General features: G+C 44.8%; 5 protein-coding genes across 10 annotated transcripts; 1 reads left to right on the top strand and 4 right to left on the bottom strand.

Annotated features, from left to right (window-relative positions):
• Window positions 1-485: 485 nt before the first annotated feature.
• Window positions 486-5,886, bottom strand: VCPKMT (valosin containing protein lysine methyltransferase). The gene is given in 7 exon segments (XM_008502201.2): window positions 486-909; window positions 1,783-1,887; window positions 3,382-3,501; window positions 4,372-4,444; window positions 5,171-5,281; window positions 5,448-5,671; window positions 5,674-5,886. Coding segments are annotated over 7 exon segments (861 nt in total). The 3' UTR covers window positions 486-894.
• A 3,669-nt stretch (window positions 5,887-9,555) lies between these two features.
• Window positions 9,556-60,786, bottom strand: SOS2 (SOS Ras/Rho guanine nucleotide exchange factor 2). 2 transcript variants are annotated; one of them, XM_030451709.1, is made up of 24 exons: window positions 60,437-60,786; window positions 47,886-48,011; window positions 44,502-44,633; window positions 41,857-42,021; window positions 41,154-41,357; window positions 39,542-39,685; window positions 35,681-35,791; window positions 34,045-34,143; window positions 28,093-28,220; window positions 27,058-27,713; window positions 24,871-24,952; window positions 24,078-24,200; window positions 21,198-21,301; window positions 19,774-19,993; window positions 18,704-18,823; window positions 18,183-18,345; window positions 17,481-17,598; window positions 16,712-16,884; window positions 15,968-16,084; window positions 14,111-14,372; window positions 13,376-13,417; window positions 12,157-12,266; window positions 10,958-11,428; window positions 9,556-10,707 (listed from the first exon to the last, which is right to left on the bottom strand). In XM_030451709.1, exons 1-24 carry the CDS (start codon window positions 60,521-60,523, stop codon window positions 10,594-10,596), a joined length of 4,071 nt encoding a protein of 1,356 aa, XP_030307569.1. In that variant the 5' UTR covers window positions 60,524-60,786; the 3' UTR covers window positions 9,556-10,593. The 2 variants fall into 2 exon arrangements, with proteins under 2 accessions (XP_030307569.1, XP_030307570.1); XM_030451710.1 differs by lacking the exon at window positions 9,556-10,707 and having other exon boundaries at window positions 10,731-11,428.
• Window positions 60,787-63,360: 2,574 nt separating this feature from the next.
• Window positions 63,361-79,310, bottom strand: L2HGDH (L-2-hydroxyglutarate dehydrogenase). Its single transcript, XM_008502185.2, has 10 exons — window positions 78,448-79,310; window positions 78,114-78,229; window positions 75,866-76,017; window positions 72,761-72,892; window positions 72,021-72,171; window positions 71,432-71,466; window positions 70,148-70,315; window positions 68,478-68,635; window positions 67,127-67,258; window positions 63,361-66,114 (listed from the first exon to the last, which is right to left on the bottom strand). The coding sequence occupies exons 1-10, from the start codon at window positions 78,531-78,533 to the stop codon at window positions 65,919-65,921; spliced, it is 1,326 nt and encodes a 441-aa protein (XP_008500407.2). The 5' UTR covers window positions 78,534-79,310; the 3' UTR covers window positions 63,361-65,918.
• On the top strand, window positions 78,168-82,578 carry DMAC2L (distal membrane arm assembly complex 2 like). Of its 3 annotated transcripts, none has more exons than XM_030451676.1 (5): window positions 78,168-78,251; window positions 78,926-79,035; window positions 80,076-80,284; window positions 81,127-81,298; window positions 82,002-82,578. In XM_030451676.1, exons 2-5 carry the CDS (start codon window positions 78,929-78,931, stop codon window positions 82,114-82,116), a joined length of 603 nt encoding a protein of 200 aa, XP_030307536.1. In that variant the 5' UTR covers window positions 78,168-78,251; window positions 78,926-78,928; the 3' UTR covers window positions 82,117-82,578. The 3 variants fall into 3 exon arrangements, with proteins under 3 accessions (XP_030307536.1, XP_030307537.1, XP_030307538.1); XM_030451677.1 differs by lacking the exon at window positions 78,168-78,251 and adding an exon at window positions 78,274-78,543; XM_030451678.1 differs by lacking the exon at window positions 78,168-78,251 and adding an exon at window positions 78,580-78,602.
• An 821-nt stretch (window positions 82,579-83,399) lies between these two features.
• CDKL1 (cyclin dependent kinase like 1) lies at window positions 83,400-100,021 on the bottom strand. 3 transcript variants are annotated; one of them, XM_008502184.2, is made up of 9 exons: window positions 99,766-100,021; window positions 95,015-95,136; window positions 92,870-92,942; window positions 90,029-90,119; window positions 88,292-88,492; window positions 86,473-86,555; window positions 85,915-85,971; window positions 85,127-85,282; window positions 83,400-84,726 (listed from the first exon to the last, which is right to left on the bottom strand). In XM_008502184.2, the coding sequence occupies exons 1-9, from the start codon at window positions 99,931-99,933 to the stop codon at window positions 84,619-84,621; spliced, it is 1,059 nt and encodes a 352-aa protein (XP_008500406.1). In that variant the 5' UTR covers window positions 99,934-100,021; the 3' UTR covers window positions 83,400-84,618. The 3 variants fall into 3 exon arrangements, with proteins under 3 accessions (XP_008500406.1, XP_030307836.1, XP_030307837.1); XM_030451976.1 differs by having other exon boundaries at window positions 84,314-84,726; window positions 86,500-86,555; XM_030451977.1 differs by lacking the exon at window positions 86,473-86,555 and having other exon boundaries at window positions 84,314-84,726; window positions 85,915-85,925.
• Between the last annotated feature and the right edge of the window lie 1,014 nt (window positions 100,022-101,035).

Here is a 101,035-nt window from a genome sequence, read left to right as displayed (position 1 = left end):
AGGAACCTGACACCAGTAAAGCACAGGTGGAACCTTAGGAATTATTTCAGACCTGTGCAGCACCTCCAAGCAGCTCACCCTGCTCCTGAACAAGACTTCCAAGACCTTTTCCACTGATGCCCAGCGACAGGACAAGAGGTAAGGGGCACAAACTTGAACAGAGAAGTTCCAGCTGAAGCTGAGGAGAAACTTCTCTGCTGGGAGGCTGAGGGAGCCCTGGCCCAGGCTGCCCAGAGAGGTTGTGGAGTCTCCTTCTCTGGAGCCTTTCCAACCCCCCCTGGATGTGTTCTGTGTGTCCTGCCCTGGGGAATCCTGCTGGGGCAGGGCTGGCACTGGAGCAGCTCCACAGCTCCCTCCCAACCCCTGACATTCTGGGATTGTGTGACCTCTGCAAAGCAGGAATAACACAGAAACCACTGGCTGAACCCACCACCACCACCCAAGACAATTCTCAAGTGCAAAAGTTTTATTGCCTGGCTCTGGGGGGCTGAGGGGGGTGTGTGACTGAGCTCACTTGCAGTTTTCTCCTCCCAGAGCTCCAGTGAGTTCTCAGAAATGCTCCATCAGCATTTGGGAAGCTTTCTGCTGCTCCAACCACCAGAGGTGACCAGAAGGTGCACCCAGCACTGCTCTGGAGGAAGTTCTGGTTCCCTTTTCTGCCTGCAGACACCACCAGCTCCCATCTGTCCTCTTGGGAGGTGCTATAAGGGGATTTGCTCCAACAAACCCACTTCTGCTGCTGCTTCATGCCAAGGCCACCACCAAGGAGCCGTTTTCTGTCGATGAGTCACAAGCCACACTGGAGACAGTCCCTCTGTGCTGTTATTCTATACCCTCTCCCTCTTCTCCAGAGCTCCACCAGCTGCCAGAGGACAGATACTGTGGTCAGAGATCTCACGATGGAAAATTCTGTGAAGAGAATTAAAAAAAAAAACAAAAACAAACCAAAACACAACAAAGTCAGGATTTTTAAGTGGCCTGGTTTTGCTTAAGCACTGGACCCATGTGTTGTGTCAGCACAATGAGACTTTTTTTTCACTGTCTGCTCCATCAATTAACCAAAACCTCACCTAACTAATGCAGGACAGGTGCTAAGCACCACTTCCAGAGACTGGTTCTGGGGAGCAGGTTCTACAGAGGACATGGTGCTAAAAAGCTGCAGTAGGGGTATTATTTTTATTCATTTGGTGCCTCCAAACTCCAGTTTAAAATCTCCCTTCACTCCAGAGGGAGAAGTAGAAGAGAAAACCAAAGTGAAGCTCAAGGATGCTCCTGCTGAAGACACAGCCTGCTATGGGGTTTCAGGACAAAGGAGCTGCTTTGTACCAGAAGGGTTCTGCTCTGCAGCTTCACAGGTCCCTCAGATGCCTGCTTTCACACCCAGCAGGGTGGGGGGCAAGAGGAAGGGGCCAATCTCTGTTCAGTGGTGCCCAGGAGTAGGACAAGGAATAATGGGGTGAAGGGAGAAGAGAGGAAGTTCCAGCTGAAGCTGAGGAGAAACTTCTCTGCTGGGAGGGTGAGGGAGCCCTGGCCCAGGCTGCCCAGAGAGGTTGTGGAGTCTCCTTCTCTGGAGCCTTTCCAACCCCCCCTGGATGTGTTCTGTGTGTCCTGCCCTGGCGGATCCTGCTGGGGCAGGGCTGGCACTGGAGCAGCTCCACAGCTCCCTCCCAACCCCTGATGTTCTGGGATTCTATGGTTCATGGTGTTTCACACAAGGCTTCACCCCTGGGATGTTCACACAGAGCCAAGCACACAGCAGCTCTGTGAATCCCCAGAACTCACCCTCTGCTTCCTGTGGATATTCAGGATCTGGATGTCTTCACTGCGATACTCCTCGTCGTGCTTATCCAGGGGAATTTTTTCCAGCTCAAAGTCCACTTGAAGCAGCTGATTATCAGAGAACACACAGAACAATCCCAATGAGACTGACTCTGCCCTTTTGAACCAAGTGCGTGGAGTTAAAAAGGTCCCAAAACATTGGGCAAGAAGCTTTAGGAGTCTGGAACCACCACACTCAGACCATTCCACCAAATATCCCTACAAACATCCAAGGCATTTCCACGCCGTGCAGCACATTTCCCCTCATTTTCATTATTCCTGTGCCAATTCAAAGCTACAGACACCTGGCAACATTTAAGAAACATCTAAAAGCTTGTGATAAAAACATTTTGCTTCCTCCAAAGCGTGAAGCCAAACCACAGCCTTCTCAACCTTCTCAACTGGAGGGGAAGTGGAAAAAAAAAAACCCAACAGGTTAAAAACCCCCAGAATCAGCTCTGCACTTCCTCAGCAGACTGACTTGACTGAGCCCTGGCAAGCTAAGGAAGGAAATAAATTACAAGAAAGCCCAAATCATCCAGAAACACCTACATCTATTGTGTTTATCGCAGGTGAGGCACCTCAGCAGAGCTGAGCTGAATTGGAGCAGCCCTCCTCAGAGTCAGGCCCCCACATGACTTCAAGGCAAGGCTAATAGTTAAAGAGGTTCTTTTATTAACATTTAAGAATCACCCTGGAATTCTTGCCCTTCCACTTTTTTGTAGTGTTTTTATTACTATGTACAAACTATTGTGAAGTATTATTATTATTACTCCTGCACAGGGGCTGCTTTTCAGCACATTTCACAGGTGCAGAGTTACATCCTGCACTGACCCTTGTCCCCACAAGCTTAGGAAGGACTCAGCTGTTATTTTCCACACCTGCAGGGAAGATCCAGCTGGGCTGTTCCACTGTATCACCCACTAACACCCTGTCACTAGAGGGGTGACATTTTTGCAAGAGCAGCTGCATCACTGAGCAAAGAGCCTTGAGTTCCTGAGCTCCTCTGAAAACTTCACCTGTGTTTTCCCTTTGCTCTGGATGGAAAGTGCTAAAAGAAAACAAATTTTCACCAGACTAAATTTTTAATCTTCCTAATAATCTCTGGAAACACCAAAGCACTGCAGAAAGAAAGCTCATTCACCCCTTCCTACAAAAGCAATGGTTTTGATTTGGCACCTACTGCTTTGCATATGGTGGCCCTTTTTGTAAATCTGGAAGATATCACAAGGCAGAAGGGCTTTAAACAGCCTGTGCAGGTCTGGCTGCATTGATACAGTTAAAATTAATCAGTAAAAAAGAGCAGTTACTTTGACCTTCTGAGGGAAGAGAAGCTCAGTAAGTATCCACAGTCTCTACTGCTAAGGTGGGCAGTATCTTGAAGAGTCACCACCTGAATTTTCTGCCCCATTTACAGACAAATGTTCTTTTCCTGCTACAAACTCACCTTTGTGCAGTCAGCCTGAATGTGTAGCAGCTGCCACTCGTGTTCAGCTGATCCAATAAAAGGACTTCCTCTACCCAAGGTGTTTGCCCAAAAGCACACAATTTATAAACACTTACCTCAAAGTATTTTCTCTCAATTTCAGGATTCTTCCCCACAGTCCTCTGTTCATAACAGCACAAGATGCATGTATTGGGGCCAGTAAGGTCCTTCAGTGTCTTCAGCAATGGTTCTAATGACTGCCCAAAAGAGGTTAAGTATTTCCCACTTAGATTTCAACCTCATTTTACTAATATGATACCTTCTAACTAGAGAAAAATCTTCCCCCAAGAGAAAAGTTTCCAGTTTTGCTTTTCAGGGAGTTATTTTTAGTACTTAATCTAGGACAAAAAGAACATGGGGGCAAGCTGGGAAGCAGAGGAGAAAGTGAGGCTGCACAGGAGAAGAGTTTCACAGACTGACCAAGGAAACTGAACTTGCACCCAAGCCCAAAAGACCCCACACTGCTGAGTGGGCATCTCCCTGAAGGACACAAGAATGACTATTTCTTGACATGTTTCTAAAGTGACTTTTCTCAACCACTTCTGGAGCTCAGCTCAGATGCAGAACACTCTGTATGGAAGCAGGGCCAGCATGCAGGGACCCAATGCAAGGGGCTGGTAAGACCACTGGAAGGGCCCTGGCACACAGGGTTCTTCAGGTCATTTCCCTTTCTTTCCAGCCTCTGTTAGCATGAGGAGAACCCAAACAGTGCAGATGTGGCACTATTAAATGTCATTTACCAACACACTGAACAGTTCACAACTATCAGTCACCAATGTTTTGCTTCACACTTCATTCCCAATGTAAAAAAATAAATAGGGAGGAAAAGCATGTGAACATACAAATACTAAATCCAGGGGTTTTTTTTAAACCTAAAAAGTCTCTGGTTGAATCTCAAATGGCCTTGAATCAGTTAAAAAGGCCTTTTCCAACCTTGTTGTACTCACTCCTCTGAACAGTGGGGCCCAAGATGCAAGCACAGTATTTAATTTAGCACTTCTCACACTGAACACCCCCACCCTTCCCAAGGAAGCTTTCTACAGGAGTTTTTCAAAATCCTCATTTACCTCCTCATAGTAAATGCAATCAGCCATTAGTATGTAATCAGGGGGAGGCTGAAATTCTGTTACATCTTCACCCCTAAAAAGAAGAAGAAGAAAAAAAAGTGAAAACAAATTTTTGGTGATAATACAACACCTAAAATCATAAAATTAGGAAGGGACCTCAAGGATCCAGCTTTTCTAGGTAGGAACACAGGTTAGGTAAGACAGCCCTGAACCTGTCAAGCTCAGTATTTAAAGTGTCCACTGATGGGGAACCCACCACTTCCCTGGGGAGATTATTCCAATGGTTCTCACAGTGAAAAATTTTCTTCTAATGTGCAACTATCTCCCTAGGAGTAACTTGTACCCACTACCTCTCATCTGTTCTATGGACTCCTTGTTAAAAGGGAGTCTCCATCTTCTTTGTAGCCCCTCTTTAACTACAGGGAGATGCCGATGAAGTGTCCTCCCAAGCCTTCATTCTCCATGCTGAACACACTCATTTCACTCAGCTGTTCCTCATATGGCTTCCTGGCCCTTTTGATCATCACCTCTGGACACTTTCCAGCATCTTCTTTGTACAGCAGGGACCAAAAGTGGGCACAGTATTCCAGGGGTGGCCTGACAAGTGCTAACTGGAGTGGGACAATGCCTTCTTTATCTCTGCTGGTGATACCTTTCTGAGCTGACCGTCACAGTGCCAGAGGACTGAGCATCAACTTAAACCCTGCCCTCACACTCCCTCTGACCACAGGGTTTCCAAATCTGGCACTTTTTAACAGAGAGCAGAAGCTGAACAGAAACATTAAAGGCTCATACAAACCATTTCAGTACCTTGGCTCGGACTGACCCTGTCACCAGGTGTTTGTTGTTCTCGATATTCACCCTCAGCAGCTCCTGCAGCTCCTCCAGGTCGGTGACCGTCACGTTGGCCCTGGGACATACAGTGGGTTACGGCACGACCCACAAAACACGCGCTTGGGGACAATTTACACGATTTTACACCGGTAATACATTAAACAGGGATTCAAGAGGTGGAGACACAGGCAGCCAGAGCCTCCCCCTCCCCGGCCGCCCGCAGCCCCCCGGGCTCCGCTCACCCCAGCGTGGCCGCCATGATACCCACGGCACCGGTGCCAGCGCCCAGCTCCAGGACGTTTCGGCGGGCGAGAGGACAAGCGCCGGTTTCCAGGAATTTAGCAAGCACCAAAGCCGCGTCCCACACCACGCAGCCCACCCCGCCGGATCCCCGCTGCTCCAGCCGCAGAGCCGGCCCGCCCCGCCGCTCCAGCTCCCGCACGAACCCCGCCATAACGGCGGCACTGAGGCGGCGCGGACACTCCCTGCTCCTCCTCCTTTTCCTCCTCCTCCTCCCAACCGCCTCTCCTGACACCACCCTGACGGGAAATGGAGGCTGAGGGTCTCTTCCCCGGCCTCAGCGGTGTCTGTGAGGAGCTGGGTGCTGCCCGGGGCTGGGGTCGCCGTCTCTTCAGCTGCTGCTCCGAGAGAGCGCAGAGTCCCCCGGGGAGGCTGCTCCATGGAAACCGCTCCCAAACTCCGCCGGATCGGCACCCCCGGGAGTGGCCCGGGATGCACAGGGCAGGCTTGGGGTCCCCATCATCCCTGGAGGGGTTTCAGAGCCCTGGGGATGTGGGGATGAGGGACATGGGGCAGGGGTGGCCTTGGCACTGCTGAGGAAGGGTTGGATTTGATCGTCTTTGAAGGTCCTTAAGAACCAGCGTGAAGGCTGCGGTTATGCCCCAGCACTGGGGTGGTTGAGGTTCTTGGCTAAACCACAGCACGTCCTGGGGGCAGTGGGCACCACCCCGCCTGAGGATGGCCAAGAAGCTTCAAGAAATCTATTACACCCAATCCACAGCTGAACCCCAACACCAGCAAAGCCAAAAGCATCATCTGGAGCCCCGAAGACAAGAAAGATGTGGAGGTGTTGGAGTGAGTCCAGAGGAGCTGCTGGGAGGGCTGGAGCAGCTCTGCTCTGGAGCCAGGCTGAGAGAGTTGGGGGTGTTGAGGCTGGAGAAGAGAAGGCTGCAATGGGGAGACCTTAGAGCACCTTCCAGTGCCTGAAGGGGCTCCAGGAAAGCTGGGGAGGGACTGGGGACAAGGGCAGGGAGGGATGGGATGAGGGGGAATGGCTTTAAGTTGAAAGAGGTGAGACTCAGGTTGGGTATTAGGAAGAAATAGTTTGTTGTGAGGGTGCTGAGCCCCTGTGCCAGGTTTCCCAGAGAAGCTGTGGCTGCCCCATCCCTGGCAGTGTCTCAGCCCAGGTTGGATGGGGCTTGGAGCAACCTGGGCTGGTGAGAGGTGTCCCTGACCATGGGTCCATCCCAACCCAAGCCAGTCTGGGATTCTGGTTGTAGGAAAGCATATTCTGGGCTTCTCTTCCTTGACAGAAAATCGTACCTTTCCTTGTTTTCCACGCAGTAGGTAAAACCACCTGGTTCAGTGGCTGTGCTGTTGCAGGGCAGAACACAAGCAGCCTTCTGTCCCTGGGTCCTGTGGCACTCTGCATGCTCACACACGGTCAGACTTCCTCAGAGGTGAGAAACCTCCATTTGGAGGCCATGTGCAGGAGCAGTAAGTCTGACCTGCTGTAGCCCATCAGACTGAGACAACACTGATCACCAGCCAGAGGAAAGACAGCTGTGAAAAAGATTTTCCATGGGTAAACTGGCTGGAAGTTGACACACAGTGATTCAAAATCTATTTTACAAGTTTTTCAGTGCTGCCTGTGTGAAATGATGGGTGTTGTAGACCCTTATCCAACATTTCAACTTACTGAAAGGTTTTTAAAAAGCAGCAGAATATGAGCTGACTTTTTAAGTGCAAAGGCTTTTGATTGATTCTTTTTTTCCCTTGGATATGTGGAAGGAAAGTTGTTCCTGCTTTCTTTCCTAGTATTTCTTGCTAATGCTCACTCCCTTCCCCAGGGAGGAGTTCCAGCATTTACTAGGGATTCCGAACAGTAAATTCAGACGTGTTGTGTACTTTTGAAAATCTGAGTAAATCTGAAAAAAAACCGAAACACAAGAGGTTGGATTTTTTCCCCCTTCTGTTGTTTTATCTGCTACAGCCAAGTTGTATCAGCCAAGTAAGTTACTCCAGCTCCAGAGAAGGGTGTAATGTTAAAACTGAAAATAGGACTGTAGAAAACAGCTAGGAAGATGTTTCTTTTGCTGTTAGCTGCCTTCACATTCCATCTGTTTATCTGCAGTTTGCTGAGGGAACTGCCTTTTCCCACACAAACCAACTTCAAACCCTGCAATTTCACATTTTCCCCCTATTTATTTTTTTTTTCCCTTCCTTTTTATCTGTCCCACTAACCATAAATTAAGTGAAATGTTAATTTATTGCTATTTTGGCATTCCCTTGAACTGCACTGGTGGGAATCTGCCTTTGACCACTTCCATGGCCACACACTTACTTTGGGAACATGTTACTGTACCCACTGGACTTCATGCTGCTGGCATCCCTGCTGCTCCTGTTTTTTTCTTTTCCATCTCCTGTTATGTGTAGAGCACAGTTTAATTGTGAGTTAAGTTATCCATAACCAAGGCCCCTTTTCTCAGCCACTGATTTATATCCTAGAGGTTAACTCCAGAACTGGGCCTTTAAGAATCATGTTTCATGCATTGGAATTCCACCTAGAAACACTGTTTAGATGCAGATCTCATGTTTTCACCTTGATTTGTTGGGATATTTAATTTAAGAGGTTCTTGCTCTTCTCTCCCCTCATCCTCCTGGAGCTTTACTGTCCCAGGGCTGCTATTGATCAGTTGTGGATGGTGATGCTCTAAGCCCAGCCTACAGATTTCTTTTTCTCAGGTTTAAAGCATGGAATTTATCACTGCTGCCCCATCACCCTTTCATAATCAGGTTTCAAGTGAAAAGAAGGAAACATTCCACACAGCCCCCCAGGTAATTTTTATAGTGTCAGCATAAATTGTAAGGAACCTAAAAAAGGCTGTTCTGAAAATGGCACCCCTGCTCAGCAGCATTTCAAGGTGAAGTCTGATCAATGCACACTTCTGCTTCAACAAATTTAAACTCTCCTTGAAGACCACCACAAACCAGAACCCCTGCCAAGGCCTTGATGGAGAGGAAGTCCTTTGATACATACTAATTACTGATCTGGAGATGATCCGCTTGAAATGATCTGGGGCAAGGGCTTTAATGAGTGAGGACCAAAATATAAAGCTGCAATAAGTTTTCATATGGGATACAGAAAAATCCTTCAGTGCCTGAGCACTGGTGCAGGAAGGTACAATGCTGACATCCCTGTATGTTAAAATCTGGGAGAGGATTTTTCTCCCCTTCAACAAAACACAAAATGTTAAAGTCTGAAAGAATATGACTCATCTTTTAGCAATAGCTACTGGTGAAGACTTCAGAAGAATGAATACAAGGAACTAAAAAGAGAAATTTCACTTTTTCAGCTTATTCTGCAGATGACTGGAGCAGTGGAACCTGACAGCCTTGGCTATCTAGAGCATTAGGGAAGTGCTGCACTGAGCAGAATTTCACCACCAGATACCCTCAGAATTCCTCCCTAATTTACAGAAGAGTACAAGCTGTATTTTTGCTGCAGAGGAAGAATCATCAAGGCTTTGTCTTTTTCCTTCTGGTTCATGCATCTCTTTCTAATGTTATTTTTGTAAAATGAAGGAGCCCTTCTTTAGAAACTGTGTTCTGCCCTTGCACTAATGGCCATCAAGGTGACACCTCAGCCAGATTCTATCCCTACTTCTTTACCCAGGAAAGGAGCACAAAAGGGACAGACAGGCAGTAGAAGACTGTCCAGGAGCCAAATTGCAATTTTCTTCCCAGGAGAAGAAAATTATCTCCCCTCCCCAGGTGCATCACATCTCCTTTTCCAGAGGGAATGTCTGAGGCAGTGGGAGTGACAGACTGATGGAAAAGCCAAAGTGTGACCTGGAAACTTGAGCTGCTCCAAATCCCACTGCACCACTCTTCCTCCAGCCAGGATCCAGAGAAAAAAAATGGAAACCACTGCTCCACCTAGAAGGGTTGAAGCATCTGGTGGGTGAGGGAAAGGTTAAGCTTCAGAAGAGCTGGGGACAAGCAGAGCTGACAACAGCAGCATGGAAAACCAGGGTATTTTGTACTGCCACAGACTTACTGCAGTTCCCAACCTTGGCCTTTACAAGGAACACGCACTGCTCAAAGCTCTTAAAAATTAAGACTGGGGTGATTTATTAATCTTGTTAAGAACTCTGATACAAAGCACAGTAAAAGGCCACAGACCAGTAAATAAAATGTGGCTTCTGGCCACTTCATAAATGCTGCTACAGTACTACCAAGTAAAACAGACTCACTCTCACGCCAGTTCAAACAAGGAGGAGTTCAACTGGCAAATAAAACTTCCATTCACTTATCAGTTTAAAAAGTTTAATAAAGCTTTTTAAGTGTTTGCTGGTTTAAATGCTACCAATTTCCAAAAATGGATTCATGATGAAGTTAAGTGAGATCTAAAGAAAGTTATTATGTTTGGAAGGCAAGACTGTTCCTAAGCCAGAGGAAACACTTCTGACCGGATGAGATTGCAAGAGGAGCAGACTCTATTATAGGCCTCAAGTCACTTAAATTTATACAGGTTATTAATTAGCATTATCTGTAAATATACAATATAAACAATTGTACAGACACGGCATATAGCTTTGTTCTCCAGAACAGTAGACAACTCTTCAGCTTAAGACATCTTTGCCTACCAAAACAAAAAGGCACATCTGAACAAGATGCATGCTAGGGGTGAGGGATCCTTTCCAACATCTGCAACAGGCAGTCCTTCTCCCTCCTTTCTCAAAAAGAAATCAAGACCAACTGAGTATTTTGGTATTTAGATTTCAACCTGATTTGTTTGTGTTGTTGTTGGTTTTTGTCTTCAGCAGCAAATCAATGGCAATTAAGACATGGCAATAAAGTATTTGAGAACAGTAGCTGTCACTCACCAACCTCCAAGCTTAAAAAAAAAAAGAGAAGGCAAGTGGCCAGAGGTTTCAAATCAGTAACACTGCATGTCCTCGTGCTGTGTAACCATCCCATTGGTTTTGGTTTTAAATTAAAAAAAAAAAAAAAAAAGAAAAAGAAAAAAAAAAGGCCACTAGTGCTAGAATTTCAAAGAAAAAATTCCACAGATGCACCTTTTTTTTCTTTTTTTTTCTTTTTTTTTTGGCTCAGTGCAATTAATTGATGTCAGTTTGAATTTGTTTAGTGTAGTTTACAGTGCAAAAGGTACATTTTGTATACTGGCATAACTGTGGGCACTGAGGCAATGCTGCTGATCACCTGAGGGTAATGCAGTCCAACAGAGGAGAGTCTGTGGAGTCTGATATTTTTTTTTTTTCCCAATATAAGCTTTTTTTTTTTTTTTTCTGATCAGCAGCACTTTAAGAGCATAATTTGTGAAAGTACTAAAATACAAACTGCCTTCGAATAAATTAAAAAAAAAAAACCAAAACAAAAAAGAAAATAAAACCCCACAAACACTTTACAAATACTATTCCAGTGTCAATGACTACTATGGCTAAGGTCATTGAGGAGTTTCTGCATTTTCTAGCAAAGAAAGTCTGTGCAAAGGAGGGTGGGAGAGCTCCCTTTTGTAAGTCTTTGGTGGCAGTTTTGGTAACTGAGGGCTCGAATTGTGCCGGGGTGGGACAGGGGGTGCAGGCGGGTGGGTGGCCAGGTTGTTGTGACTGGTGCTGATGACACAGCAGCGACGCAGGACCCTGGGAGAAGGTGTGCTGGGAGGAGTGCCTGGAGAGCTGGGACCTGTGCTGGCTTCCCTCAACCTGTCAGGATCCCTGTGCAAGCGTCCCACGGGTGGCAGCTGGAGGTTGAGGGGACAGTTGATAAAGTGTTCGGGTGGCCGGAGCGGTACCGGAGGCGGAGTGTCGGGGAGAGGGTCCCGGGGAGGTGGAGGAGGAGGGCTGTGCAGTGGCTGGTCGAAGGGGTTGTTGTAAGCAGGAGCACGAGGTTGTATCTTTGGAGGTGGTGGCAGCCGAGGTGGGATCGCTGGAGGATCGTCATCCAACTTGGAACTTCCCTACATTGCAGAGAAGGTGACAGGAGAATGATGAGAGGATTGGAGTGAGGATGAGAGGCTGAGTAAACTGAGTCTGTGCAGCCTGGAGAAGAGAAGGCTGAGGGGAGACCTCCTGCCCAGGATCCAGGACTTCAAGGGGGGTCCAGAGCAGCTGGAGACTCCCTATGGACAAGGAGTCCCATGGACAAGACAAGGGGCAATGGGCACAAGTTGCTCCTGGGCAGATTCCCATTGGACACCAGAGGAAAATGTTTCCCCATGAGGACAGTCAGAGCTTGGAATGGTCTCCCAGGGGAAGGGGTGGATTCCCCCACTCTGGAAAGTTGGAAGTCTCAGCTCCAGGGGGTGCTGAGACATCTCAGAGAAACAAGAAGATGAGAAGGGTTGGAGCAGATGGGCCTTGGGGGCCCTTCCCACCTAACACTCTGGGATTCTAAGAAATGCAGGTGTTGAGATCAAGAGCAGATCTTCTGACAGATGCAGAATTCTCCTGGTGTCTGCCACTGGTGCTGTCAGAAATGGAATTATCTTACTTCTCTTTGAGGTGATTGTGACTATTAGCACCCAGTTTCTCCAGGACCCAGCAGTGTTTGGACACTGGGAACCTGAACCTTGAACAGGGCAAGTGGAGCACTGCATTTAAAAAAGCCTTCTGGACTAACTAAGTCCTGCTTGGCTAGATGGACCCTACCTTCTTACCAAAGCTATTTAGTGTAGGACAAAAATACCTTAGAATTAGAAGCATCCTGATCCATCTTCTTTCGTGGAGGAAGTGGAGGAGGGTTCTGAGGCTCATCACTTAATTTAGGAAAGCTACCCCAGGAACTGAAGAAAGTCTCTGGAGAGAGAAACAGCAGATGTGTTACTGCTTGTGCAATACCTGAGGAACACATGCTAGAACATTAAGCCAAACTAGAAGCAACTCAAATAAGCAGATCTTTGTGTTCCACTGCAATGTGAACCATTAAATTCAGGTGTATGAAATTCTCAGTGGTTTTTTTTCCATCAGATACACGCCCCACAAAGCAGGCTTCTATTTCCAGTATCACAGATATGCATCAACAGCTAGCAGGCAATGCCACAGGACAGAAAAATAAAAAGAACTTTCTCTGCAATCCTCTCTAACTTGCAGAATTTACCCACCCCCCCTACCCTGTTTACCACAGTGCCTGCAGTTTGCCCACACACCTCAGTTACACTTTAAAGAAGAATTCAGATCTTTCAGCCATAGAGGCACACATTCAAATCTGGAAATTTAGAGGCTTTGTTAACAGGTCTGTGACACTTCTGAAGTTATTATACACAGAGCATCAACTCTTAAAGCACTTTAGGGCATTTCTAGTCCTTTTTTTACAGAGGGGGAGGGGGGAAAAAATCCTCAAAGTGGAGAAACAACACAATCTGTGTTGGTGACTTTGGTCACAACTTTGCTGTTTCTCTCAGAAGTGCACAGAGCCCTCTATCAATAAATTAGGTACCCGTGCTCTCCAGTTTGGAACTGTAATTATATTATGCAGAAGTGTATGCTCCTGTAGAATCAGGGAGTGAAAAAGAAGCTGAAAACACAGATGAATGCACAGGCAGCTGTGGTATGAAAGTACCTCTTCTTTCCCAGCAACAGAACAATTATTTTCACTAAGTGGTAATAGGAAATTATCAAGTTGCTTCATTTGTAGCATTAGTCAAACAAAGTAATCATCAAGGACATTGAAAATAGAAGAAAAAATTGAGCCTGGGAAAAAATCCAAAAAACAAACCAGACAGCTTTGAGACTTTACATTCTTTACTGGACATTTGATCTAAAACCTGCATAAAAAAATCCTCTCAGAATCCTAATGAATGCAGCCCATTTTCAGCCCAGATTTCAGATATTAATTCCTGTTCAGCCTCCCTGAAACCACAAAAAGCAGAGTTAAATCAAACAATTAATAAAGTTACAGTACTCACTTGACTGTGGCAAATTGACAGGAGCAAAGATGCTGTTGTTACCTGTTTAAATGAAAGATCAATTAAAGACTTTTAGACAGAACAAATGCACAAAGTCAACTTCCCTGTGTAAAATATTCCTGGAGCTTTTAGGCTATGCTGGGGATGAAAACTTCATTATTCTGCTCTGTTCTGACACTACCACACTGCTGTTCACTTCCCCTGCAGCCCAAACTCCCTCAGCATTTGCCATATAAAAATTGTTAATTACTTTTGCCCCAGACCAGGCCTGAACTGCCTGCCAAGTCTGCAGAGCCAAGACCTGTCATATGCTGCTTTCAAGACTAAGGAGCTGCTCCCAGCCACAACCAAAGCTTGGCAGAGTCATCCATGCATCTGAACTAACAGGGTCACACTTAAAAGCTAGACCTGACCATCCCAACTTCTGGCACTTTTGTTCACAACTCAAAACAGGACTGGAACAGGATTCCCTTCTGAGGAAATGAACCCAGAATGACCAGTGTGTTCAGCCCAGAGGATGGATTTTTACCTTCAGTAAGCCAAAAGAGTGGAAATGTCACTTGTTAGTAAACTGCTTACAGCAGGGGTTTCCAAACAGCAGCACATGTAACACAAGAACTTCATACCACTAAATTTTGCAACTTTTTCTTTTAAAAAATGCTGGCAGACACCCTGATACAATCTGGCAGCCTGAGGGACAGTCCCAACACTGACTAAAACCTACTGCACACTTACCATAAGAACTGTTGAGATCAATGTCTAAAAAGACACTGAACTCTGAAGAAGCAGACACTGGGGGTGTTGATGGTGTGTTGGGAGAAGTTGGTGCTGATGCTGTTGTTTCATGCTCTGCCTCAGTGATCCTACTGAAACTTATCTTACTGGGTTCCTTTTCAAGTGGCAGTGGGTGGCTTCTCAAGGTGCCTGAGGTGGAGCCATGTCTGCCAGTGTTGGGCCTTATCCCAGGAGATTTCAGGGGGTATGTTGTTTTTCTAGGCTGGAGAAAGAAAAGCTGGTTAGTTTTGTTAACATCTCAAGAGAACAGAATCACCCAGTCTCTTAGAGGTATTTTAAAAAGTACTTCTCAAATACACTTGAAGTGGTGTTACAGCCTTTCTGCTCTTGACCTGAGGTTCAGTCTGTTGTTATCTACAGAGGAGAAATCTACTGAAAAGTTATAGATGGAGCTTAATGTTGTTTTTTTTTCACAGATTAATAACACTTAATTTAATTTTAATTACACAGCTACGAAGAATGAAGAGTCAAGTTTCATGTGCATGCCAAATGAGCACAAAACACAGGGTTGGGCAAATCACAGCCTTGGGAGAGAGTTACTTCATGTGCCCCCTTAAGCCTGGAGAAGAGGTTGGTAACAGCACTGCAAGACACCCTTTGTTCTTGCTCCACAGAAGGTCACCCGGATCCTACACGCATCCAAGATCAAGGCCAGACTCAGACTCAAGTTTGTCTCCATCCTCTGGGTTAGTCAGGGCAAAAAATTCTTACACACACATCACTGGTGTGAAGGAAACAAGGCTCATGAAACCCGGGTGTGACACAGCACAGATCAAAGCTGCTCCTCTGAAGATGAATTTCTATTCCCACCCTTCCATGGGGTGCACAACTCCACCACACTGCAGCACCCAGGGATGGACTTGCCTGAAATTCCCATCAGAATGTTTGGAAATCATGAACTGTAAAGAACTGATGCCCAGCTGACTGAGCCTGGCAGCATGGGTACCTATTTTTAGAAAATATTTTGGATAAATTACTGTAAGCAGCATTTTTGCAAAGGTCATTTCTGTCCTTTTCTTGCCCTGTTTCCAATATCATCTTACTCATTCCTCTAACAAGAGATTGCTAAAATGATTTATAGCTCCCCCTAAAATTACAGTTGCCTTAAGCTACTCAGAAGTACAGTTACAACATGAAAAAGAAGTGTTTAGAGAGCAATCTTTCTGCTTTAAAAGAACCCTGGGCTCCAGCAGTCGTTTGTTGCTTTTTGTTTTTTTAAAAAAACAAACACCACCCAAATTGCTTCTCTTTTTTTTTTTTTTTTTCCCTCTTCTTTTTTATTGTTCAGCAAGAGGGCTGCACCTTGTCAATTCTTCAGCTTTTGTTAACAATTCAAAATATTGAGACAAAAGAAAAGTAGCAATTAACTTCTGCTTAAAGAGAACCTAACATATTAATTATGTAGAAAACCTAGACTTCAATTAATATTAATATTTTAGAAGATTTCTTGGTACTTTGAAATGAGAAGTGTTATTACATATTCTATCAAATGACAGTATGGTAAGAAATCCAAATTTAAATGGTAGTATTTCAGGATCTGGGGAAAAATATGTTCATTCTAAAATAAGCCAGAAGGTAGCATGTTTTAGTGGGGATGAACAACTGAAATAAAAGCATTTTAAAACCAAGTTTTGCCAGAAAAACCATCTCTTTATACAGAATTCTGAAGGAAATATCTATCTATCTATATATATATGGTTGTATTGAGTTAACTATGGTTTTGTTAAGTATTTTTAACTGTGTTGTCAGTGTCTAATGGATTTTAGTTATTTATTTAGTTTGCAGGACAAGACTTACAAATCTAGGTGGTTGCTTGCAGTTTCGAGGTTCAATTTCTAATGACTTGTTGAAGAGATAATCTGTAAACTCTTTTTCTGGTATCTTCCCCATGGGATTGAGATTTTCAAAGAATTTCTGAATGAAACAAGCAGCAATAATACTTAGAAAATGAGCACAAGCACAGAACTTTATAAAGATTTAGCTTTTTACCATTGTCAAGCTTATTTCCAGGAGAAAGAGCATGACACGTTCCCTGAAATAAATTAATTACAAAATAACTAACAATAATTAACTACAAGTAATTAACCACTGAAGTAACAATAACAAAGAGGAAGGGAGAGGGGAGCTACAGCATTTTCCAGTTCTTTTTTTGCAGTACCAACCCTGCCATCCCTTGAACTCAATCTATTTCCTAGCTAATGAATATTATAAATCTCCTGAACCCTTTCTGGTCACGTCCACAGCAATTAAACACACAATGCAAATAACATTTTAAACAGCACTATGAATGCTTGTTTAATTCTTCATGTGAATAACATGGTTTGCAGAACAATAAGGGGATGAACAAAACCCAGAACGTGGAATCCAAGTCATTAAATCCCCACTTCTGGGAAGTCCTTTGTTGTCTGCCAGCCACTGTTCCCCCCTGTTCTGACTGTCACTGTTCAAGCAAGATTTGGTCTGGTACTGGAAGATTATTTGGCCATTTTTTTACTTCTTTTCCCTCTCCTATCCCAAAACAGATATTTCATGTTTGATTACCCGAATTTCTGGCTCTATCCGTAAACAGTAAGGCTGGTTTTGATACTGCTGAATTTCTCCTGTAATTTCAGCCACTTTTCTTCTTTTACTGAAGTTAATTAATTCTTTCCCTTGTCTTTTAAGGAAGTCAGGATTCCCTTCTTCTGTCTTCAAAATATTTGTTAGGTATATTCCTGATAAAAAGAGAAGAATTATTTTTTTAAATTTCATTTTCATTCCAAAAGCTGATTTCATTCTTTCTAACAAATGATAAAAGTCTGAGCAGAGGTAGAGCATTCCCTTTAATGCCCCAACAGTTTATTTTCTGGCAAGAATGGAACAAGTCTGCATTTTACATAAAATAATGTATTACTGAAATAAGACAATGCATCTCCTTCACAGCTTCAGGTTGTCACCTTAAGCACATCACCAATGTGGAAGTGCTGCTAAATAAATGAATGTAATCAGACCAATATAATAGCAGAAAAATAAAGGGAAAAATTTAAAGAGAAATATTTTTAAAGAAAACTGAATTTTGTATACAAGGCACCAACTCTTTTGCCTGATCTAGTGGGAGGTGTCCCTAACTAGGTATCTTTAAGGTCCTTTCCAACCCAAATGATTCTATGATGTCTTAAAAGATTACAAACCTACAAAGTCAGAATTATAGTACAGATTTTTTGGAGCTAAACCCAACCCTGAATGCCTTAAACAATATTAAAGCATCTGCCTCAAACTCAGGTCAAGACTGACAGCACACAGAGCATCAGCCTGCCCTGGTGTTACTTACCAAAGAAAGGCACACAGGGTGGATTGATTGACTTGAGCTTAGCCAGATACTTCTTAAAATGATCTTGACTTAATTCTACTGCTTCATCCAGGACTTTTTTTTTCCTTTCCTGTAGTGCCTAAGTTGTCAAAGAAAAAAAAAACAGGAATGCAAACGTTCTCAACAGCATGGTTAGCAAAACCAAGGCAATTCCCCAGCTCTCTGAGCAAAACTTAAGAACTGAAAACCAGATTTGAAAGAAATGGAAATCCAAGTTTTAGCTATCCCCCTCCCCATGCTCTTCTACCCCAACATTTCTTGTGTAGGTAGGAAATGCTGCTGTTAAAGTCCTCCAGTCCACGTTTCTCAGCCCTGGGATCCTCCTCTTTCACACCCATAAAACGCCTGACAAGGAGCAACAGGTTCATTTCAGACAGGTTAACAACCAGCTATCAAATGACCACAGTGTTTCCTCTTTTCAGACTGAATACAGGAGAGAAAACATCTGCAGAAAACCTCCACTTCCCATTACAAACCCTTTGAAGCAACCAATCCATCTGGGATGTTTTTCTCAAAAACAACTTTAGCTCTTTCACTCTAGTTTTCTTCCATGATATGGATACTATGAATTTCACTTCAGAAGTGGGTGGGATACAGTTTAGGATTATGATTTTCTTTTTCTTTTTTTTTTTTTTTTCCCCAAGAGAAATGGCCAAAACTTACCTCAAATGTGTGATCTAGTCTGTACACTGAGACAGAGTTCATTGCACTGACAATCTCCAAAACACCATTGAAATTATTCAGGTCTTGAAAAACCTGTAGGATTTCTATAATCCTGCTCAGCACAGCCACTCGCTCTTCAAAGTTCTCTGTTTCCACAATGCACCTAATCAAATGAGGTAATTTAAAATAAATAAAAAAGTAAATACATAAATGATAAATGATAAATAAAACCTGACATTTTGCTTGCTACTAAATCATGGTTTTCCAAGCAAAAAATGTACAGTGCATTCACTATCCACATTTTTGGAGCTTTCTCAAGAATCTCAAGCACAAATTTATTTATATGTTCAAGTTGGAAAGGTTTTGGCCAAAATCTGATATTCCTTTAATAACCAACAGTCACCTCGAGGGTCAAGGCAACAGAATTCAAACAGCAGAAAAATGTTGGACTCTGTATCTCAGCAGGAGCTCATGCCACTACCCCATCACCACTTTGTACTTACTCTTCTTGTTGTACTTACTTTTCAAACCAAAGAGTGAGATTTGTAGTGTGACGAATCATTTTCAGGAGATTTGGGGAGTTCATTTCCTTATCTTCTTTAGTCCACACACTACCAACGAGTTCAGAAGGCTGTACTGCCCTGATAATGGCAAAGCAAGATGCAGAAGAATGCTCATTGCAAATAATAATTGTATGCTCTGTGTTTGCATGAAAATACTATTTCTTCCCTGAATGGTGACCTGGCATTTCACAAATCCAATCCAATCTAATCTATTGTAAGACAGTTACTGAAAGTAACTTTTTGATGAGTACTTGACTAGAAAAGGAAATGTTATCTTAATTGAAACTGGCATTTTTGAATAAGCATTTTCAGATAAGAAAATGACAGAGGAGTACATTTAATTTCCTGAAAGTGTAAGAAAGCATCTTAAAGACAGCTACAACTTTTATTTTTTTTTTAAATCAGAAGCTGAAGTACTCTGAGCAACCTTCTGGAAAAGTGGCCTTTTCAACAGAACAATTGCTGACACTGAAGCACAGAAGAATTCTGCACCTTAGAAGTTTTGCAAGGCCTTACAGAATTTCTACCCAACAAAACCCATCTCTCACACCAAGGTTAGCTCTTTTTATCACAGGCCACAAAAGAGCTAAGGAACAGCACAGTACTTATGGTACCAGACCAAAAAAACCCTTCAGAATTAGATGAGAGGACCTTGCAGTCCCAGTGCTATGGTTGTAAGTGTATAACACCAGGGCCTTTGCTATGCAGCTGTGAAGGGCAGGAGCAGAGACAATCATGTTCTCTTTTTATGATGCAAAATCTTATTCATTAAGTTTGCTTTTAACAAGGAGACAATGCAAATCAGTATTATCTCCTCATAATATTTTAGTGTCCTTCCTGCATTGATTTAGGTTGTCAGGAGACACATGCAGATAAAAAGCCTTCACTTTTAGTTTTCACAAATAAAGCAAACCTCTTCCCATAAACTCTCCAAGCCAAGGGGATGTGCTTTGGACTGATTCTATGAATTAGAAACCTCCTAAAAATGAGAAACCACCTGAAAAAGGTGTGTTGGTTGGACCCCTTACCTATAGAAGTCAGACTCCAGCAGTGTCAGCTGCCGAGCGATCTCGATGGGATGCAGGGTCATGAGGTCCATTGCTTCACTGTGCCCAGCACGCCAGATGTGCCACTCAATGGGGGGGGGTGGGCTCTCAAAGGTGATGTTGTGGCTAATGCCATTGGCCTGAGCTTTCTTTCTCTTGATGATTTTAGCAATTGATTCCACCCACTTCTTCATGGATTTCCCTGCAAAACAGGAAATGTTAAACCCTGCTTTTTTAGTAACATCTTCACTGGCTTCAGACAACTTCAGAAAACCAGCCCCCCAAAATGGGTGTGTGCACTCAGAACTCTGCATTTCTGCATACAAATTAATTAGGTTTGTAGGTGTTTTTTTTCTTACAGGCTCTTGCATCTGTGCCAGTCAGTAAACACAGACACAGGGGAATGATTTTTTGGATGCTCAGTTGCCTTAAACCACATTTTGAGAGTTTAGGAGTGGAATAAAGTGAGCCTGTGTATCTTATATTTTACTTCTCAGCAGCAACCACCTCTACTTTGACTGCTCGATTCATCCACTCACAGGAGACAAACCAAAAGAGTAACCAAGCAGCTTCAAGTGACATCTTTGCACTATTCTGTACTACAAAAAGATGAAGAGAAATGAATGTATACAACATCAGTCCTACATTAGAGTGCCCAAAGTAGTGGATAAGATGGGAAGGACCTCCAACAGTTTCAGACAAATACCTTCTAAGAGAGTAACCCAAAATGAATTATTCCTCTCTGGTCAGCAATGGTTAGTCTGGAGGATTCTAGAGGAAGATAAGCTACCATTCTCTAAGTTTGACTCAGAATTATATTGCCCAGTGTATGGTCTGGCAAGCTCAAAACTGGTTTGGAATTGCCAGGATAATTATTAAAACTGACATGCCAAGACCATCACCCTGCACACTGCCTGCCAAAAGATTCTGCTTGCTGGTAAAGGATTGCTCCAGAGGAAGTGATACCATATGGGTCAAGTACCTGCTCCTAAAAGGATACTGATTTTTAGGTGGAATTTTTAATAAGTGGGAAAAGAACACAATGGAAAAAACCCAGCCAGCACATGATGTCTGCAGCCAACAGGAAAGGAATCCTCCACAAATACAACACAGTGAGGAGGAAGGTGACAATCTGAATTATAAAGTCAGGCAAGGATGAACATTGCTGTCCAGAAGTAAATACACTTAAGGTAAATATCATAATGCTTGAAATAATATTTGGTAGCTGGTTAGGCTCCAGGCCAAACTTGCTCATCTAAAGTAGAGACTCAGAAACTGCTCAATTACAGGCTTTAAGATTACTCCTAGGTACAGAGATATTCTCATGCCTAAAACCTGTCAGGATTAGACCAGCTGGTTGTACCAAAATATGGAAGAACTACAGGGCCACCAATTACCATACCTACCTCTTACACTGGAAATAAATGTCTCCAGTCTCTCTAGTAACTCCAGATCTCTTTCAAAATCATAAAAGTGATGCTCTACCCAGTGACGAAAAACATTTAATATTCTGAGGAGGGAGAGAAAAAAAGAAAATATTACATTTTGGTTTTAAGGACTTCCAAGGCTCATCCCATGTAAACACTAAATGCAAGACAACAGCAGAGTTACAGAGTCCTGCAGTTGACAACTACCAAAATACATATGGACCAATTAAATTTCTAAGACATTTTTCTGTTTTGTTTTGTGTCTTTTTTTTTTTAAAAAAAAGAAGCAGCTAATCAGGAACTCTGATTTGGTAAGAAATAAATTTGTAATTGTTTCTTTCCTACACACAATTTTAAGCTTAGAAGTTGCTGCAAGTGTGCCACCCTTTTACAATTTTTTAATTCCACAATGGCCCTACTAGTTCCTGTACTCCCTTTTAGGGTAGCATTACATTCTCTTCATTTTTCTCAACATTTCTTAAACAGACCACTAGTAAACAAACCTCTAAAAGTGAATTGCAACTGCTCTTCTGCCTTCTCCTCAGCAAGTGAGAGCACTGGAGGAGTTGGCTGGTTTAGTCAAATAAAGGGTCTATGTGAACCTAGAGGGAATTAAACAATCCTCTTCTTCCCCATGTGTGAATTAAAGAAGTTTATCCCATGGCAGAATGGGCACCCAAGATTGTGGAAATCAGTGACAATGTCCAACTGTCAAAGGAGTGACATTCTGACACAAGTTCCCACTAACAGTAATGCAAGTTCTTATCTAATCAGTCTTTGCCTGGGAGATACCATGGTGGGAATACACTGAAAAAGCAAGAAATGTTGCCTGGTTCTGCTGACTGCATTTCCAGCTTAGCATCACCTCTTTCTCAGGACCTCATGTGCATTTAAACCAAAGTCATGACCATTTCCACAGCTGTGCACTGTGCTGCAGGGTGTTCTACAAAATGGGGGCAAGTGCTGAGCAGGGAAGGAGGGAGGGATGAGCATCTTCACATCCTCCACCTTCTACCCAAATCCCAGACCTCTCTGAAGCAAAGACAATACTCCAGTTTACAAAGTGCTGGGCATATCAGCCTAACAGCTCAAATTCAGACTTCTAACATAGTGAAGAGTTTCAAGCAGCCAGAACCATGTAGGATATCCTAAATTTAAAGATTAACTACAGGCCACAGAAAGGTGAGTGTTAAATGGCAGCTTTAAACCACATTTCTCATTGAGCAGGAACCTGTAAATGGATTCATCTTACCAAGAACAGCATAAATTAGCAAAGAGTAACTGTCATGGTAAGAAGAATCCTCACCTCTCTAACAAGTAAAACAAAGCAGATCCTAAAACCAGAGACCCTGGAAACTTTGGAACTAGTCACAAGTTTTGAACAGCTCAAACACAGCATACAAAGGAGTGCTAAATAGATTTTGGAAATTAATGAGCATGAAATGCAGTTAATTGGTGACTGAAACTTTTCTACAGGTTCCAGTTCATTGGTATCCACCTGTCCTGCTCAGCAGAGGTGCAGAAAGATGCACTTGTGCCAAGCAAAGGGGCACCCTGAGGGGGACCTCAAGGAACTTCAGCCCCAGTTGGTTGAAGAGTCTACAAAAACCAGCAACAAAAGCAATACAACAATATTTAAATTCTTGAGCCAGTTATGTCACAAGAGCCCATTCTGTGTGAGTTTCTGTGCAAGGGGCTCTGTGGGCACTTAAGTGGATGGATGCAGAAGAAGTTAACAACAAACAGCAAGCTGAAAGCAGGAAAAGTATGTGCTGAGTGGCAGCATGTGAAGCTCTCCCAAGAACTGATAACTCTGGAGACTTATGGTCCTGCTGAACCCACAAGAGCTGATAAACTGAGAACACCAAGGGCCTGACAAATCTGTACAAGGCCACGAGCACACAGGAGTCTGAAGGTTACACTGAGATTGTGTAACTTGGGAGCACATTCAAAAAGGTGGTGGCAGCTGTATGTCCAACACCAGAGTATTACATACAAGCTTGTATCTTCTTATATATATATGCACACAGGTATGTGATGAAAGTGGGACTCCTAAGTGGCTTTCTGAACACCTGCCTTGCAGGAACTGGCATGTCAGTACCAGCCTTCACTTTGTGTTGTTTCTCCAAACAGGTAACTGGGAACAACTGTGAGTGGCAAGGCAGTAACTGAGGGTGCTGTGCATGTTGTTATCTGCCATTGATAGTAACATCTTATTGCTGATAATAAAAAGCTCAAAGAATAAAAGTTGTTCTAGCAAGCATTGGTTGTGACCTGTGCTTCCTCTACCTGATCCCCTATCAGGGAAACAATTAGCCTCATTCATGCTAGAAATGCTGAACTGTTCCCCAAGTTAGCTTGGTCAGCAAGACCTTGGAAGATTCATTCACTGCTGCCCATTGCAATGTGCAGGACAGACAAGAGTCACCCTGTCTGTGTGCAAATACATCAGCAGGGCTGGGAAAGGGAGTAAAATACCAGCAGGAATGAAAGAAAAAATAAAAATGGAAACAGAGAAACTATCTCCACAGGGGCAGCTAACAAGGAACCCATTCAAAACACAGTCAGAAACACTCTGAGTTGTAGATCTCTCACCCACACCCACTTTACGTAGCAGCCTTCTGGTGGGTGGTGATCCCAGCTGTGGGCAGCAGAGACCCAAACTACATTGGAACAACAACAGAAGTCAGTGTGACTAATCAGAACATGGTTTGGGATATTAGGCTGGCTGCAGACAGTGTTAAGTCCCCATATGACAGCACAGCAGTCTCCAAAAGAGATTACTGTCTCTGGGATCACAGTATAATCAGTGAACTAAAATCTAGCTTTAACAGAACAATTCTTTAAAAGCAAATAAACCTGAGTTGTACTGGCTGGACATATTCCTTGCGAAATCTCTTCAGGTCTGCACTGATGGGCTGCTCCCCCTTCTCAATTGCCAGTCTGTCTGCTTCAGTAGGCTCAGGCTCTGGGATTTCAAACCTATGAACAGAAGTACCAAGAAAACTGATGGCCATTAAGATAAAACATAAACCTTTTCTGTAAGACATGAGGAGTAATTGCATTTAAAACAAACAAATAAATAAATAATTCAGTGGGGTGAAACTCAAGCACTCACCTAATACCCAACTTGCCTGGAATTCCCTCCTCCTCTGGCCATGTGCAGCCAACACACCCAGCCCTCACCCTGATAATTTGCTTGTTCTCTGCTCATCACAAGATGTCTAGACTAGGATAGAAGGTTTTTAACTAACTGCTAGCTTGATTAAGTGAAGATTAAAAGAAACCTTGAGAGCAGCTCTATCACACTGTATTAAAATGCTGTTTACACAAAGAGGCTGTGCCTTTCAAACTGCTGGTGGATGCCCATCCTTATTTGCATGGAGACTCAGGCATACTCCAACACACTCTCATGATGGAGCTAAGCAGCTCACAACATTGCCACCCCACAGCTGAGGCACACCAAGCACCTTCCTGACTAATCTAACAAACTGGGGAAAGGAAGCTTGCAGGAAAACCTTGTATCTGAATTTGTTTGATGAGCTCCAATAAAACATGTGCCACATGGCACTGACAACCCGAGTAGAAAAGGAGCAGATAAATGAACACAAATCCTCTAAGGGCCTTCAGTAGGGCTGATCACTGCACTCACCTTTCAATCAGTAAACTCAGCAGCTCCTGGGGCTTGCAAAAGGAGCGGTAAGTGGTGAGGAAAGTACGGACAAAGTTAGGGTCTGTAAAGACAAAACAAGGAGAGCATGGGTGGTTTTGTTTTCATTGCTTAATACCACAAATAAAATACATGTATACTCACAGAAAAAAGCTCAGAAGGGCAGAAAACACAGTAAGGTTTGAGGTACTGTAATTTGAAAGACACCAGTAAACATGCTGCTTGTGAAGTTTCATTTAGCTCTTTGAAGCATTTCCCCTGCAGAGGTGTTCAGTGGCACAAACTGTTCTCCCCAAAGCTCTGTCCCAGTCTGCACACTGTGCAGCTATTCCATTGTCTCATAAAGACAAAGAAAATGTGGCAGAGCTAAGCTGCCTCCTCCCTCCCACAAAATTCCTACACCACTCCAACCAAACGTTGCTTTTACCTTCAGAACTCCCCAGCAGTTTCTGCCCCAGCACACAAAGTCCCCTCTGCAGAGCAGGGAGAAAGAATGAGCAGCAGGAGGGGACAAACACAGCAAATACCTGGAGCAGCTCCAGAGTTTGCATCTCCACCATCCATCCCACTAAAAGGAATAGTGCTGTCATCCCGTGGTAATGCTGCTGAGTTTGCACCCTAGTTCTGCACTGCCTTGTTCTGCTTCCACGTCACATGGAAGTGTCACAGCCACTCTTCAGGATTATTTATGACACTGTAAAAGTGATCTTTCTTTTGGCACTGAACAGGCAGGTAATACATCTCTGCAAGATCTGCAGGTCCCTTAAAATGAGGGCTGCAATCCCAACTCTTTAACCTGGGTGAGTCCATTTCTATTATTCTAAAAATTACCCATTTTTGCCAGTGTTGTTGTCAAGAATAAATATAATGAATGTGTTACAAACAGTCACTCATGCTTTAAATTCAAGAGTTTATTAGCTCTGCATCTACTACTTCCCATGGTATCCTGCTATCAAATGGGGACTTTTTGGACATGACAGAAGTCATTTTGCAAACGCAGCAAATGAAACTAAACTAAATATCAAGCTAATGCAAACCTAAATTGCATGGGGTTTTTTTGGTTTGTTTTTTTTTTTTTTTAAAGTCACTTCTTGGCCTAAATGCAAACAGAAAGCAGCAGCAAGATCTGCTGAGAGTCCCTCCCTGTGCTGTTAGTCATGGAAATGCCCTTGTGAAGGGAGAGGATTTTGTTAGTCTTGGCTCCAAACACTGGAAAAAGCAGACAGAAACCCAAGAGGTGATGTTTTCATTGCAGATTGCCAAGGCCAAAGTGGCAAGTACTTGCACTATAAAACCTGAAGTTATGCTAGCAAAACAATACTCAGATATTGTAATGCCAGGTTCATTCAGGGAAAGATCTAAGCTTACAAACCACCAAAACCCATCATCTTTTAGAAATGGATGGCTAGGGATTCACAGACAACACACCTAGGGATTAGTTGCATACCAATGAGTTGCATCACAACTGAGTTTCCATGTGGGAAATGCTGTTTTGTTTTGTTTTTTTTAAACACACAGCTCAATATTATCTATCTAGCTTTAGTTTTACAAAAAAGACTTAAGTATCAGGCAGTTTTGTGAAAAGCACACAGGAAACCATTCCTATTGGGGAAGTTTTACAATAACTGCACACTGCATGCTTTTCAGCCCAAACTCAAGACTGAACATTTTCATCAACATTTGTAACTACTTCAAGGTCTCACTTTTGTGCCTTTAAGGTAACTATTTCACAGGAAATCCTGAAGAATGCTGCTTGTGATTTGCATCCTTTTCTACTGAGGGACTTCACAAAGCAGCGGGCTGATGTATAATAAATACAACCTCCAACCTTTCTCTTCCTCCACAGTCACAGAGCCTGGATCAGCACCACTGCTTTAGCCATGATGGTCTCAGGAAACACACTAGGGGCTTCTTTTAGATGATGGATAGTTTGGCTTTTTTTTCAGGGGGAGGAGAAGCTTCCATACCCAAATTTTTCTTGCAGCTTTGCCAGCAAAGCCAGTTGCTATAATTCTGTTTGGTTCGTGGGGTTTTTTTTCCCCCTGAAAATCTTGCTTTACATTTAACTGTAGTCAGAAAAAAACCCCAAACAAAAGATAAGAGGACTGATTTCATCACCCATACAAGCATGGCCTTAAAAACCATAAACAGAATAAAAGTCCAGGATACCTGCATACATATGGTACGTCAACCTTTCAATCAGCTTCACCACTGTTCCTCCTTTGATGATAGGAATGCCATTCCTGCTCTGCAAGTTGTCCTCAAAAACAATGTTATCCTCTGAGTCTTCCACCACAAAACGATACACGTTTGGGCTGGGTAACCTCAGGGGCTGTTCATTTTCTTCTTGCAGTAACACTGCATCCAGCATCCTATCCAGAGTACTGCGATACTGGAGGGAAATCAGAGCAGCCATCCAGTTGCTCTTCTCTTCGGCAGACTTGGCAGCAAAGAGAATGCTGTTCTCATCTTTAGACACCAGTTCAAAAGCATGTTTGTATTCAGATGTGTCATCTTTATCAATAATCTGTATTTTCCTCATGATAATTTTTTCCTTCAGTCTATACTCTGCGTTGCTGTACCCAGGAAGCCGTGACTGACCGTGGTTTGTTTTACAGCTGATCATTAAACCATCAAAGAGAAAGATGTGGCGTTCATGTTTGGCTCCTATTTTTGTCAAGCCACCTTCCATTATGAACTCATTGCAGCACTGCCCAATGTCTTTGCCTTCCCAGCCATCAATATTTTTCTGGATTTCATTCATTTTCTTGATGGCCAAGTGCTTGCTTCTTAACTGTCGGTTATAGAAGCGACAGACAGGCTCCCTTGAAAGGAATAAAAGAAGAATTCACCATGGACACATTCCACATTTCCACTCAAAGAAACAAAAAAACCTGACTAAATTGATTGTGTATGTAGTATTTCTTTGCCTTAAATATGCCCTAACCCAGGTTTCTTGTTGCAAATAAACCACATGCACTGCTATGGTGAGGGAAGGACTAAGATACTGACACCATTCATAGAAGTCCACCACGAAGGTTTGGGGCTGCTACTCCATTTGCAACGAAAATTGGCATAAAGATATGCCTTGAAAAGGAAATACACACATTATCTAATATGAAAAAAAATTTTCATTTCCTTCCACACCATTTATCTCCCCCTCTGCCAGCTTTGGGGAGCCAGGGGAGCTCTGTGGATGATTACCCAGGCCGACGTCTCGGGGAGTGCTTGCTGTAAATGCGCTCCATGCTGCACTGCAGGTTCAGGAGAGCTGTAATGGCTTGTTTCAGGCACTCTCGATCCTCTTCATCCTCACTGCATTCCTGCAATTGCTGGGAAAGAATAAACATCTTCTTTTCAGATTTGCCTGTTTCACAGAAGGGCAGGAAGGCTGATAAACATTCTTAGACAGAGTTATTTGTGGTCCGCAGAGAAGTCAGTGAGGTCATTTTAATGAGAGATAACTGGAAGCACACTCAAAAGTAGCTATGTGTGTAAATAAAAATATTTGTCAAATATTCAGAAGTCAGGAGATATTTAACAGGATTCAGCAGGGGGTTGTTTAGAAAGATAACCCTTTACCCTCTTACAGAGAGCCAATGCTCACTGTCAGATGCTGTTTTCCCCGTTATCTCTTCCACGATGTTCTGTTTCACAACTGATTTTATTGAATAGTTTGGAGGGCTGAAATAGCTGAGAATTAAGTGATGGTTTATGTATGTCATATGCTTTCAAGGACTCAATCTAAAGATTTCAGAGCAAATTTAAAAGATGGAATTATCAAGAGCCTCTCTTTGCTTCCTACCAGTCTAAATTGTGCCCTATTCAAACTCATCTGTTTCTAGAAGAAATGGCAATTTCTAACTAACATAGCCAAAAAAGCCTGAAATTCACAATTTGCCACTAACAGCAAAGTCCAATGACAGTGAGAATGTGTATTTGTTTTTTATAGCACTATAAAAATACCACCAGGCAGAAACTTCTTGAATGAGGAAAATTCATGAGGCTTTCACATCATCTCCATACACTTGGTAGTAATTTCCTTTGTGTAAAGCCTATTCCCAGAGTTCCACTTACTGATTCTTTAAGGTGATCACTCCTAAAATACTATTGGTGTAAAAAAAGAGAGATTTTTCTTTTTAACCCCCTTTCATGTTCAAGATCACATGAATTTTTTTCTAAGGAAAATGCAAGCAACTAGACTGCTGGGCAAAACCAAGACAAAATGCCATGCAGTTTTGGATAATCTCTGTTTTACCTACATACTTGAAGAGAAATCTTACTTACAATCACTCAGCCTGGCAGAAGCCTTCTTTTCCTTTCCCCACTATGTTCCCTCAGCAAGGATATGTAGCTTCCTCTAAAAGTAATTGAGAGAACAGGATTTGACCAGATTGGTCCACTCTCTTTCATGCAATATAAATTACTCAGATTTTTCTTTTTCATGTGCCCAAACAATCTCCATCTTGCATGTCAGAGAAATGAACGTTTCATGCCCCAAAATTTCTGGGAAGTTTGTGAGCTGAGGAACAGTTCAGGGAAAGGAAAAAATGTCTACCTCTGTGGAAGCCCTTCTTTTCCTTACTAGCAGCCACAGATATGCAAAGAACATAAAAATGGTGTGAAAAGATGACAAGTGTAAAATGCTAGAGGTGGGAAATGCTACCAGATAAAATGTCCTGAGCAGAATTTCCTGCACATCCATTCCACAGGGAGCTGTGTTAGACACTTCACAGATATCAAATGGCACATTTTGCTTTTTTTTTGGTGTTAAAAAAGAAAAAAAAAAAAAAAAAGACACATTTGGAAGTAATCTAATCCCTTTCTACACCTTAATGTACAGGCAGATTACCTGCAGCATCTCTCAGTCTCTGTAATCACTGGACTAACATCTGCTTTTCCACATTCCAGCTCTTAACAAGCACCTTCCCAATTAAACAGCAGATGCAAAAGTGTAACATATTTGCTAGGCAGAGGAAATAAATCCTTAGAAAGGGGGCTCCTCCTTATGCCAGATATATTTAAAACACCCATGATAAACCAAGAATATTAGCTATTCAATTTATTGGGCAGAAAACTGTCAGGAAATAGGAATGAAGAACACTGCCCACTTGAAATTATACCATGGTGATCCTGTAAAATACTGACTGGGGCTTCTCTGTCAGTCAAGGGGTGGTCAGTGATTAGGAGGCAATGGAAAAAGATCAAAAGGTGGAATTTCATGTGTTTTGGGTTGCTTGATAACTGCATAGCAAGTTCACAGGCAAGAATCAGGGAAAATCTTTGGCCTGCAAGTGACCTGAGAAGGAAGGACACACTCCATAGTCTGCAGAAAAAAGCTGCCTTGGACTTGAACACTTGAATAGACCTCTGCTTACCTTCAGGATTTTAATTTTAATATATCTAACTTTGCTCAGACTTTGGATGGATTACATGACCCCTTGAGATCTCTGCATTGCATTCAATGAATAATGTCTGCTGGAAAGCTGGCACCAAAAGACACAGACATGAAAACAAACTCTCCTCTACACTGCCAGCAGTATGGTGTTCATGCTTGGGAAAGTCAAGTGTAGTGTATAAAACCTGAATATTCTGATAATCAATTAAAGACATCACAATCAGAACATATTTGGGTTATCATTTTGCAAAATCTAACAACTTCTGGTCACTACCACCCCTTCTTTCTACAACCCTGTTGGATTTCTTTAGCCTGACTTCTTTTAACCTTTAGAAAAGGGTTTCAACCCAGCAGAAAAGTTCTGCAGCTTGACAGAATTCTCAGCATTTTCCCACTTTTAATTTCATTCAGTTTATTTTTGCATTCATCTTAGTTTTGCAATTTCACAACCAACGAGGCCTGTGCTCCTGTCAATCATTCATTATTTTATTTATCTCCCAGTTCAGCAAGGAGCTTTTTGTAACTTTCTTTTGTCACAAGTCTTAACTTCTCCTCCCACTGAAGCCATGAAAAAATTAGTATTCTGATGCTTTTCTGCTTCCAGTTTTGCTAAGTCTTTCTCAACCAAGGTTTCTAGAGACAAATGTAAGGGTAGCAGAGAAGAAGTACCAACAGTCTATAATATATTCATTTTGTTGAATAAATACTTTATTCCTAAAACCACTCTGCTTTTTAGAAAAAACTCTGCAAATTTTGGATATTTTAAAATTACAACAGAAAATTCACATTTTAAACCTGGAACTAAAGTGATCACAACACAGGACTGTATTTACCAACATTCCCTCCAAGTGTTATTTAAGATTCCTGCTCTGTGCTCACAAGGTTAGAAGGATTCAAGACAGCCAAGTGTCAGCCTCTGCAGCAGAACTCTAATTCTATTCCAGAATCTTGCATACTGTGGGAAGAGGTAAAATTTAAAACATTTGTGCTGCTAAAGTTCCCTGGTTAAAAAAGGCAATGCCTAATTTTATCTTTCCTGCAGCATCCTGGTGTATTATCCAAGTTAAAAACAAACAAATGAAGCAACAAAATGTTGGGTTTTTTTCACTACCTGTCAGGCTCCATCCTTCAAACCAGGCAATTTTAGGTCTAACCTGACCTTATCAATAGGAACTGCAGTTACCAGCTGAGTCAGAGCCCCCAACAGACAGAAAACTCCTGCAGTGTTCCAGATTTCAGCCAGGCTTTCCAAACCAAACTGCCTTCTCTGTGCCATGGTTTTAAAATATAAATAGTAACCACCCCTTCCTGTCACTAAAGGCAAAAAAAAAAAAAAAACCCAAACCAAGTTTATAGGCAAAGCATTTCATCTGAAGTTTTGAAAACACAGAAAACTGCTCAGAAAAGGCCCAGATGCTGACATTTCCCTCAAAAATAGGCAAGGACTTTGCAGCTTTTAACAGCATTAAATGTTCTGAACCTCCCCAAGCTGTGGTGTGTGATTTCCTTCTTTAATTTCATAGTGCTGCACCCCATTTCCCTGCTTTGAGACACAATGGGTGGTTAATTAGCCTGACCTTCAGCATAATACAGGTCACTAATCCAACTATGTCTTTTAAAGATGAAAGAAGAACATTTTAAGAAGTTCTAGAGAATTGCTGCATGCAAGGGGCCCTTACAGAAAGGGAAGTTACATTATTTTGAAAGCCAGATGTATCTGCAAAGCCATGGGTGCTGGAAGAACCATGCTGTGCTTCTGCTGTCATCTTTAGTTCTTCCATCAGTTTAATTTCTTTTGGAAGAAACATCAGCTTTCCAAAGGCAAATATTAGAATTATGGCAATGCAAAGCTTCTGTTCTCCATAAAGAGAATGCAGTAATCTAGAGAAAAGTTCACTGACTGCTAGGGTTGGTTTTGGTTGGATGGTTTTTATGCTTTGTTAACTGTTTTTCTAAATTTAGTATCAATAAAGATTTAAAAGTTATTGAAAAGGCTCAGATTTAAACCTTTCTCCAAAGTACAGGTAATCCATAGACTGGAGGTGTGTGGCTCATGGGTCAAAATAAATCATCCTTATTTTATTTACCTAAATCAGGACACACAAAAAAACCACAGCAGAAATAATGAAAACAAGACTGAACTTATTAAAAATAAAAACAAAAACGTGCCAGATACTAACTACAGACCTGGCCTCAAAACAATTGCTATTTTTCAGCTTGAGATTCTTCTGAGAACATTTTAGATTGTGAGTTCTCAGTCACAAAGTTTCCTTTTCTTCCTTCATACAGGTATTAATCCTTTGAAATACAAAGCAAGGCCACACACCACACCTTACAATGCTGTCACATTTAACACTGAGAACTTAAGTGTAATTTCTGTTGTTATTTCAAAATGTCAGCTATAGCCACAGGATATTTCACCTGTTTAATTTAAGCAAACCCCAGTTGGTTAATAATTCACTGACCCTTAGAAGCATTACAAACTTCCCCAGCACAACAGGGCAAAGAGAACCTTTTTTTACATTATCCTCAGCTACTTCAAAAAAGCTCCAACCTAAGTATTTTTCAAGATCCTGCATTTTCTCCAGCAACATTGTTTTTTCTTATTCAAGGATGATTACAGACGTCAGATGTTAAATATCTGCTGACTGGTGGCCTTTTATATCACAGGAAAAGCATTTGCTTGCAAGCAAAAAGATAGATGCTTAGTTATTTTTTGGCTTTTAGCTGTTATACCCAAGGGAAATATCTACTGATGTGAACCACCTTGCTAGTGCACATTGGAATTAAATATGTGCAAGTGATCTGTGGTCAAACTGAGAGAAGCTGATCTAAAATAAGTCATGCTTCAACAGGCAGAATTGCTCATAAATACAGGCTAGATGCCAACCTAAACAACTTGTATGTTAAGACCCCTGAAATATGTCCTAGAGGAATAACTTTTTATCATCTAAATCAGCATTCCATAAAGCCTGACATTTCATTAATGACATCTCGTACAAGATAGAAAATAAAAAAATAATAGTGCTTATTTTCATCCCTTCACCCTAAGGAGAAAGTGTGATTTGCTGTGAAAAATGGTATTTCTTGCTGTCTCTCTTCCATTTAGGACTGAGGACAAATGGTTGAATATTAAGCACAGATTATACTGACCCTGCTGAAAGGAAGTGTCTTCCCAACCCCCAAAATAAGATCAGCTGAGCTGCACCTGGAGTGTGACTTGAGACTGAGAATTCTGAACTGAATTGTGCTGACATTTTTTTGAACTGACAGAAAATTCAGACTCACAGAAAAATGAAATTAAGATTTGCAATGAAATTAAGATTTGTGTGTTACATTTCTAACTATATTAGAGCTCAAGCTTAGTAAAGGTTTGTTTGATAAAATATTATTACTTCACATGCTCTTATTTATCAGAGCAACAGATGCTTCTGATGATTTTAAAAAATCATAGAATCATAGAATTGGCTGAGCTGGAAGGGACCTCAGAGATCATCAAGTCCAACCCTTGATCCACTCCCCCCCGTGGTTCCCAACCCATGGCACTGAGTGCCACATCCAGGCTCTTCTTAAAAACCTCCAGGGATGAAGAATTATTTTATTTTTCAGACATAGTCTAGAAGGTGTGAGGAAAAAAAAGTTTTCTTGTCTTTCAGCTTCCATAAGCAGTAAGTAAAATGTAACTGCCAATTAAAAAGCTCAGATTCTCCACATTCAGAAATGTTTTTAGTAGAAAACAAGAGTGTGGCTTCATTTACCTGTAGTAACTCAAAGTAGTGCAAACAATGATAGACTGGGATCAGCATGAGTCGTGGCAGGACGTATCGTACAGCTTCTTTAAACCCTTCAGCAGTAGACTGGAAAGGAAAAACAAACAGAATTACACTGAAATACAGACTGGATAAAGCCTTGAAGCTTGCTTTGAGCCAGAATTTGCTGCTGGACATACCCAGGATGTCCCTTTCTATCACCATGACTCTATGGCTACATCTAGTAGTAAGGAAGACAAAGTCTGCAAAAATATTTTTGTCTTGTGACACTTTTTGTAAGATTCAGAGGCACAGAAATGCTCTGATATCAAGCAACAGGATCTGTAAGCAGCCTCTTCCATCAGCATTTTGATGCGTTCTCACAGCTCTGCAAACACCCCTAAAGCCCACACCAGATGGTGGCACAATCTGTCTCCTTAAAACTCTAACTAGTTGGATGGTTCCTATTTTTACCAGAAGTAGCAAATCAAATGCAGAAGGTTAGAGGACCAAGTTACCCAGAAGTCATTTAATAAGCATCCTGCCAGTGACACAGAAGTGCTCAGATCACAGTCCCCAGGCACCTCTGTATTTCAGCACTGCAGAACTCAATAAATAGCATGAGTTCAAGGTGACAACACCTAAAAATAAAGCACTGTCCCTGGCCAAGCTGCAGCCCAGAAAATGCTTGACTGTCTTTTGAAGAAAGCTCTTACCCATTTCCATAACAATGTTCTACCCTGGGCTACAGTTTGCAGAATTTAAAGCAATCACTGGAATAATAAAGATCAGCCAGGACTCCCATACAATCTCAAAAAACCCTTGTCACCAGCTTCCCTCCCTTCTCTTCCCAGTTCTGTACACTGTGCTTCAGTTTACATCCACTATGCCACAGAAGTATGGAGATCTCACCAAGTACTGAACAATTTAATATTAGTACCTCCTCTCCCCTTAGGAAATGAGAATCACAAGTTTATGACTTAGAAAATGAGTTAGAAATCTTTTCCCATTCCCAATAGTTAACTAACCTACTAATTCCGGCTGTAAGGTGAGGAGAGGTTTACCAGAGGATGGCAGAATTCCCACCATCATCCCTACCAGGAGAACTATCCTACAGGAAACAAATTACTTGATCTCCTTCTTGGAAATTATGCCTCCCTCTGTTTCAGGCTTCTGGCTGCACCTCCCTGCAATTCCCAGAGACAGCTCAGAGACATCCATGGTCCAGTGCTTGGACTTCTGCCTTCACAGCTTGGAGAAGAGGTGTGAGGGAATATGCCTTGGAAAGCCCAAACCTTTATTGGCAAGAAAAGCCAGAAAGGAAGCCAGATTACCAAATTTATCTGTAGCTGGGCTTTGGGCTTTAAATTTGCTGGGGAGGTGGATAAAGTGAGAGGTGTGAGAAGTCAACCTCTATTCTTCAGTAAGAGAGACTGATTTGAGGACCCAAAAAAACCCGCAGAAAACTCATGGATTGGTCTGATCTGTGTCCAATTTTGACAAGAAGAGACAGAGTCAAAATAACCTGCACTGAAAAGAGGTCAGAATCTAGAGGGTTTCTTCCTCAGTAGAAAGTAAAGAGTTACTGACAAAATCCAAACCTGTGAAACATGAGAAGTGATTCAGTGTTTCTCATTTGCCTCACCTGAAAGTGGAGAGCAACAGCAGGTTTTGCCATTAAGTTATTAAAATGCTCTTGAAATTGTGGAGAGAGAATATCCTGGGACAAGGTTTCATATGGATCAAAGGCTTGTTCCTAAAGAAAAACAGAGAATTATATACATACATGAGGGATGCAAGATACTTCTGCTCCAGCTGGCACAATGATTCCTTTATAACAAGCTGATACACAAGTGGAGCTTTTCAGGAAAAGATCGATTGTGCAAAACAAACATTGAGTAAACCACAAACCTTTTTCACTTCCAGATTTTAAATGTGTTTTTCTCAGCATTCCTCAATCTCACCATCCTTATTACTAACACAAACTTTGTTTTACTGAAGGAGTGTGAACCAAGGAAAGTTCTTGCTTTCAGCCCATCCTTATTTCCCAAAGAATGGCAATTTATCTCCAGTTTACCAGTAAGGAAAGAAGTGCAGGTAGCCTGATACTTCAGAGGAACTTTGGAAACTGTCACAAGAAGGCATTGTTGTACACCCACTAGAAAGCTTTTCACTATGAGAACAGTTCAGACATTGGATTGATCTCCCCAGGGAAGTGGTAGATCCCCCAGCCTTTAAGATTCAGCTTGGCAAGGTGCTGGGCTGCCTCATCTAAATCGTGTTTCCACCTAGAAAGCTTGGAACAGATGATCCTTGAGGTCCCCTCCAACCTCATTGTATGATTTTATTTTTTCATGGTACATCACATAGAGATGGTCAGTCAGAAGCACTGGGCTTGAGCCAACTTTTCTGGCTTTGCTGCAAAACTGGGAAAATCTCTCACTCTGGGACAAAGCAGCTGCTCTGAAGGAGACTCAGACCAAAGTCCTCTAATGATACCAACCAAGGGTTTCAGGTGCAAAAACCATTACTCTGATTGGGGCACCTGGCAGTGATTCTGTAACATCATCTGCAGCAGGATGGGATGAAAACCTGACTGTACATGAATCTCTGCAGGAATAATTTGTGACTGCTCATAGATCACCTGCTCCCCAGCCTCTGCCCCAGTCCCTGCAGATTCACTGGGCTGAATCACTCGTGAATCACTGGGTTATCCGGTGCTGATGGCACCAAGCCCAGACAAAGAATATACCTCTTCTCACCTTAATGTTTGTCAGAATTTGAGAGTACCAGACATTCAAGTCAAGTTTTCCATTTGCAGAGGGTCCAGGGGATTCCCTACCTTACTCATGGGGTAGCTGCAATTAAACTCTTTGTGGGGAGGAGAGGCACAGAATGCACTCTCCTTTCACATGCAAACTGTAATCATCACTCCCGACTCTCCTCAAGTTCTAATCATCGCTGTCCATTCCAATTAGATTGTATCTGGGAAGGGGGACGAAAGGGAGGGGAGAAGTTTGGCACTTCAGCCCCAGCAGCTGAAGAGAAATCATTAGACACTAAGTGAACACGACTGGTTTTCTTGAGCAAAACATGATTTTACAGCCTTTTTTTGGTCTGTGTGTGTGTGTGTGTGTGTGTGTGTACTCCGTGCTTGCCCACTACCTGCAAACATAGAGTTCTTATTTTCCAGCACTCGAATTAAAGCCAGGGAACAACACCACTGCATGCACAGCTTCTCCTTGCTGTGTTAGCCAAGAAATAAAATGAAGATACACCTCTGGAGGAGCAGAAAGTCAGCCATGGGGTGTGGGTGCAGCTGGGTGCAGAGGCAGCAAGCACAGATGGGGAGATGGCAGCAGCCACCCCACTGCTCTGTGCCCCCCAGTGCAGGACACAAGGCTGGAACTGCTGCTCAAAATGTAATCTTGTACCCAAATCTACTGGGGGAACCAGACCAACACACGTATTTATTCTGTGCTGCCTCATTCCATTTTTTACTGTACTTCACAAGTGTTTCCTGTTTCTTCCACTCAAAGAGTTGTGACAGGTGTTTTGAGGTTTGGGGTTTGCTTTTTTCCAGGCACAAGATTGAAATAAAACTGCATGAGCTATCTTCTCCAAGAAACTAGCTTTTGTTTTGTTTTGTTTTATAAAAAGGGGTTTTATACTTGCAATGTTGCAAAAGTTACTGAAATACAGACATGTTCACTTGTATGCAAGTTATCTTAATGCAGAATACAGTTCTGGCTTGGTGTCTATAAACTCCTGCCCCCTCTGGTTTCCACCTTTCTTCCTTTATGGATACCTAAAACTTCTCCTATGGAAACACAAATACCAGCATAACAAATTTACAGCCTACTAATAATAACCTTGATTTATGAGCTGCCTTCTGAGGAGCACTTCAAAGGAGGAACAAAGACCCCCAGCCCCTGGTTCTGAGGTTCTCCTGCCACTAGGTAAACATCACTGAAGAAATTACCCAAACTAATCATTATAATACATTAGAAGTGTAAACATTACCACCTAGTAATTTATTTTTTTTTATCAGCATACTATTAATAAATATTCATCTCCCACTCCTATGGGTCAGGAATGAAGTTTCTGAATTCTGAAGTTCTCCACACCCAGAAAGATTCATTTCATCTTCCCCATACTTCCATATCTCAAATCCCCCACAGTATTTATGTTTGAACCTTCCAGAGAACTGATGCAGAAAAGCAGAGAAAGCAGGAAGATTGCTGCTTGCAAGAACTGTTTAATTACCCTTCCAAATAAGCTGAAGGACCTTTACAATGGAAGCACTAAGAGAACAACCCTGGCACTCAGATAGGCAGAGCAAATAAACACTTCAAGTTCCTATCTCTCTTTAATGATCCCTTCTGCAAATACTCACAGAAAAATGATCTCAACATGTGAAATCATCCAGTGAGCAGCCCGGGTTTTAAGTTTTTCCTTCAATATCAACTGAATTATGAAATTCAAATTGACTACCTCCATAAAAGATTTGAAAATTGATCCCTTCTGCATCTCCTATTTAAGCTTTTCAGCTAATGAAAATCAGGGGACATTTTCACTCCTTGAAAAGGGGCCCTTAAGAGTACAGGATGCCAAAGAGAAGCTTTTCTAATAAATTCATATATATATATATGTTTTCCAGGATTGTGTTGCACTATCTCAAATTTTAAGTCTCTACTAAATTTTAATTAAATTAAATTTAAAATTAAATTTTAATTTAGTAGAGACTTAATTTAACTTATGCTCTTCTGTACTTCTTCCAGCTTTTCAGTGCCCATTAAAAAAAAAAAAATCAACAAACCAAAAAAAACAAACAACAACCTGGTAACAAGGTTGGTGTGAGCCCCACCACATCCACATGCAGTGTCTTCCCTTTTTCCTATTGTTTAGTATCTATTTTCTAGGTCAATGTATACCACTTTTGCTACAATACTGAACAGTAAGCTGCTGTTCAGTTGCACTCCTCTTTTGATACTTCATTCCTTCCCAGAGACATTGCTTTGCAGGGAAATTTCCTTTTCCAGATGTGTAACAATGCCTTTGAATTAAAACCACATTTGATTGGCATCAGCTCACTGCCCAGATCAGCATGAGTCTCTTCTCTTACAGACCTACATCCAGCTGCAATCATACATCCTGTGATTTTTGGGTAGCCCTGGGGCTGACACCAATGCCTCCAAAAACTGAAGCACCAGATTCTTTCACTTAACAGTCCCAGGTAATTACTTTGCAACTCCACATCCCTCCAGGTCCACAGCAATTCACTGCCACCCAGAAATAAGATTTTAGTTTTGTGCTTACCTGCTTGATGTCATTTCTGTGATGGGTAGAAAACACATTTTAGCTTACCTACCAATCTGTTGAGAACTTATTAAAATGACATTTTACAACTGTGAATTTATTTGAAATATATATGAGTCATGACCAAAAGTTTAGAAAGGAAATAACCAGTTATTTTAAATAAAGAAAACTCAAGAAAACACCATACCTCTGCAAGGTCCTCAAAGCAGCTGCCAGCCAGGGGGTGAGGACTGCTTTCATCAGTCATTTCAACAGTATCCTCAATCAATCCCAAAAGCTTCACTGTCAACTCGTGAATATCTGAAATGTTGCTAAATATCACATCAATATCCTGCAGACAGAAAGCATCTCTTAGCAGTGTTCAGAAGAATTTATTTTGCTTATGTAAATATCAGGAGCATTTTTCACAAAGAGTAAATGGAGAGGAGCCAACAAAAAGCTAGGAGAAAGTTAAATTCTGAGGTCTTCCCAGCCCTGCAGACTTGCCTGGGCACATCCAGCCTTGCCCAGTTCCCATCCCAGTAAAAGCAAGCACCCCATCCTTCCTGGCTGGAGCAGCAGCAGCCCCAGTACAGGCTGTTCAGGGCTTGGGACAGACATGCCTGGTCTTTCCAGCCACAATTCACAGCTGTTATTTTCCCTTCTGGTGATTCTTGTCTCTCAGAGCACAACAGGAAGGAGGCAACTGAAAGCAGCTCCAAGGTCAGACCCTCTAAACCACAGGTAAAACTAAAGCAGATACTTGGCTACTTAACCAGAATCCTACCTGGGTACAGAGGGTTGGCAGCTTCCCTTTCCAAATTCTACTTTTAGATTTTTAAAATCCACACCCAAACTAAGCAGCCCCTTTCCTGTGACCTGCATTCTTCTTCTGCCCCCTCTGAAGCACTCATGAGAAGCCTCAACCTGACACTGCAGAGCTTGCCTGATCTCCTGCAAGTGCCAGGGCCATGGCAGCCTCTTCGTGGGAACAAGCAATCTTCAGGTTTCTCATACCTGTTCCCTTATAACAAAAGAATATTTCCTCAGCTCCAAAACATCACTACTTTCTCCTCCCATCATCTTAGTTTGAACTCTGTCCTCACATTTGCACAGTCCCTCCAATACCTCTCAGCAGCTGAGGAGCCTCCACACCCAGCTGCAATGGGAACATCTCCTGATGTTTATCTTTTGAACCTGATGGACCCCACTTGAGGTTCTCTTGGCCTGGTCCCTACTTCTCCTTCCACCCCCAGAAAGGATTCACTAATATTTCATTATTACCTATCTTACATGAGCTGTGTTTTTTACCCTCCATCACCCTGCCAACAGAATTTGCCACAGGTATAATTTCCATTAAATGCTCCAACCATTTATCAAACACAGATTCCCATCCCAGTCACTCACACACCAGAGAATCTACAGCCAGGGGCTGTTTTACTTGTGCCTTCTGCAGGTGGGGGTGCCCTGGGGTAGCCTTCAAAGGTCAATTCAAGTATTCATCTGTACATTCAGGTAGGAAACACTTCATTTTTGTGTTTATAAAGTGTCTCTACTACCTACACAACCAAAGGACTTCAGCTACTGCTGGCATCTGACAGGGAATCATGTCCACTAAGCTTCACTCTGAGAGCACTCTTCATACTATTAATGGCAATTCCTCCCCATTTTATTTCATACCCAGTCAACACTCATTAGGTACTGACATACAATAAATCAAATTTAATTTTACCACCAACAGAGTTAATGTAAAATCAATATGTTATGGCTGCTAATGGAGCAGCTGGCCTAACACATCAATAACCTATTAAAGGACTTACGTGAGGTGTGAACAATTTTCTGTTTGATAGGAAAGCTTCCCTAAAGACTTTTATTATCAGATTCAGCTCCCGCAGATATTGCCTTTCTTCTGCAATTTCGTTTCTCACGAGGTCATAGTAGTTGAGTTCCCCAGAAGAGGAGGGCTCATCTTCACAGAGAGAAACCAAACCAATGTCATCCTGATCAAACATGTCCATCAAAACCTAGCAAAGAAATTGAAACAATTACATGCAAGCCTGATCTACCCTTGGCTCCAGCTCAGCTATTCCAGCGTGTTCAGAGAAAGCCTTTCAGTTTTTAATACAATACTTTCTGTGATCACTTTCACCAGGGAGTAATATTTAAACTTTGGCAGCAGAAGGCTGGATCTGTTGCCAGAGCCATTTTCCCCTTTGTAGGTTAGTATGACCTAGAAAACAAGTTACAATTCACACAGAACTTCCAAAACAAGGCATCTTGCATAAACCTTTGACAAAACCCTCCTAATAAAGACAAAATTTAACAGAAATCTCTCATTTTTATGAGGATGAAAACTAAATGTCTTTTCTGTATTATAAAGAAGGAAGCAGCTGTCATGACAAAGTGACATCTGAATAATTCCATTCTCTCCTTCTTATCCTGCTTTTTTAAAAAAAAACTGATAAATCACCTCTAGTATCTACCTTTTGATCTGTCCAAAAAGATTATTTTAATGCTCCTTACCTTATCAGCACACATTGATACTTTAATGTCCTGCTGGGAGATCTCAAAGTGCCTGATGTTGAAAACATAGTTTCCAGCCAGTTTTAAAATGTCAGCTGAGATGTATTCTAAGACAGCCACAATATACAGAGAGACGTGGTAATCTACCTTGTAACCTAGGACCTCCTGCAAATTGGAAACAAGAGGAAAAAAAAACCTGTTTATTCCAGAAAACCATTCAAAATGAAAATTAACATGTTGAGTTTTCTGCTGAAATTCATCTTGTCTTGGGTTGATAATTCACATTAAAGTACCAGGCATGTCAAGGAACATCAAATGGAAACTTGATTAGCTGCCTCAAAGCAAGTGCCTGCAAAGACTTCCTTCTGTTTTGCTACATACTGATAGGTGAAAAGCTACAGAACTTTCAATAAAACTTTTAAAAATGACAGTCCTAAAAAACAGTGTTCCTTCAAGAAAGGGACTTCACTGGAACCACTCTAGTACCAAAATTTTAGTCTTTTATCCACATTTATTGCAGGACTCTGTCCTAAATCTGGACTCTTCAGACAAGAATGTGCTTAATTGCAATTCTCCTTGATGGAAAAACTTTCATGAAACCACAGACATGCATGCTCCACCTGTTGTATACTGTGAATATCTTACATATCTTAGAATCACAGAATCACCATGGTTGGAAAGGAGCTTCAAGATCATCGAGTCCAACCATCAGTCCTACACCCCTTTAACCACTAAAACATCTCCCAAAGTGCCACATTTCCCCATTTTCTGAAATTTTCAGTAATTAATTTTCAGTAATTAAAGTCTGAACCAAAAAAAAAGCAGGAGGAACACTGCACATTCTTCTTGTGACACATCCTCTGTGTTCTGCAGAGCACACACGTGGGGCCTCATATTTATGATAGGACCATCAGGAATAAACACAGGTATTCATGCATCTGAATAATGTAGTATTATTCTGGCCACATTTTGATGCATCTACAAAAACTTAGATTCTCTACCAATGTCCACACACATTTAAAAGCAGACTTCATAGAAAAAAGCCAGTGCAGAAAGCCAGTAAAGTCTTATTTAACACTGTTTTCTTTCTACCATCTCTTCCCTCTCATGAATCGTCACAATCTGAGACACTGCACAGAAAAACACAGAGAGTAAACCTGAAAAAGTGCTTCAATCTCTGCTTAAGCTTGAGTATTGTTTTCTCAGTGCAGCCAGAAACTCTGGTGCAACAATGCCACCACTGGGGAAAAGTGTTTTTTTAAGCTATGAAAGAAAAACAGAATCAAGAGAAAAAAGAAATGTCAAAAAAAAAAAGAGCAGTGGTTTGAGTCAGTCTGAATCTATTGACCTAGAAGAGAGTAAACACTGATTTAAAAATCAGAGTACTGTTCTAGCATTTAAAAACCAATTCTCTATGGGCTGGAACAAGGAGCTGCAAACCTGTTATATGACATGACATCTAAGATGGGAGATGGCCACTCTCCTCCCCAAAACCCACTAACAGTAAAGTCTTTTGTTACACCTTTGCAGACCCATTGATTTTAAAGCCAGGGCCTCAGTGACATTCACAGGTAAATGAAAGGACACTGATACACAGCTCAGTTGACAGTATACAAGGAACAGGATCTACTTGTTCTCTCTGCAGTTTTGGCTTCTGCAGCATTTTGAAACAAATAAAGGCATCAAAACAGTGCTGCTGAAGCAGGCATAGTATTTGGGGTTTATGTATGTTAAAAACTAGTTAGTCTTCTTTCAAAGTAGGGGAATACATCAAGATACTGATGTCTAGACCAGGCTGAATTTAGGGGGGACCTTGGAGTTTGGCTTGACAGGAAGCTGAACAGGAGCCAGCAGTGTGCCCAGGTGGCCAAGAAGGCCAATGGCATCCTGGGCTGGCTCAGGAACAGCGTGGCCAGCAGGTCCAGGGAAGGGATTCTGCCCCTGTGCTCAGCCCTGGGGAGGCCACAGCTTGAGTCCTGTGTCCAGTTCTGGGCCCCTCAGCTCAGAAAGGAGATTGAGGTGCTGGAGCAGGTCCAGAGAAGAGCAAGGAGGCTGTGAAGGGATCCAGCACAAGTGCTGTGAGGAAGGGCTGAGAGAGCTGGGGGTGTTGAGGCTGGAGAAGAGGAGGCTCAGGGGAGACCTCATCACTCTCTACAACTCCCTGAAAGGAGGTTGGAGCCAGGGGGGGGTTGGGCTCTTTTCCCAGGCAACTCTCAGCAAGACAAGAGGGCAGGGTCTCAAGTTGTGCCAGGGGAGGTTTAGGTTGGAGATGAGAAAGAATTTCTTTCTGGAGAGGGTGATCAGGCATTGGAATGGGCTGCCCAGGGAAGTAGTGGATTCTCCGTGTCTGGAGATCTTTCCAAAGAGCCTGGATGTGGCACTGAGTGCCATGGGCTGGGAACTGCAGTGGGAGTGGATCAAGGGTTGGACTTGATGATCTCTGAGGTCCCTGCCAACCCAGTCAATTCTATGATTCTGTGATTATTCATTACACACCATCCTGTTCTCCCAATGAGAGAACAACACGAGAACCCCCCCTCATTTCATATCAATTAAAGAAATGCTTTTTTTATGCTGAAGGGCAGTAATACAGCTGGGAGGGGGGTGGGTGGGAGTGGGCAGAAGCCATCAGGCTATTCAAGTACCTTTAATAAAGGATGTATTTTGTCCACAGGCAGCAGGAGAGGGTTTCTTCTCTTTCGTTTCTCTATAGCAGACTGTGCATCAGCGATCGCCCACTTGTCTATGGGGTGAGGAAATGTCTTTTGAACCCGGTCCTGTCCAAACATACAGAGTGCACTTAGATTCACCACAGTAATCAAAGTATATAAAAAAAAAAAACCAAAACAAAACACAAAACCAAAACAGCAAATTACTTCCCCTGGAGTATAGATAATTATCCTCCTCCTCAGTGTTTGCAACACGTTTTCCTAACTGTTCTTTCCTTCTTACCCAACTCTGCTTCACTCTTTTCAATAATCCCAAACAACCTCCCTTCCCCAAGCATGAACAACTCCTTCCAGCCTCCTAGAACAACTTCTGGTCTATGATCTTCACATCACAGGAGCAACAAGAAACCTCAGCTGAGACCCAGAGCCCAAAATATAAACAACATCAGGAAGCACTAAACAGTTTACAGTCTAAATGAAAAAAAATAAAATACAACAACCCAACACAAGCCAGTATTGTTCCTATTTCACAAAGGAGTCTAACTTGCCCCACATCAGACCAAGTTTATGGCAGAAAAGAAAAACCAGTGCAGCATCTTCTAACAGGCTGTGACTCATGAAAAAAGGTGACTGTGACACTTTGGACTCCACCAGCCTCACACTGGAGCATCTTCCCCACGGCGCAGTCGGTCCCAGCATCACAGCCCCCACTGCCATGGTAAACTGTAGGCAATTTCAGGGCACTTCCCTTTAAACTCACATTTCAACAGCTTCTCTAGGACCAGGAGAGGTGAGCCCACAACTGAACAAACTGCTTGGGACAGCAGTCCCACACTTCAGCAGCCCCCAGCTAAACAGGTGCCAGACCTCGGTCCCGCTTTCCATCAAGTTCTCCAGGCTTCCTGCTGCAGCCCCCATGAGTCAGGGAAATAAATGCTGAAAGAATGAGTCTACACTCAACTTTGACGACCAAGTCACTTTAGAAAAACAGATTTTTAACTTAAACAGTTGGGGGGGCAGAGGGGGAAACATCAATCACATCCCACTGCTGTGCCCTTACTCCACTTGGCATTCCTGATTTTTGCTTTGGACCTGTAGCCCAGGACACAATGAGACCTGGATGGGGGGTAACTTTCAGAGGAGAGATTTTATAGTTGAGCTGATAAAAGCTCTGAACCCTATGTCACCCTTTGATTTGCTTGCACATCTTCTGAAATTTCACAGGAGACACGAGATCTTCTTCTTAGAGGCAGCTTTTAAACATTTGCACGTGGCCATTTCAGCTTTCTGCATCAGCTGGCTGTGCCAGGTAAACATGCTGTGACCTTTCCTCTTGGACAGCAGCCCAAAGCTCTGGGCTGGCTCACCAAATGAACTTCCTTTGAGATTCCAGCAGGAGAAGGCTCGTGGGATGGAGGTAACGTGTGGCCGCTCTTCAGCTTCACGGGGCACTTCACCGGTACCACACTGGGCTTTGCTGGTTCCCAGTCTGTTCCTGGGAACAACTGGAAGGGCTTATTTTCTAAACCCTTTAGAATTTGAGATTTTAAACCTCAGTCTCTAAGTGAATACTTAAAAGGACCACGTTGTGCACAAAGAGTTCCATTAAACCTGGGTTGTTGTGTAAATATCTGGGTGATGAACTCCAGAGATCACAACTCTCATGTCCCCTCTGAACAGCCAAAGGCAGCCAAAAGCCTTCACTCATGGATGCTGGGTGCCTCCTGGTAGCACAATCACACCAACAACCCACAACACAAAACTGAATCCTACTTCAGACTGGAAGAGTCTGAATTTATGAATTTATTCTGGGGCTTGGAGCAACCTGGGCTGGTGGGAGGTGTGGGGTGGCAATGGAGGAGCTTTAAGGTCCTTCCCAACCCAAACCAGTCTGGGATTCTATGAAGGTGGTTTGCATTTGATTTAAAGTCCCTCCCAACCAAAACCATTCTATGGTGATGATGATGATTCTATGATGTATGTATTCACCTACAGAACAACATCATTTTGAGGGGCCTGTTAGCACTATTTAGACTTAGTTCTACATTTTTAAATAACTGTTATGCTGCCAAGAACAATGTTTTATCATTCACAGCTTTAAACACCAGGGATATTTTAAATAAAATTCAGGATTTTAGGTTTGCTGTGATATTCACAGCCACAGTTCAGAAAGCTGAAGGTTGTCTGCATTGTGTGCAGCTTTATATACAGTAATTTGTGAAGCACACACATACAGTGGCTTAGTTTGGAAGAGACCTTAGAGGTCATTTGCTCCATAACCAACAAAGATTACTATTTCACATGCAACACAGGGTCATTTTACTATCTCAGGACTCAGAAGCAGAAAACTATGGAGCTGGTGTGTAGAACAATCAGTGCTACCTCAGCTGTGTGCTGAAGGGGTTGTTCAGCTGGGAGTTAGAGGAAGAACATGAAATTTCTCAGCTCCATTATCTAAAGTTCAAACCCAGACTCAAGGTAGTAACAATTCTGAGAGCTACTAAGGGAGTGTTAAAGTTTGCTTTTGTTTAGTTGTACAAGAATCTTTATGCATCAGAATTACAAATACAGACATTGTAAACCAAAATTATTAATAAATTAATTAACTCAATGCTGAACAAAGGCTGACTGCTGCATCTAGTAAGGCTCTAAGACCCCTTAGGCCACTCTTTTGTAAATATATATTTGTGTTTTTTTAAATTTCCATGACACACACAGAGAACATTAGATAAGAACTTCATTTTGGTTTTGGCTGAAAACCCTAGACTTATAGATTGATGTAAAATTAATATTCTACACAACAACAAAGGGTCACAGCTCCATGATTTTTTCCCTGTAGACTCTCTACTGAAGCACACTCCATTAGAGCCCTTGTTTTGTAACTGGTGACACCAAACCAGACAGCTGCAATAATACAAGTGCCTCAGTGAGTTCAATAAAGTTCCAGGAATATACAACTTTACTCCCTCAGTTGCACAACCCAGGCCTAACAACAGAAACCTTCCATTCAAAGATTTACTTTTTTTTTCCTGTATATTGCTGTCAAAGAGTAGGAAAACTTGCAACATCCTTACATTTTTAAGTCCAAGGAAGATTCAAGCAGTAGAAAATCCTGCAAAGTATTTTGCATTTATAGAAATCATGCTGAAAGAAAAAACTCCTACTGCTTCTATTCTAAAGGAATATAGTATATATTATATAGGAATATAGTATAGGAAAATGAGTTTCCTATTAAGTTTGCTTTGTGTCTCAACACTATACAATCTTTTAGCTCTTCAGAGTCACCTTTCTTTAACCTGAACTTCTCAAAGTATGATAGTCACCCTCATGATTCTTGGTTTTCAGGGATTTCAGTCTTACCTCTACATCCTGGACAGTCCGTGGCTGAGCAATGCATAGTTTGTTTAGCAGCTGGAGGATTAACTCTTCAATATAATAGAGGGAATCTTCTTTTGCTGAAAGGTTTGGGTGAACCTGTTGCTGAACCTGTCCAAAAAGAATTGAAATAATTAGGGTTTCATTTCTATTTTCCTCATTTAAAGCTGTATTGAAGGAAGAATTGGAAAAAAAGCAGAGTACATCTGTAGGGCTGCTAATTTTTACATTTTTAGTAATTTCCCATAAGTCTGCCCATGGAGTTAAGATGGCAATTCCTACACCTGCAAGTTGGTGCCTCTACTCAATTAAAAAATAAGTGTTCAGCCTTTATGGGGAAATTTCAAGGCAGATTTCTGCCAAGGAGGCAGTGAAAACAATCAGTGGGTAATTCTGCAATTACTCACCCACAGAATGAGTAACATGCTGTTAAGTTACTAAACCTACTAATGAGTAGTGGGTGACTGGGAAGAGAGAAGGAGCATGGACATACTAGAGGAAAAAACTCAGGGACACCAGGGTAGGAGCACTAATGAGTCTGGCAGGGAACTGAATTCATGTGCTGTTAAAACCTCTGGCAATAAAATCCACAGCCACGACACTGGAGGAGAGCTGGAACAACTCTTATGGGATGCCTCGGAACCAGGAAACTCTCTAGGACATGAAATCCTCTCTGAGGCATGAGAAAGAGATGGGGACTACAACAGAGAGAGAGAGACCTAAGGAAAAGTGTAAGTCAAAATACAGGAGTGTCAAGACTAGGAAATGCACTGTGAGAAAAGCTGGTTTCTGTCCATGTGAGCAGGACAGTGGGTTTTATCCTTCTTCCTGGAGTTCTGTCACAACTTTCCTTTCCAAGGCTAAGCCAGACCAGATAACCTCAAACAGGCAATCTCAGCATGTCCCCACACACACTAAAGGGCCACAACTCATTTGCTGTGGTCTAACATGGCTGTTTTCCTACTAAAAATCCCCCCAAACCAAACAATAACCTCACCTTAAAAATAAAAAGTACTGTAGTTAGTCCCTATATGCAGTTTTCCCTGGCAGCTTCTCAATCAGGGACGTGCTGACTAGATCTTAAACTATAGCCAAAAGACTCATAAGTTCTATAATCCAGGGAAATTCCCTGCTCTCCCCATACAAATGATATGTTAATCACCTCCCAAAAAGTGATCTTACATACCTACATTGGCATTCTGTAGGTGGTTTCAGACACCAGGCAGAGGGATCAGTAGTTTCAGTAACATCTTTGGGACATTTTCTGATCCTCTGAGATGCAGGTGGTGGCTCCTTTCCCCAAAGCCAACTCCGGTGACTCTACAAACCCTGGAGGAGCTCTGAGGGCTTCCTCCAAATTAGTATCTAATAATTTCACAGCAATACCTTGGAGGCTTTCAGTTTGCAGCCCTGAAGGCTTCTGCAAGTCGTGCAAAACCAGGACCCACAAGGAAGTCAGGTGTCTGGCCAAGCTTCCTCCCCTGCCTGCCACAGAGGACAGTGGGCAGAGCTGCCTGGGAGCTGGAGCCACCACAAGGAACCACTGCTCCACCTCCCTCTATGCCACAGCTTGAAAAAAATGGGGGGAACAGGACTGTGCCACACCTCTAGGTGAGAGGAAGAGCCAGGAGGACCAAGAGGTAAGGAGAAAATGTGAAGATCCATGGAAGGGACCACCAGGAGGGGCTGCTGCTTAAACATCCTGGATGCAGAGATGATGATGACCTGGATGGAGAAGTCTTACCAAGAGTCTACCAACACCTCCCAGAGAGGTGAGCACAGCCAAGGAGCACACATTCAGTGCCAATCTGAATGCCTCAGGGGAGTGGGAAGGGGGACACAGGCTGAAAATGTGAAAATATAGACTGGTGCTGATTCTATTTGAGTTGATAAAGTATTATTACACAGCAGTGGTGAAGAGCTACTGCCAGCCACGGGGCTCCTAAAATACCCCTGCAGAGACACTGTCCTGGGCACCAACTCACCTCCAGTTCTTCATTCTGCACTGGCACTCTCCTCAAAAAGCATGGGTGAAGAAACACTTTAAGAAGGCAGTTGGGCACTAAGAGAGAAGGGAATACACAATCTGCTTCTAAATTTAAGCTAACTTTGCTATGGAGTTTTGTGCAGCCCTGTGAGGACCATCCTGTCTTCTGTACCTCCAACAGGAATCTCTGCCTGCTCCCTGTAACTGCTGCACAGCTGATGTGTACACACAGGCTGCTGGAAGAAACAAACAAACAAAACCTCAAGAAAAAAAAATATCAAAACCACTCCTTGAGAACAGTCTACTTCAGAGTGCAGGTTTTCAACAATAGCCAGTGAATTCCACGTTCTTCCTGAACGTGAGTTCAATTCCCAAAACAATGGGAAACCAGGAAGCACCGAGTTAAGATCTCACCACACATCTCTCAGAGCACTACTACAGCAAAAAGCACTACCCAGATAGCTAGGGAAGAAGATTAAAAATTCTATTTTTCCTCCCCAGTGAATCCTTTGCGATGCTGCCCAGAAAGGACAAGCCCAGGAGCTGCGAGAAGATGAGGAAGAGATGATGAGGAGCTCCCATTTACCATCTCGGATCACTGCCACTCTCCTCCTCTCCCTGGATTTTAACACTGAGGTTGCTGCCACACAGAAAATGAGTTCACTTGTAGCTGACTTCAGCTCCCAGGTCTAAAACCTCATGTCACACCTTCCCCAGGTTCCTCAAGAGCACCTGGACATCTAACAAGGCTGAGGAGAAGCTGGGGAGCAGACAGCCCTCTTCCAACACCCCCAGAGAATCTCAGCCCTCTTCCAACACCCCCAAGAGAATCTCAGCCTCAAGACTATGAACACATAAAGGACTGGAGACAATTTGGTTTGGGAAGGAGCAAAATCAACATCAAAGCCCAACATTTCTTGGTTGAGCCAACTCTTCCCAAAAGAGTTGGAACTGAGCTTCCATTTAAAATGACAGAAGCTCAGAAAGGTCCCAGGGAGGACCCATGGACTTTAAGAGAAGCTCTTTTGACATAGATTCAGTGACTGAGAAAAAACAAATTGCATTTGACTGTTTTTCACAACAAAACAAAAAGATAGTTGTAAAAGCCATGCGCAGGCTGATCAAATCAGAGGCCAGTGTATCAAGGAGAGAACACATACTCCTCAGTTATTTACCTAATCCCTGACTGAAAGGGGTGGAAAAGCAAGGAGGGACTGATAAAAACTATGGAACAAAGCAGGAGGAATTACTGAGGACTGGTTTCTCACAGAAGGTATATTCACTGCTTTCAGGTTCAGACTGAAATACCTGAGCAAGTTGTATTGGCTGGCATGGAATAAAACACCATAGGTAACACAGGTCTTAGTTTTGATTTGACATGTAACCTTTTCCTTTAAGGAGCAAATTATTTAAACCTACAATGTTTTGCAATAACCAGCAAAAAAAGCTCTGCTGCAAGAACTCTGAGCAGAAAGTATCAAGAGAAACCAGATTTTTTTACCTTTTTATCTCTGACACAACCCAAGCAGAGTGCCTGAAATCATTAAGATTAGGATCAGCATGACAAACTATTTTTTTCCTGTGTCATTCACACAGGATTATTTCTTAAGAACTGTTGCAAGGAACAGAAATGAAGTAAGAGGTCTGAGTCCTGTCAGCATGGCACTTAGAGATGGCCTTGGGGCCTTTCTGGGGGACATGCAGCTATTTTAGATGGGAGATCCTGAATTGCTCCATCCCTTGCTCCTCTTCTTTACTTCTCCCTGCTGTTCCACTCCTCCAGCATGTGTATATTTGATAAAAATCCCGTGATGGCTTCACTGGGGTGGCTCCTTCCTATGGCTGTAGCCTTCAGCAGAATTGGCAGGGTTCTCAGAAAGCTCAACTGCATCTGTCCAAGCTCAAGAGAAGACTGAAAAAATGGAGATCCCTACTCAGGTCTTTTCCAACAGGCAGATCCTGCAACACACCACAAAAGCTTCTGGGGAAAGCAGGCAGCTGCAGAGATGAAGTCAAGCTCAAAATTCCTTCTCAGTGAGATTTTAATAGTCCTTACAGGCCCCTGGGAAGAAGGCTGTTAACACAAGATTTTTCAAGGAGATAAACAGCATTAGGACTGGAAACAAACAGATCTTAATTTTTAGAACTGAATGGCCAGAGGGATGAGCTTTATGACAAAAAGAGGACATAAATACTTGAGTCAAAACTGCAAGGAACTTCTTTTTAGCCCTAATTAATGAGGCAAATCAGCTCTCTGGCTATACTGGCAAAACATATTGCCATGTAATACATGTATTTTGGGATTAAAAACACATTCAGAAAGCTCCAGTTGTTCCACAAAATGTTAGGGCTTGGAAGGGACCTTGAGAGATCATGGAGTCCAACCCCTAAGTCCACAGCGAGGGCATGGGCAAAATGAGAGCTAATTAAAAAAAAAACAAAAAACAAAGAAAACCCCCAAACCCATGACATGCAAATCAAGTCTTTAGACAGCAGGTACCATCACAAAGAAATTCATATTCCTGAAAGACAACAGCATCCCACCTCTCTACTCATATTCCACACAACTATCTTTTCAGGAAACAGAACTCCTAAATTATTGAAGATTTAAGAAAAAGAAGTTTCTAACTTAAAAAAGCCACCACAAAATCTGTTGGTATAATAATGTAACATGTTTAAGCTTAATGAACAAAAATAGGAGTTTAATAAATTGTATTAAACTTGCCAACTGCAACTGAGATTACTCACTCTCCTTTTCCCACAGCAACTGATCTCTACTTAGAAATTATATGTATTTTACTTGTCCCATATAAACACAGTTATGGATCAGCACAAGTAAAACTTTGCAAGGCTGTCTGTATACTTGAGGAACAAAGCATACAGATTTGGGAGCAAGAAAAACAATTAGAATAAAAAAGTTAAATATTTACCATCACGGGATGGTTACAGTCTTGCCAATACTCCTATTTATTTGCTCTGTTTTCAAAGTGATGAGAATACATCACTGACAAATGCTCCAGAGGCATTTTTAGTCCCTTATCTGGATGATGGTCCCGAGGAAGAGGGGAACAAGTTGTAGTAACTCAAAGGTCTGTCATCTTCTTAATTCACTGAAAAGTGACAGCATCTGTGTTCCAAATTTGAAAGCACAATTACAGGCATTTAGAAAGATCCACAAAGATTTAAAAACTTGAAGAGATATCCTGAATAAAAATGCACTGCCAACTTTTCAAAACTAACAGCAATGATTACCAACCCTGTAGCCAGTACAGCAATTTTTAAAGGGCCCTTAGCAGTTGGTTCATGAATTGTAAATCAAATGCAGACCAATACAGAATCCAAGACTGGTTTGGGTTGGAAGGGACCTTAAAGCTCCTCCATTCCCACCTCCTGCCATGCCCAGGGACACCTCCCACCAGCCCAGGTTGCTCCAAGCCCCATCCAACCTGGGCTGAGACACTGCCAGGGATGGGGCAGCCACAGCTTCTCTGGGAAACCTGGCACAGGGGCTCAGCACCCTCACACCAAACTATTTCTCCCTCCCATCTCCTCTCCATCTCCCCTCTTCCAGCTGGAAACCCTTTCCCCTCATCCCATCCGTCCCTGCCCTTGTCCCCAGTCCCTCCCCAGCTTTCCTGGAGCCCCTTCAAGCACTGGAAGGTGCTCTAAGGTCTCCCCATTGCAGCCTTCTCTTCTCCAGCCTCAACACCCCCAACTCTCTCAGCCTGGCTCCAGAGCTGCTCCAGCCCTCAGACCATCACTTCATCTCCCATGCTCCACTTCTGCTGCCTCTGCTCTCACCTACGTTTCATATTGTTTCTCACATTTTCACAGCTTTGGCTTTTCTACCTTGGCTTTGTGTCTTTTCAACCACACAAAATCTCCCTTCTCCAGCTGTGTCTTTTTAAAAGACATTTCAGTTTCTCCTTCACTACATGTTTGTATTTACACAAACGTGTATTTTAATCTGAAAAGCAGATGGAAAATTAAGCATTTGGATTTTATCCAGCCAGACAAAATACCGTGTTTAAACCCAAACCCTGAATGAGCTAAGCACAGCCTCTGCCCTGCACTACAGAAGGAAAATACCACCAGGAGATGTGCTGATTGCTCTGCACACATTTTACTTAAGAGGAAACATCGTTCAGCCCTTCCAGGCATCACCTCCCCGAGCCAACAGGTGCTCAGGACTCCAAATCCAACCCTGGCAGGTTCCCTGTTCCCAGCTCTTAACCTCACACCCTTCCCAAGAAGAACCACACACTTGGGTAGACTGAATTATTCACACAGAGCAGTAATTTTTCATCCAGGTTTAAAAATGAGAATTATTACATGAGCAACAGAGGCCAGCAGAGCTTGGAGCTTGGAGACTGGGTTTTAAGTGAACAGATGCAGAGTAAATGGTGAGAAGCAAAGGTGCATTCCTCTAAAAGGAAAAAAAAACCCACATCTTAAATTTGGATACAGTGAAGACTTCCAGAGTAATTTCTTTGTGAACCAGAGAGTCACCAGAATTTTATTTAAAAAGCAGGGGAAGTGTCAGGGGATACAGAGCCCACAAGCATGGGGAAGAGATGTCCTGGGCATGTTTTTTCACATGACAAACCCACTGAACTTCAGGAAGGGCAGCACACAGCTCATCTGAACAGCCTGGCAGAGAGGGAATTGGTGAGGTAATTATAAAAGCAAATAACAGACTCAACAGCTTCTCCGAGGAGATTAGATAATGTTTGTGCTGTGCAGAGAGGGTGAGAGGGGTAAAAAAACAGGGAGAGCAGGAGAGGTGCTGGAGAGGAGACAAAGAAACCCTGGGAGAAGTGAGGTGAGATGTGGGAGATGAGGGAAGAGCATCAGGTGCTGCTCGGGACAGACAGGGTGAGATGACAGCCAAGAGGTCCATTTGGTTCTTCTTCCTGTGACTCCACAGCCTGGCAAGTCTTTAAACCAACACAAATGCTAATTTCCATGTTCTGTCTTAACCATGTAGATAGGGAGCTTTTCTGCTGCTGTCCCTACTGCTACCATTAACCAGAGCTCAGATTTAAACCCACCTTCATTTCACTCCCCTATTACCATTTACCAACTGCAGATTCCAGTGACAACATTTCAGAAAGACAATGTAACAGCTAGGGGAAAAAAATGGCAGGAAAAAATAGGATTAAAGTTAAAAGATCAGACTCTTTAGTTCCAAATCTTATTTATTAGAGTGAATATTTATGCAAAACCCAAATAAATCCAACAACAAGCCAGTCTGCTTACTTATCAGGGACTAAAACCAACTAATAACTAATGATACCCAAGCATTACTTGGAATAAAAAAAGGTCTGGAGGAAATGGACTATTGGAATACAGAAGGCTTGGTAGTGTCCACAGGGATTTGCTGCTCCTTCCCTAAACTCCAGCCACCTCACACTTGTGAGCAGAGTGGTATGAGGAAAGAACTGGATCTGTGCTCCAAACCTGCATGGGTCTGTGTACTTCACAGGTAATTATCACCAGCACATCCCTTCTCTGCCATTCTCCCAAGCTGAATGTCACAGAGGAATTTATGCTTGCAGGAACATATGCAAAGGCTTCAGAGCTCAAACAAATGAAATCTGTTAAGAAACCAAATGACTTAACAGATTTCAAACCTAAATATAATTGTTATTTTCAAACATCACAACAACCAACTTTACAGTTGAAATTACAATGCATTAAATTACAGCACAGGCTAAGGAAATCAGCATGCATTGAATAATGATCTCTTGTAATGCCCCTAAAATGCATTCAGTAATTCTGACCCAAGGGGGGCTGACCCTGTGATGGAAAACATGCAGGTGACCTGCCCTTGGGAGAGGAAAGGGAAGGGAAGGGGAAGGGAAGTCCCTGCACTGCCCCTCACCACAATCTGACACAAGAGCTGTCTCATTACACCCTAACTCCCACGTGTTTGGAAAGACAGAGAAGCACTGAATCAATGTCCACTTCAAAAACATCCTCAGAATGGTGTTTTTCATTTCTGTCTGCAACATTTCCTAAAAATAAACCCTTTGGTCATGCTCTAGAAAGCAGTCTGGAGCAAGAGTGGAATTGCTTTAGAAAATGCAAATAGTGCCATGATTACACCTAGGTGTGAATATTGACTGTTTGACAGTCTCTATTTGTAGGTAAAGGAGAAAACCAAAACACCACCTAGGAGATGCTTGAGAATTTCACTTAGAAAAATCAAAGAACAAGACAACTGACTGCATGGCTTTTGTTTAGATAAATACATTTTCAATTTGCCAGTGGATTTGTAAGAGCATGCACAAATGATGATGCATGCTGAGGACACACCAGAGGATTTTAGGGCAAATAAATCCATACATTTATGTGTATATATATGGATCTCCAACAACACACTGTGCACTACTTTCAAAAACACATACTAGTTCTGTGGAGTCATTTTGAAATTTTGAAAACCTGCTCCTAAGAACTGGGACTGAGGTTCAGTGCAGGTGGTGGTACAAGACATTCAGCATTAATGACATTTTTAGTTACAACTGAAAAAAAGCTTTTATGTCCAGTACATTAAAACTGGGACTTCCAGTGGGTTGGCAGCAGTTATAGTTACAGTTAGTGATAGTTATAGTTATTGATACTCAAGTGCTATCACTAAGATTCACACTTGTTTTTTTTACAGGTATTGGTAGATTGATAGATATGAAATCAAAGCATCAATATCAACCTGCAATACTACTTGAGTTCTGGGAAGTTTTATCAGGAAGAAAGTTGACAGTCAGCAGAAACAAGCTTTGGCACAGGATCTGTGCTAGGAAACCCAGTTACAAAACCAAAATGCCAGCTTTTAGAAACAGATTTCATAATTTCAGATTTTTCCCCACAAAGGCCAGGAACAGCTCAAAACCAAGCCAAACAAACAAACACCTGGAGAACTGAGAAAGGTGGAGGGAGCAAACTCCCCACCAGCACTTTGCCCCCCAGCAGACACCCACCCCAGGAGAAAATCCCCCTCCAAAAAATCCTGGCTCCACTGGAGAGGGATCTGGCTGGCTGGGGAGGGGGGAGCAGAGGAGCCCCTTACTCACAGCCCTCTGGAACAGCAGTGTCCATCAACCACCAGCTCTGGTGATGTTTCCAGTCTCTACATCCTGAGGATTCAACCCCAAGCCAGCCAGGCTCCACTGGAGAGGGATCTGGCTGGCTGGGGAGGGGGGAGCAGAGGAGCCCCTTACTCACAGCCCTCTGGAACAGCAGTGTCCATCAACCACCAGCTCTGGTGATGTTTCCAGTCTCTACATCCTGAGGATTCAACCCCAAGCCAGCCAGGCATTCCAAACGCATGTGATTCCTGCTGGAACAGCTGCCTGCATGCTTCCAGAATTATTCAAAGAGACACTGTGATCCTTTAATAACTAAAGTCAGCTCCCAGATTAAAAGCCTTTCTGAAGCTTAGACCATAGGTCTGTTTGAAGTGATTTACTTGCAACAAACAGCAAGTTCAAGTTAACTGTAACCTCAGTGACCAGATGAAAATAGTGTTTTCTTCTGATTCATTTACCTTGACAGGATTTTTATAACAAGTTTCATTATACTCACTTCCTACTTGAGTTTCCAGCACAGCAACAGAAGGAAAAGGTTTTAAGACTAAGGACATGCCTGTAAATCTACCAGCTGGAAGAGAAGCAATACACACAACTCCTGTAAAATTTTCAACTTATGAGACTCCAAGGTGGTAGTGCTAGAGATATGGTGATGTAAATACATAGAACTAAAAACTCTGCTTTAATAATGTCTTGCCAATTAGCTTAGTTTTTTCCCTAAAATGACCCCCACTGGTAGGTACAATTTACCACTCTCTACTAATCCAGAATACTGTTGAAAAGACAGATTTCTTTTTTTCTGCATAACAAAGTAAGAACTGATGTATTTCTCCCTTTTTCCCCAATTCATCATTTGTTGACTGTGAACTACATAGAATTAAAGTAAATGCAAGGGCTTAAAAATGGTTTGATAAAAAGAAGTGACTTGGAACTTGCTGAATGCATAATACAAGAGACTGGTGAGGTCTTCAAAGCATGGCATGGACTTAAAAACCAAGTAGCAAGCAAATACTACCTGCTGTCAGCAAACTGCACCTGCTTGTTATCCAGCTCCACATCACTCTGTATATTATAATTCAGATTTCTCACACCTTACCATACAGAATGAAAACCAAAAACCTTCCTCTTATGCTATTACCAGGGTTTTTTTCTTTTTCAAGAAGTATTCATTCAAAGGAAAACTCTCAAGAATGGGAAATAGGTTGCTGCCTCTGCACTTGCAATATGATGAAAACCCAGCTTAGAAGTTCAATAAACTGTATTCCAGGTTTTTAACCAAAACGTTTCTGAGGCTCAGACCTTCTTTAAAGTGTTCACTGCAAAACCAACCTGCTTGAAAAGATCATGTCTGAACTGGCTGACAAGCAGAGTTTAAAACATATTCTGACCAAAACTTCAAACTATTTGAAAACTGTGCTAACATTTTATAAATTCTGATATTAACACAAAATCTGATGTTTTCCTGCACACTTGGGATCCAGTGCCACTTTTCTGCTCTCCTATAAATGAGAGAAATACTCTCATCTCATTATGGAAGTGAAAATGAAAGATGTAAACAAAACAAGCCATATTTTTTTCTGAAAGGTGCTGGTTTAAAAATCCCCACTGTTCATACTGAGGCATTTGATGCTTTAAATACATTAAAACTGAGAGCGTCTCCCTAATAGCCTGCCTGCAATAACTGGAACAATGATACAATTTTGTTTTGACTCACTGATACTGTGTGTTCACAAAAGAAATGCACACTACAGTAGGATTGCTTCATGCTCAAGGGTGGGTACTGCAGACAAGGAACTTTCCCAGGAAGAAAAAAAGCTGTCTATTAGCAACTACAATTTTTTACAAGCAGTCACTCGTATCTTGAATGTATTTCCTCTAGTGTGGAAAGGCTAAGGTCCAGCTCTGTCACTTTACAACAAAACTAAACTACAGAGACATCAAGAATTGGCAAGAGCAGCATTAATCCACCAACCTTTACATTACTGGTATTTTAGAATGATAAAAACACCTTTAAAGTTTTAAATAAATCTTTCTGGTCAAACTGCTGTAGCTACGCTTACATTTGGGTGATGCTGTTTTGGTCAAGGAGCTGTTTTACACGACCAGGATTAAGAAAAGCCCAGTGTAGCATTCTCTGAGCTTTCTGAGACACACTGAAAAGCAACTACTACAAGGAGGAGGAGATTCAGCAGGGAAGAACAGAAAATCCAGGATTCTTCAGCCAGGCGATTAGTGGGTTTTATGTCAGCCACAAGACTACTTAGCTGCCCTCAGCAGCTTTTAATACAAGTGACACTGGGACCCAAAAGAAATGTAAACCTTTGGTAGACAGAATCATTACCCCACACTATCACTAAATCTATTCTTGGGGAAAAAAAAAAAAAAAAAAAAAAGGCAAAACACTCAGCTGAGTGCTGCATTACTTGGATGACAGTGCTGCTCAGCACCAGAGCTCCAGATCAGTTATTGCTAGACCTGTATGATTGATGAACCTCACCCTTTCTGCAAGGGTGACAAGCCAGTGCCACAGAGCAGGGCATCATCACCCCCTCCATGCTCTTCCAGCCTGGATTTACCCCACTCCCTCTGCTTTTGGGGATGTCCTACCTCAGGGTGAGGGGCTGGGGACCACCCTGCTAGGCAAAACACATCCTGAGAAGAGAAATTCCTCCCTGTGACAGGCTAAGCCATTGGCCACAGTGTTTTATCTCATCGAGGCAGTGGGAAGCGGTTCCTCTCTCGTCACCCTGTGCCCCTGATGCTTATTTCTCTCGCAGAAATGGAATGGAATGGACAGCCCGGTGTGACAACAGCCTGTTTGTCACCAGCACCTCAACTGTGTGACCAGCACCCAGGAATGGGCCCGGAGGAGCTGTCTGGAGACATGCAGCTGGGAAAGGGATGGGAAGCTGCCCTTTCATCACAGCAGATCTCGGAAGAAAATCGATAATATTATCAGCAGCCTCAAACCGAATGCCTCGATTAAAAAAGGCAGGCATGGGACTTCTGGCAAGCGCTGGTGAAGGGGTGAAAGGAGAGAAGCAGCTTCTGACAGGAGGAGGAGGAGAGCCTGCCAGGCACACACATCCTCACACAAAGAAGCACCCAGGGCAAGAAGGGAACCATCCCGTGGGCCGGGCAGGCGGATGAGGGAAACCCTGTCCGAGCAGGGGTCGCCAAGAGGGGCTCGGACGCCCCTTCCAGCCCCAACAGCGCTGCCGGGAGGGGCGAGAGAAGGAGGTGGAGAGGAGGGCAGGAGCCGGGCAGGGGCACTGCGCAAGCAACCGGACCGAGGGCCCCGCTCCGCAGCGGGACAGGCACCTGCACCCCCGGCACAGGCACCAGGAGCCCGGGGAGAGGGGTGTGAGGCGGGGAAGAAGCGTTCCCCCGGGCCGGGGGCCTGAGGGCGGCGTGAGGCGCAGGTGCCGCCCGCTCTCCCTCCCTCCCTCCCCGGCCGGACTGACCTTGCGCAGGGCGGGCACGAAGAGCCCCCGCCATTTCGGGCCGTTCTCCTCGCCGAAAAACTCGTAGGGTTGCGGCGGCGGCTGCATGGCGCCCGCCGGCGGCTCCTCCGCATCGGGGCCACCCGCCTTGCCGCTCCCCGCCGGCTACGGAGCCCGGGGCATGGATGGCGGGAGGACGAGCGGAGAGGAGGGGGCGTAGAAGGGAAGGAGAAGCCGCCGCTCGTCAGGGCCGGGCCGGACCGGGCCGAGCCGCGCTGGGCTGTCGGCCGCCGCTGGCTCGCTCCTCACCCCCCCGCTGGAGCGGCCATCACATCCGGCGGGGCGGGAGGGGCCGGGCTGCGGGCCGCTGGCCCTGCGCTGACGGGGCGGCGGGTGAGGCACCCTGGGCCCCGCTGCCTGCAGCCCGCCGCCCCCCCACTCCTCCTCCTCCTCCTCCTCCACACCCCGCACATGCGCTGCCCGCCCCCTCCCGCAGCGCCCTCTGCGGGGAGAGCAGGGGAAGGGCGGGCGCAGCCCCACTGAGTGCTGCCCGCTGAGGTAATAGAGCTGGGACCGCACAGACACCGTCATGGTGCGGAGGGTTATGTTCCTCTCTCCTGCCCGTGAGGACGAGGGCAGCTCAGCCCGGCTCCGCCGCCATCTGCTCTGCGGCTCCTCCGGCTCCCTCAGTCCGTCCCCGCTTCCCGGCGCCTGCCTGGGAACGGCCTCGCCCTGAGGGAAGGCTCAGCCGGGGCCACCGTCCTGGGAGAAGGCACCAGCAGCAGCTGCGGTCTGGTGCTCAGTGACCCGGCAGCAGCCTCATTACCCGGGGCTCTTCTTAATTCTCTGCCCGGAGCCGTCTTCATCCCTACCCGGGGCTGTTCTGGCTGCCCCGGGCTGTTTGCCTCTCTGCCAGGGACCGTCTTCATCCCTGCCCCGGGCTGTTTGCCTTCCTACCCTGGGCTGTTTTCTTCTCTATCCAGGGCTGTTTTCCTCCCTATTTCGGGGTGCTTTTCTGAAGATACTTTTCTCCCTACCTAGTGGCAGTTTTCCTCCGTGCCCTCCTGAACTGTTCCTTGTCATTGCTCCCTCTTGAACAACCCACTCCAGCCAAACTTTCCCTCATTCCCTTCCGATGGCATTGTATTCAAACCTCATGCTTTTTGTACTTTACCCCCCTCTCCCTCCCCTTTTAAGACTTGTCTACAAAGGGAGTGGGTAAATTAAATCAGAAATCCAAGTTCCTTCCTGCCAGCAGTGATCCTTGGTTAGGACAGGTTTCCAGCTTGCAGAGGCACTGACAGCTCCTTTTCCTCTGGAAGTCTTTACCTTCCCACCACACCAGAGCAAGCCTGGGAGGTTTCCAACGAAATATTTATTTCAGTAGGAAGACACTTGATCATCAACCCCAAACTATGGCCAAAAAGAAGGTGGTCATCCCCAGTGCAGCCAAGGTAACCGCGGTGAGCTCCACAACCCCAGCAGTTCATCCAGCCAGGATTCCTGCTCTGGAAGGTGTTCCAGGCTGGGTGAACCCCTCACCAAGAGCTTTATCCCAACCTCCACAACCCCAAAGCACCCGTGTTCTACAGGTTGTGACATTCCGCTGTTCTCCGGACAGCCTGAACTGCTCCGAGGTGTGGCAGTGGTGAGCAGATGGAATCAAGTGCCATAGAGCAGCTCAGTTTCCCAAGAACAACCATCCAAGAGCAACCATCCCGTGAGTGGTGACAGGGCACTGTATCATCTTTTTTTTTTTTTTTTTTTTTTTTCTTTTGTCTTTTTTCTTTTCTCCACGGTTTTGATAATACAGGAGCACCCTGTGCTGGGTTAGGAACTGGCTGGAGGGCCGGGCCCAGAGAGTGGTGCTGAACGGGGCTGCATTCAGTTGGCAGCCGGTCACTAGTGGTGTCCCCCAGGGATCAGTGTTGGGCCCAGTGATGTTCAATATCTTCATTGATGATTTAGATGAGGGGATTGAGTCCATCATCAGCAAATTCGCAGATGACACTAAGATGGGGGGGGAGTGTGGATCAGCTGGAAGGCAGGAGGGCTCTGCAGAGGGACCTGGACAGACTGGAGAGTTGGGCTGATCCCAATGGGATGAGGTTCAACATTCCAAGTGCCGGGTCCTGCACTTTGGCCACAACAACCCCATGGGGAGCTCCAGGCTGGGGACAGAGTGGTTGGAGAAAGGGAGCTGGGAGTCTGGATTGCCAGGAAGGTGGCCATGAGCCAGCAGTGTGCCCAGGTGGCCAAGAAGGCCAATGGCATCCTGGGCTGGCTCAGGAACAGCGTGGCCAGCAGGTCCAGGGAAGGGATTCTGCCCCTGTGCTCAGCCCTGGTGAGGCCACAGCTTGAGTCCTGTGTCCAGTTCTGGGCCCCTCAGCTCAGGAAGGAGATTGAGGTGCTGGAGCAGGTCCAGAGAAGAGCAAGGAGGCTGTGAAGGGATCCAGCAGAATTCCTGTGAGGAAGGGCTGAGGGAGCTGGGGGTGTTGAGGCTGGAGAAGAGGAGGCTCAGGGGAGACCTCATCACTCTCTCCAACTCCCTGAAAGGAGGTTGGAGCCAGGGGGGGGTTGGGCTCTTTTCCCAGGCAACTCTCAGCAAGACAAGAGGGCAGGGTCTCAAGTTGTGCCAGGGGAGGTTTAGGTTGGAGATGAGAAAGAATTTCTTTCTGGAGAGGGTGATCAGGCATTGGAATGGGCTGCCCAGGGAAGTAGTGGATTCTCCGTGTCTGGAGATATTTCCAAAGAGACTGGATGTGGCACTCAGTGCCATGGTCTAGCAACTGCAACGGTGGTTCAAGGGTTGGACTTGATGATCTATGAGGTCCCTTCCAACCCAGCCAATTCTATGATTTTTTTTTTTTTTCTAAGAACTACAACATGCCACACTCTTCCCAAAGTTTAGGACTGACCTTAGAGTACACTTTTGGGGGAATAAATTGGGTTTGTCCAAAGCTGTCCCAATGCATTTATTCAGAACTTCAAGAATCACCATTCCACACACCACTACAGGTCCAGATCAGGCTCAAGACCAGCTCAGTCCACTGCATACATCTCCCTGTGTCAAGAAAAGCTCTGCAGTGTGATAAGCACAGATAAAATACTAATACTTGAGGAAGGCAAGTTTGGTGTCACACATGTTTGTGTGTCCCCCAAAAAAGTAATTTCTATTATACAGAGCTATAAACTACACTATAGGGCACATATTAGTGAAACTTTTCTGTAAGTCAGAAGAAATACAAAGATCTTACAGCAATTTAAATTAATCCACACCACGTTATTGTAATCATAATAGAAAAAGGCACACTTAAGCCTTTAGTTAGTTGGTTAGACCCTTTTAGAAAATAAATTCATACATTTTCACCATTTGTGGGCAACAAGATTCATGGAGGAATCCCTATTATCACAATTCTCTAACATTATTTCCTTAAAAAAGGTTTATATCTATCTCTAAAAATATAAATATTTCACAGAATGCTACTTAAAGATTCATAATTTAAAAGATTCAGTTAAACTCTATCCCAAAATAATCACCTCCTGAGAGTAAAAAGCACAGCAGGCTGCACAGCTAAATGTGCTGACTTAGGATTCATCATAGTAGGTGACTGCTTTACATTTTAATGTTCTTTATTCTGTTAATACATGTTAGGGCCACACCTCGTGTGGGAGGAAGTTGCTTTTGCAATCCTTTTGTAGTATTTACTGTTGATTGGCAACACTTCTGGCAGGGAGTGAAGATATGATTGTTCCATTGTGAAGATGTAACTTCCACAGCCACGCAGCATTTCAGCATCTGGAATACCTGAATCTCTGTTTAGTGTTATTGTGGCTAAGAAAAATGACAAAAGCTTTTATTTAAAGCTAGCTATTTCAATTTCTAAGTTGCTCTTATATGGGAATTACTTTTCTGGTCAAGTAGATGTCACCAGGAGTAAAAATAAAAAAATAAGAAAAGATTAAGTCCTTTCTCTCCCAAAAAACAGCTCAGCTGTGTACAGTGAAAAAAAAAAAACCAACAACCAACCAGCTAGCACACGACCTCCTATGGTAACACATTCCCTGATGAATGTCAGGAGTGCAGAAGGTAACTTTAAAAAAAAAAAAACCACCAACAAACCCAAACTGAAACAACAGGATGGCAAATTGCCTGGTAGCAAACTACCCACAATTATCTGTATTACCCAACATCCTGTGAACATCTGCTTTAAAACTATTCTCAAGTACTTTGTCCCTGGGGCCACGTAATTCTTTTTTGTTGCAATTAGGCAGAACACACCAGGACAGTCACTTAGTACCCTATGTGTTTAACATCTCTGTGTAAAGCACCTTCTCTGCACAGACTTCTCTTCCAGGTGCACTTGGGATAAAAGTTCAAGTATCAGTGAGAATTTAGGAGGGCAACCAGCACTTTGTCAGCTCCCCCCTTGCCAGCCATGTGAGGAATGGGAAGCCTGCCTGACTCACTGCTGTTTGGGCTCCAAGGGAAGCAGAATACAACATGACTCAATGGAGACAGGTTTCAGGAGCTTCCCTCCCTTCACATTTGCTTTTACAAAAGACCATTTCCACTGGATTGCTCAACATGCTGTACAAAGATAAGCTCCTTTTGCATCACTAGTATTCAAAGAAAAGAAAAAAAAACAAACAATCAACCAAGATTACAACCCCAAACCACTGAAGTAGTTTCTGATCAGAGCTGCCTTCCCAGATTTAACTTAAATGAAAAATTACTCTTCCAGGATACATTTTAATTTCAGCTCTATAAAAAAAATAGATACAGTGAGCAGATAGTGTATCTGAATTGCATATCTGAATTGACTTGGATTTGGTAATCCCTTATTAGGCTTATTTGTCTCTGAAATACTCTACATTCATGCAGAAGGCTCTGAATATTGTTTTCAGCCTCTGATAAAGCCCTTAATTACATATCAGCAGAACCCTTATGCAGGGCTTATCCTTCCATCTCCATTACTATAATGTAAGATTAGGAACTGCAGACTCCAGTTTAAAGGGAGTCAGAGAGAAACCACACAGAGAACCACCCCATGCTTGTGGTTTTTTCAGAGCACCAACCACCTCCTCCAGAGAGTGAGGAGGAGACAATGTCTGGAGCAGAAGCATGGGAAGTTCATGGAGGCAACCCCACCACAGGGGCTCTTCCTGCTCCACCTCATGATCCACTATGGTCCTGGGAAACCCTCACAGCTGTGCCTGGCACTGGCTGCTCCTGCTTAGAACAAACCTTGACAAGAAGCTGTTTGCTTCTTCCTTGCAGATGGTGGTACCCCACCAGCTCTTACCAGGCACCCTAACTCCTTTATTCATCAAGCTGGGAAGTTGTGAGCTGGCAATGGCAAACATTTCAAATGCTGGTCTTGCAAGCACCACGTTGCCTCCTGTTTTATCTTTGTCATTAAAGGATGCAGGGTTCATCCAGTGCAGACAAGCTGCTACACTTACAAGAGGGGTAAAAACTGCACTACACCCATCAAATCAGTCACAACTCAAATCTTCTCTTCACTTCATCTGCAATCATTTTTGCTATGGCAAGGGAGGAGGTAGCAGCAGGAGAAGGGGCATTTCTGACATGAAGGATTCTGCTTCCAATATCTCCACTGCCTCCATCAAATACAAAGTCATCCACCAAATTCCCATCACTGTCCAGAGCCTGAGCTCTCACTCCAGATGGACCCCTGCAAAAAAAAAAAAAGAAAAAGAAAAAGAAAAAAAGAGGTGGAGCTCAACATTAGAAAGGAAATGTTTTTTGAAGTCAGAGAATCAATTGTGTTCTGACCTTGTGAAGGTGCCCAGGCAAACACGGAAGGCAAACTGGAGTCAAAGCCCTGACAGGCTTTGGGGAGAGGACAGGGAAGTTTAACACTTCTAGGGAAGACTGGGAGATGTCCTCACAAGTGTTTTACCATAAAACACGGGCAGATAGCCAAGCACAGGATCTTCTCTGTCTTTCCTGGTTGTGAAGTTACTCTCCTACACACACACACACACACACACACACACACACGTGTGCCCTGTCTGTTCCAAAAGGAAACTCCTTGTTTTGAAGTCACAAGCCTTGTGAACATCAGTTTCATGCCAGTGGTATGTACTGCCTGAGATGGGTAACTCCCTGTTACCATGCTTGAGCTTTTCACACTCTAGATTTTCTTCCCTACAAATGTTTGGACAGTTAAACCCACCTCCATGCAGTTAAATACCTCATCTTTCCTCACAAGTCTCTTCAGTTCCTTAGCACTTGTAAACTCCTTTGAATTAGGTTCTCCCTCTGCACAGTAAGAACCTGAGTACACTTTTACTGAGATGATTAAACTAAGTCAATATTCACTCAGCACCAACTCACAGTCTGGCTTCTCCTCTGAACTTCATTAGTGTTTTGTTTTCTTTGTGAAAAAGAAATATTCAGGTTACTGAATGTGTCACTAGGATAAAGACTTTTTTCTTTTTAGTGAATACCTCTCAACCATGAATTGCAGCACATGGATAGTGTAAAAGTCACATAAATATTCATCAAACTTGCCTGGACACAAGCAAGCACAATATAAAAGACCTTCCTATAGGAAATATCTAAACACTTCAGTGCTTTGGGCACACATTTTGATAGAGGGAGTAAATTGCATTTGCTACTGTTAAAAAAAAAAAAGATTTAGCAAGGCACTGTTTGTTACTAACAAGGAACATTTCCTTTACCTGAGTACATCATTGACAGTGACCTCAGGGATGAACTTCTGAAGCTGCTTCACTTGTGCACTAAGGAAAACTGCTCTGTAGATCTCACTCAGTCCATAAGACAAGTTTCTCAGCACAAGCTTCCATAACCCACTGGAGAGAGGAAAAAACCAACCTCAGTATCACAAAAACCATCCATGATAACTGCAGCCCTGTCACACTAGCACTAAGAATGCAATTACAGGGCAAAAGTTCCCAACCCCAGCAACCCAATCATGCTTGAGAAATATGTTTGTCCTTCCCTGCTTCAACAAACCTTGTTCACAGAGCTGTAGCACTGCATTTACATCTTTCTTGAGAACTAACTCTGCACTCCAGTCCTTCCTATGCCCAGGATTTTTCTCTGGCCCAGTCAAATAGTAAGAGGCTGAAACCCCACATGCATGAGGGCAGAGAGATGTGCTGCTGGGGACTCTTCTCCACATTCTGAAAAGATCAGCACACTCCTAAAACTCTTAGCTTTCAGTCAGAGCAACTTGCTGTGTCTATGCAAATCTTGCTTGCTTGCTTTGCTTTCCTCTTCTCGTATAAAAATCTATAGACAATGATCAAAGTGCTTTCAACTCTTTAATAAACTGAATGAAGTTGAGCTGCTTGCCAGAAAGCTATTTTGCAGTTCCCTGCCCTGCTTTTCAGCCCTCCCTGGATCCTCACCAATATTTTCACATTCTTTTTCAAGTTCTATAATTGAGCACTTGGCAATGGTCCTTCCAGCCCCTCACAGAGAACCAAGATTTCACTCAGCTTCTACAGATGTTCTGTTCATTTATTTTTGTCCATTTATGTCTACAGTTTTATCAGTGATTCCTATTGCCTCTGACATGTTTCTTAAGACAGCTCCCTGTCCTGCACTCGTGGTCTTTAGTGTATTTCCTTGCACTTGGACATTTTTTCAACATGTGTTGATGGTCCTATAAAAGTTTAACATGGTGATTCAAACCACTCTATGTTCTCTCTTCCAATCATCCTCTGCAAGTATTTTAATCTCATTTTCTAGGTTGTTTAAAACTTTACACTGCATTTGGACCACAACCAGACCTGGAAGAGCTGCACTAGTAGCAAAATGGCTCACCAGTACCCTCTGATGAGCAGCTACATTCTCAGACCAGCTGTGACATGTCTTGGGAACTCATGAAAATTTGATTGTTACATCACCTGAAGTCGAGTGTCTCAGAGAAGTCCCCCCTTACTAGCATGACTGTCTTTAAACACACCAAAAAACTTGGCAAAAGTTTTCTTTTTGACATGAATGAGCTTCCAGAGTCCCAAGCTGACATTTAAAAGCCACATTCAGCAGAAAGAAAGACATTACCTGTACATGACAGCATCTAAAAAATCCCCAGTGCTGAAGTCAAACAATCTGTAGCCCTCTCTCTTAAAGGCCAGTACTGCATTAGGACCAAGCCAAACACTGCCATCCATTCTTGGGGTGAAATGAAATCCCAGAAAAGGGAACCGAGGATTGGGAACCTAAAGCAGGATACAAAATTACTGCAGCTGCTACAAACCAGGTCAGAGAAACAGCCACCCAGCCACCCAAGTCAACAAACTCATCTGCTGACTTTGCCAAGTTGCCAACAAAAACATCTGTGAAGAGGAAAACTACATTTACATTTTATTGTGTGAGAGAAGAATAAACCAACCCCAAACACTGTAAAGCTGTGTTTCCTCCCCCCAAATGGAAACAACTATTTGTAAATGAACAAGTGAACAAGGCAGTAAATTTGCCATTTCTAATCACTACAACAAAATTTGAGTCAGACAGTTAGGTCCTGTGCTGGTTCTCCTGCTTGTTAATTAGGCAGTTATTACAGGTCACTAATTTAACACTGAAGAACAAAACAGGGCCAAATACCAACCCCAGGTAAAACCAAAACAACAGAAAGGAGGAAAAAAAAAAAGCACCTATGATTTCTCAGGATATAAATCAACCCACAACAAAACCAAGGACATACTAATGCTATTCACCAGTAGTAATTAAACCACAGGTTATAAAATACTAGGAAAACCTCAAGCATTCCTGTTTTGCTCAAAACAACACACAGTTAGCAAGCCTGGCTAATTCTAATAAGTATCCACAGTTTCTCTTTTGTTTCAGAATGGAATGGAGTGTGTGTGTGAAGGCTGAAACAAAACTAAGTTGTCTATGTGCAGATACAAATATTAAACACACCTCTTCATGTCCTGGCACTTCAAGAGCTTGAGATATTCAGAAAAGGTGACTACAGAGACAACTGTGCTACTGTCTGAAAATAAGTAAGTATTGGGTATTTCTCAAAAAACCCACAACCTATTGCTACAATCTTTTCCTGTTAAAAAATGCTTTTAATACTTCCAAGGCCTGGTGCAACCACTGCACAAACTGCATTACATTCCTTGTAACATATCACTAAGAGTTCTGCAGTTTTCTAATCTAATTAGCAATTAGAAAAACCATGGCAAGAAACTGACAGAAGATACAACCTGTTCTTACCCAGCCATGACACCAGGCTGGAAGGCACCCTCACATCCCAGCTTTTCCTTCCTCCCATCCCAAGACAGGATCCTGGATTGGTCTACAATTAAAGCTAATTCAGTGATGAGGTTGAGAGACAAATGTCTAAATCTGTGCTTTGGGTATTGGCAAACAAGATTAAGTGTGATACATCCAAGTGATGAATTATATGCTGTTGTTTCCTACCATAAAGATTAATTTTATAAAATACAGGAGAAAGAGTTCTGTGGGCAGGTGGCTAGCATGCTAAATGTTTCATTCCTATTAAGAAAAAAACCAAACAAAACAAGACAAACAAAACCAATAAAACATAAACAAACAAATTACTGGGAGGTACTTCCACCTGGATACCTCAAGAATTAAAAATAATTCTTTGTCTTCTCAAAAAGCACCCCTATTTGCAGCCTAACAGAAACAACCAGGTAACATCTCCCTTATTTCTATAGTTTTAGCAGTTTTTAGAGTGATAGATACACAAGAGTACATACTGGGTAAATATTTCCTTTAACCATGTAGCACTTTTCTGGTTTTAGCACCAAATAATCTCCACGGAAAGGAACAATCCGAGGCTCAGGGCTGCAGCCACTGATCTCTGACAGGCGGTCTGAGTACAGCCCTCCACAGGTCACAATGTGCCTACAGGAGATTTCCTCACCCTGTGGGGAAAAAGCAAAACAAACCACACAGAAATTCAATGTATCTATTAAAAAAACCCAAAACATTCATCACCTACAAGCCCTGGAAAAAAATTAGTCGATACCAGAAAGAAAACCAGTTATATTTTCAAAAGGAGGCAGATAGAGTTAATAATTTCATTTAATTCTTGATAACATTCTCTTTAATTCCCTGGGGGTGAAGTATCCTAAAATGGCAAATTATTAGACAGGTAGGGCTGGGAGAATCTTCACAGAAAAGGGGTGGGGAAGAAAAAAAAAAGAATAGGAAACTTATCAATTCTCAGCCTACCTCCAGGTTTACAAGCTGTTATTTATCTCTATAGCTCACAGTATTTGTTTCCACATCACAGAAATACTCAAATGTTTGCATAAAATCAGCAAAATAAAATAAAGCAGTATTTGGTGAGAGAATCTAACAGATTTTGGAAGCTCCTTTTTAATGAAAGAGCAGAAATAGAACAAGAAAGCAGCAGCACTAACTTTAAAAACTATTAAAGGAGAGTGAGGTTGGGTTTAGGGTTTTTTTGGTCTTTTTTTTTCTCCCTCCCAAAAAAGAGTCCAGATATTCACTCCTGAAGGTGGAAAGGTCCCAGCTACATTTCCTGCACAACATGAACTGACTTGCAGGAATGACACCAGCACATGCATCCATTTTAATCAATTAGTTTGTGGCTTTCTGATGATAAAATGATTCTAAATGCTTCCTTATCATTTTTATAGATACCATAGAGCAAAAGCAAACATGAAAGTAGGTGTTTCTCACCAAATGGATAAGTCATAAAAGGAGTTCTTGGGAACAAACAGTGTCAGAATGTGTAAATAAAGAAGATAAGGGACATACACAGTCAAACAGACGTCCAGTAGCAGGAGAAAGTTTTCCTTTCATTATTATTCCCAGCACACAGTAAAATCTGAGTGTGCTCATATCCTTTGGAGTTGATTGCAGTTGTTTTATAAAAGCAGTCCAGTGATGATATGATTGAGCAGAATTTTATTTTAGGTAGTGTATTAATCCACCAGGACTCAACAGAAATTTGTAAGAAAAGGAAAAAACAGCTTTCTCTTAAGCAATTAAACCTTCAGCTTAGTTCTTACCTTTGAGCTCCTAACAACAACTGGGTATTTCAGCCCTGTAATAGAATTGGACAAGAGAAGGAATTAATAGGAAACTGACTGAACAAGCAACTTGTTCCCATTAAGGGTTCTTCCACTGGAAGCTCTCCAAGCTCTGAAGCAACATAGCTGACATTGCTGGACATAACTGAATTAATGCTGGACAGATTTATGGTTTGTTTTTTTTTAATCTTCCCTATGTGTACCAGCACTGATCCAGCCTGCATCCCAGGAGAAACAAAAAGCACTATCACAAGAATACACAATCAAAACTCAGCTCAATCTGATTCTAATAGACAGAACAAGCTACTTTCTCTCTGTTTTCTTCCACCAGTATTAAATGAATGAAATGGACTAAATAAAAAAAAATCATTCTTTTTTGGAGGAAAAAAAAAAGACAAACTGAGAAAAAAAACCATAAGCTTGCTAGATACTCTTAACATAGTTCTGCCTTTTGTCTCTTCCCTGTGAAGCATAAAGGTTCAGAAACATTAATTCAGTTAAAGCCAATGTGTTTTGAACAAAATCTTTGGCAGGACTTGAGCAATGCAGGGCAAAAAAAACACCTTACCATCTTCACTTTCTTGACCCATCTCCATGTTTGTAACTTCAAAATCAGTCAAGATGGTCCCACCTGCTTCCTGGAAGTCTTCAGCATAGGACTGAGCCACTTGTTTATAATTCACAATGCCAGTGTATGGAGAATCCAGGGCCATCAGCCCCTGGAACAGCAATGAGACACAGCAGAGTAGTGAGGGGTGTCTCTGGACTCTGGTTTTCCCTACAAAGGGTATTTCATCTGGAATAATGTGCACTGCCATGAAGAAAGGAGTGCTGCTGTCTCCCCACCCTTGGCTGCTCGTTCCTCCACGTGCCAGCTCCAGCATTTTGTGTTTGCTGACAACTAATCTGGTGCCAACTACTTCTGGTGGATTAAGTGGTGGTGTAACTACAGCATAAACACGTCTGGAGGGCCCAGACTTCAGCCAATACTTCCTTCTTTTGCACCAGGGACTATGTGACTCCAGCTTCAAATGGTCACCTGGGAGTTCCACCTGCTGCATGGCTGCTGCCAACACCTCCTGTGAGGCTCAGAGGTATCATCTCCACACTGATGGCACTGCAGGTCAGAAAGTCTCCTCTGAGTTAGACAACAGCTTAGGCTTGTCCTAGCAAGGTTCAAGCCCAGCCTGTAGAATTTTTAATGTTTCTGAGGGATGGGGTACTATCTTTATACCAAAAAGGCTCAGGTTTTCACATATTTGTTATCACACTAGATGGCATCACAATATTTTCCTATAAATCCCTTACCCTGCAGAAGGGTTCTTTTGCTTGGATTTCTTTTGCTCCAATCAGTTTCAGACCTGGGACATTGTTCTGCAGCCCTCTTTCATACAGAGCTTTGAGTCTTGGGATTTCCTCTTGTTCAACAGCTACAATCAGCTTCAGAAAAGAAGGTAAGAAAGCAAACCAGTGAGCAAAACACACAAATCCAGCTCAGGTTTGGCATCAAGCCCAAGCTAACAAGCAAGCAGCAGTGAATGAGTGAGCAGTGAGTTATAAATCAAGGGGGGGGGAATGTGGTTTGTGCCATTAGTTGCACAAGATTCTATTTGTACCTGCTATTACTGAGGAAGCACTAATATATTAATGATGGTGAAAAACAAATGTTCAGCTGTAGTTTATGCTACAATCAATGGATAATATTGGCTAAAAATACCATGAGACTAGAAATCTGAAGGTGAGAGTATGGCTCTAAAGAGACAATGGGATGCTTTCAAAATAAAACTTAATTTCACTCCAGATGAGCAAATCTTAAGCAATATCAATTTACCTCAAGATGTACAAAACTCAAGCAGCCACGAGACATAAAGACATGTCCTGACATGGTTCTTCAACTGAACTGTACCAGCTTTGCTTCACTTCATGTAGTGAGCTCATAGCTACCACCAGAGATTCATCTAGGCTATGAATTATCTGTGCCAGGAATGCCCAGCCCATCCTGCTGCCAGGCCCAGCTCAGGTTTGACACCACAGGAAGGCACTCCAGGAAAAAAAACCATAAAGCCTCAACTTCATCCCTGGAATAAACACTGCTGGGGGAGGCAAGGTGAAAGAACACAAAATGAGTGTCAGCAAAGGACCAGCAATGCTGCTGGGTCAATGCTAGCTCTGCCCAAGCTCAGATTGGTTCCTACAGAGTAATTCTGCTCTCTTGGCATCCTCTGGGTGCTCTGAGAGAAGAGCAGGCTCCCAACTCCAGGTGTATGGCTGCACAAGTCCACAGTGCCATCTTGTGACCAGCTCTGCAGTGGAGTAAGCACAGCACAGACACAGCTCTGAGCACACCCAGGTCAGGCCAACCACTACCCAACACTGCCCAAATCCAGGGATCTCTGCTCTGCACCCCAGAAATGGGAGGGATCTGCACCCAGCTCCCAGCAAGTGCTGAGGCAGAAGGGCTGGAAGTGCTCCTTGTCAGAGCAAATGGGGGCTGCACTGCATTGTTAAGAGCTAGGATCATGCTGCCAGAGGTGTTTGTGAGTAATCCCAAATCCTGGGCTCAGTTCTGGGCCCCTGAGGACAAGAAGGACATTGAGGGGCTGGAGTGTGTCCAGAGAAGGGAACGGAGCTGGGGAAGGGTCTGGAGCAGAAGTCTGCCCAGGAGCAGCTGAGGGAGCTGGGGGTGTTGATCCTGGAGCAGAGGAGGCTGAGGGGAGACCTTCTGGCTCTCTGCAACCCCCTGAGAGGAGGTTGGAGCCAGGGGGGGTCGGGCTCTGCTCCCAAGGAACAAGGGATGGGAGAAGAGGAAAGAGCCTCAAGTTGTGCCAGGGGAGGTTTAGGTTGGAGCTGGGGAAGAATTTCTCCCTGGCAAGGGTTGTCAGGGCCTGGCCCAGGCTGCCCAGGGCAGGGCTGGAGTCCCCATCATCCCTGGAGGGGTTTCAGAGCCCTGGAGATGTGGGGATGAGGGACATGGGGCAGGGGTGGCCTGGGCACTGTTGGGGTGAGGGTTCACTGGATGTGAGTTCAGGTGGTTCAGAGAAGAGCTGACTGTAAAGAACTGCAAAGGGAGCTTCAGAGGTGAACAAAATGGCAGATGAGATTCAATGCAGAATAAATGTGAAATGATGACCACAGAAAAAGCAGCCTTAGCCTCAGGTATAAAGTAATGGGATCCAAGTTCGAAGTTACCACTCGGGACCAAGATCTTGGGGTCAGATAAACAATCCTATGGGAACATCAGCTAAATGCCTGGTGAAAACTGAATGTTGAGAACACTTAGGAGAAGAATACAGGATAATATAGAGAACTCTACTATGTGACTGCAAAAATCCAGCCTCTGACCACACCTTGAATGCTGAGTGCAGCTGTGGTTCTCATCTTGTGCCAAAGATGCACTGAAGGCAAAATGGTACAGAGAATGCAGACATGGTGGGAACAGCTTCTCTAGGACTGACTGACCACCTGGGAGGGATGACTTTGAGGGAGGAGGGGATATAAAATTAGGTGCAGCTTAGTGTCAACACAGATCAATTGTCCATAACATAAGGGCTAGGGGCCATCAGATGAAGCTTCTAGCAGGCAGTTTCCAAATGATGGCACTCTTGATGCAGTGGGTTGTTGATCCCCACATCAACTTTGATGCTCATCAAAGTATGCACTGATGCAAAAACTTTTAATTGAATAACACTCTGAAGAGAAATCCATTGAGAGCCACTACAGACAGAACAGATCAGGCTCAGAAAATAACCTGAGCTTAAAAACAGTTGGAAGTTGGGAGAATTAATGATTTGCTTGTCCTGTTCTCATTCCTCCCTGGGTCTGTGTTCAACAGACACTTCCAGAAATGGGATACAGGGCTGGCCAGACCCCAGGCTGAACCCCACCCTTCAGTCCTCAGCATTTCAGGTTGTGTTTGCTGAGCTAACATGGCATAAATGCATGGAGCTGGGTGACATCTGGAGCTATTTTCAAGTCATGAAGTCCTGTCAGAGCTTGATATGCCAATAAGTATGGCAGGAACATCATGAGAGCCTTTGTGTTCCTTGGAACTACACAAGTGCCCCTCCATGGTGCTTGGCTTCCACCATTTCCACCTTTGCTTTCACCATGAAACCTTCCACCATTAACCTTGACACCTGGCAGCCCCCAGATAAGGAAAATTATTATTCAGGCCCAGAAAGAAAAAAAAAAAAACAAACCCAAAACATCCTATAATTCTACCATTTTCTAAAAAGAAATAATCTGAGTTGCTGGAAAGAAGAAAGCAAAAAGGCATCCTGAGGGTTGTAAGTGCTGTAGCAACTCCTCTCTTGGGAAAAAGACCCCAAGAAAGCCTGTGCTATACATAGTAAGGTACATTACAGGGTCTCAGATTCCAAAGGTAAAGTAAAAACTGCACAGCAGCTCCTATACCTTCCCACACTGCTTATATGGTATTCCCTTCTGGTCACAGTACTCGTAGCAGAGGGCTGCACCCTCCACACACAGCTTAGCTTTCAGAGATCCAGGTTTGTAATAAATTCCACTGTGAATCACACCACTGTTATGTCCACTCTGGTGATGAGCTAAATAGAAAGAAAAATACATTACTAAAATCCATGTTCCAGCAACTGGTTCATACCTTAATGACTTCAGCTGTCAGAGGAGTGAGCAATCTAAAGGTCCTGCCCCAAATCACTGTTGCAACAAAAGATGCTCAAATAAGGTAACTGCATAACAAACACAATTCCTCCCTGGGTCTCAAAAGGCTAGAAAATACTGACACAGCAAGACCTGGTTAATAATAAACCATCACAGCTTGCAGTGTGTTGAATCAACAGGAGAAACTGAAAAAAAAAAAAAAAAAGACAAAACCCACAAGTTTTTGTTCCAAGAGCTAGAACTGCAGGCCAATCAATCAACATTTTACATGCTATTTAAGAAATTTTTTTATAATTAAAGGTATCCTTAAAGGCCCCATCTAACATAATGTCTGTGCAATCCTCCATCTTTTTGCACTGGTAGGCTTTTCAAATATTTGCAAACTGGATTAGGTGGCTATTTCCTCTTCGTAATTAAGTAAAATAGAGGTTTAAAATAACACAGATATTTTTTCCTAAAATAAATTGGACAAGTTCTCCTTCAAATATCGACTCCCAAAGGTAACCCCTGCTTTGCACTCACACAATTGTCAAGACTTCCATGTCTCATCCAGGGGGGCAAAAAACCACTTTCTATCATACATGCAACACCTCAAGAGCAATGTACAGCCAGGCTGCTGAAGATACTTCCACCAAGAGCTTTGGTTACAGGTCTCATTCTGAGTTGATGTGCTCCCTTGGGGCTGCTCCTGCCTGCCCAAAGTGATAGGGTATCAGCATTAAGTACTTGGTGTGAAAAAACTGCTTGTAGTGAACCTGTGCTTGTACTTGAGCAAAGCAGAAGAGTTTTCAGTGAAGCAGCAGAGCTCATTCTTTCTTATTTCAAAGCCAGGACAGATGTCCAGGTGCAGAGTCCCTCAGGATTTCCCATGTCAACAGGCAACACTTGCTCCAGCTAAAGCTGGGTCAGCAGCTTGTGATATTTTCCCAGTCATCCCTGTGGTAATTCTTTACCTTCAACCTCCCAAAGGGAGCACCTCACAGAGCACACAGAGGGATATGCAGGAACATGGGGCAAAAGACTGTGGTTTACCCTCCTGGCATTTAATTGTCAGGCTTAGACTTTGCCCAGACCAGCAAATCCTGGACATTTTTAAGTATATCTCTACATCCCAGCTCTCCCTCTCTCCAGCCATCACTATTTGCTGTCCCTCTTCTCCTCAAGTCCCACCAAAAAGCCATCCTGGCACCATTCTCAGTTCATCCAGACCAGACCTGCTCTTGTCCCTTTGCAACCTCCACTGCTCCTCACTCGAGTCACAGAATCACAGAATGTTCAGGTTGGAAGAGACCTCCAAGCTCGTCCAGTCCAACCTTTGACCAACACCATAACCTAACTACTAAACCATGTCCTTAAGGACCAGGTCCAAATGCCTTTTAAATCCCCCCAGGGATGGTGACTGGATTAGGTGGCTATTTCCTCTTTGTAATTCTGTAAATCGGAGGTTTAAAATAACACAGATATTCTTCCTAAAATAATTTGAACAAGTTCTCCTTCAAATATTGACTCCCAAATGCCTTTTAAATGCCTCCAGGGACAGTGACTCCGCCACTGTCGATGTCAATCACCCTCCCTGTCCTTTTCCATGAAAACTCCTGCTGCTGCTGGAGCTCTGGGACATTAAGACCTGCTGCTTTCAACACCCCCAGCAACAATGTTCAGTCTTTCTTAACTTTGAAGTCCTAAGAGGGGAATACAGGCCGGTGACAACTCTGCTTCTCCACTGGAGGATGTATCCTTGGCAAAGGGAGGAAAAAAAAAATAAATCCCCTGTCAGGGGAAAGCTGAGGGGCACCGGGGAACGAAGCTGCTCTTCCCGCAGGGAATCCATCACCCGCTGCAGATGCTTTCCCAAAGGCTCCCTGCCCACCCAAAAACTGCGCTTCCCTTTCCACCTGTGTTCAGAAACCACCGAGGGTTCGGTGAGGAAGCGAACTGCAGGAGAAGCTGGGGGAAAGCTCTCTGACAGCCAGCCAGCCGCAGGGTCACCCCGAGAGCAGGGCTGAGGGGGACTCCATACCCAGCTCCTGCTCCTTCTCCAGCACGGCGAAGGTGAGCGACGGGTACCGCCGGGAGAGCTCCCGGGCTGAGGCGAGCCCCACGATTCCCGCACCCACCACAGCCACGTCGAAAGTGCTGCAAGGAGACAGACACAGCCGTAAGCCCTCCCTGGCAGCTCCCCCTGACCACCCCGACCCGCCTCCCGCCGCAGCTCTGAGGGGGAAGGCGACTTTCCCCGTCCTCATCCCCGTCATGGCCGCCCTCCCGCTGTGAGGAGAGGGCTGTGGGGACACGCCAAGGAGGCAGCGGGGCTCTGGCAGGGCCGCCCCCCGCTCCCAACCTCGCCGCCTCACCTGCGCTGCCGGCTCTGAGCCCGCCATAGCCCCGCCGCAACGCAGCCAACACCTCCCGCCCGCTGCCGCAGCACCGTGGCCGCCATCTTGGGGGCGGTGAGGCACAGTGGGACCGGGACCAGGACCGGGACCGCCCCTCCTCCTGCGCCTCCGCGGTGAGGGGCGGTCGGGGAGGGCTGAGAGGGGGAGTTGGCCTTAGGGTACGGTTCGGTTGGTCGTCCCTTACGGGCAGCCCCGGGGGGAGGGCATCGCGGGAGCGCTGGGTCGCGGAGTGGCCCCGGGGCGGGGCGAGCCCTGAGGCGGTGACGGAGCCTCCCCTGATGGCGCTGATCCTCACGGGTTCCCCCGCAGTGAGCGCATAACAGCTGCTGGCACCCGCCTAGGCCTTGAGGGGAAGCCGGACTTGAGCCGCTGTTTGGAAGAGGGGTCTGAGGCTCCAGAGAAGTGTCTGCGTTTCCCTTCTCTCCTTTTCTTCTAGGACATGGTGGTGTTGGTAAGGCTGACGCGGCCGGTGTGCAGCCTCACCAAGCTGCCGCCCCCGGGCACCTGCAGGAACTTCTGGGGATGGCTGAATGCCGTCTTCAACAAGTAAGAGGGGTTTGGTGTGCACAGGGCAGTTCCCGGGTCCCAGGTGTCTCGCTGCGTGGTTTGTGAAACACAGAGAATGGAGTCCCAGAGGAGGAGCCAAGGTTTTATTGCTGTCGGCACTCTCCCTGAGACTGCGTGTTGATGCTTGTACCTGTTCCCTGTGGCCTTTTCCCCGAGTTGGCCACGCAAGCTGGGATGGGGGTTCCTTCCTTAAATTCCACGCCTTCCTTTGACCCCTGACTGCATATAAACGAGAAGCACAGCTGTGCCCTTTGACTTAGAAAAACATCTCGGCAGCCTATTGTTCAGGCTGTGACCAGCCTGAACGCAAAGGTTTCACTTTTCCTTGTAGACAGATAAAAGCCTTTCTCTGGAAAACCCTCTGCTTGTGCCAGTAGCTGATAGTTTTGCTTTGTCTTCCTGCTCTGTGCATCTGATGGCTCTAGTGGGGTGGGAAGCTCAACCAGGCAGGAGTTTCTTCCACGTCTTTGTTTCTGCCTTCAGCATTCCTCACCAGACTGAGAAAGAGAACAGTTTCCTGAGCAGTCCCAAGGATTTTAACTAATCGCTGAAGTCTGCCTTTTGAAATAATCTAATTCTTGAGTAGAAGGCTTCAGGAATGACACACTCATGGCAGGCAGTGTTCAGGTTTTCTATAATCAAAATACGTTTGGGTGGCACATTTGCAATCGCTGTAAAACCTTACTCTGGGTAGAGAAAGGTGTTTTTTATCTCTTTACACAGGTATGGGAGGCAACAACTAGAAGGGTCAGCATGCCTAAGTCAAGTCGCAATCGTATTGTTCTTCTCCAAGAACAACTACCATTTAAAACGTTTAAAAAAAACAAAAAACACCACCTTACGCCAGACTGATTAAGACCCACAGCCCAAATAATTATATAGAAGCAACTCCCAGCCAATATCATTCTTCCTTTTCTGCCTTTTTGCTACGTATTTGTTGTGCAAGCATTATTTTCATCAAGACAGTAAATCTCCTACCCTGTAGAACCCCTGTGGGTGCTCTCCCTCTCTCCTGGCAGGGTGGACTACGAGCGCATCGAAGCCGTTGGCCCTGACAGAGCCGCTTCGGAGTGGCTGCTGCGCTGCGGGGCCCTGGTGCGCTACCAGGGCTACCAGAAATGGCAGCAGGACTACAACGGCCTCCCCACGGGACCTCTGGAGAGATACAAGATAGAAGCAATCAATGCCACTGAGTCTTGCATCATGTACACAGGATTTGACTATTTTGGTAACGTAGACAACAGCTGTGGAAAAATTAGGTTGTGCGTATCTAGCGCTTCTCGGCCGCGTCAATGCATCAGTTGCCAGGTCATCCTCTTGTTCCTTAGAAAGACACAGAGAAATATTTTGGAACTTTGGGTTTGTTTTCCCTTAAAATGGCTCTACAAATACTCAGCAGTTCCTAAGGTTTTGTTGGAGGTGTGGTGGGAAACAGAACAAGATTGGGAACTTCGTAAGCCCTTCTCTGAAGTGACAGTAGCACTGAGGAAGTGCAGCAAAGCATTTGCTGTTGCACTGAGTTCATAGATAAGTAGTTGGTAGCAAAAAGCACTACTTTAAATAATCTTCTAAATCAAGTGATGTTTTGGGTGCCTGTGAAGTTATACTGCTCATTCTCCAGGCATTTATGAGGGCTTCAAAGATGAAAAAAAAGCAGCAAGCTTTCAGCTTCTTACAAAATAAAAAAGAGGTTGTTTCAGATCTCCTTTAAGTAATGCAAAACAAAATGGGGAGCAGACCATTTTACTTTTGTATTGGCAAGGGGCCCTGAATTTCTTGGCAGTAGTATGTTTCTAATTCAGAGTCATTGTTTATCTCCCCAACCTTTAGAGCTTTTTTTTTTTTTGCTGCTTGCCCATGTCAGAGCTCTTGGTATCTCACCAAAAGGATACAAACCTTGGGATTTTCATATATTTGGGGTTACATAAAGGGACTTTAGAGCTTCACTGTGTGTGATGGAAGGTGTTCCTGTGTGGTCTTGAAGGCAGTTACTGAACTGGTGAATGAGAACTTGCTGAGCAGAGGTTGTTGATGGTATTCTGAAGCAAGATTTCATTTTTGTCTCTCTAGATGGTCTTGAACATGTCACAGAAATCAAGCTGCAGAAGTGTATTTACATACAGGACCAGTGCCTGCAGAGGCTCAGTGAGACAAAGAACCTGCAGAAGAGTCTCCTCCAGATGCAGATCATCTCCTGTGGGAATGTCACAGACAAAGGTGTCATTGCACTCCACAAGCTGACGTACGTGAGCTGCTGGGCTCCCCTTGCTCCCTGGCTGTCACCTCCCCACAGCTTGGGGATTGTGTTGCCTCAGGAGATGAAGTCTGAATGTTTCTGCCACTGTGGGGTGGCTGGGTTTGGGGACTGACCTGAGCAGTTGCTACTGCAGGAAAGGTTTCTTCAGGTGTGGTTAGAGACAGCTCTGAAAAGACATGTGGATTAACAAGTACATATTAATCAGTCTTTTAAGGCTGAGGCAGGGACTTGGGTAGCATTGGGAGGGCCAGAGTCACCTGCTGCAGTATGTGGATTCATAGCTGCTCTTCTGTCCTTGGAGTTGAGCCCAGCATCCCCATTTACACATGAAGTCAGGCAGTGCTGATTGCTGCAGAGAGGAGAGCAGGACATGTGCTTTCTGCCAGCACACAGCCTTTCCAAGGGCAGTGCCTGTGTGCAGCTCTCTGGCACACGAGGTGGGTTTTGCTTGAGAGTAAGGAGCTAAAGATCACCTTGATTTCTACACTGGGGAGAGCAGAGTCCAGGATCCCTTTTTAAGCTATGTAGGACAACTTCTACTGAGCTAAAAGCTTCAAGCACACACTTCAGAAAAAAAACCTTTCTGTTAGAATCTTAAAATACTCAGAGTAACAATGGCAGAATAATCCTTTAACTTCAGTGTCAAGTCAAATAGTAGTTGCTGACTTTTCTTTTCAAATACTTACAGGAACCTTGAATATCTGTATCTGAGTGACCTTCCTGGAATAAAACAGAAAGAAACTACTGTTCACCTCCTGCAGCAGGCACTGCCAAACCTGGAGCTAGAGCTGGATTTGGAATAAACACAGCTGCACATCACTGAGGTGTCTTCAGTTTCACAGTATTTATCATGTGTTGCATAAATGAAGTTGTAGCTGCTACATTTCCTGGTATGGAAGTCAGCCCAGATCTCCCAATCCAGCCTGAAAAGCTGGATGCAGCCTTTTGTGAAATTAGGTTTTAAGCTTAAACTATATGGTGAATCAGCACCAGAGCAGGTGGGCTTCTGTGCAGTGATTTTTTTTTTCCTATTTCTATAGGAAGCTGTTAATACATCAGTAAGTTTTCAGTTATTTTGTTGCAGAGAAATTAAAGTGCACAGTGTCAGTGGGAAGAGGGACAGAGCTGTGACACAGCAGCACTGTGCACTCTCACTGTGTGGTGGTGTGGGAATGAGAGCTGTTTGCTCTCTGGGAATCTCACCCAGTCACTGGGTGCCGATGTATTTAATAAAATTATTTATGGCCTTTTTGCTGTTCTTCATGCTTTGACTCACATTGTCTTTGTTTTAAGTGGAACTTAAGTAAAAGCTGAGCTGAGGAACTGAACGTGGATTTACCTGGGGAGAAGCAGGCTCTCCTGGACATCCCCTTGCAGACATTTTTACTGTATGCTGACACAGACTAAATGAATTCTTTACCTCTGCAGCTGCATCCACATCACTCCTGCTAACTGAGCAAATGATTGACCCTCAGAAGAATACAGCATGTCGAGTCAAATTCCTGGCTTTGGTGGCAGGGCAGAGAAGAAAGTAGATTTCCTAGTGATGTCCCAGATGTGGCTGCCTCTGCAAAACTGAAGTCTCTTTTCTTACCCCTGGCTGTCAGCTTGTCCTCTGCAGGAGGTGATGCCCAGCAGCAGAATGGGTAACATCTGCACAAGCTGCAGCCTGGATTCTCTCTGGTCCCTCCTAGTGCAGAGCAGCCAGAATCAGTGTCCAGACATGAAGCTCCCTCCAGGAGGTGCCCACCAGGCTGCCCACTGCTCCCAGTGCCTGGGTGCTGCAGAGCCTTGCACACCAACAGGATCTCTACAAGAAATACTGGCACATCAAAGCTTGCTGAGGGTAACCAGAACTAGCTATGGACACAGTGCTCAGGATTAAAATACATTAAAATATAATATGAAATAAAAGATTGGCACACTGTGAGGATAGGGCATCTGGCCCATTGAAATGGCTGTTACTGTTGTAGAAAACAGAGCAGTGCTGGGAAAAGAAAGTATTTTTGTCCTGGTTTTCAAGTAGGAAGGATGTTCCTTGTCCAGTAGTAAGATTTTTACACAGTAAAACACATCTAGTAAATTGGGAAAACAAGCTAAATTTCTTTTATTCAAAATCGACACAATATTACATTGTGAGATTACAGAAAGCTCAAAAATCATTCTGTTACTTACACTTAGGTAGGATTTCTGCCCGTGTCTGGTCAACGTTATAAATTATATTCATGAATTATTTTTTATGAAAATTTTTGTAACACTGCAGGCAGGGGACTTCACTACTGACAGAGCAAGTAAAAACAACCTCATACTGCAAGAAAAAGGCACAAGAAACCCTGAAAAGACTAAAGAAGCAACAGATTTCATTGGTTTTTTGTTCTCCAAGTGACAATGCCTGTGGAGCTGTCTGTTGTATCCAAGTCATTAGCAGTACTTTCCATAATTTGTGATCTATAAATGCAGTGCCTAGGGCAGAAGTATCTTTAAAGCAGGTTTCTAACTACCTGGAGCAGCTGGGTTGCCTCTCCTCAGGCTTGGCTCCACAAACACACAAATCTGTCTTCTACTCACATCACTGATGTGTTTTCTGCTCCTCCTGGGATCAGGGACTCAGCCCCAGCCTGAAGCTGTTTGACACTGTGGGACTCTGGTTTGTTTGGCAAGGCTGCAGCTCTTCTGCCAGGTCTGAAACATGGGGCATAGATCATAGAATCCCAGAATCCCAAACTGGTTTGGGTTGGGAGGGACCTTAAAGCTCCTCCATTGCCACCCCCTGCCATGGTCAGGGACACCTCCCACCAGCCCAGGTTGCTCCAAGCCCCATCCAACCTGGGCTGAGACACTGCCAGGGATGGGGCAGCCACAGCTTCTCTGGGAAACCTGGGACCTCAGCACCCTCACACCAAACTAGTTCTTCCTCACATCTCAATCTCCCCTCTTCCAGCTTAAAACTATTCCCCTTGTCCTGTCACTCCGTGCCCTTGTCCCCAGTCCCTCCCCAGCAAGAGTTTTTAAATTAATTCTGTAAACACTGGGTTGCAGGAATCCTGACCCAGTTCACAATTCTGACCCAGTATAACCACATAAAGCAAAAAAAAAAAAGTATTTTCTACACAGAACACGGACTAACGTGACCCTGGAGTTCCCTGTGCATCATTTTCCTCCCATGAGTGACCCCAACACCTTACTTCGCATTTGGATATGTCATAAAATGGATGAACTTAAGTTTTCCACCACACATCCTCCTCTTCTAAGTTCTGAATGACTCAGAACGTTGAACTGGGTATAGGTTTTAATCGTCCATCTGGTTAGATGTTGGGGAAATGGTAGTTTGATTTCCTTGGCTTGCAGCAGCACTTCTTGCTGTCCAAAGCTGGCAGAAGGTTGCTGCTGGTGAGCTGAGGCAGGTGCTGGAACTGAAGCAAAAGTGACAGGGTGTGTATTTGAAATGAGACCCAAGAGGGCATTTCATTTTTCAAATAGAAACTAAATCTGTTCATAGAGTAACCCTGGACTTGTCAAAGTAGGAGTGGTGAATCTGGTGTTCTAGGGTTAATATGCAACCACTACACCTTGTTTAAGGTTGTTCCAGTCATCCAGGACAAGAAGGCAGAAACAGCTTCTGTGCTGCTTCTCCCCAGTGACTCTGGCAGGCAGAGTTCAGGTGGTACTGGGTTACTCTTTACCCAGGAGTTTCATTTTCTCCTCAGGAGGTCCAATGCTCTCACCCTGCCAGCATGATCCCACCTCCTGGGAGCTGAGCAGAGGGAACCACTCCCTCCCCAGACACACAAAACACTACTATGAAAATGTTACCCCTGGCAGGTGCTTCCCAGTCAGCCTGGCTGGTTTCTGAGCTGTTTTTCCCTGTTCTTTCCCCAGATCTGCTGCCTTTCTCCTGCTGTCAAAATAGGGATGCTGCAGCAGCTGCTCACACGTCTGCCTCTCTGCAGGGTCCATATGAAGGCAGCCCTTGGAAAAGATGGAAGTAAAAAGGAGAATGTACAAAACACTCATTAAACAGCTATGCACAATTCCACCTCCTCCCTACAACCAACCAGTGCTCACACAGACTCAGGTGTTCATCTTTTGAGGGTTTTAAAATGAATTGTAAGCATCTGCCTCTTTAGTCAGCTGGAAGGTGTTGAAGCAGCTCCCACCAAACAACTGCCACAGTTCAGTGACAGAAACTGCAGCTGGAGGGGCAGTTACCATTGTAAGGTGTAGCAAACCCAGGCAACCCCACAGCTTCCATCTGAACACCTTTTTAAAACAAGGGGATCCACCAGGCACTAGCTGCCTTGTTCCAGTGTTCAGCACAGCCAGAGCCAGCCACAGCTGCACCTTCTTCATGTCTCCATCCTCACAGTTTCCATTCACTGCCTCTTGATAAGGGAATAAAATCTTTTTCACCTCCACGGTAAAGAGGAGTGGATTAGAGAGAACTGGATTTAAAATTCTCTCCAAATTGCCTCCAGCTCTTATTTTCAATTAATCTGATAATTCAGTAGCCAACTCTCAAACCATTAACCAGCTGATAAGCAACCCAGCTGCATTTGCTCAGTCTCAGTGCAGAGCTCCTCCACCACCTGCAGTTTCCTTACCTTCATGAGAGCTAGAGCAGAGTATGAAATATTAGGGAATTTCATTTCTAATGGCTCCTAGAGGAGACAAAAACAAACAGTGAGTGCACTCATATTAGCAAACTTTTCAGTCATCAGAGCAGAGAGAACCAGCTCTCCATAGCAACAAGGCCTGTGCCTCACAAAATGCATCTGTCACTTGATGGGTTTAGAGGGGAGCTGCCTGGCACTACTGTGCCATCCCAAGGGAGAAGAAGGAGCAGAGATTACCCACTGGTTTGACTGTTGTTATGTTACAATGTCATCAGAGGGGCTCATCCACCTCTGAATAATATTCCAGCACACATGGGCAAAGTAGAGGGCAAAGTTTTTTGATAGGGGAAAAAATGCTGCATGGCAAAGGACTGGGCAAGCTGAGGGAGGGAGGGTTTTCCAGCTCTAATTCCAAAGCAGACAGCACGTGTATATTCTGGGCAGAAAGAAGCAGGATCATTTCTCTGTCCTTGTGTCCTTAGCCCTGCAGATAGATTGCTGCTTAGTGCTAGGCTCAGGGGAAGTACATCTGGAGGGAGCTCTTACCATGCTCTCTGGGTCTGGAATTCTTACCCCACTGAAGAACTGGTTGGTGCTGAACACTTGCTGGTGCCTGGGAATAAGATCCCCTTTCACCAAGCATGAAAAAACAAACAAACAAACAATAAAGTTGGATTAATTTGTTGGGTTTATAGTGCCTGCACTGAACAAGCTTAGATCCTCTAAGAAGGCTGACACCTGAAGAGATGGGGTGCCACCAAGTGAGCTGATTAGAAGGTCTTTTGTGGAAATTCCTGTCCACCTAAGGACATCAGTGATCCCACAGCCATGTGCCTGTGCTGAAGGACAGGCAGGGCCACAAAGCTCCAGCTGCCCACAGCCACAACTGCCCAGGCCCTTATGCTGTAAAACACCTCAAAGAAATTCCACCGGTGGGTGCAGTTTTTGGAGCAGGAGTACTCAGTGTCTGTGCATCTTCCAGGCTCCGAGTGCTGTGCAGCACAGAAAACTGAAAGTGGCCACTAAATTGGCTTTTATAATCTGTGACTACTGAAGTGGGGGGGCTGTAAAGTACATATTTCAATATATGATCATAGAATGGCTGAGGTTGGGAAGGAGCTGAGAGCTCATCTGCTCCAAGCTCCTGCCATGCCCAGGGACACCTCTCATCCAGCCCAGGTTGCTCCAAGCCTCATCCAACCTGGCCTTGAACACCTCCAGGGAGGGGGCAGCCACAGCTTCTCTGGGCAATCTGTTCCAGAGTCTCAGCACCCTCCTGCTGAAGAACTTCTTCCTCAGCTCCAGCCTGAACCTCTTCTCCTGCAGTTGAAACCCATTTCCCCTTTTCCTATCCCTGGACACTGAGGAAAAGTCCCTCTGCAGCCTTCCTGGAGGTTCCCTTCAGGTACTGGAAGGCAGCTCTAAGGTCCCCCTGGAGTCTTCTCTTCTCCAGGCTGAACAATCCCAGCTCCTCAGCCTCTCCTCCTGCCAGAGCTGCTCCAGCCCCTGGATCAGCTTTGTGGCCTTCTCTGGAGTTCCGTCTCCTAGCACCATAGCTAGAGGGTGCTGTGCAAACACCTACAGGATCTGCAATCCCAGCCATGCCACAGCACTGAGCTCCAGCCAGGGATCTTTCCTGATGTGTTGAGCAAGATCAGATGGGCAGCTCAGCCCCCTGCTTACATCAGAACCCAGGAGCCAGTCCTGGGCTCTGGTGAGAACCTGGCAGGAGCCACTGTTTGTTTTGGAGGTGGCAGCTTGGGCACACTCAGTTGGCATGGGCACTGCTGGAGTGCTCAGCTCCAGGCAGGGCCAAGCAAGGGCTCTGCTGGCCTCCTGCCACACTAATGCTGTGTTTCATCATCTCCAAAAGGCAAAGGGCTCCCAGGAGGGAGCCTGACTGCACAAACAGTCGTGTCTTCTATGACTTGCAGGAAGGGGACAGACTAACCACAAGTGTTCCATCTTCATTAAACTTTAACTCATATCAGGAGAAATTCTTTTTTTTTTTTTTTCTGTATGTTGTACAGAAGAGAGTTGAAATGCAGCACCAGGAGGAACATGCTGTAGCTTTTCCCCAACCCAGCTTCATGGCCCTTTTTTTAAGCTTTGAGCAGCTCAGAGCAAGGAGAATCTTAAAATGCCCCTCTGCTACGAGGCTGAGGAGCTGGGATTGTTCCACCTGAAGAAAAGACTCCAGGGGGACCTTAGAGCTGTGTTCCAGTCCCTGAAGGGAACCTCCAGGAAGGCTGCAGAGGGACTTTTCCTCAGTGTCTAGGGATAGGAGAAGGGGAAATGGATTCATGAGTCCTGCCAGAGGCATCAGGGAGAGCAGGGCTGTGACTGCTGCAGAGAGGACACTTACCCAGGGTTCTCCGGATGAGGTAGAGCTGGTCAACATCAGACTTGCCAGGCCAGAGGGGGACCCCGGAGAGCAGCTCTGCAAAGACACAGCCTATGGCCCAGACATCCACGGGGGGGCCGTACTGAGTGTCCCCCACCAGCAGCTCCGGAGAGCGGTACCACCTGGTGGCCACGTAGTCTGTGTAGTAGTCACTGGGACCAGCTGGGTGAGGGGTGAGGAAGGAGAGAAACAAAGAGGAAGGTGGGATCAGAACGATGGAGATGAGCCAGTTGTTAGTGATGTAAGGGTTAATATGAAATGCCTGACACTGGTTGTCTAGTCGGATATTCTATTGACCTGACAGATGCTAACACAGAATGCTTGTTTAATAGAAGCTAAGAAATTGTTTAGGTACCCATCACCTTACGAGGGAAATCTATGTGCTAAACTGATAACTACAGCAACCTTGAGATAAGAAACAGAACACGTTGTCGGCTTGGCTGGAGGCTGAAGAAATGTGCATCCCTGGAGAAGAAGTGAGAAGTTTACCCAGAGGAAAACCTTTGCTGCATCTCTACTTCATCCCCAAGACCACCACCAGGAGACACCAGGCAAGCCCAGGAGGGAGGAGATTATGAAAATGACCTCTTGGGGTAATTTAAATACGAAGCGGGAGTAGGTGGTGCATTTGTATCGGCGTGTTGCGAAATGCAATGAATATGTAAAATTCAGTGTATACAACAAAAGCCCAACTGGGAGGTTGGTGCGCAGGGATTCGGGAGGGATTATTCCCTCCTGTGCCCAGCGATGAATAAATATTCCCCTCTCTAGAACTTTCCAAGTCGTAGAATCCTTTTCCACAAGTCATTACACATCTTGGGGCACCTCCTGGGCCCAGGGGAAGAGGATGAGTGAGTCACTGGCCACTAGCAGAACCCAGCTTCAGAAAGCCTGAAGATTTGGCAAAAATCACGACCAGATTTTTGTCAGAGTGAAACCCTGCAGAACTCCACAGCAAGGGCCCTGCACCAGCCAGTGGGCAGTTCTCAAAGCTCATGTGGTTTGTTTGAACAAGACCTAAAAAAATCACCAGATTAGGGGGTTTATTGCGATGGAAAATGTGATGCCATTGTTTGCAGAGACAGTGCCTTCTGCTCCTCCTGCCAGGGAACTCCAGCTGTGTCTCCAGCATTGCACAAGTGGCACAGGGCAGCTCCCAGATGCCCAAGGCTGGCTCCCACCTCCCAGCACCAGCAGGGAGCTCAGCTGGAGTGTGTTTCCAGAGGCATCCCAGTGGCTGGGCTGGCTCCCTTTAAGCTGGTTTGGAGACCTCTACCCAGCCTTTGGCAGAGTTTCTCTCTGAACACAAAGCAGGCTTTACACAGGGTGATTTACAAGTGCATCAGACAAAGGTAAGTCAGTCTGTTGAAAAGTCTGATCCTATGATGAGGGGAAATGGTTTTAAATTAGAGAAAAATAGATTTAGATTGGATGTGAGGAACAAGTTGTGTCCATTGAGGGCAGTGGCACAATGGCACAGGGTGCCCAGGGAGGGGGTTGAGGTCTCATCCCTGGAGATATTCAAGGTGAGGCTTGAGGAGGCTCTGAGCAACCTGATCTAGGTGAGGGTGTCCCTGATACTGCAGGGGGGTTGGGACCTGCAGAGGGCCCTGACAACCCAAAGTATTCTCTGATTCCATGACTTTACTGGAGCATTCAGGCGTTAGCAGTACATGTAAGTAGCAAACTGACACTCACTCAGTATGCGAGCAAATCCAAAGTCACAAAGTTTGATGACTGAGTGCTTTGTTATCAGGATGTTTTCTGGCTTTACATCTCGGTGGATGCACTGTAAGCAGAAAAAAAAAAGGTTAAAACCAAATATTTAACCTGGCCATCAGATAAAGAACCTCCTAATTAACAAAATCACAGAATCCCAGACTGATTTTGGTTTGGAAGGGACCTTAAAGCTCCTCCATTGCCACCCCCTGCCATGGTCAGGGACACCTCCCACCAGCCCAGGTTGCTCCAAGCCCCATCCAACCTGGGCTGAGACACTGCCAGGGATGGGGCAGCCACAGCTTCTCTGGGAAACCTGGCACAGGGGCTCACACCCTTGGCTATGTACCCCTTACTTGTCACCCCATGAATGTTAACCAGGCAATGATTCCCAATTAAAAGATCTCTTAGCAGCAGTTAAAACCATGTGCTGCTGGGCAGGACAATTACCCTGCCCATACCCCACCTTCAGGATCAGACACTGGGGGGCTCCCAGCTTCAGCTGCACTGGCTGGGAATCTGTTATCCAGAGGAGCACAGCAAGGATGGTTGGTAATCTGCCTCTGCAAACCCAACTTACTGGATAGAGCTATGTGTAACACTCCTAGTGAGGGGCTTAGTTTTGTGAGTATTTGGGGAGATCTTCATGAGAGGTGGGGAGATCCTCTGGGAGCAGTTATCATGGAATCCCAGACTGCCAGGTGGGAAGGGCCCATCTGCTCCAACCCTTCTCATCTTCTTGTTTCTCTGAGATGTCTCAGCACCCCCTGGAGCTGAGACTTCCAACTTTCCAGAGTGGGGGAATCCACCCCTTCCCCTGGGAGACCATTCCAAGCTCTGACTGTCCTCATGGGGAAACATTTTCCTCTGGTGTCCAATGGGAATCTGCCCAGGAGCAACTTGTGCCCATTGCCCCTTGTCTTGTCCATGGGACTCCTTGTCCATAGGGAGTCTCCAGCTGCTCTGGACCCCCCTTGAAGTCCTGGATCATGGGCAGGAGGTCTCCCCTCAGCCTTCCCTTCTCCAGGCTGCACAGACTCATTTTTCTCAGCCTCAGTGCTTGGACCAAGGTCCAAGTTCCATTTACTGAAATCTAGTGGAAGAGCAAATGGTTTTGCTGGCAGAGCTCACAGATGAGATGAAGGCTGTGGTTTGGATGAGGGACTTCACCTGTCCTTGGAGGTGCCAGAACCTGGTATTCTTCTGCTCAGCAGAGGCAAGACAGATCCAGGTTGCTGTGTCCAGCCTGGGGATCCTCAGCAGAAGGAAGAGGGGGGAATATGGGAGTGACTCCAGTGAAGGGCCACTGAAATGATGAAGGGATTGGGGTATCCAGCATTCAAAGAGAGGATGAGGAAAGTGGGACCATCATTCAGCCTGGAGAAGAGAATATCTCAGGGAAGATCTTCTAAATATGATGAAATACCTGATGGGAAGAAGTAACAGAGACCAAGCCAGCCTTTCCTCAGTGGTGTCCAGTGAGAGGATGAGAGGCAATGGGCACAAATTGAACACAGAGGAAATTCCATCTAAAGTTAAGCAATAATTTCTTTTTTTTTTACTGTGAGGGTAGCTAAGCACCCAAGCAGGTTGCCAGAGAGTCTGTGGGGCCTCCATCCTTGGAGATATTAAAGTCCTGACTAGAAAAGTTTCTGAGCAGCCTGCTCTGACTCAGCTGAGTGGGAGGGCTGTTTACAGGATCTCCAGAGGTCCCTTCCAACATCAACAATTCTGTGATTCCTGGGAGGTGATCTTGCATGCTGAATGTTCACAATTTAATTAGGGCTTGGCACAGAGTTTCTGCTGATCAAGCTAGCAGAGACCTTCATTTCCTCTGCCTATGAGTGGAAGGTGTGCTCTCCTGAGATCAGATTTGAGCTCATGTTGCCCCTTGCCTGCCATCACTGGAGACATCTTGGACTTCTCCTGGTTAAGCTGGTGGGGAATTATTGTGTCTCCTCCTGAGGACTGAAATACTGCTTGTTAAACCAGTGTCATGGAGTTCCAAAAAGGGCAGCTGCATAAAACCTCATTACCTGTGGTCTACAGGAGGTCAGACTGCACTATCTCATTGTTCCCCCTGCTTTAAAACTCCACTAAATCTTTCAGACTGAGTGGGAGAACACAAAAAAGAAGCAAAACAACAAATCTTGGAAGCAGGACAGACCAATGGCCAAGTTCCTGTGGCTCATCTGGACATAATTCTCCCAGCAAAGACAAAACACCCATTCCAGAGCAATCTCCAACTCCTAAATCTCCAACACTGGCAGATAAACAAAACCAAAGACAATGACAGCTGAGTTTGCCCTAAAAACCTCTCTAAAAGGCTTCTTTCTTTCCCTGCTCCTTAAAGCATCCCCACTGCTTTCTACAAAGTATTTACCATGCATACAACTCACACCTCCCTCCACAGAGCAGGGAGGGGGGTGTAAAACTGATTTACTGCTTCTCATTTTTGATACTTTTCAACTGGTGTCCTGATTCAACAGTTCAGGTCTCAGCTGATGAGATGTTGAGCCAGTTTTCTAAACACCAGCTGCAACGTGTGGCACAAGGAACACCCCAGGATATATTCCTGTTCAGCCTGGAAGTCATCCCTTCACCCTGGAAGGTCATCCCTTGCCAGCAAACCCAAGGGACCTGTGTGGCAGTGATGCAGCTGTTGTGGGTGTGCACTGATATTTCAGATATATGTGTCCTGTTCAGGAGATTTCATCTGGCTGCTTCCCATGAAAGCTCTGTGATCAGGAAAATGGCAACAGAACCTCCATCTTCTCCAAAGCCATGGCCTCAACCCTCAGGGCTGCTTAGGGAACTTACATTGTGTTTATGGCAGAAGTTCACAGCTTGGAGGGTCTGCCAGGTTATGCTCTTCACTAGATACTCTGGCACCCTGTTTTAAAAAAGCACATTTTTATTTTGGCCATTCAATCCAACTTCACTATTACAGGAAAAAGGAAGAGGAGGCTTTTGAGTGCTAACATTGCACAGGGATCTCTGAGAAAAACCATCAGGGACCAAGTCAGAAAACTCAGAGAATAAACACTCGATGCATTTTCTTGCTAGAAATAAGTTATAAAAAATACGTAATAACTCTCAGTTCATTGATCTTTCACTGCAGGGAACCAGCAGCCCTGGGCTGCTGCTGGGGGAGGCTCTTTGTACCTCTTCCCATGTCTCAGAGCTGAAGCTGAGCTCTGCCTGCACCTCCCTGCAGAAGCAATGCTCCCCTGCGAACTCACCCTCCAGGGGAACATCAACACCACTTCCAAATCCAGTCAGAGCCATGAGATACAAGGATTTATGGCAGCTAAGGGGGTGCCAGGGGGTCTGGTACCACTCAGTCACAGCCAGCAAGAGGCCACTGGTGACCACACATCAGTGTCTGCAAGTCTGTGTCAGACCCTGCCTCCTGGCTGTGCTTAACATCCACAACTCCCAGCAATCCTCCTGGAATGCCTTAACATCCACAACTCCCAGCAATCCTCCTGGAATGCCAGTAGGCACTTCTGCCTCTGCAAAAGCTCTGGGAAAGAAAGCATCTCTGTTAAAGATTCAGCCTCTTCTCCTCTCTGTCAGTTACTGTGCAACAGTTCTGAAACTTCCTTGCCTGTCTGTAATGGACTTCAACAACCCCAGGAAAGGCAGAGGTGACAATTTTGGCACTTTCAAGCTCAAATCCAATTTTGTTTCATATGCTTAATGCTGAAAAGCTTCTGATTCATCATAAATAAAAAAAACCCCAACACATAAAAGTAAAATAAAAATATGGGGTGAGTCTGGCTGTTATTCAAGGCACCCTCTGCTGTCAGCACTGAAGGTCTTGTGCTGACACTGCTGTTTCAGTTTCCTTGCAGAGACATCCTAAAATGATGTGAACATCCCAGAGGACCTGGGGATGAAGTTGGTCAAATGACCTGGAAAGATGGTGCAGAGGGGATTGTGCCCACCCATCTGAATCCTGCCCACAAGAGACTTGCCCAGCTGCCACAGCAGAGGTCAAAAGCACAGCATGCAGCCAGGCATTACATGTTTGTTCACACTGGAGTTGTTCTGATGAATAGAAAGCAAATGTGAAGTATTTTATCCAAAGAGGGTTATCCATCATCTCTTCAGGTTCCAGGTGAACAGGTTCAGACTGGGCTGAGTGCTGCTCACCAGCTCACCATCTGCCCTCAGCACCTCCATCCTCCTGGAGCTCCACACCAGGGAGAAAAAGAGTAACAGGTTCTTGTTTACCCAGCCCCCAATTAGTCTGCAGCAGCAAATTCCTTTAGCTCCAGGCCTGTGAAATGATTGATGAACTTCTGCTTAGCATTTCCACAGCACCAAACCACTGTGAACAACTAGGGACAATGCACTCAGTGGGAGTGTTGTTTAGAATGAGTCAAAAGAACAAACCCTGCCCTGGAGAATGCTCCTCCTGCCCCTGGAGCTGACACTCAGTACAGGTACCTGCTGGAAGCAGAGGGGCTCTGACCCAGGAGGTCACTGAAAGCTTTGCAGGGAGGTGCAGGCACAGCTCCTGGTAATTCCCAACACCCACCACCTTCTTCTTGGTGCAGACTGGAAGTCACTGGTCCGGCACACAGCTCATCACCCCAGGATGTATATTTAGGTGCCCAGTGACACCAGCACCCACAGGAGGGGTGGGAAGGAGGCTGCCTGCCCCCAACCCACCTGCCCACCCTCTAACCTCTTGGCAAGGAGACACCAGATCACTAAAGTCACCCAAAGACTCCAGCTCAGCTCCAGTCTCCTGGGTGAGCAGCACTGCTCAGGAGCACTCCCACATTCACACACAATTCTTTGGGATGTCATTGCTAAACCACAGCAACAGAGTCCTGGGCACTGGGCTGGGAAACCTTTCCTGTAATTAATGGAATTCCTCAGAAGATTCTGCAGAGACACAAACAGCCCCTGACTCCTCTGCTCACAGGTCCCAGAGGAAAACAGATCACTCACCCCCGAGGGTGCTTGTCCAGCTCATGGAGAACTGTGTGCTCACAGTATTCAAAGACCAGATGCAGCCTCCTCTTCCTCCTGAACACTTCCAGCAGGTTGACCAGGTTGGGGTGTTTCAGTTGCTGTGACAGACAGGAGACAGACTGGTTAGTTACTGCATGGGGGGATGGAGAAGGCTGGGGAGACAAGGCTTTCACCCACAGGGTCTCAGATGCTTGAGCTGAAACCTTCTGTACAAGGACAGCAGGAGCTGAAGAAGCATCTGTAGCCCCAGCTCAGCCTGTGGTGTGGTTATGTTAGGAAGTGACCACGGGCAACAGGTCAGCCTGGCTTCAGCCAGTGCCTCTTAGAGAAGAGGCTGAGAGATACAGAATTAATTGTGATGCTCACTGCTCACAGGGCAGCACCCTGCATTGTACACATCCAGCCTCTGAGCGCCCAAAGCAGCTCCCCAGGGAGAAGAGTTTGGGAAATCACACAGAGAGAGAGCTTGGTGGGGGAAAACACACATTTAGGAGAAACCAAGCCCCCCTCTGAGAAGTGAGGGAGGAGGCTTGGGACACCTCTCAGGCTTGGTACCATCTCCATGCCCATCATTTCCTTACCCACTTTGCAAAAGCTGGTCAGGGACAGAGCATGGCTTGTCAGAGTGCTGGAAACCCCAGCAGTTAGAGCAATTCCCCCAGGAATTGTCTGCACACCATGTCACCCACCCCCTTCAGCTTATCCCTGTGGAGCAGAGTACCTGCTTGCCAGGCATCCATCAGGCAAAGCCCCCTCTGCCAGTTCAGACTCCACCACAGAAGCCAGAGAGCTGCCAGGACTCTGGTGTGACCCCTGCCCCCACCACTCTGTGACCTGTTACAGGCTGGTTGTACAAAATCAGCCTTCAGGAGGAACAGTCTGTCCTGGCCATCCTCACGTGGAGCTGGGGGCTTCTGGAGGGAAGCTTGGGCCTGGGTGCATGGGGTCTGGCTGAGCTGGGGTGGCTGCAAGGGGACAAGAGCTGTGTGAAGAAGCTCTTCTGCAGGCAAGAAGGGGTTAACCTGGCTGTGTGGGACCTGGAGAGGGTCCCCTGGCACCCTCATGTCATGGAATCATAGAACCATTAAGGTTGGAAAAGACCTCTAAGATCATCAAGTCAAACTATCAACCCAACACCACCATGACAACTTAATGACGTCCTGAAGAACCACATCCCTCCATGGATGGTGACTCCACCACTTCCATGCACAGCCTGTTCCAGTGCCTGACCTCTGTTTCAGTAAGGATTTTTTTCCTAATATCCCATCTGAACCTCCACTGGCCCAACTTGTGGCCCTTTCCTCTCATCTTCCCACCAGTTATGTGGGAGAAGATACCAGCCCCCACCTCTTGCCATGGCATCTCCCTCTCCCTTGCCACCAGCCAGGGCTCTCTGGGGTTCCCTGGGATGCTGTGCAGTGCCACTGTGACCCAGCCATGTCCCTGTCAGGCAGCACAGCATTCCAGAGAGCAAAGTTTCCAAGAGGAGCAGTGCTGGCAGGATGCTGGCAGCACCAGGATGGGCTTCCCCTCCCTGCCCCACGCTTGGGTGCCAAAGCTGCCATCAGCACACAGACCAGATGTCCTGCCAGGGCTTTTCCTCAAGGTTAGAAATGCTCCCATGCTAAGATGACAGGGACTGCTTTCTCTTTTGTGTGACCTCTCAGCTTCACATTTTGTATTTTCCTCCCCTCCTTTGCAGTGTCAGAGCTAAACCTGTGCCAGCCTCCACACCGAGGTCTGGGGAGACAAGAGCCTTCTGGAAACAGCAGGCATCAGGTTTCCACAGCCACGGGTGGGGAGGTTTACATAGAGACAAGCTCTGTTGTCATCCATTTCCAGCCTTTCCTAAGGCTCTGAGATCTCCCAGGGTGCTGGGGCTCTCAGCCCTGCCCTCCCACTGCACCTCCCGTGGCTCCTGGCCATCCTCAGCCCCTTGTCACCAACCTCTTTGCTGTACAGAATGACAATTTATCAGGCCTTGCCTGTTTTACTGATGAAACACAACCTCCCTACACCTCTGACAAATGCTTAGCTTGTTGCCTAAGCCGGAAAACACCTCAACAAACAAACAAACTGTTACTATTTGCAGAGAAAAAGTTGAAAAGATGGTCCAGCAGGTCTGCACTTGTTAAAATCAACACAGGTCCTGTCCTGGATGGCTGCAGCAGGGTCAGCTTTGGACCCACAAGGGTGAGGTGTTTGCTGGCAGCATGACAAGTGACTCCTTGATTATCTTCCCCTTTAGATCTTTAATATAATTTAATTCTTAAGGCACCTGCTGCATTGTTTACTAAAATGACTCAGTGGTGTGTCATGCCTGCTTCAGACAGAACCAAAAATCAGGCTGTTTCTCCCCAAAATCTAACTGAAAAATAACTGGTTTTATTTTTACCTAGTTGATGGCACTTCTAGGAAGACATCCAGGCTTATTTTGGTTCTTTCTGCAGCAGGCAGAGAATGAGGACTTTATATTCCTTTGACAATAATATTAACACCACTTACTTATACACAAGTGCTCAATAAAAGATTATCTGACAGCACAAAAGAGATGTGGGGAAAGGAAATATCAGAAATAACACAATCTGCTGAAATTTAGCACTTAATTGCCAATCTGAAAGTTACTGTGTGCCCAGCAAGCAAATGAAGGTGGTAACTCCATAGGAAGGCCCACTGGACACAAGAAGTGTTCACTGCTGCTACACAAACACCATCAGGCAGTGATGTCTGGGAACAACATCACCCAGAAACCAGACACCAAGTGATTGAAATTGGGGGAAAAAGTTTTAAATACAATGGAACAGCTTTCTCCTTGAGTCTCTGTGAGGTTTTGTTAACTCCCAAACCCTAAATCACTGACTCTCTATTAGAATGGATGGTGTCCATCCTGAGCTGCACAACTCTTGTAAAAAAGAATCCTATTGGAATAAGAACCTATTGGTTCTTATTTTAAAACCTATAATAAGCCAACATGGTGTTAATATCTTTCTTTCATCAGTTTAGTGTCCTGAAGCTATGGCTTTTCTGCCTGGGAAAGAGGAAGCTGGAGCTGTGGTGGAAGTGTATAAAATCATCAGTACCTTGGAGAAAGTGGAAAGGGAATAATTCTCTGCACTGCTTGGAACACAGAGCTGAGGGTGCTCCATGCCATCACCCAGCAGCAAGTTTATAACAAATAAAAAGAAATATATTTTTCACACAACACATTCCTAAAGTCATGGCACTCACTGCCTCAGGGAACCATGGAGACCAAATGAATACACCCATTCTAAAAGAGATGGAAAAAACTCTCAAAGTCTATGGGTGTCTGCTAAGCAGGAAGCAATGGGTACTACTTCTGGCTAGAGAAACTCTGCCCAGAATCTGCGTGAAAAAAAACCCTTCCCCATCCTCTCCCTCTTTCTCCTGGGTTTCTCCTCACTTGGGGGAGCTGAGGTGTGACTGGCTGCACGTTTGGTGTTACCAGGAAAACAAACACAGAGCACGCGACCTATTTCAACGTGAGTTTATGTTCTCACACCAAAGTTAAAAATTGGTCAGCAAGGACAAGGTGCTGCCATGGTTCACAGGTGCCAGTTCTGCAGTCACTTCCATGTGTGACCCCTCTGAGCCCACACAGCCCCAGAACCCAACGCAGGGCTTCATCCACCTGCATCCCAGGCTCCAACAGCAGGGGCTCACAAGGGGCTAAGAAGGAGGTGCAGATTTACACAGCTGGGAGGCAGGGCAGCTGCACACCCCACCTGGTGCTGTCTAGGGTGGCTTTAGGCTCCTGTGCTTTGCTCCAGCAGCCTTTGTGTCTGGGGGCATCTCCTGCTGGGGGAGCCGATTACAGAACTGTAAGGGCAGAGCTGTGCCTGTGTCAGATGCCACTGACTCCATTCTGGGAAAATCCCCCTCTGAAGGGAAGGGTGATGCCTTTGCTGATGCTCCTGTTACCTGCACACAGGTTTGCAGGCTCTTTGCAGGGACTCAGCTCCCTCTGAGCTGTGACAGCCCGGGCTGTGCAGGGTCACCCGAGAGGCGCCCATCCCTGCCCAGATGGCTTGGACTTCCACTGGCATCAGCTTTCTCCCAGAGAAACTGACAGACTTGGGCACTTACCCCACAGACCCCTCACGGACCCTCACCCCCTCTCACCTCACACCACTGCCTCTCCTCGCCTGCCCCCTCACACCACCCCGGCTCGTCTCACACCATCCCGGCTCGTCTCACACCATCCCCTGCTCCTCTCACACCATCCCGGCTCCTCTCACACCATTCCTTCTCCTCACAACATAACCCCTGCTCCTTACACCATCCCTGCTCCTCTCACACCATCCCCTGCTCCTTACACCACCCCCTGCTCCTCTCACACCATCCCCACCTCCTCTTACACCATCCCTGCTCCTCTCTCACCATCCCGGCTCCTCTCTCACCATCCCGGCTCCTCTCACACCATTCCTGCTCCTCTCACACCATCCCCACCTCCTCTCACAACATCCCCTGCTCCTCTCACACCATCCCTGCTCCTCTCACACCATCCCTGCTCCTCTCACACCATCCCCACCTCCTCTCACACCATCCCCACCTCCTCTCACACCATCCCCACCTCCTCTCACACCATCCCACCTCCTCTCACACCATCCCCGGCTCCTCTCACACCATCCCCACCTCCTCTCACACCATCCCCACCTCCTCTCACACCATCCCGGCCCCCCGGGGCCAGGCACCCGCCCACCGCCCACCTTCAACATGCGGATCTCCCGCAGGGCGATCTTCCTGATCACCGGGTCCTCCTCAGACTCCAAAAACTTCTTAATGGCCACGATCTGCCCCGTGTCCTTCTTGCGGCATTTGAAGACGACGCCGTAGGAACCCTCCCCGACTTTCCCCAGCTTCTCGTACCGCTCCATGGCATTGGGAGCTCCGCCGCCGGCTCCGGTACCCCCGGTACCGCCGGTTCCCTCCCTCCGGTGCCTCGTCTCAACTCCGGGGGGCCGGGGCGGGACTCGGGGGCGTTCTCCCCGGCGGGGGCGGCCCTTGCCGGGACGCTGCGGGTAACGCCCTCCCCAGGGCGGTGATGGAGGAACGGCGCCGGGGGACCCCAAAACCAGGCAGGGAGGGTCCCCAGTGAGTGAGGAGGGGATCCCCCATCGACTGTCAGGGTGCCACTTGCACCCCACCCTCCTCCCCCGCAGTCCCATTGTGTTTTTACCTCTCTCCAGAGCTCTGTTTTTCCACCGCAGTCCTCAGGTTTTTACTCCAATATCCCCCCAGGGTTGGGAAGAAGAGGGAATGTCTCCCGAAGAGTGCGCAGTCCTTTCCCCGGCACCCCAGGAACTGCTCCCAGCCAGCGGCCACCATTCCCCCGGGCACTGCTTGAGGACCTGGCACAGACATCCCTGCTCCAGCCTTGCCATGGGGCCTGGGAAACATCATATTCCTCTGAATATCTCTCCTGAACTGTTCCAGCACATCATCCCCAACTTGGGCTCCCACCAGGAGCATAGATCCTTTCAGACTTCCAGCTCTTTACCTTCCATCATCTCCTCTTGTGCACCTATTTGGGTCCTTGGCTCCCTAGCTATTTGCTCACCTCCTGATGGCCTTTTATGGTGGCATTTATTTCCAGTTGTAAATCTCGAGATCTGTGTTGAAGCCCCGCTCCATTTTACACCTCCTCCTTCCCAGTCCTTTCCTGGGGTGCTTCCTCAATTCTACTCAGAACAAAGGATCCCCTACTTATTGTTCTTCCTATGCCCCATCCATCAGGGATGAAGAGTCTCTTCATGTTCCAGCTGTTACACGCGTTGTCTCTTTTTGGTTCCTTCTCTCAAGAGAACCATACTTTAGAGAAGAGAGGGTAAGAGTATTCTTACGACAAATGTGTTCTTTGGTAGAACTAAGCCACCACTGAGATTTTCCCAGCTCTATCAAGACCTGCAATCAAAGCCCCCAGCAAACACTGTGAGACAGCTCAACTCTCCACAGCATCTCTGGGGAAGGTTTCCCATG

The sequence above is a fragment of the Calypte anna genome, chromosome 5A, assembly GCF_003957555.1.
Source record: "Calypte anna isolate BGI_N300 chromosome 5A, bCalAnn1_v1.p, whole genome shotgun sequence".
Lineage (NCBI taxonomy): Eukaryota > Metazoa > Chordata > Aves > Apodiformes > Trochilidae > Calypte > Calypte anna.
This window is presented reverse-complemented; position numbering and strand designations above follow the sequence as displayed.

Bases quoted from the DNA above. Each gene is read 5' to 3' on its own strand.
- SOS2 (XM_030451709.1), bottom strand. From the start codon at position 60,523: ATGCAGCCGCCGCCGCAACCCTACGAGTTTTTCGGCGAGGAGAACGGC. The intron at 34,144-35,680 runs GTGAGGCAAATG...TTTCCTTTCCAG, and splicing joins CTGTTGCTCTCCACTTTCAG to TCTACTGCTGAAGGGTTTAA. The intron at 17,599-18,182 runs GTAAGTTTTGGC...TTGACAACTTAG, and splicing joins GACTAGATCACACATTTGAG to GCACTACAGGAAAGGAAAAA.
- L2HGDH (XM_008502185.2), bottom strand. From the start codon at position 78,533: ATGGCGGCCACGGTGCTGCGGCAGCGGGCGGGAGGTGTTGGCTGCGTT. The intron at 76,018-78,113 runs GTATGGAGTCCC...CTTTCTATTTAG, and splicing joins GGAGAAGGAGCAGGAGCTGG to CTCATCACCAGAGTGGACAT. The intron at 66,115-67,126 runs GTAAAGGAAATG...TTTTTTTTGCAG, and splicing joins ACTGTCAATGATGTACTCAG to GGGTCCATCTGGAGTGAGAG.
- DMAC2L (XM_030451676.1), top strand. From the start codon at position 78,929: ATGGTGGTGTTGGTAAGGCTGACGCGGCCGGTGTGCAGCCTCACCAAG. The intron at 80,285-81,126 runs GTAACGTAGACA...TTGTCTCTCTAG, and splicing joins CACAGGATTTGACTATTTTG to ATGGTCTTGAACATGTCACA. The intron at 81,299-82,001 runs GTACGTGAGCTG...AAATACTTACAG, and splicing joins ATTGCACTCCACAAGCTGAC to GAACCTTGAATATCTGTATC.
- CDKL1 (XM_008502184.2), bottom strand. From the start codon at position 99,933: ATGGAGCGGTACGAGAAGCTGGGGAAAGTCGGGGAGGGTTCCTACGGC. The intron at 90,120-92,869 runs GTAAGTTCCCTA...TTCTGCTTACAG, and splicing joins ACTTCTGCCATAAACACAAT to TGCATCCACCGAGATGTAAA. The intron at 84,727-85,126 runs GTAACATTTTCA...CTTTTGCTTCAG, and splicing joins CTGGGAAGCACCTGCCAGGG to TTCCAGCACCTGCCTCAGCT.